The following is a 144,179-nucleotide window of genomic DNA, read 5'->3' as shown; positions in this document are numbered from 1 at the left end:
ACAAGAATATTCCTATCTTTATATTCCCAAGGAATATACACAAACACACACATACATACATGTGACATAAATCAAATGAGGAATTCACTGAAATGTAATGCTGCAAACACACTTGAGAATTACTAACATGATATTTGCTGATGTGTTAAGTTCTAAAAAAGTATTTTATATGTTGTGAAATTAGGGCATTCACTCTATGAGTGCAATCATTCAGTAGGTCTGGAGCAATACCTTGTTTTTTTCTGTGTCTTTCTGACATGTGGTAATCCTAAGGAAAATCTATCATGGAGTTTTCTGAGCCATTCCTTTTCCTTTCTTTCCCATACCTTTTTACACATTGCTACCTACATTCATGCACACATCCCCCTTACTGGGTTGTCACCTTTTTGTGATGAGGGAGCTTGTCTGTTCCAGTGAACCTATGAGCAAAGCCGTTGGAGTCATGTACTCCCAGCGGGGTCTCCCAAGGCAGTGGAGCCATAGAGGAGGGCCAAATAAAGAACAATCTGAGAACCTCAACAACAGAGGAGAAGACTGTGAAGGTGAATGAAGGTTGTCATGCGAACCATTCCATTGGATCAAAACCTCTCTCTGTGAATATGTGTTGGTTGTGCCCTACACATAAAACAAACTCACGTGCAGGCATCTTCCAAGAAAACAGAAATTAATAAAATTCCCATGGCGATCAGAGAGTGGTAACGGGGGAGGACTGTGAAACCTGGAAGCCCCAAGTCATGGACTGGCACATGAGTGGTGGATATAGATTCAGTCATTCTAACTCCAAGTCTGAGGCAGTTGAACAGTTCAACAGCTGTATCCATATCTGAACAGTTGTTAGAATCCACTCTGCTCACTCCATATGGGGAAGTGGCTAGAAACGGTGCCCTAAACATAGCTTGGGGGTACTGGATTCATCGCTGAGCCTGGAACCTCAGGTTTTGGAGGTGGCCAGGGGAGCTTTTGCACAATTAAAACTTGTGGCATCAGTTGCACCCGTACCTTGAGAAAGCAGGCTTAGCCACGGTGGTCCACACTCTTGTTACATCTAGAATAGACTACTGTAATACACTCTACATGGGGTTGCCTTTGAAGACTGTTCAGAAGCTTCATGTAGTACAATGGGCAGCAGCCAGATTGCTCACCAGAACGGTGTACAGGGAGCATACAACCCCACTGTTGCGCCAGCTTTGCTGGCTGCCAATCTGCTACCGAATACAATTCAAAGTGCTGGCTTTAGCCTATAAAGCCCTAAATGGTTCTGGCCCACCTTATCTGTCCAAAAGTATCTCCCCCTATGAATCAGCTCAGGCATTAAGATCTGCTGGGGGAAATGCTTTCAGTTCCACCCCCTTCACAGGTGCGACTGGTAGGGCCAAGGAACAGGACCTTCTCAGTAGTGGCCCCTCGACTTTGGAACTCCCTCCCCAGCAATATTAAATCGGACTCCTTTCTCCTGGTTTTTAGGAGGAAAGTCAAAACCTGGCTGCAGCTCCAGGCATTTGGGGAATAATAGCATAGACACAGTGCAATATACATCCACAGAATCAATATCGGAATAAGATTCTATGTTTTTAACATTTTTAAATTGTATTTATATGTTTTATTTGATTTTAAAGTTTAATGTGTCATGTATTGTATGCTTTTATATTTCGTTGTGGCATTGAATATTTGTCAAAACTGGAAGCCGCTCTGAGTCCTCTCCGGTGTGAGACAGAGTGGGGTAAAAATACAATTAATAAATTAATGAATTAATTAACAAACATAGCCTTGCCTCTCTTATTAATCCTTGACCGGACTCTCACATCCAAAGGAGTCACCACCTTGTGGTCAAAATGACAAATAAATTATGAAACATGGAATATATGGACACAGACAATAAATGACCTGAACATAGAAATACTATTATTGCAAGACAGCTGAGGCACTTTAACTTCACTATAGCAGCACTCCAAGAGACCTAGAGAGCAGGAGATGGAGAGCTGAAGGAATAAAAGGAGGCTACACTTTCTTCTGGAATGAACTGCTTGAACAAGAACAATGAATACATGAAGTCAGTTTGGCTGTCAGAAACAACCTGGTAAAGCATCACTCTGCAGCACCCATTGGCATTAACAAATGATTCTCATACTTTTAAATTAATCTTGCCAAAAACCAGCAGGCAACTATCATAAGCGCCTATGCACCAATACTAGATGCTGAGGAAGACATTAAGGAAAAATTCTACTGTCAGCTGGATACCATCCCATATGAGATACTTAAGAAGGACAAAATTATCATCCTGGGTGATTTTAGTGCAAGAGTTGGACAAGATTTCAACCTGTGACTAGTGACTATAGGAAAAGGCAAGGTTGAAAAGAGCAACTTGAATGGCATCCTACTTGTCACTGAATGTGCAGAACACTACCTTGGAATCACCAACACACTCTTCCACCAGAAAATAAATTTAAGATATCATGGAAGCACTCCCAGGCAAAGCATTGGCGCCTCTTAGATTATATATTTATACATGTCAGAGACCGCTGCGATGCACTTCTCACAAGAGCCATGACAAGTACTGATGACTGCTGGGCAGCATCAATTAATTCAATTCATAATAGATATCAAGATTTCTCCCTTGCCATTACCAAGGCTCTACCCTGGAAGACAATCATACTCAGCCACGAGTGATAACACACATGCATGTAGAAGTCTACTGGAGTCTCCTTCTCTGGAGATTTTTGAACTGAAGTTGGGTGCCTGACTATTTGGAGAGCATCAACTGTGTCTTCCCTCTTGGCTGAATGGGGTTGGGCTGGATCTCTTTGAGGTTTCTTCCTTCTCTTCCACACTCTTCCTGCCCACCCACCCACCTTTTTTTCTTCTGTCTTTGCCATTGAGAGTGAGAAGGAGAGCTGAAGATGACAAGGAGGAGAATAGTGGAGTCTCAGTGGCCACTGCTACCGCTGTTGCTTCTACTGGTGCCTCCTTCTCCAGAGGCAGCCAATGCAAGGCCCTGGGCTTGGTGCTGCCCAAATTGTTGACACCACCACTATTGCTCCTACACACTGGTAGATTACAGGCAGCACACTAGTGTATTGTAACACACAGTTTGGAAAACTCTGCATTGCCACAAGTATTGTTTGTAACCAAATGACAATGGTCACTGGGTCATATCATCCAGCCAAATGTGGTATCTGTTGTTTGAGGGGGGGGGGTACTTGTGGGAGGATTTGTTTATATAATTGCTGAAATGTCAGGCTCAGCCAAGCTTCTTATCTCTTGCTCCTATGAAGCATAAAGCTAGTAAAGAAGAAAAAGCCATCACACCACTATCTGGCATTGTGTCCTTTGGAGAGCTTTTACTGAGACAGACTGTTTCTTCTCCATCAGCCTCTTTCTCAGCCAGCAGTCCTATTTACAGCGTGATTTAGCAACATATTGATTTAATGACCTACCAACACATGACCTCACTGTACTATGTATTTCAGTAGAGGGTTTCAAGCTTCTGCATTAACATTTTAACAGATCTGCCAGACAGTCATTCTACTGAGAGAAAAATCAGCCAGAAGGCTAACACAGAAGGGAAGGCTTTTCACACCAGTGCAGACACTGCAACCCCAGGACTATTGCAGACATCCATGCAGCCAATGGGAAGTGTCTTGTTGAACACTCCTTGCTTGCATCTACATGACCCATGCTGCTGAAATGAGAGTAATTTTACACTGCAGAATTAATGCAGTTTGACTACTTTAACTGCTTTGGCTCAACTGCATGAAATTCTGGGCTTTGATGTTTTGTGAGACAAATGAAAGAGAAGAAGAACATTTTTCAACATATCAGTGCATATGAATGACTTTGTATTCATCTGCTTTATAGAAAAAATGTATATGCTTTTCCATATAATTTTCCTCCTTACCAAAATGCTAGTGCACGGGCGGAAATGGAAAGAGTCACCTGTAGCTGACATGGCTGCTCAAAGGTATTAATCTGCTGAAATGCATGCAGTTTAAAGTTATGTTTGATCAATACAAAATGACCCAGCAACACTCCATCTATCATAACCCCATTGTGATGGGAGAGCTGCCATACTAGGGTATTATTTTTGTTCCATTGATGGTCAACTATAGCTCATTTTTCCACAGAAGCAAGACTCCTAGACATAGGATCTGCAGGGTAGTGCATTTCTTAAGTATTTCCCCTGCAACAGTGTATTTTGTGTGGGGAGCGGAGGGAGTGAGACAAGTTTAGGTAATGATTGCACTTTATGACCTTAGCATGTCTTGTCTGTGTTTATTTTGTTTGGAGAAAAAGACTGACCAAGTCCTTGATCCTCTGGTAGAAAGCTGGAGAACAAACTGAAATTTCTTTGATGATGGGTTGTTAAAATTTCTTTATTTCAGCAGACACTTTATGAATGTGTTATCGAAGGCTTTCATGACTGGAATCACAGGGTTGCTGTGTGTTTTCTGGTCTGTATGGCCATGTTCCAGAAGCATTCTCTCCTGACGTTTCACCCACATCTATGGCAGGCATCCTCACAACCTCTAAGGATGCCTGCCATAGATGTGGGCGAAACGTCAGGAGAGAATGCTTCTGGAATATGGCCACACAGACCGGAAAACACACAACAACCCATTTTATGAATCTTGAATGTAGAAGGATCTATCTGCCTTCCAGATGGATAGACGACCCATCTTGTTGTGTTAGGTTTGCTTACAATAACATAGACAGAAAGCCACCAGGCCTTCCCTTGCTGGTGTTACTTTAATACAAACCAGAACTATGTTGCATTAGGCATGCAGAACCCCCTTATGAAAGTAAATGGAAATTTTTTTGTTCATGGCAAATGGCCAAATTCACTTAAAGATGGCAGAATCACACACACAATGGATAAATATGCACATTTAGATATTCATCCATAGAATCATAGAATAATAGAGTTGGAAGAGACCACATGGGCCATCTAGTCCAGCCCCTGCCATGCAGCAAAAGCACAATCAAAGAATCCCTGACAGATGGCCATCCCATCTCTGTTTAAATTGTATCCAGTTGCACATTGGGTGCTTTGCTTCAGTTTAATTGCGTAATGTTGCCAATCAACAAAAGGGTTGCATAGCCCAATTATTGTTCAGACACAGATTTAAGCTACTTAGCCTCACTATAGGATCTCAGCCAAAGTCGTGTTATCTTCTCAAGAAGTGTCGTCTGTTTTCAGTGGAACTTAGAAAAGCTCCTTTGTGTAATGGAAGTGCAACACATGCCTCATTTTTTAGAAAATGGGCAAAAATTATCCAAGTTGAAGGTGAAAATGTCTAGATTTTTCATTTTAAAAAATCATGTCATAAAATGTGATGGTGTATTTCATACACAAATGGCAAGCCTGAAAAATCAAAAAATTTCAGCTGAAACCAGAAGTGACCTTCAATGTGGCCCGTATCCTATGTGCAGTTTTCCATTTCTGCTGCATAGAAAAAAATGGACCCCTCTGTTTCCTCCACTAGCAGATCAATATATAGATCCATTCGCTTTTCAAGATGTCTGTCAGGTTTGCAGGGAACAGTGGGTGGGGTTACCTTTAGAGGTTGTTACTCACGTGTCTGGCAAATAATCATTTCAGCAGGCCTGACGTCAAGGAAACTAGAGTGTTCCTAAGGTTATTTTATTGCATAACTCTTCATATTACCTTTCTGACTGTGCAGTACTGACTACATAAGGATACATACCATAAGCAAACCTTATTATGAATGCATAGGAGATGGAAATAAGACATACAATCTTTTGAATGTGGAAGAAGCATAAAGAGGAAGAATCAGTTTCTTCACCTGAAGATAATTTTTATATATAATATAAATTTAGTAAGTGTTTTAAAATAAAATGTTTAGTTTTAGTAGACTTTGGTATTAAAAACCACAGTGTCGTTTGGTTTTTCTTTACTCCAGATGGCTGGGGCATTCAAAGGAAACGGCTAGCACCTCAATAAGCAAACTCAAAGGTCCTTTAGGAGTCAAGCAATTTACAATGAAGAGGTTCAGTTTTAATTATAACCACGAGATTCAGTGATTGAAATGTTTTATCTCCTCCACTGGGTCCTCTGATAGCTTTGCTCTTCTGAGTCATGCTATCATTGACAAGCAATAAGCCATAAAGTGACAGGAATTTACTTGGGTTTCAGCCACAGATTAGAAGCATAATTTTCTCATTTGCATTCCTGGGAAGCAATTTCTTTTGGTGAAGCTGTTCATTCTGATTTTTCTACTGTCAGTCATAAGAGCACAGGCTGTCACAAGGAAACTTACACCATGGGCCAAGAGCCTGCTGATTCAAGTTGACAAAGTCTTAAGTAGAGGAGTTTTGACAAATGCTGTGGCACCAATAAAATTGTTCTATTGCGTTCAAAAGAGGATACTAACACTCCAAATTCCTACATAGAGGAGTCGAAAAAGAATAGATTACGAACATCCAAAAATGGCTACTATAAAAAGCATAACCATAACTTAAGTGTAGGCTGCTTTTCATTTCATACTCCCACCCAACTTCACTATGGTAAAATATTTACAGCCTAAGGCACAACAGCTTTAACAATGCAGACATGTTAGAAACTTGGTGACCTTTCCAGAACTGCCAAACCTATGAGTTATTGTTGGAGCACTTAAGAGATGCCCATCCCTTCCAGGGACCTAATAATTATATTTATTGGCTGTGGTGCAAGATTTGATCTGGGGATTTTGTACTCACTATCTTAAATTGAGTTCCTATGTTACTTAATCTCACAATTATTTAAATCTCCTTTTTTCACCTAGGAAGAGCTGGACTTTGTCCATTACTGAGTATACCTTATCAAGAATTCTGATGTCCACAATACTGAAAAATGCAAAATTGACCAGATGGCTGACTGAGATAGGGACATTCTGATAGTTCAAAGTACACAGACATTGTCTGATGAAAACATTATTAAACTGCTGTGCGTAAACTTACTTTTAAGCTATGTGTATAATATGCAAACTGTTGTTGAAACCTCGGAGGCCCCAAAAGATTGCAAAACCCATGGCCAAGGAAGGTGCCATGAAGGGTCCCAAAACTAACATCTGAGGACTACCTTTTCCCCAGAAGCATGATCTGGCTAACATCCAAAGAAGACTTTTGTCCTAGATCCACAGTTGCATAAGCACACACTAGGGCTAACCCTATTATTTTTTCAGGCAGCTGGCATAATCACCAGGTAACCGTCCAACATTAAACCCCTGCACCCAACAATGGATTAATCTCTGGGAACTCAGAAAGTTCATGGAGTCACCCAGCGCCCTCAGTTTCACCCTGGGAACCCATCCAGGTTTGCAAACACTCATGGTCTTCTCAGCCAGATTCCATTGTCAATCCCAGGTTGACAAGATTCAATCTGGGCTGGCAAGATTTGTGTATACTATAAATTAGAGGTATTTCACACAAAGTAGAGCACAATTAAAGCTCATTAGTCTCGAATCCTGCTCATATTCCTTTGCCGACCTACTGAACACAAACCCAGAAAACAGCCAGAAGCTTCAAACTGAGCAATGATGGTTTATTAACATTCCTGCTAGTCTAGGAAGCCAATCAGCTTCAGCAGCAGATGACACGCCTCCACCAATCGACATGCACCAACTTGCACCAATCAATGCTCAGAGCAGTGAATGCCCATTGTTCGAATAGCAGTAAAACCTCTATAAATGTCTGCATTTATCCATTAACTTTATGTCTGATTTGAGAGCACCATCTCTCTGACATCCGCTTTTGGTCAAGATGAATAAACCTCTGATTCTTGCCTTCACCCTGCCATGTCTTATTTCAGATTGAAGCTCTGGCATGGCACGTACCCGAACCCACAGTTCTTACAGAACTGAAACCACATAACAAATTGAAACTTGACTTAATTTTGGGTCTAGACTTGGATCTATCTGCCAGATACTTTCTTATACATGTGCAACTCCAAAATCCAAACAAAATCCAAACTGCAGAACATTAGAATTTCAGAAAAAGTTTACCTGAAATGTGCATTTTCTTTCACACTACTGAAGGGACACAAGGGGCCTGATTTAATTTGATTTAATCTGATTCCTAAATAACAATGGTATTAAGAATAGTTTGATTAAATAAATAGTCTTAAGTATTAGAAGAGTTCAGTAAGAAGGGTTTGCCTCAAACACCACCAGTTGGCAGCAATAAACAGCCCATTATATTCCTTAGAAATGTAAAAGCCACTGGCTCAGGAAGTCACACCAGCAGACAATATATTCTTTGGAGACAATGGCCTTAGATGTAGGAGTCAGAGATGGCATTTTGTTTTAGTTTGATGTTGATAGATGGACATTTGCTGTTTGCTGTTTTGATAAGTGCCTGACCAAATAGTGCCATGTGTAGGATGAAAAGAAAAAAGGCATGGGAACGGAAAATTTTTGAAGGTCTGAAATACCCTTGGAAATCCTATAAAAGTCCAACTAAGCTGTGTCTTGGTGTGGCACTCCTCTTTGTTTCATGCTACCCGCAGATCTTGTTTTTTGCAAAATAAAGTCTGTTGCATCATCTCTTCATCTCAGAATCTAAAATTGGAACACATGACTCTGAGGTCAGAGGGAGCCTCTTCACCATATCAGACTTTTTGTTAGATTGTGATGGCACAATTGCACTAGAATCTCAGTTAGTACAATGAAAAATGTTGTCTTACTTATTGACTCATCAACAGCCAGGTTTTACCTATTAACCTATAAATGCATGCTCGTATGAAGAATTCATGTGGTCTGGAATTCAGTTTAATGTATGCTATAAATCAGAGGTATTTCACACTAAGCAGAAAAATTACAGCATGCTTATAAATGCATCAATGACATGAGTGGTTGGTCTGCCAAAGAAAATCTATGTATGGCAAGCCCATCAGTTATTATTAAAATCCCTCTGATAGCTTAGGCTAAATAAAAACTTTTTAAATTTGATGTGTGTTCAGTGTTCCAGTGTAAAATGACTGACAAAGGTGATTTGCTTCTTACTGAAACTGTAACCTTGGGAATGCACTCCTTTTTTGAAATGTAGAAAATATCAGATAAAAATATTTAAACAAATTATTCAAGGTACAATTGCTTCAGAATAACATTGAATCTGTGTTTTTGTGGGATGTGTAAAATTGCAATAATTTTTTTTTATAAAAGATGTGTATATAATTTAAAATTATAAGTGGTGGTGATAATATCCTAAATCAATTGCTAATCCTTAGCAAACTAGGGGTATTGAATCCACATTGACTTGATTGATCCCATTTACACTAATTGAATTTAGGAATAGGTTTCTGAAGTGTGTATCAATTTTAAGCAACATGAAGATATTAAAACATAAGTCAATACCTTCCCAAAAAATAACTACAGCATTGCTTACCTTCTAATTTAGTTTGGCAGAGACAGTCTCTATTAATCATCTGCTATCTCACTTTTTCAACTGCTTTTAAAACACCCTGATTTCTCCCTCTTCCTCCTTGTACTTTCCCTCTTTGTTCTCAACTTACTTCAACAATTGCAAATTGAGTTCAAAGTGCAGAAACAGTTTGACTCAGGTAGTTCAGCCGAGTGGAACGGAAAGAGGGAAGTCTTATCCTTCCCAGTAGATTCTCAGGCAAAAGCAAACTTTTACAGTCTTCCCAGCTTATGTGATCATCTTCATTAACAGAGCCACATAACTTCATTGATTCCTGGTTTGTGGTCCAGGGAATGGCTGAGCATGCAGTCGCAGGCTGGGCAGCCGTGTGGCAATCTCCCAGGGGCCTGTGTGACCCAGCCTAGCTATAAGAGCAGTATTGGTAACTCCCAGCCAATGGATTCAGTCCTCCCTGTTTGAATTCATTGGCTGAGCTTCCAGCTGGAATGGGGCCAGTTTTGGGTCCCAGCTTGGCACCCTGTACACTCTCCCTTCTCCCTTCATCACATGGAGGGGATGGGACGGGACAGGGTTCCCTCCCCCATCAGATGACAGAAAGGGCGACAACGCACAGCAACGCACATTGCCCCACAGCCGTGCCTTCCATCACATGGGGATATGGGGAGGAAAGTTTGGAAATGGAAAGTTTGGTGCTTCCCCCCAATTTTGGGGGGGAAATGGGCAGTGCCTGCCTTGCACTGTGTGATGGCGCATAGCAGGCCTGTCTTTGCTGTGAAGCAAAATAGCAAAACGGGGCAAAAATGCCCTATGTGAAGAGGTGAATATGGTCCAGCTGTTTTTCCATATTCTATCTTGTGCAGTTATATTATTTTCAGAAGAGAATGCTACTGGAACATGGCCATTACAGCCCAAAAAACTCACAGACACCCAGTGATTCCAGCCACGAAAGCCTTCCACAACATAACACAACTCTATTTGGTGGCAGCAGATACCTTAAGACAGACATAAGGAGAGGGGGGATTTCAACATAAAAGTTAAGCAGTTTGCTCTTTTTATTTCTATTTTGGATTTAAAGAGCAAAGGAAGGGAAAAGTTCTTGAAAGTCATGTCTCTTGAAGATACTCTTGCGGAATGAAGGGAAGCCTGTCCTGCAGCCCCACCAACATGCAGACTTTGTCTCACCTACTTCAAGAATGTATCAGTCCAGATTTTTCTGACTTGCTTGGAGGTCATTTCTTTAAACTTCTAAATGACAACAGAGTTAAGAATGGTGGGCGCACTTCCTTTCTGGCTGGCAATAGCTCTAAATCCAGCAATAAAAAACCCTACAGTACTAGGGTTTTTTTGTAGTTATTATCAACCACAAAAACAGTAATTAGCCCAGTTCAAAACAGGTCATTCATAATGCAGCACTGTTGGGATTAAGATAGATGAAGGGCTAGAAGTCATGATCTTCAAGTTTGCAGATGACATCCAATTTGGGAGGGTTAGCTAATACTCCAGCAGACAGGAGCAGAGTCCAAAATGATCGTGACAGATTAGAGAGATGGGCCGAAACTAACAAAATAAAGTTCAACAGGGACAAATGCAAGATACTCCACTTAGGCAGAAAAATGAAATGCAAAGATACAGAATGGGGGATGCCTGGCTCGACAGCAATTTGTGTGAAAAACATCTTGGAGTCTTCGTGGACAACAAGTTAAACATGAGCCAACAATGCAATGAGGCGGCAAAGAAACCAATGGGATTTTGGCCTGCATAAATAGGGGTATTGTGTCTAGATCCAGGGACATCATGCTACCCCTCTATTCTTCTTTTGTCAAGCCACACCTGGAATATTGTGTCCAATTCTGGGCACCACAGTTGAAGAGAGATGTTGACAAGCTGGAAAGTGTTCAGAGGAGGGCGACTAAAATGATTAAGGGTCTGGAGAACAAGCCCTATGAGGAGTGGCTTAAAGAGCTGGGCATGTTTAGCCTGCAGAAGAGAAGGCTGAGAGGAGACATGATGAGGGCCATGTATAAATATGTGAGGGGAAGTCATAGGGAAGAGGTAGCAAGCTTGTTTTCTGCTGCCTTGGAAACTAGGAAGTGGAACAGCTTCAAACTACAGGAAAGGAGGCTCCACCTGAACATTAGGAAGAACTTCCTAACCGTGAGAGAGAGCTGTTCATCAGTGGAACTCTCTGCCCCAAAGTGCGGTGGAGGCTCCTTCTTTGAAGGCTTTTAAGTAGAGGCTGGATGGCCATCTATTGCAGGTGCTTTGAATGTAGTTTTCCTTTTTCTTGGAAGGAGGTTGGACTGGAAGGCCTACAAGATCTCTTCCAACTCTAGGATTCTATGTGGAATTCCATTTAGCTGCTTGGTGCTCAATTGGGCTCAAGCAATCTTTCTTTAGATAATTAAACAGACAGCCTAATTTAGCATGGCCTCTCAGTACATAAAACAATCTCATCAGATATCTTACAGAAGTGAGCAATTTCTTAGTGGGAAAAAAATCTCACTGCTCAGCTTCAATGGATGCATTTGTGGTCTAGGAATAGATTCCTCACTCGAATTTTGAAGCAGGAGGCTCATCCTGTTTGGACCAAGAACCCCACACTGGGTGCATAAAATACAACATACTTTTCCTTGTCAATCTTCATACTTTTTCCACATTCAGAGTCACTACAATTAAACAAGCAGTCGTGGCTGGTGGTGCTCCCTGTCAGTGAAGCAATGACTCTGCTCTCGGTTTTATTTTATTAAAAAAAAAACAAGAAGAAGAACTCAACCAAGGTGTAGAAATTATTTTGGGTGATAGGGTTCAATATCTTGGATGTTTCCTTTAAAATTCAGCCTAAAACCTGGGATCCCCAACCATAGGATGGCCTCTGTCAATGGAGCCACAGGGTGACTATAGTAACCATTTTAGTGCCTAAAGTCAGTTTGTGATTAAATAGTTCAGTCAAATCTATAAGTCTATATTACCAGGCAGTGAGTGCAAATCTTCCCTTATGGTCATTAAAGAGTTAATAACTGCATCATCTGGGGATAATGAACCAGTAGCTATGAAAATAATGTCAATACAACATCCCACATAATCCAAATGTCTCTTTTCCAGGCTAGCATCAAGCTATCTAATTTAAAGTGCATCAACTACACAGGATCAGCAGTTGAGTCATTGAAACTTGTATTATTTTTTTAAAAAAACTGCTGCAGAAGATTTCACTATCAGAGAACTCAGTCTGAGGCAAAATGCATGCCAAAAGTAGAATTTGGTGTATACGGCCTTTGATTTAAGTGGAACACCAACCCAGAAGTTTGCAGGGGCAAGAGATCTGACCTGAGCTATTTCAGACCTTTCCTTGTGCTCTCCATTTGTTGGACCATTTAAGTAAATCTCTAGCTCAGGGACTTTTAATGGAATGTTATAGGATTCTGTTTCTGCTTCATCAGTTTGAATCAAATCCCAAGCAACCCTGCGGGGCTTTTCCTCCCCAAACACAAATAACTTTTAATGGAATGTTCTCTCCCTCCCTCCCCCTCTCTCTCTCACTTTCAAAATGCTGAAAGAGTTTGGGGCTAACCCTACACAGAAACACCATGCCACAAGATTATTTCCCTTTGCTATTTCACAAAGTGATTAACTATCAAAAGCATAGCTTCAGGGATGCAACAGAACAGCTCTTCGCAGGTTTTCTGACATGGGGGATCAGCAATTATTAGTTTGCAATATGCCAACAACTGGTATCATATTCTATTTTTCTCTTTCCTGGAAACATAATAGTAACTAACAGCCAATGACTTTGAGTAGCACTGCAAGAGAAAATTCTCCAGCAATACTCCAGGAAAGCAACGCTTCATTCTCAAATCATTACATGTAATGTTCTAATTACTGTTTTGAATAGCATGCCTGATTTTTAAATTGGGGACCATTATCCAAGTGCTGTTGGTGTTGCTACTGCCTACATAGAAATGGAACCTCTGCAGCAGTTATGAGAAAACACCATTCTTGTACCTAAGTTATGCCAAGCAGGGTCAGGCATGATTTATATTTGAATGGGAGACCACCAACAAAAACAATGTGCTGTAAGCTATATATACTTCAGAGGAAGAACTTAACAGAAGCCACACTGAGTATTCCTTACCTAAGAAAACCCTATAAACTTCATGGGGTTGCTATAAGTGAACAGGCAACTTGGAGACACATACACACATAACACTAAATACTCATTAGTCTTTATTATTTACTTTTTGGAGGTCCCATGTATAATATATCCTATGTATTACAGATAGCACATCCATCCTCACATATCCTAACTTCAGCACTGAACCCAGGACAGAACCCTCTTTAAGGCATCCCACTAGTCACTTCTTTCCAGGATGAAAAGGAAACATTGGTGGTCACTTAACCAATGACAAATCCACCAAAAGCCCCTTCTACACTGCCATATAATCCAGATTATCAAAGTAGATAACCTGCATTATCTACTTTGAACTGGATTATATAAGTCTACATTGCCATACAATCTAGTTCAAAGCAGATAATCTGGATCTGTTATGATAATCTAGATGGGGCCTAATAGTAGTATTGTCTAGCACACATTACTGAAATCAAGACATGCTGCATCCACAGCATTCCCTGCATCTACCAAGCTTGTAACTATATAAAAAAAAGAGTTAAGATTAGTCTGGCATGGAGCCCCCGGGTAGAACAATGAGTTAAACCCTTGTGCTGACAGGACTGCTAACTTGAAGGTTGGGTTGCTGACCTGAAGGTTGCCAATTCGAATACAACCCCGGGAGAGCGTGGGTGAGCTCCCTCTATCAGCTCCAGCTTCATGTGGGGACATGAGAGAAGTCTCCCACAAGGATGGTAAAAACATCAAAACATCCAGGCATCCCCTGGGCAACATCCTTGCAGACGGCCAATTCTCTCACACCAGAAGCGACTTGCAGTTTCTCAAGTCGCTCCTGACATGGAAAAAATCCTTACATTAACTTGTTGTTGTTGTTGTTGTTGTTGTTGTTGTTGTTGTTGTTGTTGTTATTTATGCCCTTTATTTCTCCTGAAGGAGACTTATACCTTTCTTTAACAACAGAATACAATAAACAGCACAATCTCTTGACTTCTATTAATGCAGGCTAAAATATCATCAACAGTCCATTTCAGATATAGTACTGCTGAGCCTCCATCCTATCACTGTGCATTTGGTTTTTATGGTCTAAAGTTTGAATTTTGCATTTGTCTCTAGCAAATTTCATCTTATTAATTTCTGCCCTTTTTCTAGTTTATCGAGGTCAGTTATCATTGGGTAATCTAAGAATTTCACTGGCCACTGATGAAGACTATGAATCAAAAGCATCTGGCTTTTATTTGTATGAAGAATCTGACGAGACCCATTTATTTTGTTCAATAAATGATGTATGTCATAGACCTTCTCCCATATGCATAATTTTATATAGTTTAGCTCTCCTTATCACCAACAACTTTTTTCAAAACAAATTTTGTGCCCCAGTCACCTGGCCTGAAAGTCATTTATGTAGATTGCAGAGGTGTGTGTTACCTGGAGAAAGAATTCAAAGGTTTAAACTAAACTTCAAGGATTTATCAGCAGGCATCATTAAGCTCATTATTTGCTGTCACAAAGACAGTCATCAGCCTGTGCTAAATATAGTCTGATTTGATTTTTTCTTAAAACGCAGTTCCATTCAAGATTAGAAATCGAAACTGAGATAGGCGTACAGTATCAATATAAAGATTTAATCAAGGGAATTCTTACATGAAGGTGTCATTTGCTGGAAAGAGACATCCATCCATTGAAAATTGGGATATATCAGCACCTTACTGCAGGAGTGTTTATCATAGGCTTAACAAAAAATAAAAATGATAGAATTCTTCTTAGCAATCCCCAAGCTGAAGTGTTTTCAACTTTTCATTTTAAGGATAAGGGGTTGATTTATTTATTGTGTCACAAACTAATTGAGAGTACATTGAGCCCCTGATGGCTCAGCGAGTTAAACCGCTGAGCTGCTGAACTTGCTGATTGAATGGTTGGCAGTTCGAATTTGTGGAACGGGGTGAGGTCCCACTGTTAGCCCCAGCTTCTGCCAACCTAGCAGTTCGAAAACATGCAAATGTGAGTAGATCAATAGATACCACTTTGGCAGGAAGGTAACGGCGTTCCATGCAGTCATGACGGCCACATGACCTTGGAGGTGTCTACAGACAACGCTGGCTCTTTGGCTTAGAAATGGAGATGAGCACCAACCCCCAGAGTTGGACACGACTAGACTCAATGTCAGGGGGAAATCTTTACTGTTACCTTTATAATGCATTTTAAAATGATGGGGTGGTTTTATTAAGATTGATGAAATGTTGCATGAAGAGGACAGACAATATTATATAATGTCATAATTCAGTTATTTTTCACACTTTTTCATAATATTCAGTTGGAACATCTGAACCCACTCTTCCAAACTAACCTTGATTTGAGAGCTTACATTTGTGACTAATTTGTATTCATAATCGTTACATATTCACTGATTTACGCAATACATCGGGGCTGCAAGTATCCCCAATCCTCACTTACTGTATAGCAGCCACTGCAACGGATGAGGAGTCTGTTGCTCTGTCAATCAGAAAGCAATGCTCATTTATGTGATCTATCTCTAGCACAAAGGGAAATTGTGACAGGGACTCAGCTTCTGTCTGTTGTAATATAGGGCATTCATGGGAAAGGGTGGGAACATCAGCAAGTTGCTTTCCAAATCGACAGAACAGATCTCCACTTTGACACCATTTTGCCATGGATTGGGAATCATTGAGTTGTGGATTGATGCATTACCAGCAGAGAAGGTTAAAGAATTTGTAAAACTACAACTCCCATAATTCCACAGCATAGGGTGGTGGCAGTGGTGTCAAACTGCATTAATTCTACAGTGCAGATGCACCCAGGTTTTCAGTAAGGAGCAAACATCTTCCTTACTGGCTCTGACAGGTGACCTCCTGACCCAGCAGTCATTTAAGAAACTTGCAGGCTAAAGCAGACAGTCAAAGTAGATTTGTCAAAAGCCTACACTGCTTTCAAAAATAATTACACAAATGACATTTAATCTATGAAAACTAGGCTTTACCTTTTTATTAACAGAGGCTGATTGGCAATCTTCACTCTCCAATGAACTCGATCCTCTTGGTGTCAGAAATAGCAGTATTTTTGTAAAACAGTTAACACCAGGACTGTCCATATGTTAATTTAATTTCACATTTCTTAGCTAGATATTGGAAACACCCTATGTGAATACTGCTCACCACTCAACGTCCCAGAACTTGTGACATCCTTGAAAATGAAATCTGGCTCAAAAATTTAATCTCTCTTATTCCAGTCCTTGTGTGTGTTTACCTTTAAAATGAAAAATGCCCACTCCTACAATATTCAAAGAAATGTCTTCTACACATAAAATAAAATTTATGAAGCAAGAACGACACATCTTAATTGGGAAGCCACAGCTTTTGTCATCTCTCACTTAATTGCTTCCCGCATAGCTTTAAATCAAGGACAGACTCTGTTCATCTTAATGACTTACTCCTTGCAGCTTTCAAGGGAAAGGCTTAACTGAGGAACTATTACCAGCTGCCAAAGTAAAGTGACTTCTACTGATAAAGGGGGTAAAGGTATCCTTAGTTTACAGTTAATACATAAAGTTGCAGAGCGCAACTCTCTACTGCTCATAATATGTTTTTTTAAAAAAATATAACTGAGATTAATTATTGTATTGAAAAAGACTTATAGGGTACATCTACATGGACCACAAATTGCAATGCTGATTCAGAGTGGTCCACATGAGCAAATGCATGTCTCCGAGCCAGCCTGGCACCTGGGTGGGATCCATACAGTCCAGTGGCACTGGAACTGACTGCCAGTCCATCATTTTGGGCATTGCAGTGCCCACTGGGTATGAAAATGGTACTGGGCATTAAAATGGCACTGCTGGTGACCAGTGCCTATAATGGCGATAGTCCAATTAACAAAGCAACACGAGAGAAGAGAGGGGAAAGAAGGAAGCACTCCCTCATTTTACCCCTGCTTTCTCCGATTGCCTTGTTGCTCCAGCTAGAATTACTCCAGGCCCCAAGCAGCAAAAATCATTATTTTTGTGCCCAGTGAAAACCACAAAGCCCAGAACAGCAGGGCAAGGCAGATTCCATCCCCTGTCCCAGAGCATGGCAATGTAAACAGCCATAGCTACTTCCCAAATAGGAATCATCACAACTCTTAACATTCACTGTATGATGGGGCACAAAAACCATTCATCGGAGCCATTGACTCAGGGCGGAGCACAACCTATATACGGCAAGCACTCCATGCCAGGACATAAAATAATTATAAATATACACAAACACTAAAATCAGTTATACCTAATTTAAAATCAGCTATTCAAACCATCTTATGGCTGTGGGAGCTGATGTAGCTAGCCATATTTGTTTTTTTCATGTGTTTTCAAGTTGTTTCCAACTTCCTCATCAAAGCGTTTTCTTGGCAGGATTTGTGACCTATGGGATTCACCATGCATCATGGCAAATCCAATGTGGGGAACCCATTGGCCCATGCCCCACATTGCCTGGCTTCTCCTTTACCCCATTCCACTGGGAGATGCATCTGACTCCCAGCTTTGCTCTGTTGGCTATGCAACATGGGAAGCCTTCTGTGTTTCTGTGGTGGCAGCCTACAATGTTCCTATTCTACTTGTGCCATGAAGTCCAGGCAGAAGGAGTTTGTGGGATGGGAGCCAGTAGGCTCCGTGATCCAAGTAGAGGAGTGTCATAGGACGGGGAAATTAGCCCGTCTAATGAGGTCCTTGATCAGAAGGCATCCAGAAAGTACAAACATCTTCTCAGAGACTTAGGCCCCTTCTACACTGTCATATAAAATCCAAATTATCTGCTTTGAACTGGATTATAGACTCATATAACCCAGTTCAAAGCAAATAATGTGAATTATCTGATTTGATAATCTGGATTATATGGCAGTGTAGAAGGGGTCTATAGCAAAAGTCATAGGTATCACTGAAACCTGATGGGTTGACTCCTATCAGTGGAATGTAGCCATTGACGGCTATAACTTCTTTCACAGAAACAGAACAAAAGGGAGAGGAGGGGAAGTAGCCTTATATGTCAAAAACAGATACACCACAGAAAAGATACAAGACTGCAATTTGGGCAAACAGCTTGAAGGCATCTGGATAATCAAGGGAACCAGGACTCTACTACAGATCACTGAGCCAGGATGAAGAACTTGATGAAGACTTCTGTAAGCAGTTGACCAAACAGGCACAAAGAAGAGATGTAGTAGTCATGGACGATTTCAACTATCCCAACAGAATAGCGGTTTTGTTCAACATCTTTATTAATGACTTAGATGAAGGGCTAGAAGACATAATCGCCAAGTTTTCAGACCACACTAAATTGGAAGGGATAGCCAGAAGACAGGAGCAGAATTCAAAATGATCTTAACAGATTAGAGAGATGGGCCAAAAATAACAAAATGAAGTTCAACAGGTACAAATGCAAGATATTCCACTTAGACAGAAAAAATGGAATGCAAAGATACAGAATGGGGGACGATGCCTGGCTCGACAGCAGTACGTGTGAAAAGAATCTTGGAATCCTCATGGACAACAAGCTAAACATGAGGCAACAATGCGATGTGGCGACAAAAAAAAGCCAATGTGGTTTTGGCCTGCATAAATAGGAGTCTAGTGTCTAGATCCAGGGAAGTCATGCTACACTACTCTTCTGCCTTGGTCAGATCACACCTGGAATACTGTGTTCAATTCTGGGCACTGCAATTGAAGGGAGATGTTGACAGAGGAGGGCAACTAAAATGATCAAGGGACTGGAGAACAAACCCTATGAGGAGCAGCGTAACAAGCTGGGCATGTTTAGCCTGCAGAAGAGAAGGCTGAGAGGAGACATGATGAGGGCCATGGATCAAGATGTGAAGGGGAGTCATAGGGAGTAGGGTGCAAGCTTGTTTTCTGCTGCCCTGGAGACTAGGATGTGGGACAATGCCTTCAAACTACAGGAAAGGAGACTCCAACTGAACATTAGGAAGAACTTCCTCAATTTGAGAGCTGTTCAGCAGTGGAAATCTCTGCCCCGGGGTATGGTAAAGGATCCTTCTTTGGAGGCTTTTAAGCAGTGGCTGTATGGCCATCTGTCGGGGATGCTTTGAATGTGATTTTCCTGCTTCTTGGCAGGGGGTTGAACTGGATGGCCCATGAGGTCTCTTCTAGCTCTATGATTCTATGATTCTATGAAAAGTGTGATATATAACACCAACAATCCGCTACTGTTGTAGCCACAGTTGTAGCACTTTTCTTTTTTTCAATTATTCTTTATTGAATCCCCCCATTTCTACCAGTATAGAATAAAACATACACAAAAGAAAGAAAGAACAATAAAAGCACAATTGGCTTTTCCCCCTCCTCAAACAAAGAGAACTATCAAATTATTACATATACTTCTTGTTCTACTTAATAATATTTCAACTTCTGGTAAATATAAACAACTACATTATCAAAAAACAGACCCAGAAGTGTAAACCCCATGGAAATCAACAGGGAGCCCACACTGACATTTTCAGGCAATCTTTCATGAATTCACTGAAAGGTTGCATAAGCACTACAAGCACCCCATACCTCAAGGAATGTCCAAATATTTAGTTACCATATTTCTCTCACAATTCCTTGAGAGAGACACAGGACATATAAAAGGTTTTGGAAGAGCTACAGGATTTTTTCCAGACACTATCTGATTTTGATGTTTCATTATCCCAAATCACTGGATTAGACCCCCCTCACCTCCCGGAGACTTAATTGTGCTGTGCCAACACCCCGGACACTCTTTTGTCTACCTGCCTGGCACCCATTGTGCCAGCAGGAACATAACCATTTAAACCCATTATCTTTTGCCCAGCCACATTCCTTTCCACCTTCTCCACCCTTCTCCTAGGTTGATCGATAAGCAGACACAAGCTTTCAAATAAATCAGTTTATTAAATTTCCCACCATGACTGAAGCTAGTCAAAAGTGATGGCAGATGGCACTCCTAGACTTATCAAGGAGTGGATCCTAGCCAGAATAATTCTGGACCAATCAGCAGCAGGCGCAGCAAAGTCACTTTGTTTTGAGTAGTTGTCAAAAATGCTATAAATAAATCTGTATGCACTTATGTCAGTCTTTGGAGCACAAACTCTACGGACCTTGTATTTTGGCCAAAGGGGAATAAAGCTTCTGATCTTTGCCTTCATCCTGTATCTTATTCAATTCTTTGGCAGCTTGACACCCCAGGCTCCAAACCCACAGTGCCTGCAGTAAATGAAATCACACAAAAACTATGTTTAAAATTAATACACAATCACAGATAATTTTCATGTTAACAAGTGAAGCATTTTTCAAAGGGCATAAAACTGCGTAACAGTGTGGCGTATTAAGGATCTAGTTCACAATGTTTTATCTGTTGTTGCCATTGCAGGAAAGGAACCCATATCACCACTCCACTTCCTGTCTGGATGAAATTTGGGACTGGAAATGGAAAAGTCTTTAGATTACCCCAGAGAGCTGCCTAAAGCATTTGACAACCCAACAATTAGCAGTTTGGGAACAGAAGAGTTTGTGAAAACAGAATGAAAGGTGTGACCCACACTATAATCACTTCTCTTGGAGCATCTCTGCCTTGGAAATGGAGTTTTACACAACACTGCTTTTAGCACAATCAATTTCAACAGAATAGCACAGGATTAGATGATGGTTTCAACTTAAGACTTTCTCATGTTGATTTCACAGAAGACCAAATTATATGAGATACTGGAGATCCATGGCTTCAAAACCTTGATTTTAATATAAGGGAAAATGAGTACATATCAGTGGTGGTTCCTGAAAAGTCTTTCAAAATGATCCACTGTCTTGAAACATGGTAATAGTCGAAGCCAGACATAATGAACAATACCTACCCAAAAGCTGTGTTGCTCTCCTTTTAAAAAAAAAGATAATTAGGAAGTTCTGTGCTTGCTGTTCCTTCCTAGCATCCCAATCCTTCAGCAAGTACCTCTTCAAAAAGAATCAGCACCAAACCCTCACAAACCATCTCAGGCTCACATTTCTGCAGACCACATAGGATCTGTGGACTTGTCTCCAAAACAGGTCCACATGCGCCTATATAGGCAGTCCCTGAGTGACAAACATCCAACTTACAAAGGACTCATATTTAAAAACAGGGTGACAACAGAAAGTGAGATAAATCTACACCTAGGAAAGAAAATTCATTCCTGAAAGAGTTCTTGTGGGGAAAGACGTCTCCACTACAACTTTCTCACCCATCCCTGTTTCCATAATAAGCCAATTTTTCCAAACCCATCACAGGGACAGAAAATGAGGTGCAATCTTCTGAACAGGGGCACAGACAGCAAAACAAATATTACAGAGGTGTAATTATATCTATATAGATAGATAGATAGATAGATAGAGAGAGAGAGAGAGAGAGAGAGTCATTGGAGTTAAACTTACAAATGTACCTGTTCTGATTTACAAATAAATTCAACTTAAGAACAATTCTACAGAACATTTATTTGTAACTTGTGGACTGCCTGTATTGATCCTCTCCATCCAATCAATAGCTGCTACTCTGAATTATCAAGAGTAGCAAGATTATCTTCTACTGAAATGCAGTCTTTTAAATAAACTGACATGTTGTTGTCATGTCACATCAACTTCTTCAGCATTAATTGACTCCCTCAAAAGTGCCTTTTTGATGGGAAGTCAGTGTATACATTTATTTAATCAATCAATCAATCAATCAAGAGACATTTGAAACATTCTGGTATCACAATGCTTTTAGTCAATCAGTCAAGAGACATTTGAAAAATTATATAATTATAGTGCATAGCAAAATGGAGAGTGTAAGAAATTACATATATCATTCTATAAAAACTTTATATATATTATATTGATAAAGCCATAGTTCATTAAAAGAGAAATAACTTTATCACATGAGGCAGGCAAACTAGCATATACTCTCAACTCAATAATGGAAAACAAAATGTTGGTGGCCTTCAAAGAGATTTAAAAATGAGCTTAAAGCCAATTGTGGCATAGACACCAAGAAGTGGGAAGCCCTGGCCCTTGAGCACTCTAACTGGAGGTCAGCTATGACCAACAGTGCCATAAAATTTGAAAAGGCACAAATGCAAGGCAAAAGGGAGAAAGTTGTCAGGAGTAAATCTGCCCAGATCAAGAATAAATCTAGACAGTCACCTATGGACCCACTGCCAAGACACTACACTTGGAAGGCAATCGTACTTAGTCACGAGTGATAGTCATGATGATGATGATGACCACACAATGTCATGAGCATCCTACTGCCTGCTTGCCTCCTCCCTGTGGTTTTCCTATCCCTAACTATAACAGATAGAACCCATAAATATCTCCCAATCCAGCAACTTTCCCATCACCAATCTTAGTGCTCTGAGTTCTTTCTGCTTCTATGCAAGCATGCTGACAGTAAAGTGGCGTCAGAGATCAGTATTCTCTTCCTCCTCCTCACTGTGGTATATTTCCACTATTTATGCTAACATGTCTGTAGCAGAATAGTGGGTTGGTGTGATAAAGTCAAAAGACAGTTATTTTGCTGCACTTTCATAGTTTCAAATAAATTTCAATCCAAAATGGGGAGCAGTGCAGGAAGGAGTCTGCCTACGAATGAAACTTGATATCCACAGAAGAGGAGAACTCAGAAATTGATGTAAATAATATAATTGTAAATTATTTAGATGCCTGTTGAAACGTTGCTTTTTAGACATAGATGATGTTGAAATGCCTAATGAATTTAACTTACGTTACATGTGTACAAAACATTCTGAACTGTGTTGACATATTCCAATGATATGCTAGAACACTGGAATAAGATAAAAAGAACCTCGAAATGCGTAGTTTAGAAATGGATTTGTTCCTTATTTGGAGAAATTATACAACTCCCATCACCCTTACTGCTCCATTGTGCATTTTTGTTAAAATTCTATACAAACTTGATTATTTCACATTTTCAGTGTGAAACCCTGAAGCCAAAATCCAAGCCAAAGTCCATCCAGTGCTGCATTGATAGTAGTGTCAGGTAGCCTAACATGCAGTTAATATTAAATGTCAGGTCTGAAGGTTTAATTCTGCTATTATCCTAACTCTCTACTATTAATGAGGAAGGTGTTTTCTGCCCATATTTAAATCTAGCATTTCTATTTTCATTTTATATCACTGCCCATTTTAAATAGTTGTTGGCCCAGGGCTAAATTAAAGCCAAATGCTTAATATTAAGAGGAACTGGATTTTTCAGTTAGCTCTGTGGTATTTCTGATAAAAAGTGCTGACACTACATTAACAAAAGAGAAATGGCACTGGACATTAGCTGTACTTTTTGTAGGAAGGCATGAGTCAGATCTTTGTATCGGGTATCATCACATTCTTTGGAAGGGCTGCTAAGTCATGGGAGGGGGACTTCCTCTGAGTAACAAGAGGACCATCTGCGTAGGGCATGCAGCTTGACACAGTTGGGTGTACTTCAAGGTCAACACTTCAGTTTCTGCCTCCTATTATCTCAAGTCTGTGCGCTAAGGGCACAGATGTCTCATCACAGATTCTTAAAAAGACAGAAATTGCAACAAAGCAGGAGTCTGGTCAGATGATCTATTCTGGCTGAGTTGCACAAATTGCTGGTCAGCATCAGATGGGAAGGATTAAAGCTCCTCTTCTGTGGAAAGAAAGTGAATGATATGAAGTACTGCATATTTACTTCAGTTCTTGAATTTGAGCCAGGTTGCAACTTTGGATTCTTAAATGTCTCACACTTTCTATGGAATTATGTTTAACCCATGCTGCTAAACAGAAGAGATTCCCAAGAAGTGCTTGAACTTGTCAAAATTATTTATATTTCATTTTTATTGTAACCTCGCCATGCATTATTCCTCACAAACCACCCTTGCCTAAATGATGGCTATTTGCATCTTTCAGCCTCATCTATTTTATATTTCTTTCTGCTTCATTAAGTAATGAGAAAACAGGATGGACAAGCTGGCTCTGAGATATACCCTGGACTTGGGATAGTACTGGATTTGTACACCTCAGATCAAATTTATCTTTGTTCTTGACTTTTGATTTTTGGTAATGAGGCACAAAGTCTTAAACTTGACATATGGAGCCTCTCCATGTCTTAGTCTGGCCCTGACTTACTGGCAAGAAGCTCCCTGAGAAAAATTCAAGGGGAAATATCTACAGCGGAACTGTGGAAGTGATTTTCATCCACTTATTCTTTCTCTTCCAGCCCTATGGGCTTCCTCTAATTCTGCTCTGGTCAGTTGGCTGAGGCTGTTCTTGGTCATTTTAGAGCAACTTTAGAACAAAAAGGATGAATGCAGTACAAATCCCAATGTGCAGACCTGAAATCCATGGTTCCATCACCACACTCCAAAAAATATCTACACTGATTACAATTTCAAGCCAACATCAAGCTGTGGAGGCTACAAAACACATACTACCCAAGCACATTGCAGCATGAATTAAGGCTAATAAAGGCATACAACAACTGTTATAACAACAATGTTGTGTAATGTGAAAGGGGCTTTTGTTCAATTCTCTGAAAGGAATTCTAGGGTTGGAAAGACATAAAGTCATCCTCCTGCTCAATTAAGGAAATCTAGCTAGAACACCTCCCAACATTCAACTGTCTATCCTTTTTCAAAGGCCTCTGGGGAGGAAGATCCCACCACTTCCCTAGGTAATTAGTTCCATTGCTGAACCATTCTCCCAGTCAAGAAGTTCCTGCTGATATTCAACTGGAATCTATCCTCCTGTAACCTAAAACTCTTCAAACTGCTCCTGCCTTCTGAAGCAGTAGAGAACAAACCTGTCTCCTTTTTTATCCTGATAAGTCCTTGAGATATGTAAGAGTGTCCTCCTTTTTAGATAAGCCCAGTTCAAATGTAATTGGACTTTAAGGTGGGATACACAAAGTTGTTGTGTTTTTTTTTAGTCCAAATATTGTTAAATATCTTGGCAGATATTTAAAAATAGTCTGCCATGGTGTGGCTTTCTTTCAGAGAACGGTTTGCCTAATTTGCAGGGGGCAATATGATGCTATTGTTCATTTGTGGTCCTAGGACCCCCGGTGGCTGCTGCTGCTCAATCACATAGCCGTTTTCGACTCTTCGTGACCTCATGGACTAGTCCATGCCAGAGCTCCCTGTCGGCCGTCGCCGCCCCCAGTTCCTTCAAGGTCAAGCCAGTCACTTCAAGGATACCATCCATCCATCTTGCCTTTGGTCGGCCTCTCTTCCTTTTTCCTTCCATTTTCCCCAGCATCATGATCTTTTCCAAGTTTTCTTGTCATGATGTGGCCAAAATACTTCATCTTTGCCTCTAGTATCCTTCCCTCCAGTGAGCAGCCAGGCATTATTTCCAGGAGTAGGGACTGGTTGGATCTTCTGGCGGTCCAAGGCACTCTCAGAATTTTCCTCGAGCACCAAAGTTCAAAAGTGTCTATCTTCCTTCGCTCAGCCTTCCTTATGGACCAGGTCTCACAACCATAGGTTACTATGGGGAATACCATTGCTTTCACTAGGCAGGCCTTTGTTGCCAGTGTGATGTCTCTGCTCTTCACTGTTTTATCAAGGTTGGCCATTGCTCTCCTCCCAAGAAGTAAACGTCTTCTGATTTCCTGGCTGCAGTCTGCATCTGCGGTGATCTTCGCTCCTAGAAATATAAAGTCTGTCACTGCCTCTGTGTTTTCTCCCTCTATTTGCCAGTTATCAATCGGTCTGGTTGCCATAATCTTGGTTTTCTTGATGTTTAATTGCAGCCCGGCTTTTGCACTTTCTTCTTTTACCTTGATGACAAAGCTCCTCAGCTCCTCCTCACTTTCAGCCATCAGAGTGGTATCATCTGCATACCTAAGGTTGTAGGAGCCTCCGGTGGCCTAGGGGATAAAAGCCTTGTGACTTGAAGGTTGGGTTGCTGACCTGAAGGCTGCCAGGTTCAAATCCCACCCGGGGAGAGTGTGGATGAGCTCCCTCTATCAGCTCCAGCTCCATGTGGGGACATGAGAGAAGCCTCCCACAAGGATTGTAAAACATCAAAACATCCAGGCGTCCCCTGGGCAATGTCCTTGCAGACGGCCAATTCTCTCACTCCAGAAGCAACTCCTGACACGAAAAAAACCCCAAAAAACCTAAGGTTGTTAATGTTTCTTCCAGCAATTTTAACTCCAGCCTTGGATTCATCAAGCCCCGCACGTCACATGATGTGTTCTGCATACAAGTTGAATAGGGAGGGTGAAAGTATACAGCCCTGCCGCACTCCTTTCCCAATCTTGAACCAGTCTGTTGTTCCGTGGTCTGTTCTTACTGTGGCTACTTGGTCTTTATACAGATTTCTCAGAAGACAGACAAGGTGACTTGGTATCCCCATGCCACCAAGAACATGCACAATTATGATCCCCCGGTGGCACAGTGGGTTAAACCCTTGTGCTCCATGCGGTGACATGAGAGATGCCTCCCACAAGGATGGTAAAACATCAAAACATCTGGGCGTGCCCTGGGCAACTCCTTGCAGACGGCCAATTCTCTCACTCCAGAAGCAACTCCGGTTGCTCCTGACACGAAAAAAAAAAATCCTTGTGCTGGTAGGACTGCTGACTTGAAGGTTGGGTTGCTAACCTAAAGGTTGTCGGTTTGAATCCAACCCTGGGAGAGCACGGATGAGCTCCCTCTAACAGCTCCAGCTCCATGTGGGGACATGAGAGAAGCCTACAAGGATAGTAAAAACATCAAAAACAACCTCTGGGCAATGTCCTTGCAGACGGCCAATTCTCTCACACCAGAAGTGACTTGAAGTTTCTCAAGTCACTCCTGACACACACAAAATTGTAATCCTTCCATGTTTTCCTACAATTGTATGTGCATGTGTGTGTATGTCTTTGTGTGCCACACCAACATAAATTGCCAGAGATGCAGTAACAGTGGTGCATGGATGACAAGCAGAACTTCTGGGCCTCCAGTGGACCATCTCCATCCTTTGAAATTACATCGTACCTGTGTAAGCAATAAAAAAAGATGGGCCATTTCAGATATGAATTCCTGCAATGATAAAATAAGGCTCAGGTGCTTTCATAATGCAACTGATTGAGCCTTTCAGCCTCAAATACCAAGGCAATGTGTGAATGCATAAAATTATGCTATAAGCAAGAAAAACATTTCAGATTGCATATAGAATAGAATAGCTTTATTGTCATTGTATTATTGCACGAGATTAAATGCCTTCTCCAGCACACATCACATAAACAACACATCCATCCCTCCACACCACCTCACAGCCCCAATGCCACATCAATGCGAAACAATGGAGTTCAACATAGCCAGAGCTCTAGAATAAAAACTATCTCTCATTACCATTACCATTAACAAGCAAGGAGCAAGTCTGTCAAAGCATCAGCCTTACATTCCATGTGTCTGGTTTCGAGTGATGTGTGCCAACATGAGATAGCCTTAACTCTGAGGTATAATCTGAAAGTTTTGCAAAATTGAATTTCTCGCAATACTATTACAGTATTAAGAATTTTTTAAAAAGAGAGCTATGAAATGAGTCCACCAAGTCTTCGGGTTTTCTCAAGCTGGAAATTAAGTTAAATAGGGCGGGGAAAGAAATGAGAGGAAGAGGCTAGGATGGTGTTTGTACAAAACTAGGGTGTTCCAAAGAGTTGCCAATGGCATTTGCATGTGGCACAACATGCCAATAGTTTCCAAAAGTACCAGTAACAATGTACACTCCAAAATCTAGAAAGAAAGTAAAAACAAATTATGATATATATTATTTCATTTTTATGAACTACATTCATGGCTCCTTTATCAATATGAGGAATGCATAGGTTAGATCACATCGATTTTATACAAAGTTTAATGTCACACTGAATTTTTTAATGGACATATTTGCATTTTTAATCAGCTATTTGGCCTCTGACAATTTTCCTGTGTGGATAGGTCCTGTTTAGTTTGGCATCCTATTGTGAAACGCTTATTATTCAAATCATATTTAGGAGGCTAATCCCAGCCTGGAGCCCTCCAGGACCATTTTTTTCTGCAAGAAAACAAGTTAATATCTGTGGAGGTAATCATACTATAGTGTGGAAATACAAGCGCCTGCAGGAAGCTGTTCTTCTCCAATTAATTAAGCACAACCAAGGAGAGACGCCACATAAAAAACATTCCATCCCACATGTTAATTTTGGTTCATTTAAATAAAAAAGAGTGTTATCTTACTATGATCATAATTAGAATGTTCTTAACTTGAATGGAAACAGGGTATAATAATAATACATACAATATTCAGATTTGCTCTTCGAGTAGGAATGCAGTTAAGGCCATGGAAAAGGAAGGTGAGGAGTTTTTACATTAAAGTCTTCTCTGGAGGTTTTTAACCAGAGGCTAGATGGCCATCTGTCAGGAGTGTTTTGATTATTTATTCCTGCATGGCAGAATAGAGTCACACTGTATGGTCCTTGGGGTCTCTTCGGCTATTCTATGTGCTAATTCTGGTGAGTTTATAGTTTTCTGCACATTTTTCTGGAAATAATGAATAAAAACATGCAGTATTTATCTTATCTTATTTAATTTAATTTAAAATATAATCTCAATTTTCTGCCTGTACTAGTAGTCCACAAAATATAGTCCAACTGCATTCTGCTATGCAGGAGTACACAATACAGTAGAGTTTCACTTATCCAACACTCACTTATCCAACATTCTGGATTATCCAACGCATTTTTGGAGTCAACGCTTTCAATATATCGTGATATTTTGGTGCTAAATTCACAAATACAGTAATTACTACATAGCATTACTGCGTATAGAACTATTTTTTCTGCCAAATTTGTTGTCTAACATGATGTTTTGGTGCTTCATTTGTAAAATCATAACCTAATTTGATGTTTAATAGGCTTTTCCTTAATGCCTCCTTATTATCCAACATATTCGCTTTTCCAACATTCTGCCAGCCCGTTTATGTTGGATAAGTGAGACTCTACTGTATAAGATAGAGGCACAACTTAAAACAAGGACCAAGCTTTATTTTATGCTTTTTGTGTCACAGCTATTGTATAAATCTAGAAGTTCTTGGAGATGAAAGCTCACAACAACAATAGGCTAGAAGTGAATGATTTATTCTGTCTTTCCACAATCCTCGTGACTTGAAGTTTGGGTTGCTGACCTGAAAGCTGCCAGGTTCAAATCCCACCCGGGAGAGTGTGGATGAGCTCCCTCTATCAGCTCCAGTTCCATGTAGGGACATGAGAGAAGCCTCCCACAAGGATGGTAAAAACATCAAAACATCTGGGCATCCCCTGGGCAACATTCTTGCAGACAGCCAATTCTCTCAGTCCAGAAGCGACTCAAGTTGCTCCTGACACACAAAAAAAAGTTCTAAAAATTTCCCGCTCAAACACCCTGTAATATAACAGCTCAACTCCCATCTGCCCCCTAGAGGCCAAACACCTTGCCCACAGTCTGTTAACGGCAACTTCTATTTCCCTCACAAAACAGATGTCTTATCTACACTACCCCTGTACCCAGCCTCCCTTCCCCCCACCTTTCTTCTTTATGGCAGAGAACCGTATCAGCCAATTCTAGGCTGATACGGTGATCCTGACAGCTATAACTTAGAAACAAAGTAGTGGTATCTTTGAACATGTGTGGAGTTGTTCTCACCGGGAAGCCAGTGTTTTAGATTGAACATAGTACTCATTCTCTCTCTTATTTTTTTCTTCTTCTGTTGTTCAAGGTAGAGTCCTGTTACAAGGTGGCTATATTTTTTCTCTCTTCTGGCAATCATTATTGCCAGCTGCTTGGCATTCACTGAAACATCAAGGTCAACAAAAAGGATTGTTGGTCAAATGCAGCAAGGTGAGTTTTAGTTGCTGCAATGGATGTATCCAGAACATGTTTGCCTTGCTATTCTGGCTCCACATGAGTGAAAGTACGTCACTGGGAGAAAAACTGGATAAAATTACTTCTCAGACACTTGTTTGGTGGACGTCCAGCACCTAATATCTGCTAATTCTCTCATCGTAAGAAAATGGTTCTGGGTTTTGTAGAGCTCAAAATCTCACTCAGCAATTCGCAACCTTTTAGCTAATTGTATTGGGTTATTTGTTCTTCTCCACCACAAATCAGGGTGGATGGGAATATGCCTATATATTGGACTAAGTTCTCCTGGCCCACTTCCATCTCCTGACTGAAAAGCATGTGATCCAATCGCCAGCAGGACATATCCCATGAAGCTGATGCCCACTAAAGTATGTTGTGTAAGAATTACAACCATGACGATAGTGTCACAGTTGAGACTAAGCAGCAATTGTGAAAACAAAACAGATTAGAAGGTTAAAGTACTAAGGGAATTTTTTTTTATCTTTTGTCATATAGTTGGCCATGGGATGCATTCAACATAAGAACCCTCATGGATTTTTCTTGGAATATGAAACCACATCGTACAAAAGTAACTTGGTGCATTATAATGAGGACTCCAGCCAGCAGAAGGCAGCATTAGACAATGGCTGGCCAGAAGGCCTGGGCTGTGGCGCAGGCTGGTGAGCAGCCAGCCAGCTGTAACAAATAACTCTGACCAAGAGGTCATGAGTTCGAGGCCAGTTTGGAGCCTATGTTTGTCTTGTCTTTGTTCTATGTTAAAGGCATTGAATGTTTGCCTTATATGTGTAATGTGATCCGCCCTGAGTCCCCTTCGGGGTGAGAAGGGCGGAATATAAATACTGTAAATAAATGCAGAAGCATCTAAAGTCCCTTTTGTTTTCTTAAATCACCTCAACGATATATAGCAGTGGTTCTCAACCTGTGGGTCCCCAGGTGTTTTGGTCTCAGAAATCCCAGCCAGTTTACAAACTGTTATGAATTCTGGGAGTTGAAGGCCAAAATATCTGGGGACCCACAGGTTGAGAACCACTGATGTATGGGGTCCAACCCATAATGAAAACAAGAGTTGGATGCTGGGTTTTCTACTACAATTGACTGTTCTCATCAGTTGCTGAAGTGTGTACCTTACAATATTTCACCCAAAGCATGGATTGAGAATTCATGGATACAGAGGGACAACTATAACTGTTTTACAAAATGTTCAATGCTCTTAAGCTTTTACCCAGGTTGGCCTCCAAGGTGTTACTGAATGATAACTCCCAACAATTTTTATTATTTGCCATGTGAGCTGGGGATAATGGGAATTGCAACCCAACAGCACTTGTGGCTCTGAGGCTAGGGAAAAGAAAGACATTTTAGAGTCAAACATCAGTGATTTGAATGAGATTTTCCTGCTTCTTGCAGGGGGTTGGACTGGATGGCCCGTGAGGTCTCTTCCAACTCTACGATTCTATGATTCTATGATTCTATATCATGGGGCTGTAGTGTGTTAAATTGCTGATGGCACAGTATGTTAAACTGTTAAGCTGCAGAACTTGCTGACCAGAAGGTTGGTGGTTCAAATCCATGGGACAGGGTGACCTCCCACTGTTAACCCAAGCTTCTGCCAACCTAGCAGTTCAAAAACATGCAAATGTAAGTAGATCAATAGGTACTGCTTTGGCAGGAAGGTAACAGCGCTCAATTCAGTCATGCCAGCCACAAGCTCTTCGGCTTAGAAATTGAGATGAGCACCACCCCCCAGAATCAGACTCAGCTAAACGTAATGTCAAGGAATAACCTTTACCTTTTTATCATATCTACAAGCCTTGTATCTAAATTCAAACTATACTCTCAGAATAAACTTCAGCTTTCCAGATAGTACTGTATCCCAACTCCCATCAGCCCTAGTCATGATTTCTAATTATGGGGAATACAGAAGTTGTAGCCCAGCATCTGGAGGGACACATAAAATTGCATAGTGGATTTGGCCCACAGGCCTTGAATTTGATGCATGTGACCTAGAGTTTGCTAGACTAAATAAAAGTGTTTTATTACTAAGTTCAGTTTTGTTAATTTTGATTAGACAACTAGTTTTTAAAGCTTCTTTTACTCTTTTACATAGTCTTCTGCTGGTGGGAAAATGGGTTAGGACACTAGGATAGACAGGCAGGACGTCTTGAGGACAGATTTCATCCCTTCATATTTACTGCCGATCACAAGTGTTTGTGTACAAAAGCAGGTTGTGTTGTCATTTTGACAGATAAGCATATATCCTCCTGAATCATTCTGGTCATTCCAATTAGAATACATCTTGAGAACCTGAGAAGGACAGTGCCATTTGGCGGTCCAATCCTAAGAAGAAACGAGGCATACAAATGGCAGGAGGTAGGTGCATGCTGCATTCATGAGTCAGCCAAAGTGTGAAATAAGCAATATAAACCCTGCAGTCTCCTCTTGTCACTGTCATTTGCTGTATTTGAATTTCATTTTGCCCCATGTTGCCTTGGGTTTCAGTGCCTACACTGACCATGCAAAGGACAGCAAACAGTTAATTGTATGGATTATTATGGCTGCATTTTTTCTCCTTTTCAGCCTCAGGTGCTCAAAGATGATATGGATTTGCTGCTGTGCCTCTAGCAGCAAAATGCCTTTCATCTTGAGCCAGCTCTGCTCAGATTGGTAAAAGAAGAATAGGGTATTTTCTCATTTCTGCTGTGTATATTTGGGGAGGGACTGGAAATTAGTGGAAGGAGTGACAGAAAGAACTAATTAATTAAATGCAAGGGTGGTCCATGCCAATTTGGCTTGGACTGGAGCAAACATACTTGTAAGCAGTGTCAGTGAGAGCAGGGCAGATGATGCAGCTGAACCTTGGGCTTTTTGACACTGTAACTGCCATGGAAACATTTAATAGAATCCGGGGGGTTTTAAGTTAGTGTGCTCTTTATTAGCTGCAATTAATTCTCTTTCACAAAATAATAATAATAATAATAATAATAATAATAATAATAATAATAATAATAATTGTGCAGTTTTCTGGCATTGTATATTTCTGCCGCTTCTGTGACTGTTCATCTGTATTTTGATTCCGTAGCCCACTTGTCGATGGATGCCCAGAACCGGCAGCATCCGCTGCGGTCCTTTTTATCCTGGGCGACGACCGAGCCAGTATAGACTTCATTTTGGTTTGATTCTCCATAATGCTAATGGGTTAGGTGCACTTACCGTGTTTCCCCGAAAATAAGACAGTGTCTTATATTAATTTTTGCTCCTAAAGACACACTAGGTCTTATTTTCAGGGGATGTCTTAGTTTTCCATGAAGAAGAATTCACATTTATTGTTGAACAAAAAAAATATGAACATTTATTATATACTGTACAGTAGTTGTCATCACAAACCAGCATAAACAAACTGTGAATCCTATCAAGAATTTCTTGTTACTACCATTATTTCCATGTACAACACTCTATGATACGTACCTTTACCAGTCCTGCATGCTCTGCTGTTCTGTTTGGTGAGCATGCTTCCAAACAAAAACTTTGCTAGGTCTTACTTTTGGGGGAGGTCTTATATTTAGCAATTCAGCAAAACCTCTACTAGGTCTTATTTTCTAGGGATGTCTTATTTTATGGGAAACAGGGTAGTTCCACTCCTCAGCTGAGACCTCTGTGGCTTGGTTGGACCTGCCGGTAGTTACACTACCGCCAGCTCTCAGCGTCCTTGGAACAGTTAAGCCCACCACCACCACCACCACCACCACCACGACAAGGGTATTGTGGCAAAAGATGTCAGCCGGCATTTGGAAACAATAAACATTGACAAAATTATGATCTGCCAACTGCAAAAGATCACCCTACTGGGATCTGCACTCATCATCCGAAAATACATCACACAGTCCTAAACGCTTTGGAAGTGTTTGACTTGTGATTTTGTGATACAAAATCCAGCATGTCTGTCTTGTTTGCTGTGTCATACTATGTCGTAATAATAGTAATAATAATAAAACTTTAATTCTATTCCACCTTATCTCCCCGAAGGCACTCAGGGCAGATTCCAACAAACAACGCCATACATTCAATGCCTTCATAAAACAGATACATATTGGCATAAAATCCCAACAAGACCCCACATATGACAACAGCATTAAAAACCTAACATCAAATTAAACGTGATATCAGTGAACTGAACATAACATTAATAAATTAAACCAATATAGTCAGACAGAATCAGACAAGAATTATATAGTGACAAAAAATCTAAATAAACGTTCACAGTAATTTACAAAAGCCAATTGAAGTTCAAAACAGTTGTAGCCTATGGTGGTAAATTGGACTGACATAAACTAACAGAGCCCAGATACAGCATACTTCTCAATCAGGACACTTTTACATATTTAATGTTTTTTTTTTCTATTTATTGAATGAGAGGTATGTCACTATGACAATATTTCTTCAGCTACATAACTGATGAGAAGGGGAACTGGAGGGAACTGCCTGTTTCCTCACCAAGTATTTTCTTCATTCCCACTTACTATGCTCGAGGATCTGTTCCTTATTATCATAATCTGATGAAGATATTAACATTTATGATGGGATAATTTAGAGAAGAGTGAGATGAAGGGCACCTGTCACAAGAGGCTGTGAAATCACAATACACAGAGTTGTGTATCAATTACATCATGGTCATGAAGTGTCTTCTTGTTCTTCTTCGCTAAGTACCTTATCACACTCAAATGCAGGAAATAGATTTTCTGTAGGCAACCTATGGTTTTGGAGGACTGGATACAGACAAATCAGATCACACCTGCAGTTCTATCCTTCCAATATTTATTCAAATAACACACATTGACTGATCTCACAGTAGTCATAGCTACTCCATTTAGAGTCCCAACCCAGAAGCTGTGTTGTAAGAGAATAGTAAATGGATGACTCCTCCCAATCCATCCAATGTTTCCTTATGACACAGCTTCTAGGGACTCTAAATGGGGTAGCTGTAACTGTGCCCCACACCTCCTGTTCCAGGCACACACCTGTCTCCTTGCCTTTCCTTTGTCCCTCATGCCTTCTCTCCCCAGCATGTGCCTATCTTTCTCTTTTCCCCCCACCTCCTGTCCTGGGTGAGCACCTGTTTCCCATCTTCCTATAAAAATACCATGCATAAAAAAGAGATTGTAAGTCATGTAATCTTAAGAAGCCCTGCCTAAAATCACGGTGTTTAAATATATATAGGTATATGTATATGTATATATTTGACAGATCTTGTGCAACTGTAGAAATTTGTAACCTCTATCCCAACAGGGAAGCAGAGAAACATTTTTCTGTTCCTACGAAGCTGCACAATTCTGACATTTAGACCAAAAAAATTAAACTAAAATAATGTAAAAGTGGAAAAAATGAATGTCTTTATTCAGGTGACCTTATCACAAAGGGGAAGTCTTTCTTTGGCTGTCAGCGGAAGTGTACTGCCAGCTGATTCAACAAAGGAGAATCAATCAGTAGGAAAACACCACCCCTTAAACATGCCCTGAGGGACACGTCACTGAAACAGCTGACAAGATGCATATGGGAGCACAATAACACCTGAAACGCCTCACTTCTGATGCATGATGACAAAAAGGAATCCATCTTCTCAAAGGTACGGGCTGCATACTCTTTGCATACGGGTTCCCATGGGAGGCAGATGAAATGGGCAGTATGTCATGTGATCATACACATAGGTACTCATATATAAAAGGTGTCAGAAATTGGTTATTTCTATTTGTAATGAGGTCCATAGTTTTGTGTTTCTTCAGTGTATGTCAGTTATAAACAAGAGTGCATACTTTCTTATGACCTCTTCACACGTACCTTTTTTTCTGCTGACCTATGGTATTTTCAGTCTTCATGCATGAAGCCCAATGGCTCCCATCTAACACCAGCTAACTACTTCCGGGGCGGCTCTGTAGCTGAAGTGCTGCCACTGCAAAAAGATGGTGATGGCAGACAACAGCAGGCTTCCCATCTTTCCATAAGGAAAGATGGGTTGAACCATCAAAAACAGGCTTCCTCCCATGTGATGAGGAAAGGAGGAATGGCGCTTGGGGCAACAGGTCCTAACGCCCCCTATGTGATCACTGGTGGGACGCAGCGATCCTTGACACCTACGATGCACGTCCGACAAAGTCCTAAGTATTGATAGTATAGCACCATTGATTTGGTGCCTTCCTAAGAATAAGATGAAATTTTGAGGAAAGAGAAACAGCAGAAAATGTAGGCCCCTTCTGCACTGCTATATAATCCAGATTATCAAAGCAGACTATCCACATTGTCTGCTTTGAACTGGATTATATGAGTCTACCCTACCATGTAATCCAGTTCAAATCAGATGAGCCAGATTTTATATGGCAGTGTAGAAGAGGCCGTAGAATGCTCTCTGCTCAAGTTTCCTGGCCATTGTTATATAGAGGACTTGAGAATCAGTGGGAGAGAATCAGGCAAAATGGATATGGGGTCCAGGTTAAAAAGCACACTCACTGGATGATATATCACCATGGTTTGGAGCTGGAGGGGGGGGGGGCACTTGGATGCCATTCCTATAAAGCAGTTGTTCTCAACCCCCCTTTTTTTTTACTAGGGCCCACTTGACCAGGAACCACTTCACTGGCAATCACTTTGACTAGGGACCACTTTGACCAGGGACCATTCTCCAACATTAGTACCCAAAGGGTTATGAATCGGTTTTCTGGTCAACTTTAGATTTGGTTTGATTATCTAAACGGTTTGGGACCCACCTACCTTAGAGATCGCCTCTCCCCCTATGAACCCGCACGTTCTCTTCGCTCGTCGGGGGAGGCCCTTCTCTCGCTCCCACCACCCTCGCCGTCGTGGCCCCCCGGCTTTGGAACTCGCTCCCTAGAGAGATCAGGCAGGCCCCTACCCTCCTCTCCTTCCGAAAGAGCTTAAAAACCTGGCTCTTCCAAAAGGCCTTTGACGCTTAATTTGTTGTTGGACTGATCTATCTGCCCATTTTATAATAGTCCCATTCTTGAGGTGTTGCCAATGTTATACTGCCTTTTATTGTCCATCTCAACTGTGAAATTACCTTCCCCATTTCGGTACATTCTGCACTTTGCCCGGGTTCTGTGAATTAGTCTCCTGTTTTTAATATTGTATGTTTCATGTCGATTTTAACGATTGTTTTTACTGATATTGATGTTTTTATTGGGATGATTGTTTTATTGCTGTTATTGATATTTGATTGTTTTATCGGGCAAGGCCCCATCCATGTAAGCCGCCCCGAGTCCCTTCGGGGAGATGGGGCGGGGTATAAAAATAAAGTTATTATTATTATTATTATTATTATTATCTGGGGTGCTGATTCAGAAAATTGCATTGGATAGACTACATCAGCTCTAGTTTCTGATACAGAACATATGACATGCATTCGTTTCCATCTGCTCGCCCAAAGAAAACCATATTTAACAATCTAGAGCTGATGTGGCCTATCCAATCTAATGGTCAGCTCTATGGAAAGGAGCCAAAATAAGGAAAGGAGCCATGGCAGATTGAGTACCACTGCTATTATATAGCCTACTAGCTGTGCCCGGCCACGCGTTGCTGTGGCTTAGTCTGGTGGTGTTGGTCAGTCTACATTAGGTTGTATTTATGCTGTGACCTCCACCCTTCTTTATGCTCACATTAGTAGTAGTATTTGAAGTCTGTTACCTTCTTCAATTTTCGTGTTGATTGATAATTGCTTGAGATCCCTGTTGTCTTTGGTTTGTTGTTAATTGTAATGTCTGATTCTGCTGAGTGCGGTTTATATTTTTATTGTGGTACAATAGTCTTTTTTTTTTTGCCTGTGTAGGTGTTTATTATTATTGTTGTTGTAGTGGTCATGAAAGTTGGATAAGTTAGATGCTACTGTATTGTTTTTTGGATGTAGCACTGACTGGCCTCTCAGCCTCAGTGCCTGGCTGTTTCTTGCCTGTGATGGTGTTGATTCTTATTGTTGTTGTTATTGTTATTATTGTAATTGTTTTTTTGGAGGCCAAGTGTGAATGTAGGGATTGGGGAGGTGGATGAGTTGTGTTGTCAAATTTTGTATTTGTTATAGTCACAATGCGTTGTTGTAAGTATTGTGGGTCCGGATTGTGGTTTTGTGGTGTGGTTGTGTTGTTACAACTGAGAGGCAAGGCTTTTGTGTTGTGTTGTCAAGTTTTGTATTTCTGGGGCGTTTAGTTGTGTTGTTATAGTCACTATGCATTGTTGTGAGTTTTGTGCATCCGGATTGTGATTTTGTGGTGTGGTTGTGTTGTTACAATCGGGAGGGAATGCTTTTGTGTTGTGTTGCCAAGTTTCGTATTTTTGGGGCGTTTAGTTGTGTTGTTATAGTCATGTGTTGTTGTGAGTTTTGTACGTCCGGATTGTGGTTTTGTGTTGTGGTTGTGTTCTTACAACTGGGAGGCAAGGCTTTTGCGTTGTGTTGTCAAATTTTGTATTTCTGGGGCGTTTAGTTGTGTGCCAAGTTTCGTATTTCTGGGGCGTTTAGTTGTGTTGTTATAGTCACGATGCATTGTTGTGAGTTTTGTGGGTCCGGATTGTGGTTTTGTGGTGTGGTTGTGTTGTTACAACCGGGAGGCAAGGTTTTTGCATTGTGTTGTCAAGTTTTATATTTCTGGGGCGTTTAGTTGTGTGCCAAGTTTCGTATTTCTGGGGCGTTTAGTTGTGTTGTTATAGTCACGATGCATTGTTGTGAGTTTTGTGGGTACAGATTGTGGTTTTGTGGTGTGGTTGTGTTGTTACAACTGGGAGGCAAGGCTTTTGCGTTGTGTTATTAAGTTTTATATTTCTGGGGCGTTTAGTTGTGTGCCAAATTTTGTATTTCTGGGGCGTTTAGTTGTGTTGTTATAGTCACGATGCGTTGTTGTGAGTGTTATGGGTCTGGATTGTGGTTTTGTGGTGTGGTTGTGTTGTTACAACCTGGAGGGAAGGCTTTTGCGTTGTGTTGCCAAGTTTCGTATTTCTGGGGCGTTTAGTTGTGTTGTTATAGTCACGATGCGTTGTTGTGAGTTTTGTGGGTCCTGTGTGGTTTTGTGGTGTGGTTGTGTTGTTACAACTGGAAGGCAAGGCTTTTGCATTGTGTTGCCAAGTTTTGTATTTCTGGGGCGTTTAGTTGTGTTGTTATCGCATGATGCGTTGTTGTGAGTTTTGTGGGTCTGGATTGTGGTTTTGTGGTGTGGTTGTGTTGTTGTAACCTGGAGGCAAGCCTTTTGCATTGTGTTGCCAAATTTCGTATTTCTGGGATGTTTAGTTTTGTTGTTATAGTCACTGCGCAAACAACTTTATCATTTTATATATATAGATTTTGCAGTCGCACACAATGTGTAGACATTTTTCAGGTCCTTATTGTTGTAACAGGAGTTTGTGGATGCTCCCTGCCAGACACAATTTTAATATCCCTATGCTGCTGTCACACATATGCAAATACCTTCAATTGGGAAGGAGATGTGAGTAGGCTTTTACACCACCTTCCATACAAATATCCCTCTTCCTTTTCCTCCTCCTCCTCCTTCTGTATGAAAGCCCTAGAGATTTCCAGCCCCCCTCCTGGAGCTTTATCTCCCATCTGAAGATAATAATTCCCTAAAATGTCCAGTGGCATCCTAGGAACTCACAACATTGTAAAGTCTAATAAAAACTCATATGTCTGACTCAGGAGTCTTAACAGGCGGCTTTCTAGTCCCCAAGCCTCACAATTATCTTGATGGAATTTAGAAGCTTTCCACTGAAGACACCACGGGCTAGAAAATATATGGTTAAAAAACCATGCATTCTTGTTTTATTATGAGCATTAAAGCAATCAGATTATTCTACAACATAGTTGCATATACCCCCCCCCCCGCAAAAAAAAAGTGAGCAGCATAGAATTTAACTTGCCAATTCTGCCACCTGGTGGTCAATTTATTCATTCGCAGTTAGTTTTGTCCTGAAAGCATAACTTAAGCAGATAGACCCTCCATCCCTGCCCCTCACCTAAAAAACACTGTTTGCAATGCAGCCTTTGGAGACAATGGGAACTGTGGCTATGTTTGCTTATTTATACACTGGTAGCACAGTGTGTTAAAGCGCTGAGCTGCTGAACTTGTGGACCAAAAGGTCCCAGGTTCAAATCCCAGGAGCAGAATGAGCGCCCGCTGTTAGCCCCAGCTCCTGCCAACCTAGCAGTTCGAAAACATGCAAATGTGAGTAGATCAATAGGTACCGCTCCGGAGGGAAGATAGCGGCGCTCCATGCAGTCATGCCGGCCACATTACCTTGGAGGTGTCTATGGAAAACGGCGGCTCTTCGGCTTAGAAATGGAAATGAGCACCAACCCCCCAGAGTCGGTCACAACCAGACTTAACGTCAGGGGAAAACCTTTACCTAACCTACTATACCTCAATTGACCAATTCATGATGTGCCTGGGCATTACTTCTTTAACAGAAAGGCAAAAATAACATGGAAAGAATAGGGCTGTGGTGTTAATTCACAAAAAAGGAAAACAGAACAGCTTTTCTGTGTTGCAGCAATTTTTTTATTTGAAGCTAATAGCACATTCATGTGAAATACATCAGCCAAGTAAGATAAGACTTGTAGTAGTTAAAAAAAAACTTGGAATTCCCCCGCCCAACATGCATCCAATTATGTCTTTTGCTTTTCACCAGTGTCAACTTATGATTTCCACATAAGTAGCCAAACATAGATCTATGCTACTTCTCAGTGGCTGCCCCTTTTTCCCAGGGAAGCCAGAATGGCCCCTTCACTGCTGTCCTTCTGGCGCAGGCTAAAACATTTTTATTCAGGCAGGCTTTTAAAGGTTTTTAAGATTAAGTCAGGAGGTGCTGTAGTTTTAGCTTTGAATATGTTTTTAATCAGTTTTTATAGATTTTAATGGAGTTTTTAAAATACTATTGATGTTTATTTCTGTTTTAATGTTTGTCTATATTGGTATATTTTCAACAGTATTGAAAGGATTTTAATGTAAGCCACTTTGAGTCTCCTTTGTGGAGACAAAAAGCTGAGTATAAATAATAATAATAATAATAATAATAATAATAATAATAATAATAATAATAATAACAACAACAACAACATGCTGGAGGTAGCTACTGAGATAGACTAATCTACCTTCCACTCGTCTCCTTTTTCCTGTTCATCTATGCTCAGAAAGGGGTGCAGTTTACCTTACCTGTTGCAGGCAGACACATACCTCAGCAGTAGGATCAGTTTGATTAGACTCCCATTCTTTTCCAACTCAAACTTTACTATATTTTATTGCATTTTATTACTTTTTTATTACTATATTTTTATTACTATATTTTTTGTTGCTTCAACCTGACCCCAGAAGTCTATGTTTCTTGATCCCTCCTTCACTATTCTCCAAATGCAGATGCTTGATGGGGAAAAGCAAGGAAAGAAGGCCCAAGGTTTGGGTCCAGGTTACCTATAGGAGTGCCTTCTCCTGAACAATTCACCCATTGGCATACTGATGACCTTTTCATTGACTGTCCCAAGACTATGGAATGATTTTTCAGAAGAGCTTTGACAGCTAGATCAACTGTTGCAATTTAAGATGCAACTGGAGGTCCATCTCTTCCAGCAGATCTACCAAGTGAATTTTAAATTGTGAATTTCAATCTGTAGTTCATCAGTGGATTTTGGAGCCTGCAGTGGGTTAAACTCTTGTTTCAGCAGGACTGATGACTTGAAGGTTGGATTAATGACCTGAAGGTTGCCAGTTCGAATCCAACCCAGGGAGAGTGCGGATGAGCTCCCATATCAGCTCCAGCTCCCCATGCAGGGACATGAGAGAAGCCTCCCACAAGGATGGTAAAACATCAAAACATCTGGGTGTCCTCTGAGAAACATCCTTGCAGACGGCCAATTCTCTCACACCAGAAGCGACTTGCAGTTTCTGAAGTCACTCCTGACATGAAAAAAACTGGATTTTAACTTGTATTTTAACTTTATCTTGTTGTATGTGTTTTAAATAGTGTTCTTGTTGTTGTTGTAATGATGCTGTGCCCCACCTTGAGCCACAGGGAGAAGCAGGTAATACATGTAGTAGTAGTAGTAGTAGTAGTGTAAAACTCCTTAGTAAAAAGGAGCTATTTGTTAGAAGTTGTGTTAAGTGAGTCTCTAGTGGTTTGTGATGCAAAATTATGCAAAAATCTTCTATAGCTTTTGGTGAAGGGTCTGGATTTTACAGACTTCAGGGGGTACAAACAGGAGCTGTAGGTGGCTGACCATATATATTCTCCCCCTCCCCAATCTGGAACAGAACCAAGAAGTCACAATTTTTTCTCTCCACTACAATCAGGCTATATACATAGGGCATGATACAACTTTCCATGCTGGGAAGAATTACGATTTTGTGTTGTATTTGTGCATAAAAGTGCCTGATGCAAATTTTCGGATAGTTTAATTCAGTGTTACCCACTTTATTTTTTTAATGGATCTAATGCTAACAACTGCAGCCAGTGAGCTTATAGACAGGTATCATTAACATTATGGTTACATGAAGCAGCTGACACCAAAGGAAACCAAACGGTTTGGATTATTTTGCCATTTATTATTTAATATAATTTGCACATGACATAGATATGCCCTGTGGGTAGTAATGAATAAAAGTGCATCGTAACTAAGACCTCAAGACATTTCCACTCCAGCATGCATCTTGATCATGACAGTGTAGATCCAGTGTGTCATGGGTACTTCCATGCAAAATAAAGTACAGTCTGACACAATTTTAACTTCCATGGCTCAATGCTTTGTAATAATAGGAAAATTGCTTCTCGGACTTTTGGCTAAGTGTAGTATCTGTTCTTATCAGTTCAATATCTGGAGCCCCCGATGGTGCAATGGGTTAAACCAGGGGTCCCCAAACTTTTTAAACAGGGGGCCAGTTCACGATCCTTTAGACCAGAGGTCCCCAAACTTTTTAAACAGGGGGCCAGTTCACAATCCTTCGGACCGTTGGAGGGCCGGACTATAATTATTATAGCAATAATAATTATTGTCAATAATAATAACAACAACAACAACAACAATAAAAAAGAGGGTTGGAAGAGACCCTTTGAGCCATTGAGTCCAATCCCCTTCTGCCTTTGTGCATCAAAAGCACAACCAAAGCATCCCTGACAGATGGCCACCCAGCCTCAATGTTAATAATAATAATAATAATAATAATAATAATAATAATAATAGTAATAATAATAATAATAATAATAATAATAATAATAATAATAAAAAGAGGGTTGGAAGAGACCCCTTGGGCCATTTAGTCCAATCCCCTTCTGCTTTTGTGCACCTAAAGCACAAGCAAAGCACCCCTGACAGATGGCCACTCAGCCTCAATAATAATAATAATAATAATAATAATAATAATAATAATAATAATAATAATGGTTGTAAGAGAAGAAGAGACCCCTTGGGTCATTTAGCCCAACCCCCTTCTGCCCTTGTGCCGTGGGGGCCAGATAAATGGGTTTGATGGGCCGCATCCGGCCCCCGGGCCTTAGTTTGGGGACCTCTGCTTTAGACCATTGGAGGGCAGGACTATAGTTGGCCACCAAGCAATAATAATAATAATAATAATAATAATAATAATAATAATAATAATAATAATAAAAAGAGGGTTGGAAGAGACCCTTTGGGCCATTAAGTCCAACCCCCTTCTGCCTTTTTGCACCAAAAGCACAAACAAAGCACCCCTGACAGATGGCCTCTCCGCCTCAATGTTAATAATAATAATAATAATAATAATAATAATAATAATAATAATAATAGAAGAGAAGAAGAGAACCCTTAGGTCATTTAGCCCAACCCCCTTCTGCCTTTGTGCTGTGGGGGCTGGATAAATGGCTTCGATGGGCCGCATGTGGCCCCCAGACCTTAGTTTGGGGACCCCTGGGTTAAACCCTTGTGTCGGCAGGACTGCTGACTTGAAGGTTGGGTTGCTGACCTGAAGGTTGCCGGCTCGAATCCAACCCGGGGAGAGTGCGGATGAGTTCTATCTGTCCATCTCCAGCTCCCCATGCGGGGACATGAGAGAAGCCTCCCACAAGAGTGGTAAAAACATCAAAAACATCCACGCGTCCCCTAAGCAACATCCTTGCAGACGGCCAATTCTCTCACACCAGAAGCAACTGACTTGCAATTTCTCAAGTCTCTCCTGACATGAAAAAATGGGAGCTGGAGTTTGATGAGGCAGCAGCATTCTTTGAATAGGAGTCTAAAGACTTTGCATAACTACAACTCCTATGATTCCATAGCATTGAGCCATAGCAGTTAAAGTGGTGTCAAACTGCATTAATTTTACAGTGTAGACACAACAGAGTAATCAAATGTTAGTGTTAAATATATGTTATTTTCATATATAGCACCTTGGGTGTCTCTGTTTAAAGCAGAAAAGCAGAAGTACAGTTATTTACAAATAAATAGATGCATACGGAAACAAAATAAATTCAAGAGTTTTGGTCATGCCTGTACAAGTATTCTGTCAACAAGCAGAAAGTGGTATGACAAGGCTTTTGCATGAGAACTTATGACTATGATTGGAAACCTGAAATGGTCTTTACCTTATTTGCAAATTAATTAATTTAGTTGGCTCAAATTGTAAAAATCTCATTAAATATAGTTATCAGTTCTTCTTGAAGCTTTCCAACTCTTAACAACATCACTAATAGCAAGCAATCTTGAATTCAGGTTGAATCCTTGATAACCTAAAATGTGAGGAGTGGCTGAATGGGGGTGCCAAAACGTAAATGAAGCTATGGTTCCTCCACAGAAGCACTTCTAATCAAAAGAGTTTAGAAATGGGATTTGAAAGCTGGAACCCCACACTGAAAGCGGTCCAAGGGATGTACAGGTGAAAAGGACTGATTTGCTTCCTCTTACTTCTATCTGCCATATGCTTAAAACCACAATTATCTAACTGTGTGGATAACTGATTAGCTGTAGCCATTGTTACCAAACTCCAACAACTGTCAAAAATCAAGGTAATCTGCGGTGGTTTGACATGATTTTATGCCTGGTAGTTATGGATTATTAGATATCCATTTTCTACTTCATCAGATGGGCCGGTTTGCCTGTGTATGCTGCTTCACCTCCATTTTCCACACAAAGTCCTTCACACGACGTACAGACACTTCTGGTCAGGCTCCATGCCAAAAAGAGAAAGCAGGCAATGGGATAAGAGGCAAGGTAAAGTGCAGAAGCTGCCGCCCCATGCCCCCCTCCGGGAGCCAGTGGATTTGCCCCAATGCAGGGCGGATCCATGGGCCATTTTGATGAGGTCTAAGTTAAAACCTCTATAAGCTTACATTGACACCACAAGCAAATATTTTCAACATTCAGTAATGCTTCTGGACTTCAGTCTTGCAATGATACATCACACTGAAAATTTGTACTAAAATAAATTATCTTAGGAGTTATTCAACAAACAATTTCCTTGGTTAAAAAGAAAAGAAGAAATATGAGGAAAGCCATTCTTCCCACCCAACAAGGAACAATTGTTCTTGTTTATTCAGAAGAGTCCTCCCAGATCCAAGCTGCTTTCATCTGAGTTTGCTGACAACATCTTTCAGAAGACATTTCATATCGTTTAGCTGTAAAATTTAAGAAAAGGTGGATTACTACACAAAGTGCAACAAAGCAATAGGATTTTTAAAAACTTTGTTTCAATGAGAACCATCCTCTTAGCTTTTATTTATTTATTTATTTATTTTTAGTCAGCGAGGTGTGATAGTCTGGGTATTGGAAAAGGGATGAAAAAATATTCAAAGATAAACAAATATTGCTGAAGAATCCAAGAATTTAATTAGACTGGGGGAAAAAAATCTTTAGACTATAACATTTATTCTGTGCAAAATTCACATGTGGTGTTTTTGTACAGAAAGCAGCATTTTTGCACAGAAAATGTTTTTTTCTGAGAAGAATTTTGCTGGATAGAATAATATCAGCATTTTCACAGAAAGAAGAAAATTGTTAAAATTACTGATTACATATACAAATGGAAGCCTTAAATATGATAACTTGTACATCAAAGTACATTTGAAAATACTTGAGATCTTTATGGGTATCTGGGAAATAAAGTCACACGTAATAAAGTACCTTGATATCCAGTTGTCTAAACTGCTGGGCTATTCTGTGGAAAAAAGCAAACAGTAGAAAGGAAGTGGATCAGAGAATCATAACCAGAAACATAATTTATGTGGAAGTTCAATGATATCTACATATACCATACATATTCTCTTCACGGTCCTTTCAATCTTCCAAAATGATTTACACTATGTAACAAAATTTGAAAAAAAATCCATTTCTGGTTTGAAAGTGTTATTCCTTTTTAATTGTACAGTACTTACTTTGAAAGTGGTTGCTATACTCCACAAACTTCATTTTTGTAGCTGCCACAAACTGTGTTGGGTTAAGGCTCCCTGAGATATTCATTGCAAAACTATAGTAATATGTGCTGCAGAATGTCCCACAAAAACAAAGTTTTTGCAGTTTAATAAAATATTTCCATATTTTTAAGACAGAATCAATTAGAAAATGATATTTATAACCATAGTGATGCAAAGACAAAACACACATACTCTTATGGACTCTACTTTTTCACCTTGGCTTTCTGTGTTCAGTGACTGAACACAAATAGTTAAATATAAATATAGAAGAGAGGACAAAGAGCCCAACCTTGACACTACTATTTTATCAAAGGAACTCTATTTTACTACTCCACTGTTTATAATGGGACTTCAGCATCCAAGGATTTTGGTACACATGGAGGATCTTGCAATCAAACCCAAGCAGATCCCATGAGTCCATTCTATAAGGCTGAGATAATGTTAGCTTCCTGTTATTGGTATTCTGGTATGGCAGAGCAGAGAAGGAAGACTCACCACATCTGGTTACTGCATTGGCAGCACAAGGTATGCCAAAAACCTATTTTAGTGGAGAGATACGAAAGATTTATCTAGTTACAAGCTCCTGCCTGATGAACAACTAACTCCCTTTGGATTTTGCTTCTATTCACAAGAGATGTAAGGACATTGCTTAGAGAATAGGAAAGGAAAGTGAGAACTGGGAGTGTGAATTAAGTTTAAAATGAAAGCCAGCAAAATTAAGGCTATAATTTTTAAAAGAAGATGTTCCCATCAAGTTGGATAAATAATGGTACTTAAGAAGTATAAGATGATAGGGTTGCTTATCTGTAAACATGTTTCTTCGAGTGGTCATCTGTGAAATTTGCACTGATGGTACTTCCCAAGCCTGCGTAGTGTGCTTCGAAACCTTCTAGCAAGCTCTAGAAGAAGTCTTTTGGCTGCAGCCCTGCCCACCCTCCCCTGGAGGCATATAAACAGTGGGAGGGGCTGAGGCATTAGTTCTTGTGCCACCGACATCCGCAGGGACAAAAACCAAACATGACTTAAGTAGGGAGGATGGGCTGAGATGTGCCAATTTCACAGATTACCATTCAAAGAAACATGGTTACAAATAAGCAACCCTTTCTTCTTCATCATGGTATCTGTGAAAAGCGCTCTGATGGTAGACTAGTGAGCTGTGCACCTTGGATGATGGGAGTCATGTCATCGAAGATAGAATTGTTCTACGAAACACCACATCCTTCCTGTAAATAGTATCCAATTTGTAGTGTGTCACAAAGGTGAGGGGGAAGAACAAATGGCTGTCGGACACACCCATTCTAGTGGAACACATCTTTAAAAGCTAGTTGATGTAGCTACAGCCCTGGTGGACTGTCATTTCAGCTGTGAATGATAATCTCTGAGAAGAGACAGGGAGGCCCTTAGCATCCTCCCTATGAGGGGCAGCATTCCTCTTCCCAATGGAGTAGAGGCATGTGAGGCCTCAGCTGAAGAAAAGGGAAAAAATGGCAAAAAGGCCTTTTGATGCTGCTGATTGTCTTCTCCCATCAACGGCACATGGAGTGGCGTGGCATCTGCGGGGATGGAGAGCTGCTCTACTTTTTTCTTTTTCTTTGTAGCTTTCTTTTCCCTTCTGCTCTGGCCCTGCAGGCTGGAAGCCTGGTTGGGTTTCTTTTTCTTTGGTAGGGGGAGGGAGCTGGCTGTTACAGTTGCAGGTAAGTTTGCCAGAGGCTCAGAGACTTATTTATTTATTTACTGTACTTATTCCTTCTCATCCCAAAGGTGGACTCAGTGCGGCTTACAAACTATAGCAATAATTCAAAGCCAGATTCAGACAATAACAATATCAGCAAAATACAATATAATAAAACTGTAAAAATATATGTATCAATTAAAATTGTCTTTCAAACTATTCAAACATATCAAAAGTATCAAAAGTCTAGCACCAACTGAGCTTTGTAAACATTGAACCAATTGCTTGGCTTCTCACTTCTTTGGAAAAGTGGGAGAGGGTATTGGTTTGTCTCTCATCTTGTGTGTTCGCACAGCAGAGGTCCCTTACCCCAAACACAGTATAAATGTATCTTTCCCCCTCCCTGCTGTAGCTTTCCTCCACAGGAGGAGCAAACTTTAAGCTTAGGAGTAGCCATAAAGACTGTGGTCGAGGCTCCTTCTTTGGAGGCTTTTAAACAGAGGCTGGATGGCCATCTGTCGGGGGTGCTTTGAATGCGATTTCCTGCTTCGTGGCAGGGGGTTGGACTGGATGGCCCATGAGGTCTCTTCCAACTCTACTATTCTATCATTCTATGAAACTAGCCGAGTCTGTACAAGGGAGGCAGGAGATAATTCAAAATACAGTCTGAGTCAAGTTAACTATGAGAACACACAACCCAGCAGAGTTTTTTTCATCATGTCAGAAGTGACTTAAGAACATACTGCAAGTTGCTTCTGGTGTGAGAGAACTGGCCATCTACATAGATATTGCTCAGGGGACACCCAGATGTGTTAGCTGGGAGGCTTCTCTCATGTCCCTGCAAGCTAGAGCTGACAGATGGGAGCTCAACCCACCTCGCGACTCAAACCAGCAACCATCAGGTCAGCAGTTCAGCTGGCACAAGGATTTAACCCATTGCTCCACTACGGCTTCTATACCCAACAGGGTAATCTCACAGTTTGAAGAGCTGCTGAGGAAACCGAAGTTGCTGTGATGTTGGCAGATCACAGGAACGGAGGCCTCAGCCCCTCTCATTGATCCTATGCCTCCTTGGGAGACTTCTAGAGCTTGCTAGAAGCTTTTGAAGCACACTGCACAGGTGCAGAAAGTACCATCAGTGTGATTTTCACAGAGACCATGATGAATAAAGGCTATTAAAGCATAAGTGGTCTGAAACTGCCAACAATAGGGCCTCTTAAGAAGCGATTAAAAAGTGTAAATGACACTCAGCATTATTTCTCATCGAGGACAGGCTAAGTCAGTAACTGCTATGAGACAGACATGCATTACCTTAGAGAAACCCTTTCCCTTTTTGTTCTTGGTCACATTATTTTACCGCTCTTAAATAAAATACACTTCCTTCTTCTTGACAATTAGCCCAGCGTGCTTCTTTTTTCCCCCCCCCCCACTTTTTTTTGAGGTTTTTTTGAGATTACATACTCTAAACCACAGGACCCATATTTCGCATCAGAGTTAACAAGTTGTAACATATTATTAACATCACAATTACTACTGCTCATTTTCCTCGCCTTTTAGAAAGTGTGAATCAATATAATGCTGAAGACTTGAGGAGTATTAAGCTCAGAAGATAATACATTGTTTCATTTCTAGTGTAGGTTTGAGAATAAAATATGTGGCATTCATTTTGAATGGATGGGGCAGACAAAGAAAAATAACATACTCTTCTGATGAGTCATTAGCTTTCGTATTGATTTTGACGAGATAATTTTCTTTCATGACAGCTTCCCATGCCAGAGTTTCATTATCTTCATTTCTTGAACCTTCAAGATACAAAATGCACAGCAGATTTATTGACAAAATAAATATAAATCAATAGAATGCAACTAAAAGGATTTCAGGTCAAAGATAGGGTGCTTTTGCAAGTCCAGTTCAGTGCATGCTTATATAGAAGTAGTACCTAATATCTCAAATAGTGCTTACACACAGAAATGTGCAGAAAGCCACAACAACTAATTTCCAATATTTGAAACTGAAGAGATATATATCTCCCTTTCAGTTTGCTTTTGAAGGTCCACAATGATTGTAGGCATGCTGAATCAAAGTTCCAGTTGCAAGGAAAAAGATAAAATGGATGATGTTATATGCCTCCAAACATATCGCTGCTGCTGCTTTTACTCTTAACTTTGAGAGCTGTTGTTATTTTATCTTGCTTTTAAAACTGTCAGGCACCATGTGATCTATTCAGTTTTAATTTAGCAAGAGGACACATATGCACGTAACATAAAACAGTAATTAAGTGTCACCAAGTGCAACCCAAAGAAACTAATTCAACTTTTAATGATACCATGAGAGAGGCTGCAGTTGCCCTACCTCCAGTCCAGCTTCCTAGTGCAGTGGTTCTCAACCTGTGGGTCCCCAGATGTTTTGGCCTTCAACTCCCAGGAATCCTAACAGCTGGTAAACTGACTGGAATTTCTGGGAGTTGTAGGCCAAAACACCTGGGGACCCACTGGTTGAGAACCACTGTTCTAGTGTGTTTCCAGACAGCATCAAAATGTGGGTTTTAAAAATGGGACAAAAAATCCCGGGATCTGACAGCAAGTCTACACACAGACCTGTCAGTCCTGAGAAATGGTCCCCCACCACCCTCACAACTTCCAATGAAGCAGATCATCATGGAAGGCAGATGGGGGATATCCGGCAGAAGTTTTTTAAAAAAAAGAAATTCTCTCCAAAATGCGCTGGACCTCATATGCACACATAAGTAAACACAAGCAGATTTCTCATCTCTCTGTTTACCCAACTGTTAATTCAAGCTGTTTAATATTATAAGAAAGAAAGGAATAGTTGCAGAGAGTTCTAAGTGCTTTCTAATTTTGCTTCCCTTTAACCCAATAGTTTTCAACCTGTGGGTTCCCAAATGTTTTGGCCTTCAAATCCCAGAAATCCTAATAGCTAGCAAACTGACTGGGATTTCTGGGAGTTGTAGGCCAAAACACCTGGTAACCCACAGGTTGAGAACCACTGCTTTAGTCACCTATGTGTCCGTAGCTCTATTTTTTGACAGCCTGATCAGCTATTTTGGGCTTTTAAAACACGTGTGCTGGAACAGTTCACACCAGGGGATGGGAAGGAAGTCACATGTTTTTCATGACTGCAGGGATATACAGTCAAGTGAAGATGCCCATTTTGGGGGCGGAACTGGGTTTTAAGCACATCTTTTAGACACATGCTTTTCAGCAGTTAACCCAATTCCACCCGCACTTTCCCCAAACCCACCCTCTTTGTATCCCGGTTACTTCCGGGTTTTACTGCATGTGTAGAAAGGCCCCCACTCTGACTTGCTATGAAGCAATATAAGAGACATGAGGTCTCTAAATTAGAATTCCATTCTCTTTTTCAGAAAGCAGAAGCATCACTTGGGAAAGCTATTTTTTCAGACTATGGTTCCCAGGATCCCCCAGTCAACATGCTTGCTGAAGGATTCCGAGAGCTGAATTTCTTTAAAAATTAACTCTTTCCAATCTTGGCAGAGTGAAGTAAATTTTTCAGAGAAGGTAGCAGAGATGGGTCCTGCTTATTCTCTTCGGTTGGGGTTCAGTGCTGTGTCTTGTACCCTATACACTAATTTGCTGTCTCAGGTATTGCAAAAGATGCAATTCCGTAGCCTCTGCTGCAGTAAGTAAGTAAGGCCACCCAACTTGGCTTCCACAGTTCTTTTCCAATTCAGCAGGGCCACTTTTTGCCCTCATTCAATGTCTTGTGCTAGTCCTATAGAGAGCTAAAACCTAAACCCATCAAAGTGAGCAAGACTAGAAAGTACAGAAAATACAAAATATCCCAATATTAAAGAAAATATCCAGTTTGCTAGACTGTTGTGACTGGGTAACTCTAAGCATAAAAAATGATGCTGAACCCTTCTCAGCATTTCTTATAGAGCAAGGCTTTGTAGTCAAGTACTGTATTTTTTCAATTCTAAGACACACCTTTGTCCTATATAAACATCTCTAAAATGGGGTGCATCTTAGAACTGCATATCTTATGCATTTTTCTTGGTGGTGGAAATGAAATTACAGTGCATCTTACAATCGATGGCGTCTTACAGTTGAAAAAATATGATAGTTCTCCCACATCTCTTCCTTCCAAATAATTGTGACTGTGTACAAACTGCTCCCCACTCCCCAAATGTGAAATCAAGCTTATTTGAACATAATGGCAAATATGAAAGAAACACTTCATTAGCATGCAACTTACAAACAAAACTCCACTGTTCTGCAAACACAACATACACAGCCATTCAAGAACTAGCCTGATTGTGGTGTAATCTTTTACATGTCTTGGAAAACTTACATTTTTTTGGACTACAGCTTCCAAAATCCTACAGACATGCTAAGAGTTGCAGCCCAAAACTACATTTTTCTGTAGCTATCTTAAAGTTAGGTATAAGCAAGGTAAACAGGGGTACGAAGGAATGACGGAGAAAACACTGTGAAACAGTGTCTTTAGGAGAAAACACTGTGCAACTTACAGCAAATGGATGGTTGTTTTGCTTCATTTTTGCAGCAGCATTTTAAAAACTTTCTCATGACCATGTAGATATAGGCAAAGATGACAAAGGGGAAAGGTATAGTCAATCGGCTGCAGTATTCCTGAACCAAAAAGTAGCGCTGGAATTTCCACACTTGGTCATTGTTCTCTTGAACTGATCCAACTGTATAGCTGCCAGACAGGTGAATAAATAAGGTATTTAGATTTGTTGTTCTAGTTGTTTTATTTATTTTCATTTCTATCCCCTTTCTTCCAATAACGTGAATAAAGCAACTTTACGATGTATTTAAAAATAATACAAATTAAAAATTAAAATGTCCATACATGTACAAATATAAACTTTATTTTAAAGACAATAAAACATTAAAAGACTATGCATACACATAAAAAATCACAGCACATCTTTACAAGCTCATGCCAGTCAGTTACTAAAAGTAAATAAGTTTTAACTTGGTGGTGGAAAAAGAGCAAGAACATCCTGGCCTCTCTAAGGATGGAACTGCAGAGTCTGGACTAGATGGTACTTGGAGTAACTTCCAACTCTATGATTCTATGGTGATGTGATCTGAAATCTTCCATATATTCCCTGGTTTGTGAACTGAGGAGATAGCAAAACTAACACACACCTTAGAGACAAAGCAATCTAATACATACCCAAACATGGCGATTAGTAAGTTAACCAGGAGGATATTGGTCGAGAGCATGTAGATGCACACTAGTGGAATGGTGATCCACTCTGGGAATCGAGGGATGTTGTTGGAATCCACCTCTACACACAAAGGCTTGGATTCATTTCCTACAGATGTGCAGTGATCAAAATCATATGTAGTACCTGTCATAAAGGAAGGGGATGAAACACTGAGATGTATCAGCATATTTTAGCAGTTACTTTGCATTGATGTTTTGTCTGAGAATCCAGAGAATTATGACTTAGGGTCCAGATGATTTGAACTACAACTTCCGAAAGACTTTGGCCATGTTACCTGAGGCTTTATAGTCCAAAACATATGGAAGACATCACATCACCAATCCCTTCTTTAGAATCACTGGCAATGCAACAACAATTCTATATCATACTTTGTCTTCAACAATATCTGCTGAGTTCAGTCTGTACAAGAGTCTTACACCCTTCCTCCAAGCCATTGTGACACCTCATTCTTTGTGTGAAATACCCCACACTCCGCAGAACGGATCCAGCAATCTTTCTTCCAATCTTTCACATTCTCCAGAGCAGGAATTGGTTTGGACATGCAAGAGGACATAGAGATTAGTCCTCTATTTTCTGAATGATGTCATGGAAATGTAGTTTTGTTTTTTTGGGTTTTTCTTTTTTGCAAAGATTGCTTACTGGCAGAGAATATCAAAGAAGAAGAGTGAGAGAATGACAGAGGGCAACAGCAACAGAGATTGAAAGGTAACCTCTGTTTATTGGCTGGTGCACTACTTCTACTGCTCCATTCTGTTTTTGATTTTGATGTGGCCAAGGCTAGCCAACTGCAAGTGGATACATTGTGTGCTCCTCCACCCCTTGCCCTCATAATTGTTTTGTGTTTGATGTGTAATTTGAGCAGAGATATTAACAACCACAGTAGCTTGTTTATTGGCTGGCGCACTAATAAAGATTCCATCTAGAGAAAATTTCAATAGTTTCAGCAACGAGGAAAGCAGGAAGGTGGGGCAACTGACAAAGCTCTACAGCTGCACAGAATGCAGCCTTGTGCCGGTAGACTGCTGACTTGAAGGTTGGATTGCTGACCTGAAGGTTGCTGGTTCGAATCCAACCCAGGGAGAGTGTGGATGAGCTCCCTCTGTCAGCTCCAGCTCCATGCAGGGACATGAGTGAAGCCTTTACAAGGATGCTAAAAACATCAAACATCTGGGCATCCCCTGGGCAACATCTTTGCAGATGGCCAATTCTCTCACACCAGAAGCAACTTGCAGTTTCTCAAGTCACTCCTGACACACACAAAAAAGCTGCACAGTACCAAATTTAGGATTAATAGAGTTTTGCAGGTGTGCACTTAAAATACTTTTTAAAAAATCAAGAAATAGTTGTTGAGGCTGCCTTAACAATTTAACAATGAAGAAAAAGTAGTTCTTCTTTTCAGGAGTAAAGAGCAGCAATTAGGCTTTCCTCAACATTTCCTCAATTTCCTTTCAAAAAGCTGCACTCAATTCCGTCTTCCTGTTCTCTTTCTGGTTGTTCAATGAAATCAACACTGAAGTCAATATCTCCCTCATTAAAAACAACTGAAGAGACCTTTTAGTGACCTGTTTAAAGCTTTGATTCAGAATGGTGAATACTAAACCAGGAAAAGTGGAGGAGGAACTTTGGATTGGACAGCGCTCAGTTTCAGCAACCATGTAGTTGCTCCAGCCCTATGGAGCATCACAGAGGTACTGAGCTTCCAACTACAATGTTAGATATTATGTATGGTTACTAGGGCCTGCTAGTAATTACTGGAGCTCCAAAGCCTCCAAAAAGTCAGGAAGGACAAAAGAATGCCATAAGCGACATCCTTACTCCTACATCCTACTGTTTCCTTTGATTTCCAGTCCTTTCCAAAACCCATCCTATTGCTTAATCCAGCTTCCAACTCAGGAACTACAACGGAAAGAGTAGGAGGTCCTGTTAACTTTGGGAGAGGCTTTGAAAGCCTTGCTACTCTCAGAGCCTAATGTGCCCTGGAAAAGGCTCGAGAAAAAAAGGGAATAATACAAACATCATCTGGAAAAATACATTATTTGTGTAGAAAGCACTGTTTCCTCTGCATGAAACATATTTTCTACACTGAAACTGTCTTTTGTGAACAAAGGTCCTGTTTTTCTCTGCACAGAAACATTCTCCAGAATACTTGGGGGTTTTTCTGTTCATATATGGTGGTTAAGCCATGTGCAGAAAAAATCATTCCTCCAGACATCTGTCAGCTGGACAGGCCTGTTTATTGTGGAGGCTGGACCAAGAACGACATGTCTGGCCATGTATAGTGACAAGCCTAGAGGTAATTTTCTGGGCTGGACCCTAAGGAGGGTCAAGCCAATGGGTATTTAACCCAGAAGCTGTGTATCTTCTGTCTCTCTCTCGTCTCTCATCTCTAATTATTTGTGCTGTAAGTATTGTTTGTATATAGTTTTTAAACCAAGTAGTAGAACAAGAAATAAAACTTGCCATCAAGGTCGCTTGATAGAAAAAGACTGTTACAGAGTGTTTAATTAAAAGCAGCAGCAGCAGAGAGATAGATAGACTTTTGCAATGGCAAGCAGATAAGATGCAGAGGAAGCAGTCTGGCTGAATTTGTGCATGCCCCAGAAACATTTGTTTTGTATGCTGCAGGTTAAACCAGGGGTCAGCTGAAACCGATCCGCTTGGATCTCTGACAGTTTCAATATTGGAAGAAAACTATATAGATACCTTGCTGTTCTATTACTCTTTGCAGCTGGGTTTCCTCACTATTAGCAAGCCAAGAAATAAATTAAAGCAAATATTCTTTCCATCCCTAAACACAAACACAGAGTTCTTAAGCAGTGGTGTCATTCAAAATTATTACTGTTTCTGACTAGTATTCTGCCTATATGGATAGATGTGTCCTGCCAGTCTTCCGTCTCCTGGAAACATTTGCTGTCTCCCAGCTGAGATTTCCTCCAGTTGCTTGAGAGCCCACAACAAACACTAGGACACTCAGTACATCCATTTCCTCAGCTCTCCCCCACGGCTCCAGTTACTCTAGTTCTTCCCTCTCCTACAATCTCTACATCTACATCCTCTACATCAGGCATGGGCAAACTTTGGCCCTGTAGGTGTTTCAACTCCCACAATTCCTAACAGTTGGTAAGCTGGCTGGGATTTCTGGAAGTTGAAGTCCAAAACACCTGGAAGGCCAAAGTTTGCCCATGCCCGTTCTACATCGTCCTTTTCCACTCCAGTCTCTTCCTTCTCCTCCCCCCCTCCCTCCCCTTCACTGTTTCTGGCCCCTCTTCCAACCTCAGCAGCTTCCATGTGTTTTAACTGTTTCAGCAACCAGTTCACAATAACCAGTGTGAGGCAACTAAATTGCATCATTGCTCCTAGGGATTTGCAAATCAAAATGGATACCATCAATGTCAGTCGGATAGTGACCAAACATGGCAAGGTAAGGCTCATAGATGACTGATCGGAAAATCCATTCCCAGCGCTGTTCATTCTTCCGCAATATCCCCTGCCTGGCAACACCGAAGGCCACCATCCACACCGCAAAGAGGAAGAGGAAGAAGAAGACATCTATCAGCTGTAGAGGGGAACATTGGGAACAGCCATTAGGGTACTGCACAAAATCTACTAAATTATTCAAAGTAAGCTGAAGGGCAAGAGGATGAGTTCTCATCCTAAGTCTCCAACAACAGACAAATACATGAATGCTATGAGTGAAATACTGTTGATGACTCAAGATGTACCAACACCAACATATAGCAACAAAATATGAGAGAATGATTGGCCAACTCCCAAGCAGGACAGACAAACCTTCAGCTAGGCATGGTTTTGATGGCTTAACCCCACCAAAATCATTGCATTGCATACACTCTGTTTCCCCTTGGCACTTCTTCCTCTCGCACAGGGTTTCTTATCTGTGCTCCTCCAGGTGTCTGGGATTTCAGCTTGCACAGTTCTTAACAGCTGGTAAGATGGCTGGGATTTCTGGGAGCTGAAGTCAAAAATACCTGGAGGAGCATAGTTGGAGAAACATAGCTCTAGCATATGGGTTTATGCCTGCATGTAGGATCTTGGTCTATAGGAGCACACTCAAAGAAGAACTCTAAAAGGGGATCTTATGTAATGTATAAAAGCTGTACCAGTTCAGCAGGCTCTGAAAAAATTCTAAGTCAATACCAATGATCACTTTTCAAAGTAAACAGACAATAGATGGGAATCCTGCTGTCCTCCGGCTATTATTGTATTGCAGCTCCCTTAATCCCCTGCTACTGCATAAGTTGCCTAGAGCTTCTGGGAACTGCAGTCCAACAATAGTTGGAAAATTGCAGGGTTACATACAGTACAATCATAGTATAACTGTTAACATCCTCCTCCTTGGTACTTTAAAATGTATCAGATCTTCATTTCCAGGGGAAAGTGGACACAATAATCTTAGCAAATTATTTCTTTCCTTTTTGTTACAGTATTGGTCTTTTTTCATCTACATTTGAAATAACTTTATTTTCAGGATTTTGTCTCTAGAGATTAGCTGTGCTGCAACACTGCTCTCACCATACAGTTTCTTGTGTGTGCCTACACCAGTAAGTGTGTGCTTGCAGTCATGACACTATGAATTTCATAGCGTTTACTCAGGATACTCAGAGGTGGTTTTACCAATTTCTTCCTCTGAAACAGAGCTTACAGCACCTGATATTTGTTGACAGTCTCCCATCCAAGTACTAACCAGAGTTGACCCTGCTTAGCTTCTAAGATCAAATGGGACCTGGTGCCTTTAGGGTATGTTTGTCTTTGGCTGCATCTACACTGCAATATTAAGGCAGTTTGACACCACTGTAGCATCCATGCTCGATGCTATGAAATCGTTGGAGTTGTAGTTTTACAAGGTCTTCTCTGCCAACTAATACTGGTACCTCACCAAACTACAAATGCCATGATTCCATAGAATTGAGCCATAGCAGTTAAAGTGGTAGGTAGCTAAGTGCATTCATTCTACACTGTAGATGCACCCCAGGTCTGAAGCTCAAGGAAGTATACTTGAAATGTTATTCTGTCTCTAAACTGCAGAATGAATGCAATGTGACACCACTTTAATTGCCATGGTGTCCCAGGGTCTGTAGTTTGGTGAGGCATCAGCACTGCTTGGTAGAGAAGGCTAAAGAGCTTATAAATCTACAACCCCTCATGCTTCCATGGCATTGAGCCATGGCAATTGAAGTGGTATCACACTGCATTCATTCTGCAGCACAGATTCACCCTTTGTGTAAGTACAGCAAATAAATGTCACAATTGCAGAGCTCCAACATTTATTAGATGTGTAACATCCATGCAGTTCAGTGTTTTCCTCTAACTCAGCAGCTGTCAAATACTGGAAGGACCACTATATTGCTTACCAGGAGATCAGGAGGACAACTTATATGAGGAAGAAGTGGCTGGCCTCAACTAAGAGAGGAAAAGAAATGAGGGTGCATTCCCAAAACATCTGCATTATTCTTATCTGAATTGCCTTCCTACACCCACCATACACACAGTAATATGTAGCAGCAGAAGCAACCACTCCCAGGGCTTGACAGCTGTTAGGGAGAAAAGGATTTGGCTAGAATGCAAAGGGTTAGAAAATAGCTTATCAGTGAACACCATCCAATGACAGAGATGCAAGGATGTAGGCTGCGTTGACACATACATGTGTCACTTGATGCCATCCGACTGGTAGGCACTGAACAATTTCTGCCCTGAGGTAATGAATTCAAAACCAACCCACGCAGGAAAACTGTAGCAGTTTCCATACAGCATTTCGTTCTTAGTCCTTGATATTTTTTGAATTAACACAGAGAGGCTTCAAAGATTCTAAAGTTTGAAACACCACAACAATTTCCCATAACATTTCATTCTGAAACAGCTGTGTATCTTACCATCCTCTGAAGCATGATAATTTTGGGGCCAAGGTTCCTGCTTACTGTGAAAATATGGATCAGCCTGAGAGTAAAAATAATGTAATCAAGACAGAAAATTACTCTGCCAGAATACCAAGAGGTTTCATTTGAAGAGTGGAGCCTGTGCAGAGAGACAGAAATACACTATTTTGAAAATGGGTATTGTAAGAAATATGTACGTATAATCAATAAACACATATAAATTGTTTCCTTTCACTCAGATTGAACCCCATGCCTCCAAGAGTTTGAATGAAGTAACTCCAATTTGATCCCATCAAACACCATTCAGTCCATTACAACATACAGTTTGCCTTCCACATTTGAAGTTTTGACATTTGTGGATTTGATTATTCACAGATATCATGAATATGTTGTTGCTAAGAAACTCAAGGGTTTTCAGTGTCATGTTATGATCAATGTCCACCAGAGGTTGATCATAAAGTCAAACTGGATGGCCTTGAGTTTCCTAGAGAAAACACTTCTTTGGGTTTTCCTAGGTTCCAGTGGCTGTTAACCTCAGAGTTGTCCTAGAAAACACAGAGATTTCTAAAGAGCTGTTCTCTCAGGCAAAGAAATGTGTTTATCCAGTTTTTCTACTTTTGTGAGTGTTCTGAACTCCTAACCCAGTGGTTCTCAACCTGGGGTCCCCAGATGTTTTTGGTCTATAACTCCGAAAAATCCCAGCCAGTTTGACCAGCTGTTAGGATTTCTGGGAGTTGAAAGCCAAAAGCATCTGCTGACCCTAGGTTGAGAACCACTGTCCTAACCCCATACAAGGGAAAGAGCTCTGTCTACTGGTCTGCTCCCATTGAGCTCAAAGCATCAAACTCAGCATAGTGTCAGTGTTCTGTTGAAACTCACCTGAATATTATTCCTGCCAAGAAGTAAAAAATTCCAAGGCTGTCCATGACATTCCACATGTCTGAGAAGTATTTACTACCATTCATATACCACTAATGAAAAAAGAAAAAAAAACTGTCACCAAACAGAAGAAGGTCGTGTATCACTAGTACCACAAACCCACTCTCATAATGGAAACTTGATCATGGGACCTCATCATATAGACGTTTTCTTCTGTTTCTGCCTAATTCTACACACTTTAAAGACAGACCCTCAGGGTCAAATGATACAGGATGGCTTCAGATATTTGCTCATGGGACTCCATCTCCGCAGTGTGTAGAAATGGATTTCAAAGATGGGGAGAAATTGACTCCAATCCTCTCCCTGTACATAGAAACATTTAAAAATGGGCATTTTTCCTTGGGATGGGAAGTAGTGGATATGCTCAATAACTTTGTGTTGATTCAGTGTGGAGGTGAATGTGGCACTCTGCTAACATTCCTTCTGTTTCCATTAGTGGTTTAAAGATGGTGTAAGTCCCATTGAAAGAAGTGTTTCAAAAAGTGTGCCTGTCTCCTTTAGTATGTGGGCTTAAGGCAGTGGTTCTCAACCTGGGGTCCTGATTCTAATATAATACATCCCAGCCAGTTTACCAGCTGTTAGGATTTCTGGGAGTTGAAGGCCAAAAACATCTGGAGACCACAAGCTGAGAACCACCAACTTAAGGAGAAAAATCCCACTGAAAGTGGTATTTCAAAATGGATGCCTATTTGTAAAAGTGTGCTGGTGTCCTTGAAATGGTTCAGCCGAGGAGGTGATCAAATATGATGGGGAGAATAAAGTCTTCATCTTCTTTAAAGATGGAACCCCATGAAATGCCATGCAAAGAAGACGATTCTACCTGTTGTGGGATGAAATCCACAGATACTTTCATTGTCTTCTTGAAGACAGCTGGTTGGGAAATGAAGCTCTTAACAGACAAATGAAATGGCACACAAAGGTTTATGCAAAATGCATCTTGCTCATTTAGATAAAAACCAATGGATCTAAGAGTAAATGAGCTCTCACTAAAAACCAAGATAACCAACTGAGGCTATCATACTTTGAGTATATGAGATGGCATACCTTACTGGAAAAGGTGATGGGAAAGACTGCATTATAGATGGATTAAGTGAAAGAAGCCACAGCCCAAAGTTTGAAGGACCTGAGCAGGGCAGCTCATCACTAGGACTATTGAAGGTCTCCCCTTTATAGAACTGTCATGGGTCACGGTCACCTTGATGGTAAATCTTGACGGTAAGTCTCAAGCAAATCTCATCATACTCAAAGCACAGCTTTCTACCAAGTAAGTGATCAAAAGATGACACCTTTAAAACCACTCAAAAGAAGAACCTGCACTGAATACAAACCTATATTTGAGTAACTATGTATCTGATTGGACAGCTGCAATGCAAGCCCCACAATTATGAAGGATTCAGTTGTTGTATGTGGCATAGGATTGCAACCATAGTCATACTGGAAGTTGTGATTGTCTAATTAGAAACATTATCTTAGTTAGTTCAGATTTATTTTGAATACTAAAAAACATACTAAGCATTTTTCCATTCTGTTCTAGGAGAATGCAAATGAAGAAAAAATATAAAAGATAATTTCTAAACAACACAAAACAATGGGAAAAACTAATTAAGATGCTTTCCATTACTCAACCAATTATCATTTTCCTATATATCCCAATGTTGTGCCCTATGTGTATTGTCTTTGCAATGACAGATTTCTGTCACACTACAGAAATCAAAGAGCTATGATTTGGCTTTAACTGCCATGACCGCCTTCTGCAGGGGCTTCTTGGGGTTTATATAGTTTGTTCAGAGACCTCAGTGGAGAATTCTCCAGCTGCCCTTAATGAACAATTCCAGGAACATTACACAGGATGTTGCCATGGCAGTTAAAGTGAAACCATAGTGCTCTAATTCTGTAGTGTGAATGGTCCTTAGGTCATGATGGAGTTACTTTTGTGTACCTTTAAGACATTTCCGACTTATAGGGACCCTAAGGAGAACTTCTCATAAGATTTGTTCAGGAGGGGATTCCCTTTGCTGAGAGAGTTTGATTTGCCCCAAGTCACTCAGAGCCTTTCCATGGTCTCCAGAGTCCCAGCACAACAATCAAAACACTACGTCACATTGACTCTTTTTACATTAGATGTGCTTTCCTTCAGAATGATGCGTTTCTTAGCTGAACAGTATTTTTTATTTTTAGCACTGTTCTCCAGAATTCACCCTACATAAGGGGAAAGGAGAGGAAATTCTCTCCCTGTTTTTGCAGATTTCTGGAGAATAACTTTCTGAATCATAATGGGAAGAATGGAGAGTGGAATTATTCTGAAATAACTAAAGTGGAATGCTAACATTACTTTAGTTAAGTTTACAAAGTGTCATGTTCCCCTTGTCCCTCGATCTTACATTTTTGTTTGTTTTTTTTAAGTCACAGTTCACTATTTCTTTTCAGACCTACTTCACCATCAGTGCCCAAGTCTTTGCCATTTTGCACATGGGAAAGCGTATCACAGCTCTCTTGCACTTTCTGGAGCATTCACGCACAGTGAAAGAGGAAACTATGGAAAACTTTAAATATTTTTTGAACAGGAACAGGGAAAACAGGCCAGCTAACAGGCCTAAGGTAACAACATCACCCAATACCTATTTTTTTCCTCCACTTCCCAAAATCTTCAGAGTATATTTCCCCTATACAGACACACACACTGACAAATGAGCCAAAATGCTCAGTTATCCTTGAACCTTAATTCACCACATTTGTTTATTTTTCCCCAGTGCAGCAGTATGAAGCATTTTCACAGAAAGAGTAATTTGCAAACCCTTTGTGTGAATGTATCCTCCTGCTAAGTGAATTGTTTCTCCAGAATATAGCATAACTTTGTGGATGGCAATCACATTAGATACCAACATTACAAATATTAGTAGATTTCCAATGCAAGTAGAATGTCAATGTGCTCATGGCAAGTTAAAAGTATGGAAACAGTAAATTGGAGCTGTTACACACTACAGAAGTATAGATCCCACATTCACTGCCATGGCAACATCCTATGGGATTCTAGGACTTACATTTGAGGGAGGATGGTCTTTGAAATCCTAATCCAAAAAATCTCCAGTAGTGCCTGTATCCAAACTATACAAACCTCAAGATCTCATAGGATGCAACCGCGACAGTTGAAGTGGGATCATAATGGTGCGGGCAGTATATGTGTCTTGTGAAAGTGGGCATAGTCTATCAGATAGAGGTACATACAAACTCAAATCTATTGGAGTAGTAATTTACAACATATGAACCTACTCAATAATGTTTCTCAGTAAGTTTAATAGCGAAGCAGTGACATCTTCTGGCAGATGGGAACAATTACAGTTTGTTTTCATCACACTTCCCCAGGATGCATCTGCACCTAGAATTAATGCAGTTTGACATCATTTCAACTGTGATGACTCAATACTACGGGATCCTGAGAGTTGTCATTTTACAAGGTCTTTGGCTTTCTCTGTTAAAGAGGGCTGGCACCTCACCAAACTACAATTTCCAATATTCTATAGCATTGAGCCATGGTAGTTGAAGCTGCACTAATTCTACAGCGTAGATCAGAGGTCCCCAAATTTTTTAAACAGGGGGCCAGTTCACGATCCTTCGGACCGTTGGAGGGCCGGACTATAGTTGGCCACCGAGCAATAATAATTAACAACAACAACAACAATAATAAAGAGGGTTGGAAGAGACTACTTGGGCCATTTAGTCCAACCCCCTTCTGCCTTTATGCACTGAAAGCACAAGCACAGCACCCCTGACAGATGGCCACCCAGCCTCAATGTTAATAATAATAATAATAATAATAATAATAATAATAATAATAATAATACAGGGTTTTGGAACACAATACTCCTGACCTCACAATTGTGTCAAAAAACAAAGTATGGATTGTCGATGTTGCAATCCCAGGTGACAGAAGGATTGAGGAGAAACAACTGGAAAAGCTGACACGATATGAGGATTTAAAGATTGAATTACAAAGACTCTGGCACAAGCCAGTCAAGGTGGTCCCAGTGGTGATCGGCACACTGGGTGCAGTGCCTAAAGACCTTGGCCTGCACTTAAACACAATCGGCGCTAACAAAATTATCATCTGCCAGCTACAGAAGGCCACCTTACTGGAATCTGCACGCATTATTTGCCGATACATCACACAGTCCTAGATACTTGGGAAGTGTCCGACGTATGATTCAATACAACAACCAGCAGAGTGTCTGCTGTGGACTCATCTTGTTGTGTTTCTAATAATAATAATAATAATAATAATAATAATAATAATAATAATAATAATAATAGCTTTAAGAAAAGAAGAGACCCTTGGGTCATTTAGCCCAAACCCCTTCTGCCCTTGTGGGGGCCGGATAAATGGCTTCGATGGGCCGCATCCGGCCCCCGGGCCTTAGTTTGGGGACCCCTGGCGTAGATTCACCTTTATATGTTACAGTACCACTTAACCACTCTTACTCTTACCACTTTAGAAAATTAGAGTTTGGTTTCTTATAGGTGCTTATTTTACATGCCCAGTCTTAGCAGTCTCCTAGTAGTTTGCTCAGATGCAAACTATTCCTGTTTTCTATTAATAGCAGATGGATAAACTAAAATACATCATAGCAGAGTCTTTAATAAGAGATTACAGCTAACATCATGTTGTTATTTAAATATTGGACTACAGTCCTTTAGACCAATGTTTGAATCTCTGCTTAGACATGAAAATCTTCTGGATGACCTTGGGCAAGTCGTAGTCTGTCAGCCTCAGAAGACGACAACAGCAACCCCCTTCTAAACAAATCTCGGCATGATAGGCTCACCTTAGAGTTGCAGTAAGTTGGAAATTCTGGAAGGCACACAACAATCACACAAATTATTTAATGACTAAATCATTTTCACAATGAATGAGTTATTTTAAGAGGGCTATATTATGGACCTGGCAAAGAGGCATGCGATTGGGGAACAACATATCTGAAAATGTTTCATTAACTTAAACCATTAAGATCTGGAGATCTGGTTTGTAACCGGAATATTTTAAAAAAACAAAAACAAAACAACAACAACAACACTTCAGGTTTATGAGAAAAAGTTCAAGCCACATTCCCCATTCTAGGACTATGGACGACACATGCATTTTTACTTCCTTATAAAGGTCTACAAGCAGATGTATTTCCATTTTTTCTGACAGTGTTTACTCTTTGTTACTACTTAAGACCTTCTCATCTGGCTGAAAGACAGCTCAGACAGTCTAGAACATTACATCAGCCTTGCGGTTAAGCATTTTCTGAATGCTCCGTCGGCTGACCAGACACATTTCTAATCCATAAACAAAAGCATGGAAAATAGTTGCCTCATAATGCACTGAAAACTCATTTGGCTGTGCAGTGGAGTAATCAGACAACTATTTCACAAACCAGCTATATTGAAGCTAGGTCTTGGGCCTCTGATTTTGTTCATTGACTCAGTAGTAAGTATACATTTTTTAAAAAATATCCTCTGCTATGGTGAACATATCTATGTGAATGTAGACTTGAATACAAAATTCTGACCAGAACACAAGCTTTGACCCACTGCAGGACTAGGTTTTTAATGAACCTTCAGGTCATTATTTACATTACCATCACAAGAGCTACATTATTGCAATGCTTCATAAGCAGTATAGACTTTTTGTTTAGCATTCTACAACACTTGTTTTGCAATGCAAGATGCATCTAGGAGCACCTGGGTCCCCTAATTTCCTTCGGCTTTGCCTGGCTGGACTGAAGAATTGCACAAATTGCATGCTAAAAGTTTCAGATTCTTTCTCCTAATTTAAGATGGTTCAGCTTGAGAATCATTTTACTGCCAATGAGAACACACTGTGTTTTGTGTTTTGTTTTTTCCCTAGCCAAAAAAATAATATAATTGATACCCAGGAACATAAGCAATGACAGATGGAGACATCTGGGCATCACATCCATCCATTCCCCAGTTCTGTATTTAAGGCAGGGCATTTATGGGATAAAAGCCTGCCTTGAAGCTGCCTAGACTTCAAGAGTATATTTAACTGAAAGGGCTCATTCCACTGAACTTATGCTCCCTGTCATTGCAGATTTTTGCCTTTTTCAAAATATTACACATGGAGGATTTGCAAATTTAACAGACCTGTCGGCTTAATTGTGATTAACAGACCTGGGACTTTTCACAGGAGAATTACAATTGTATTTTAACTGCTGTGGTTTTCTCCTCTTTCTAGAGTTCCCGCCTGCAGCTACCAATCCCAAGATTTCACAGGCTTCAGTCATACCATTATTATCACTGTGTAGTGTGAAAAGATCTTGGATCTCTTATACATAGGTAAAGGTTGCAATCAGACTATGGGCAGAGGCGGTTCAACCATCAGGCCAACTAGGCAGTTGCCTGTGGCACCATCTTGTTGGGGGCGCCATCGAGGCAACTCCTGTCTTCTGCGGCCTGCCTCCGCAAGGTATTGAACTGCTTTTTCTGTTGATTTGTTGTAAAACATGATGTTTTAGTGCTTAATTTGTAAAATCTTAATGTAATTTGATGTTTAATAGGCTTTTCCTTAATCCCTCCTTATTATCAAACATTTTCACTTATCCAACGCTTTTATTTTTCAGTGATTGGTTTGGGGGGGGGGGGGGGAGCGCCAAAATTCTGTTCGCCTACACTTGAAAAATACCTAGGGCCGGTTCTGACTATGGGGAAATCAAGTTTGCTCTCTTTTAGATCAGTTCTTTCAAACATGAATTCTTGCTGGGCTTCACATTAATGCTTTGGTTGAGCATTATGGATACACTGACTCTACTAATGGCTAAGATAGCTCTGAACTTGGCTACAAACCATGCATAGCTTCATATGCTAACACACCATGAAAGCAGTCATACTAATGATACTAATGTAGCTAACAAAGGGTTCATCTACATCCTGGGGTCCCCAGGATGTTTTTGGCTTTCAACTCCCAGAAATCCTAACAGCGTTGTTGCATGTTTTCTGGGCTGTATGGCCATGTTCCAGAGCCTTCGACAACACAATCCTAACAGCTGGTAAACTGGCTGGGATTTTTAGGAGTTGTAGGCCAAAAACATCTGGGGACCCCAGATTCAGAACCAATGATCTACATTAATGCATTTTGACACCACTTTAACTGACATGATTCACTGTTATGGAATCCCGGGTAGCTGTAGTTTAGTAAGCACCAGCACCCTTTGACATCAAAAGCTAAAGGCTTGTAAAGTTACAACTCCCATGATTCCAGAACACTGAGCCATAGGCGTTGAAGCAGTATCAAACTATATTATTTCTACAATGTAGATGTACCAAAAAAACCTCAATAATAATGATCAAGATATAATTCTAGGCTGTTTAGTGGAACCCATGTGGGAATCAAGATGTAAGGGAGAAGAGGATGGATTTCAACGCCACTGGACCATCACTTCCTTCTGCAACAGGCAGTGTCTTCCCTGTAAATAAAACTCTTTTGATTTCTAAGCACTCCCTACTTGTCTCACTTCATCACAAAGCAGGATGAAGACCAGCACATAGAGGATCAGTTCCAGCATGGTGGGTGACTTCTGGAAATCCATGAGTAAAACATAGGCAAACAGTAAGAGGAAGGCAATGTAGAAGATGACTGTCCAAGAGAAGACAACAAAGGGTGATGTGAAGAACCAGGCATAGTAGAACAACAGTTTTTTGCTCCGCTCAATTGGCTTCTTCCTGCACAAGAGAAACAAACAGCTGATTTCAAACAACCTCTGTTTGCTTGACACAATGTACAGGTATGTCACGTGGGACAGTGTTTAAAACACAATTCATACTATAAAATAAAAGTAATTTAATCCACACAATTCCATTACTGCATTATTTTGAATCCAATAGGTTTAAGATGGGTGGAGGGGATTCATGGTTCAGCAGTACTACATGTGAAAAGGACATTGGGATTATTGTTGATCATTAACTGAACATGAGCCAAAAGCAGCATAGTGGCATAATGGATTTGGAAGAGATCACAAGCGCCATCTAGTTTTTCATAATATGCATAATAAATAGACTGTAAGATACAATTTAAACATTCAGTAGATTAAAAGCCCATCTAATTTCCTGTCCTTTAGGCCTTTTTTGGCCTTGATTTTTTCCTTTCAAACAATTGCAAAGTTGCTATTTCCTGCAGTTTTCAGAAAGATAGCCATGCTAGTCTGTTCCAGTATAGGAAGAGGGAAGGAGTTCGGAGATAGCTTTATGACTAACCAATTTATGTACATATAAGTTCACTGGGCTCCCATCTACTTCTTTAGCTGTACAATGTGAAACCTCAATAGACAGACAAGCATATAAATGTTAGAAGAGGGGAAGACAGTTGGGGAAGCACTGTGAAATGTGATAGAAATGCAAATCATGCTAGCACGGTGATGGGATGACAAATACAGTCTTAATAATGTCTGTCAAGAGTAGGGGAGAGAGGGGGACTCTTGCAGAACCTTTAAGATATCTGATTTATTCTGAAGTAAAACAGTCTCAAAGATGATGCATGGTCCTACACACAAAAGCAAGAGACAGAGAGTTTCCCATTTGATGCTCAAACTGATTATTGCAGCTATTTCTTTAAAAATGAATTAAATGCAAAACAACTGTTGTGGAACACGTGAAAATTAGAAAGGGAGAGAACTGAATTGGAGTATGTCCACACATTCCAATCTATTAGCATAGGTGGTTTCTTAGTATATTATAAATATTAATAGGTTGGTTTCATTATAGTTGTGTGTACACAAATAGTCTCCTCTGCCTGCTATGTGACAATGTTTGGACTGTTTGCTTTTTTCTGCACTCACCAGCATTTTTTACAAGGCAAAAATTTTTCTCTATGCTTTATTTGTTGATCTATGTTTGTACAGAAAAAACTGACACTTGCCTTGATCTTATTGACTACAGTTTACAGCCACTTATTAAGAATTTTGAATTTTGTTACACTTCACACTAGTCTCACGAATCTGTCTGTTGTGGCTTCACCCCAAACATCTTTAGAAGTACAATTTGATAAAGCATATACTGAAACCAATTGGTTAGACTTAAAGGTTCCATAAGGCACTTTCTTGCTTTTCATTGCATATCCCGCAATGTTCAATCAAGCAATCAAATAATTCACCAAGGAAAAATGCTCTTTGAGCACTTTGAGATTTCTCTACAATTGAAGCAAACTTGGATGGAGGAAATCTGCATGCCATATTCATACACACATATGCTTTTGTCCTCACAGAGGGACACATACACATCAACAACCATGTTCCAAATGACAGTAACATGATTATTTGATTAGAAATAATTTACCTGAAGGAGATGAATCCACAGCCTATTAATGGGAAAAGGAACAGACACAGGATGATCTTCCAGTTCTTGGTGTCTCTAGAGATTTCCCCATACCATTGTTTGGAAAGAAAATTCTGAAATTCAGAAATAGGCATTCACTTGGATCTTGGAAATCGTGACTGACTCAGTCAAACTCATTACCTATAGAAATGGCAAACTGGTGAGTTTTCACAGGAGAGATCAGAACCTCAGTATAGTATGTTTCTAATACTGAAGCTAAGCAGATTCAAAAACAAGATAGACTTAAAGCGGGATCTTGGCAGGATGACTTGAAAACATGAGGGAAACTCAGCTGTTTCCCTGTGCCAATTCTCGTTCATATAGCTTTTGCCAGCATATGATATTAATGCCAAGACAATACCATGGGGCAAAAGATGTTTAAGAAAATGTAATTTTGATAGGGAAAATGATAGATGGACCTTACTGGATTGGATAATAACTATAACAAATAAATTCAATCTTAGCGGCATACCGTGTGGGATGAACAGTGTCATCCATCTACATTACTACAAAGTGTTTCCCACTTGTTGTAATCTTTTCCATGAATACCCCATACAATGCAAGACATAATTTCAAGATACATGACAACCCCATATGTATCTCTACAGGAGAAATCTTACTGTGATTTACCTGGACTCCTGGCTGAGCAATGAACTGTTGGTCCTTGGCTTCCACCGCAAGTTCCAGACAGTTGCTTCTACCCCAGGCCTCGCAGGAATATATAAGGAGCTGTTCAGCCAGTTCTTCGTCACTGCTGTAACATTCGGTAAACAGCTCTAAATATAATGAGAGACAGTTAAGAAGAATGGTGCTTGTCTCTTAATTCTATCCTTAAAAGATCTCCGCTATCTTGAGGCTAGTTCTTGTGATTTCTGAAGTCAATGTTTATGACTATCCATATGGTCTTGAAGAAAGGACCTGAGTTCAATGACAGAGATCACCTGCTTTGTATGTGAGAAGGCCCAAAAGAGAAAAAAAATACTGAGTGAATTGGACCAATGGGACAAGGCAGCTTCTTATATTCAACTACATGTTGTTTTCCAGCCATTGGTTGTTGTTTGTTTTGTTTTTTAAAAAAAAATGTACTACTTTTTAGCTCAGAAATTTAAAAATACTAAAATGTGTTACCTACAGTAGACAAGAAAAAATAATGCCATACAATACAGCACACACAGTAACTATGTTCCTGAACTTATTGCAGAAACAGGGAAGTATGGATAATAGTAAAACAAATTTCTACCAGAAATTGCTCCCAAGGTCCTAGAAAATTCCTAGAGAGGTTACCTCCAAGGCAACTCTATGGGAAAGCAGAGCATGCCATAGAACTGTCTTAAGGACCTAGAAAATTCCTAGAGGGGACATATTTTGTTGGACATGACTAGATGAAACTGTGGGTGCAGAACATCAATATCATTCATTTGTTACTATGCTAAATAACTGAAATAAGCATTAATCTACTAAATTATACTTTTCATGAAAATAATATTCATATTTCAGTAAGAGACCACCCCGCATACAAAAAAACCCAGCAATATTTAAGTGAAACACTGATCAATCCAAGCATTTCTTTTTTAGCCCCTTGGAAAAATTAGTGAGCACGACACCACACTAGATGCAACCAAAAAACTTCATGTGGCCCGCTATCCCAGATTAAGTTGTGTTTGTTGGAATATCCATTTAAAATATTACATATAAATTGCAACTGACATTCAAAACATGTGTTGCACTGGATTTGGCGCAACATTCAAACCTAATTAGAAATGTAAACTTTGCCAATATGTCACTTTGCAATTTATTTATTTCACCATTAGTTCTCCTCTGGGGTTTGAGCTTCTTCTACTGAGACTCACCCACAGCTCGTGTTTCATATTCATTGGCCAGCTCCTCCGATTCCCCTGCAGCATTAATATCATTCTTAACCTTAGCCAAGCTTTTCAGGAGTTTGCTTGCCCCTAATGCTGCCAACGTGCAGCCTCTCGTCTGCAAAGTGACAAAATTGCCGGGGTAAGAACATCATTAGCTGGGAGTTACTGTAACTGTGACACATCCTAGTCACATCAGTTCATATACCAAAAGAACAAGGCAACTGCATAATTTAAAAGCACCCCATTCCCTGGAGCTATATTTGAGAAATCATATGGGTGCTGCAGTTCTGCTTGATCTTGCAGTGCCTGGAAGACTAAAGGGATATGAAATGTCTAAATGCTCAAGCTGGAAACTAAGTGACACAAAATAAAAACAGCTATCTTGCTAAAGGCAGCACTAGAACAAGTGGCTATTCTTTCCTCTTTGATATGTTAGATCAGGGGTCCCCAAACTATGGCCCATATTCCGCATGTGGCCCCCGAACGCATTTTATCCAGCCCCCGCAGCAGCGGCTCCCTCCTCCGCTGAGGAAGGTGCATGTAGCACGAAGGAGAAGGAGGGAAAGGCGCGTGCTTTTCCCTCCTCACTCATCCTGCACGTACCTCCCCCCCCCCACCGCCTTTCCTGCCTTCTCACTTGCACGTGCCTTCCAATGCTTTGCCTGTGCTTTTTATCACAGTATTTTAATTAATTAATGATTATTAAGGGGTGCTTTGCTTGTGATTTTGGTGCACAAAGGCAGAATGGGGTTGGACTAAATGTCCCAAGGGGTCTTTTCCAACCCTCCTCCTCCTCCTTCTTCTTCTTCTTCTTCTTCTTCTTCTTTTTCTTCTTCTTATTATTATTATTATTATTTGACAAAGCAAACAAGATAGACATGCTGGATTTTGTATCACAAAATCACAAGTCGAACACTTCCCAAGTGTCTAGGACTGTGTGATGTATTATTATTATTATTATTATTATTATTATTATTATTATTATTATTATTAGCACAACAAGATGAGTCCACAGCAGACACTCTGTTGGCTGTTGCACTGGATCACACGTCGGACACTTCCCAAGTGTCTAGGACTGTGTGATGTATTATTATTATTATTATTATTATTATTATTATTATTATTATTATTATTATTATTATTATTATTATCACAACAAGATGAGTCCACAGCAGACACTCTGTTGGCTGTTGCACTGGATCACACGTCGGACACTTCCCAAGTGTCTAGGACTGTGTCATGTATAAACTAATATATCATCATCATCATCATCATCATTATTATTATTACTTGGTGGCCAACTATAGTCCAGCTCTCCAACGGTCTGGGGACAGTGAACTGGCCCCTTTTAAAAAGATTTGGGGACCACTGTGTGAGAACAACCAAAGTCTTCCCTGCCCCAAAACCATGTAAAGTTTCTCCAATGTGTTACAAGGAAGGAGACTTCATAACTTTCTAACGGTGCATCCACGCTGTACAATTAGTGCAGTTTGACACCACTTTCACTGTCTTGGCTCAGTACTACAGAATCACAGGCAAGGTCTTTATCCTTTCCTGCCAAAGGGTGCTGGACCAAACTACATCTCCCAGGATTCTATATCATTGAGCTAAAATGTTGTCAAACAGCATTAATTCTACAATGTAGATGCACCCTAATGCGTCTGGCCTAAATCCAAACCACAATTCTCAACTAGGGTAGGCCCGCTGAATGAATGAGACTGAAATGTTGACGGATCATACAGCAATTGATTCAATGGGTCTACTCTAGTTAGAAGTAGCAGCTGGATTTGTGTCTTCATTTTTTAAAATACTTTAGAGTAGAGATGGGAGGAATACATGAATACATTGTTAAAGTAGCCAAAATATACTTTTACTAGGAATCCCTAATGAGGAGATTTGTGGCTGACAAGAATCTTTGCAATATGTGACTTATTCTGCTTAAAATTCACATTTTAAACTGGAAAATGGTCACTTCTGCACTGTACATGGTTCAAAGCCAGTTAACAAGTTGTTCAATTCTGTGCAGTCTACTGAGATCAACAGGATCCATCCCAGATAAATGTATATAGGATTGCAGCCCTAGTATATATTGCCTACCCCCGAGAAAGCTCTTGGGCAAACTCACTACTTGAAAGTGTAATGGACAAAGTCATCCTGGAATTGTGACCTACCTGTTCCCAAATAACTTTGGATAGCTCCTTTTTGTTTTGAAGGACTGCCCAAATAAAGAGGGCCTGCAAGGGGTGTCTTGTAATAAGAGTAACATCCTAAAAGTACATAAGACAGAATATAAAAACAAAGTGAAGTTTTGTTTGTAGCCATTTTTTTTCTAAATTTGAGACAAATAGCAGTCCATCTGTACTTGAGCAATAAAGGCTTGCATTTTACATACCAGCAGCTGTAGCTCTATATCGTCTTTTCCATTTTTATCCTCTTTTTTGACACCTCTCCTAAAATCCTCCACCATCTTCCACACAAATGTAAGGAGGGCATCATTGTATGAGTTTTTCGCAATCTGTAGATTCTTAAACACCAGGCTACTGAAGTTGTTGGTGTAAAGCTCAGTTAGAACATCATTACTGAGAAACTTCCGTAAATTCAAGCCATTTTCCAGAAAGAGCCGAACAAATTTGGGTCTGTCTTTCACCAGGGCTGTAAACATGACGTCCTGAAGGTCAGCAGACTAGCAAGGAACAAGAAGCAACAAAATGTTTGGTATTTTGGTTGACAACAAAAACACTTTCTCCTGAATGCAATTGGGATTTCTTAATTTCCAGAAACAATTACGATTCATTTCTATGGCAAAATCTATAGAATGCCAAAAGTCTGAATGGTAACTTCACCCACTCTCTCTCTCTCTCTCTCTCTCTCTCTCTCTCTCACACACACACACACACACACACACACACACTTCCAATAATGTTGTGACTGGTCATCTCCATTACTCCATTACAAACACATTCATTCTGCCATTCCTCCCATTTTTACTAGAGGAGTTAACATTGAACACTGATTTATTATCTTCCAAGTTTCTAGTGTTTTAACAGCTGGGCAGCCAGTGCCAACCAAGTCATCCAGTTACATCAGTAGTCTCACTTGATCCAGCTTTCCTGATAGCTTTGCTCAAATTAAAGGAATATGAGCTAATTTTCCTACCTCCCAACGTCGATCATTTGTAAAAATCTCCTCGCTTGCCAGATCCAGCTGGTTCCATTCCAAAAGCAATTTTAATTGCCCATTCCAGTTGTCTTTATCTTGTTCATTTGTACTGAAAGCTACAAATGGAAAGAGAGGGCTGTAGTTAATTAGTACAATTTTCTGGGGGGATTTTTTACTTCCATATCCCTGTACATTGAGCAAATCCATAGATGTTGCCTGGCTCTCTCTCTAATTCAGTGGTTCTTAACTTTCCTAATGCCACGACCCCTTAATCTAGTTCCTCATGTTGTGGTGACCCCCAACCATAAAATTATTTTCATTGCTACTTCATAAAACTGTAATTTTGCTACTATTATGAATCATAATGTAAATATCTGATATGCAGGATGTATTTTCATTCACTGGACTAAATGTGGCACAAATACCCGATACACCCAAATTGGGGGTTGTAGTTGCTGGGATTTATAGTTCACCTACAATCAAATAGCATTCTGAATCCACCAACGATGGAAATGAACCAAACTTGGCACACAGAACTCCCATGACCAACAGAAAATACTGGAAGGGTTTGGTGGGCATTGACCTTGAGTTTTGGAGTTGTAGTTCACCTACATCCAGAGAGCAGTGTGGACTCAAACAATGATGGATCTGGACCAAACTTGGCATGAATACTCAATATGTCCAAATGTGAACACTTTTGGAGTTTGGGGAAAACAAACCTTGACATTTGGGAGTTGTAGTTGCTGGGATTTATAGTTCACCTACAATCAAAGAGATCCTTGAACCCCACCAACGATAGAAGTGGGCCAAACTGCCCACACAGAACCCCCTATGATCAACAGAAAATACTGGATGGATTTGGGACAACTTGGCAGTGATTTAGGGGAGATGTAATTCACCTATCTCTGGAGAGCACTGTAAATTAATACGTATTTTCTGATGGTCTTTGGCGACCCCTCTGACACCCACTCGTGACCCCCCCCCCCAGGTTGAGAAACACTGTTCTAATTCATCTTCATAAATGTAAATCAAAACAGGAGAATATAGCTTGAATATCACTGTATTAGGGGACACAGAGAATCCTGCCCCTCAAACAGTGGCCAATCTACTCAAATTCATCATGTTTTCACTCAATCTGGCATATGTTTCTTCTTGCCAAGAAATCTTTCTGAATGGCCATTGTCCTTATTTGAGAGATATTTCAGTTTTTACAAAATTGTCGCTGTCTATTTTTTTCCATTTCTTTTTCCTGTGACAGCTACATTTTCCTCCTCTATACCCAACTATTTATACTTGTATCTATTGTGTATAACTCTTCATGCATCCCGTGGAGTTATCTGTCATACACTTGTTAACTATTCAAGATGCCACAGAAATCCAGTGTGGCTTTTTACATTAAAGACTCACATGGTTATCTCTTCAGAAATTGTTTTCATTACTGTCACACACTTATACTACAAGCATCATTTGGACTGTCATTGTTATACCAAGACTAAGTAAAATGTTTAAACTTGCATTCATATTTTCCCCTCCCCAAAATGGAAACATGTAGCAATACAATCTCTTGGCAATCCACCCATTTATTTCAATAAAATGGGCCATAATGTCCCACAGTTCTCTGGGATGGGAGAAGTAAAGGTAAAATTAAATTAAGTTTAGTCATGTCAGACTCTGGCGGTTGGTGCTCATCTCCATTTCTAAACCGAAGACCCAACGTTGTCTGTAGACACCTCCAAGGTCATGTGGCCAGCATGACTGCATGGAGCACCGTTACCTTCTCACCAGAGCAGTATCTATTGATCTACTAATATTTACATGGCAGAAGCTGGGGCTGATAGCGGGAGCTCACTCCGCTCCCCAGATTCGAACCGCCAACCTTTCAGTCAGCAAGTACAGTAGCTCAGCGGTTTAACCCGCTGCACCACTATGGGTTGGGGGATGGGAGAGTCCACTACAAAGAAAATATCCCATATGACTGCCATATCTGGTATCCACAAATTCATTTAGCCACTTCCAATAGAAGATATGTCCTCTCCATGTATTTCTAAAGTATGTTTTTACGGTAAACAAGTATCAGAAGTTTTTCATTTTAATAGAGTTCACTGTTATCTGTGATTTTGCATATCCATGCAAAATCCAGGAACATATCCCTCTCCCGGGTGTGAGTATTGTACCCTACTGAATTTTCTGAAGATATCATCAGTTGTTTGTGGATCATGTTTTTTTCAGAAATTTGGGTTCATCACTGCATCCTGTTTTCTGTTTCTTGGTGTGCTTGTTATTGAGTATTTAAAAAAATTAAGACAGTTTCCTTCTTAGTGATTATCATGGAAGAATAATAAGCTTAACCTCATCATTGGTTCAGCCTCCTTCACCATTCTTGGGATATAATGATGGAAAGCTTTGGATCATGTGGAGTGGATTTACAGCCCTGTCCTGGGATTCCTTTGACATAACTCTTTATTCCTCCTCTCTACAGGTCAAAGATTCAATATCAGAGAAGTACCGGTTATTAACTTTTCCGGAGCCTCACAAATAAGTGTTACCCCACTATTAATGCCCCCAAATTCACACAAAAAATCATGTGGTGCACTGAACATTGTCCCAGAGATCATTAAAGTTCAGCTTTTAATGTCTTTGAGAAATGGGAAATCAGAAAACATCATTAGTTCTCTTAACAGTGGTACTCTCTCTTTAATTCTTGTAGAGCAAAACAAATGTTGAATCAATTAATTTTTAAAATGCTCAGCGTAGCTCACAAAATTGACTACAATAAAAATACAAAAATTTAATCATGCCGAGAGACAAAAGAACACTAACTTACCTTTATAAAGAGCATAGGATATGGCATTGCTCACAATTTCATCTCCAGCTTCTTCTATTTTAATCACAGTTAGAAGATGAGGATTTTCAAGTACTTCTTTGATCTGAGCAAGGAAAGTTGAAGGCTTAATTTTTCTTGAAAACATAGTTAATGTACTTTTTTTTCTCCCTCTAAAGAAAAACTTGTTACATAGAGAGAAAAATTAAGTTATGCTCAGACCTATCATACAACACACAATTAATGTTTTTGTCTTATTATTTACTTCAAAACCCTCAATGTAGGGCAAGATGTAAATATTTAAATACATTTAATGTGCATTTATCATAAAACTCCTTGGTATTAATGGGTCAGATGTTCTTCATTTCAACAGGATTTTATATTATCCATGGTTTTGTGTATTATTTATTTTTATCCTGCTTTTCTCCCGCATCGGGACTCAAAGCGGTGAATAACATATAAAAAGCAAAGACATCACATACAATGCAAATAAACAGTCCCATCGCAAGCATACTCCTATCTCATAAAATTGTAAAAACTCACATCAAATATAGTTAGTATAAACACAGTTAAAACCTTCAATAAGTTTTAAAAAACCCATCTAGTAGTAATTCATTAACAGTCAGGTCCATTGTTGGAGGTCCAAGTCAGTTCAAATAATGCACACGATAAGTCTAGCATTCATTCTCCTTCGGGAAAGGCCTGTTTCCACAGGAAAGTTTTTACTTGGTTCCTAAATGATAACAGGAAGGGAGTTCCAGAGTTGCGGGACAACCACCGAAATGGCCTTCTCTCTTGTTCCCACCAATCACACTTGAGATGATGGTGGGACCAAGAGTAGTGCCCCTCCTGATGACATCAGGGCTCGTGTGAGTTCATAGGTGGAGATGTGATCAGTAAATATCCACGCAAAGTCTGGGAATGTATCTAAAGCAGATACTGGGATCATACTATATTGTCTCATTTATATTACAAACCTATTTTCGGTTATATGGGATTTTTACCTCAATGTATGAAAAATCTCAGAGGCTGCAGGATATGTCTGTTAACTAAACCATACTTCAGAAATTCTTGCTCCTAATTAATTAAGTCAGTCCTTCACATTCACTGGGGTTAGGTGCCCAGGACCCCTATATGAGTGAAAATAAAGAAATTGCTATTTTTTTTTACCTGAAAGAACACATCTCTAGCAATTTCTAGGTCTTCCAGCATTACTCTGTGGTTAATTTCTGCTGGAAACTGATCACAGAATTACACTGGAGGACCCAGAAGTTCCTCTCTAAAGAAATCTCTAGGTTTTCCAGCAAGATCAGAGGAGGTTGTCCATAAAGTTACAGTGGAGGACCTAGAGTTTTCTAAAGTAAACATTTCAATCAAATCTGTGAATAATCAAATTCATAAAACCCAAAGTCGCAAATAGGGAGGATTGACTTGCAGTTATTATTTAATACCTGCCCAGTGTTGGAAAGCTTCTGGCTTCCAATATCCATTTTAGGCTGCAGCTCTGTGCTCATGTATGTAAGGATGAAATCATTGAACTCAGCAGAACTGGAAGAGATTTCAGACTAATGGCAGCACATTTTTTAAAAAAAGTGGTCAATATAGAATAATATTTGAACTATGCAGAATCTTGTTAACCAGATTTGTGGGGCAAAACATACCCTTAGGTAGCAATGCCATATGGGTGGTTTTCATCAGGATCACAGCATGAGTATTCAACTCAGATAATCCTTTGTGTACATCATGATGAAATATGAGGGACGAACAAGCTTATTTGCTGCACCATAATTTCTACTAAGCTACTGGAAAATTACAAATATTTGCTTCTATCTAATTAGCAATGATGCTAGTTTTAACACAGGGTAAAGCTGTACCATATAAAAGTGAGCAGTTGGTTTTCTGAAAAGGAACTCAAATTATCTAGAGACAATTGCAAACAATTCTTATCAATCTTAAGGGAAAGTGCTAATGGTATAATTTTTCTATGGGTGTTTTCAAGCATGGTCATCTATTCAGCAAAGGAAGGTTTGATTTTCTGCTTTAAAAAAAATAATAATAAAGCGAGGCTGATTTCTAGATCTCACTGTGAACAGCTATAAAGGTACCAAATACATTCTTCCATCTTTCCCACAATTTTGCACCGTAGGCGTATTAACACAGCAAAGAATGAATGCATCGAATCTGCAGAGTGCTGTCTAAACTCTTTTACTTGAAATCCATTTATTCTATTTACAATGGAAAGAAAATTGCCAGTCCTGAAGGACTCTCTAGATCTATCTACACCACAGAATTAATGCAGCTAGACACCACTTTAACAGCCAGGCTCAATGCTATTGAATTATGTAAGTCATAGCTTCTTTGCCTCGTCAAAATACAAATTCTAGGATTCCATAACACTGAGCCATGGCAATTAAAGTGGTGTCAAACTGCATTAATCCTACAGTGTAGATGCACCCTCTTTCTCTAACACACAGACCACACATCAGGGCCCCCACAGAGCAGCAGATGCTACTGCAATTGCTGCTGAAATTTGATACCAAGTGTGGCTGGAATCAAAGCATCTTCCCACATATAATCATCTCCAGCCTGGTTCAGCAGATCATTCAGTGCCTTCCAGAAGTGAAGAGGAAGGTTGGAGTTCCATTTTAATTTACTTTATACTACTACGTCTACAACAAGGCTCCAATACTTCACAGGTGTGTAGCAACATCCTAATAAAGTAAGGAGAAAAGATATTAATAATGAAGAAGAACAGCCTACTGGAAAGTTAATTGTGTGCAAACTACATTTGCACATTGTCCTCAGTTTGCAGCAATTGGGGTAACCTGAGGAAAAGAGGGAAAGCAAACAGAAGAAAGAGAAATGATTTTTAAAGCAGCTGAAAAGTGGAACAGCAGAATATTAATTGGGACTGTCCTTGGTAAATTGGGATGGTTGAAGGGTATGTTACTATCATTTCCCTTTTTCCTATTGCCCCCAAATGAGGACTGCAGAAAGGTCCAAGGGATATATATATCATCCATATGGCATGAGATGCTCATCCCTGGTCTCTAAACTGAATGTGTGCCATTTTCTTAGTGCTCACAGAAATAAATTGGTGCCTATTAAATCTGCATGTATGCATCTCCTTTTCCAGTTCCCAAACTCTCTTTTGCTCATCTCCATGAGACTAATGTACAACAAAATTTATTTATTCATGTATTTATTTGCCATATTTATATCCTGCTCTTCTAACCTTGTAGGGGACTCAGGGCGGCTCACATATATAGACGATTTGATGCCATAAGAACATACATCAATAGAATAGATATATATATATAAACAATCATTAAAAACATATCAAGCATTAAAACCATTTATTTAAAATCACACAGCCTAATATCATAGTCTGTGGCCATTCCAGATTCTCATTGCCCAGTTCTATGATCTTTTATTGCGCTGATAGACACCACTTAGATCACACCTGTCTGCTATCAATCCAGAAAAAAAATGCAAATGCAAATGGGAAATGTATCACTTCTATAGATACCACAATTGCATATAGTCCCCTTCCTGACCCTTCTTGTAATTGTAGTGTTTCCAGGAATAACAGATGGACAATGGACATTTGGACTAATGACGGTTACAAAAGATCAAGGTAAATATTTTTGGTGGGTGTGAGTCTAATGTTTAGATTATCTGTGAGGGAACAAACTGTAAGGAAGCTTTTAAAAATCTATACCAACCGGACAAAACTGTGAGCACAAAATGTTACAAAACCTCATTAGCAGCACTAAGCAGCATCTCTGAGACAAACCCTTGCTGCCCTCTATGATGATTACAGACATTAAAGTAATGGACCAAAAAAGAGACATGCTGCTGATGAAGCCCCAGGCCATTAATTGACAAAGTCATTTCCCCAAAATAAATGACTCCTTCACTGGCCTTTGGTGCTCTTCTAAAAACAGAACATTGTGTTTTTCCATGCGCTCAGTTTTTCCTATAGCTTTAGAGAGAGAGAGAAATCTGACATAGATCAAATGGAGGCCTCTGCAGATGCATTTCCTGGTCTTCAAAAAACCAAATGGCCCCAACAAAATTACCTTGCACAACCCTAGAAAAGAGTCACAACAGACCTCCTCTGGATAGGAAACATTGGAGTGAGTTTCTTCAACAATAATAATAATAATAATAATAATAATAATAATAATAATAATAATAATAATAATAAACAATAAACATTGCATGGAAAGTTCCTTGACAAAATTGAAGGAAAAGCTGATAAGGAGAAGACCTGGCTATGGCTCATGAATGGGACCCTGAAGAAGGAGACAGAAGGCCTGATCCTTGCAGCCCAGGAGCAAGCCATCAGAACAAATGCAATTAAGGCCAAGATCGAAAAATCAGCTGATGACCCAAAATGCAGACTGTGCAAGGAAACCGACAAAACCATTGATCATATCCTCAGCTGCTGTAAGAAAATTGCACAGACAGACTACAAACAGAGGCACAACTATGTGGCCCAAATGATTCATTGGAACTTATGCCTCAAGTACCACCTGCCAGCAGCAAAGAACTGGTGGGATCACAAACCTGCAAAAGTATTGGAAAATGAGCACGCAAAGATACTGTGGGACTTCCGAATCCAGACTGACAAAGTTCTAGAACACAACACACCAGACATCACAGTTGTGGAAAAGAAAAATGTTTGGATCATTGATGTTGCCATCCCAGGTGACAGTCGCATTGACAAAAAACAACAGGAAAAACTCAGCCGCTATCAGGACCTCAAGATTGAACTTCAAAGACTCTGGCAGAAACCAGTGCAAGTGGTCCCGGTGGTGATGGGCACACTGGGTGCCATGCCAAAAGATCTCAGCCGGCATTTGGAAACAATAGACATTGACAAAATTATGATCTGTCAACTGCAAAAGGCCACCCTACTGGGATCTGCACGCATCATCCGAAAATACATCACACAGTCCTAGACACTTGGGAAGTGTTCGACTTGTGATTTTGTGAAACGAAATCCAGCATATCTATCTTGTTTGCTGTGTCATACAATAAAATAATAATAATAATTGTATTTCTTACCCGCCTCTCCTCATGGCTAGAGGCAGGTTACAACATTGCTAAAACACACAATCATTTAAAAACACTTTGTAAAATACACATGTTAAAATGTATTTCCATAAATATATATATTAAAATACACAAAACAAAGTTAGACATAGAGTGAAGTTTAAAATTGGTCATTAAAACTGAGGACCTTTGAAGCCTGTATTGGTCTTTTGTAAAAAGCAGACGTCTCCCAGTCCCAGTGGCAGGATCACTCTCTGACTATACAAAGTCCCAGAATACTTGTAAAGTATCTATACACACAAACGATTGTCTATGTACAAAGAAAATGTGTCCAATTGACATATATTGTTACAGTTCCCCGTACAAAGCTCAATTTGACCGTACCCGACAAAATGAAAAGGAGCACCAGCTCTAACACAAAAGTTGTTCAAGTCTGGTATTGGTTCCAATACATATAGGATTCTATTGATTGATTGGTCTATGTGGAGCCAGCAATAGGATTCAGGGCAATGAATGCAATACAAACAAGCAATAGTAGAAGAACATTATCAAACACTTGTTTTGGCTCTTTTTTCCGAGTCTCAGAAATGCTCATACAACATAACAAGAAACGTCAATGACATCAATAGATAGAGGTATAAAAGCACTATGACAAGCTGTCCACTGGGCATTTTGGAATGCTGTCGCTTTCTTATATCTTACAGTATAACTTTATTTTCTTGTAGAATTTCAGTTTTATTTAGTTTTTTCCCCTTCTGTCAGTATCACTCTTGATAAAAACAACCAGGGAACAGCATACATGATATATACTCCCTTGAATCTATACATATTATTTGTTTATAAAGTTCCCTTAAGCAATATTGATCTAGCAATCCTATATATGCCATCTTACATTATTTCCCATAACATTGATTGGGATGTAAATAAATGGACTTGGGATCACAAGCAAGGATACATATACATGTATATATTGAATAGCATGTCTTTCTTTCTAAGGCAGCCCAGGGAAGTGCACAATAATGCCATAAAAGATAATATTCATAGTAATCAAACATCTGGTTATAAATCAGAAGTAGTAAATGTAACACAACACAAACAATAGTAAAATCTCAGAGCCAGATTATATTCCTATAGCATTCCCAATGGATGTATATGTTATTATTATTGTTATTTGTATTGTTATGTTTCAACTTAATGGCAACCTAAAGCAATCTTATCATGGGTTTTCATGGGCAAGTGGGGAGTTTGAACTACGGTCTCCAGAGTCAAAGCCCAATGCTCAAACCACTACACTATGCTGTCTCCCATAAAATATACAAATGTGGGGGTCAACTGTACATCCCCTGCAAGGGAATCCCAAAATTGCTGTGCCACCACCATGAAGTCCCTGTCTCAGGTCACGGCATCTCCAGCCATGTCCAGGGATGGGATCATGATCAGGGATTCTCCATCTGAACCTACAATACACTGAGGAATAGTAGATTGATTTCCAAGATCTGAGCATTTGTATGGTTTTCTCCGGGTGTTCTCCTAGAGGTGATGCTAGGTTTGTCTTCTGCTTCAGGTTTTTTATGCACATTCTGAATCTATAAATGCTTTCTTGCCTGTGTGGATTCTTTGATAGTAAAGATTATTTGATAGATTGACTGTTTCCATACTTAGATGCAACTTCTCTACTGTGTGAACTCTTCCATGTAGGTTTTATGCACAAATTACTAAACTGTATGGCTTCTCTTAATTTGGATTATTTTTTTATTATTTAAAAAAAGAATCCATCTGGAATGGATGGTGTTTGGGGAGAGATAACAATGGCAAACATCCTATACATGTCTTTTTACAATATGTCCCAGTTGTTAGTTTTAACAGAAAAAAAGGAATTTATAGAAATTGTGACGTATCAAATAGCCATTGTGTCAGTAGATCTTCTGTAGTTAGGGCTAGCAATTGGATTTAGTCTGTTATTTGCAAAGAAAAAGTTGCTGTGCCGTTTTAAAAAAAAAAATCTGAACATTTTTGTTCAATAACATGAAGCAAACTATGAGCCAAGACTTGAAACACTGTGATATTTCTCTTCTACCATTTAGTGAGGCAATAAAAGTAACAAGAACACTGCTAAAGGGGGGACATTGTTGATTTAAAGTTATAATGCAATATAGTTGCACCTTAGTTATTGGAAGTACATTGATTACATGTAGCTGATTTATTTGCAGCTTTTTACTTCTGAACCCTCATTTGTAGCTGCCACAGAAATGGTGTAGCATAGTAATTGAGAGATGCCATTAATTCATTTGGTAGCCTTCTCTCTTATCTCCCCTCTGCTTAACATCTCCTGCAGTATGGTGAGTAAGACAGGTTGAATATACCTTACCCGTAATTTTGAAATCCAAGATACACCAACATCATTGATGTGGATTACTGAGATAGTGACACCATTGCTTTCTGATTGTTCAGTGTACGCAAACTTTGTTTCATGTACAACATTATTAAAAAATATTGTATATCAAATGGCCTTCAGGCTACGTGAACAAGGTGTACATGAAGCATAAATGAATTTTGTGTTTAGGTTTGGTCCCATCTCCAAGATACCTCATTATGTATATGCAAGTATTCAAAAATCTGAAATACAGAACATGTCCTGTCCTAAGCATTTTGGATAGTGATACTCAACCTGTATTATGATTGCAACTGGATAAAGCATGTGAGGCTCTTTTAACCATGCACACCACTATTCTAGTAGTAGTGGTAATAGTAGTTGTCCACTGTGTGTGCGCTAGAGAAGCAACATTGTGTTAGGCAGAGAGTGATCCTCGTACAAAGCTCAATTTGGCCGTGCCCGACAAAATGAAAAGGAGCACCAGCTCTAACACAAAAGTTGTTCAAGTCTGGTATTGGTTCCAATACATATAGGCTTCAGGGATACAGTCAATGAAAATATCTTCCAAACAGATGGTTGGTCGTGTTGCTGTATACTGGATTGAAGAAAATAATGATGGAGCACCGCTCTCAAAAAAGTCTTCAAAAGTAAAGTCCAAATAAAGTCCCAAGTCTACAGGGGTCCCGGGTATTTTTGACCCTGTTTCAGGGAAAAACCCCTTCTTCAGGAGTTGTTAAATTCAGCAACAATGAATTTCTATCTAAAACAAAACATAGAGTAACAAGTATTTTACCAGCAGTATTAACAGAAGTAAAGGTAACCCATATAACAGTATTATACTTACATAGTGCTAAATGCTTTCACTGAGTGACTCTGCTTGTGGTGATTTCAACTGCGAGTAATTCTGGAGGTTCATTCAAAGGTTTTTAAAGAGTACTTGAAGGTTTAAAGGAAACAGCTAAAATTAAGTGATTCATTAAGTCCCTGAGGGGAAAAGGTTTTAAACTTAAAGATCCAGTACATTTCCCTTTGGGATAATAGTTTTTCCAAGTCCGTGAAAGGTTTTTGAGAGATGCATTCCAGAGCACAAAATTTAAATGAGGTAGATGAATGTTTGTATTGGGTGAAGTGTGAATATAAAAGAGATTCTGTAGATAAATTTTTGATTCTGGATTTATGTTCAGAGATTCTGATTCTCAAGGATCTGGTTGTTTTTCCGATATACCAGAGATCACAGTCACATGTCAAGAGGTAGATTACATTGCTGCTATTACAAGTAGAAAAATGTTTTAGTGTGGTGCCCACTTTGTTCCTATGATTATATATCTCCTTAGTCTTCCAAGATTGAGGACAACACTTACAGTGACCACAAGGATAATGGCCTCTCAGGGTGCTCTTCGGTGTACTAATGGGAGTGATTAAATCTGTATGGATTAAATATTCTCTAATATTTTTAGTACGCCTGTTTCCAAAAATAGGTAATTTATCACAACCTGAAATATCTTGAAGAAGATGCCAGTGCTTTTTTATAATTTGGATTATGTGTTTGGAGTAATGCGATAATTCTTGTGTCCAGATAATTTGATTTTTAGTTGGTTTAGCAGATTCTTTTTTTTTAATTAATTTTTATTGAGGTTTTTTTTTTAACACCATGGGTTAAAAAGACAGATAGAGAAAAAAAAGGGAAGGGGGGGGGAAAGGGGGGGAATGTGGGCAAGGGGGGGGGGTTCAGTCTTCCATTCTCGTCACTTCGAAATGATTTGCTGCTATTTCCATTCTTCTTATAGTCCTGGGTGGGTTTGTTTTCTGTTTCTGTTTGTACCGATCAAAGTTTGTTTTTTGTATATTTGCTCCGCAGGTTATTTCCTGTTCCTTTGTTGCTTATATTCTTTGTAGAGCGACCAGTCCGTGCATTTCATTGGTTTTCCTTTATGTTGTTTAATCAAAAATGTTAATGAGTCCATATCATATATTTCATCCATTTTTGCGGTCCACTCTTCTATGCTTGGTATAGCTTGTATTTTCCAATATTTTGCGAATAAGATTCTCGTGGTTGTAGTCAAGTATGTGAGCAGTATGTCTTCGTTTCTGTTGAGATTCATATCTTTGTCGGTTATTCCTAGGAGGTAATATTCCGGTTTTAAAGGGAAGAACTTTTTAAATATTTTCTGAGTCTCGGCATGTATTGTTTTCCAGTATTTCTGCGTTTCCTCACATGTCCACCATGCGTGGTAGAAAGAGCCAATCTGGTTTCTGCACTTCCAGCATTTGTTTTGAACGTTCGGATACATTAAGCCTAATTTTTTCGGTGTGATGTACCACCTATGGAAGATTTTTAGCCAGTTTTCTTTCAGATCTGTCGCGTAGGTATACTTTAATTTAACATTCCAAATTTGTTCCCATTCTTCGAATTTAATTTGTCTTCCGATATTTCTGGTCCATTTTGTCATACATGCCTTAACTGTTTCCGTCTCTGTCGACCATTCTAGCAATGTATTATATAGAATTGTTATGCTTTTTTTTCCATTCCTAAGCAACTTGTCCCATATCGTTTCATTTTCGTTGAAGCCAATTTTACTGTCTTTTACAAATTGTTCTTTTATTTGTATATATTGGAACCAAGTTAAGTTATGGTAGATCTTTTTAAAATCTTCTTGCTCTTTCAATTGGTATTGGTTCCCTCTTTTTGTTAAGATTTCTTTATATGTTGGCCATTGTTGCTATCCCAGGATTTTTCTTTGATTGGCCTCAAGAGGAGATATCCACATCGGTGTTTCCTGTATATATATGGTTTGTATTTCTCCCAAACCTTTATAATTGAAGATCGTACAAAGTGATCTCCGAATCCTTTTTCGATTGCTCTTTTGTCATATCCGATATAGGCGTGCCAGCCTCGACGTAGGTCCGATCCTTCTAAGTCTAGCAATTTGTTATTTTTCAGGTGAGCCCAGTCCAGCGCCCATGTTAGGGCGGAAGCTTCAAAGTAGATTCTTAAATTGGGAAGACCAAATCCCCCTCTGGTCTTAGAATCAGTCATTATTAAGTTTTTAATTCTCGGTCTCTTTCCCTTCCACAAGAATTTTGAGATTTCCTTGTTCCAGGTATTGAATATTTTAGCGCTCCGGATAATGGGGAGATTTTGAAAAAGGTATAATAGTTTTGGAAGAATATTCATCTTTATTAGTGCGATTCTCCCTAATAATGAGATTTTAAGGTTGATCCAATTTTTCAAATCTTTACTTATTTCTTTCCATTTTACGTGATAGTTGTTTTCTAATAGATGTGCGTTTTTGTGTGTTAACAATATTCCCAGATATCGTATTTTGGGGGTCACGGCGATGCCCACACTTTCTTGCAGTCTTTCTTGATTAAATTTTGTTATGTTTTTTGATAATATTTTTGTCTTCTTTTTGTTTAAGTGAAAACCCGCTAGTTCGCCGAATTCTTCCAGTTTGTGTATCCATCTCTGTATATTTTCCCTTGGTTCCTCGATAATACATATGACATCATCCGCAAATGCTCTCAATTTATAGTCTTTTTGTTTTATTCTTGCCCCTTTTAATTCCTTGTCCTCATTGATGTTTTTTAGAAGTATCTCTATAGAGAATATGAAAATAAGGGGCGAGAGAGGACATCCTTGACGGGTTCCTTTTTCAATCTTAATTTCCTTTGAGGTTTGGCCGTTGATTATTAACCTTGCCCGCTGGGATTCGTATATCTTATCGATTGCATTTGAAAACTGATATCCAATGTCTATTTCTTTGAAAAGTAATTTGAAGAAACCCCCATTCAGGTTATCAAATGCTTTTTTGGCATCAATTGATAAGAGTGCCAATTCTTTTTGATGTTTTTTGTCGTAGTACTCAATGATATCTAGGATGCATCTTATGTTGTCCCCCATTTTTCTACCCGGTAGGAAACCTGTTTGTTCTTCCGAAATCCAAGAATTTAAGAAATTTTTGAATCTGTTTGCTAGTATTCCCGTAAAGATTTTATAGTCCAAGTTGAGGAGAGAGATTGGGCGATAGTTTTTTACTTCTAATGAGTCAGAATTTTCTTTGGGAATCGTGGTTATATCCGCTGTTCTCCATGAGTCTGGGATTTCTCGGCCCTGTAAAATTTGATTCATTATAGTTTTAAGTTGGGCAGATAGTTCATTTTGGAATGTTTTGTAAAAACTAGCCGAGAAACCATCAGGTCCCGGCGCCTTGTTCCCTTTCAACCATTTTATTATTTTCTTTATTTCTTCTTCCATAATTTCTTTGTTGAGTAGTTCTCGTTGCATTTCAGTAATTTTCTCCAGTTTTTGATTGCCTAGATATTGGGCTATTTTTGAGTAATCCATTTGCTTCTCTTTGTATAATTGGACGTAGAATTGATGGAATTCTTCCATAATTTCCTCGTCTTTAGTGTGAATTTTGTTAGTCCCTCTTATTTTTGTTATTAATTGTTGTTGGCGCTTTTTCCTTACTTTCCTGGCTAGCCAGGCTCCGGGCCTGTTAGCATTCTCAAAATTGTCTTGCCTAATGAATTTTAATTTCTTTGCAATACTCTCCAAATCCATATGGTCTTTTTCATTTTTCAAATCCTTTAATTGTTTTTGAATTGATTTATCTTTAGGATTCGTTTTCAGCTGTTTTTCCTTTCTTTCGATCTCTTTCCCAATTTCATTTATTCTTTGGAATTTTTGTTTATTATTTTTAGCTTTTTGTTGAATCAAGTAGCCTCTTATTACGGCTTTATATGTGTCCCAAATTATTTGGATTTTTGTTTCTTCTTGAGTGTTTATTTTAAAGAATTCCTTAGTCAATTCTTTGTATCTGTTTATATCCTTTTCTGATTTAATTAAATTATCATCCAGTCTCCATTTGAAGCTGGGCGGTTTATAATTCAAAGTCAATTCAATTGGGCTATGGTCTGATTTGTCTCTAGCCAAAATTTTCATGTCCGATACTTTGGTCACTATTGAATTGGTGGACCATACCATGTCGATGCGCGACCAGGTTTGGTGTCTACTCGAATAGAAGGTATAGTCTCTTATTGTTGGGTTATGGTAGCGCCAAATGTCCTGCAGATTAAATTCCTCCTTCATCATAATCATATTTTTGGGCAGCATCCCTCTGTTCCCCTTTTTTGATCTCTTACCCTTTTTTGTTTTGTCCATGTTGTCATCTAAAATTCCATTGAAATCGCCAAAAACCATTATATGTTCAATTTCTGTTTTAGCTATCTGCTCCCTTAAATTTTTAGTAAATTGTGTTTTTGGTCCGTTTGGAGCGTAGATATTACAGATTAATATTTTCTGGGTCCCTATCGTTATTTCAACTCCCACGAATCTACCTTCCATATCTCTAAATTTTAATTCTGCTGGAATATCCTCTTTGATATTCAGTACCACTCCCCTTTTCTTTTTATCGTCTGCTGAATAGAATTTTCTGCCAAGTTTGGGATTCTCAAGATGTGATATATGTTTTTGTGCAACATGTGTCTCTTGAAGAGCCACTATGTCATATTTGCCTTTTATTAACCAATTTGTTACAGCTTTTCTTTTACTGGGTGAATTTAGGCCATTAATATTATTTGAAATACATTTAATTTGGTGGTTTAAATCAAATATCATCATGATTTTTTACTTTGGAAACAGTCTCTTCTTCCTCAGTCTCCTGATCATTGTAGTCTGAGTCCATAGGTTCCGCCATTGTGTTCGCTTTTGAGTCATCCGGGGAATAGTACCTCGCTCTTTTAGGTTTTTTCTCTTTTGCCGGTGAGGTTACAGATTGCTTCTCTGTTTTTTGTTCCTTTATTTTCTTGAAAAAATCTTTCGCCTTCTCTTCTGAGGTTAGCCAATGTTTCTCATTCATATACGTGACCATAATCTCTTCTGTTCTTTCCCAGCGGAATCTTATTTTCTGTCTTTTAAGTTCTTCGGTCAGGAAGAGATATTTCCTACGCCTGTTTAATGTGGTTAGAGGAAATTCCTTTAAGATTATAATTCTGGTCTCTTTGTATATTAAGGGTTGTCGACTGTTTTGTATCAGGATTTCGTCTCTCATTCTTCTTTTTACAAAATGCACTATTACATCCCTAGGAACCTTATTCCTTTTTGAGTAGTTTGTCTGGATTCTGTAGGTTTTGTCAATTTCTTTTCCCATATCCTGTTCCGAGCACTGTATCAGATCTGCCAATAGTTTTGTTATAATTTGATTGATGTTTTCGTTAGCTTCTTCTTTTATGTTTCTAAATCTTAACTGGAACTCCATTTCTTTTTGTTCCATCCTTTCTTGTGCTTTCTCCAGGCGAGTATGTTTCCCCTCTAGGTTTTCTACTCTGTGTTGAATTTTTGTTTGGGATTTTTCAAAATTTGTTTTTGCTCTTTTCAAATCTAGAATTTCTTCGTGTGTGGTTTTGAGTTCATGTTTTAGTTGGCTAATTTCTTCTTTTAAATCTTTTTTCATCTCTAGCATCTCTTGGTGCAATTCTTTTTGCTGTTCAGTGTGTCTCTCCGACATTGCATATAGTTCTTTTTGATAGCTTTCGTTAGTGGTTGCCAATTTCTGAATCTCTTTCATAATGTCCCGCATGCTTATTTCCTCCGACTGTGAAGGTCTCCTAGTCATTACTGGACCTTATACGTCCTTTAGATCTTTCTCTGTCTTTGCTTTAGCACCTGCCATCATTTCTGGTTTCTGGTACTTTTCAGATATTTCCTAGTCTCTCCGCCTCTTGGTGCTCCTTCCCCGTCTCTTTCAGGAATCTGCTAATTTTCTGTTTCCTTTAAACCTTCAAGTACTCTTTAAAAACCTTTGAATGAACCTCCAGAATTACTCGCAGTTGAAATCACCACAAGCAGAATCACTCAGTGAAAGCATTTAGCACTATGTAAGTATAATACTGTTATATGGGTTACCTTTACTTCTGTTAATACTGCTGGTAAAATACTTGTTACTCTATGTTTTGTTTTAGATAGAAATTCATTGTTGCTGAATTTAACAACTCCTGAAGAAGGGGTTTTTCCCTGAAACAGGGTCAAAAATACCCGGGACCCCTGTAGACTTGGGACTTTATTTGGACTTTACTTTTGAAGACTTTTTTGAGAGCGGTGCTCCATCATTATTTTCTTCAATCCAGTATACAGCAACACGACCAACCATCTGTTTGGAAGATATTTTCATTGACTGTATCCCTGAAGCCTATATGTATTGGAACCAATACCAGACTTGAACAACTTTTGTGTTAGAGCTGGTGCTCCTTTTCATTTTGTCGGGCACGGCCAAATTGAGCTTTGTACGAGGATCACTCTCTGCCTAACACAATGTTGCTTCTCTAGCGCACACACAGTGGACAACTACTATTACCACTACTACTAGAATAGTGGTGTGCATGGTTAAAAGAGCCTCACATGCTTTATCCAGTTGCAATCATAATACAGGTTGAGTATCACTATCCAAAATGCTTAGGACAGGACATGTTCTGTATTTCAGATTTTTGAATACTTGCATATACATAATGAGGTATCTTGGAGATGGGACCAAACCTAAACACAAAATTCATTTATGCTTCATGTACACCTTGTTCACGTAGCCTGAAGGCCATTTGATATACAATATTTTTTAATAATGTTGTACATGAAACAAAGTTTGCGTACACTGAACAATCAGAAAGCAATGGTGTCACTATCTCAGTAATCCACATCAATGATGTTGGTGTATCTTGGATTTCAAAATTACGGGTAAGGTATATTCAACCTGTCTTACTCACCATACTGCAGGAGATGTTAAGCAGAGGGGAGATAAGAGAGAAGGCTACCAAATGAATTAATGGCATCTCTCAATTACTATGCTACACCATTTCTGTGGCAGCTACAAATGAGGGTTCAGAAGTAAAAAGCTGCAAATAAATCAGCTACATGTAATCAATGTACTTCCAATAACTAAGGTGCAACTATATTGCATTATAACTTTAAATCAACAATGTCCCCCCTTTAGCAGTGTTCTTGTTACTTTTATTGCCTCACTAAATGGTAGAAGAGAAATATCACAGTGTTTCAAGTCTTGGCTCATAGTTTGCTTCATGTTATTGAACAAAAATGTTCAGATTTTTTTTTTTAAAACGGCACAGCAACTTTTTCTTTGCAAATAACAGACTAAATCCAATTGCTAGCCCTAACTACAGAAGATCTACTGACACAATGGCTATTTGATACGTCACAATTTCTATAAATTCCTTTTTTTCTGTTAAAACTAACAACTGGGACATATTGTAAAAAGACATGTATAGGATGTTTGCCATTGTTATCTCTCCCCAAACACCATCCATTCCAGATGGATTCTTTTTTTAAATAATAATAAAAAAATAATCCAAATTAAGAGAAGCCATACAGTTTAGTAATTTGTGCATAAAACCTACATGGAAGAGTTCACACAGTAGAGAAGTTGCATCTAAGTATGGAAACAGTCAATCTATCAAATAATCTTTACTATCAAAGAATCCACACAGGCAAGAAAGCATTTATAGATTCAGAATGTGCATAAAAAACCTGAAGCAGAAGACAAACCTAGCATCACCTCTAGGAGAACACCTGGAGAAAACCATACAAATGCTCAGATCTTGGAAATCAATCTACTATTCCTCAGTGTATTGTAGGTTCAGATGGAGAATCCCTGATCATGATCCCATCCCTGGACATGGCTGGAGATGCCGTGACCTGAGACAGGGACTTCATGGTGGTGGCACAGCAATTTTGGGATTCCATTTCAGGGAATGTACAGTTGACCCCCCACATTTGTATATTTTATGGGAGACAGCATAGTGTAGTGGTTTGAGCATTGGGCTTTGACTCTGGAGACCATAGTTCAAACTCCCCACTTGCCCATGGAAACCCATGATAAGATTGCTTTAGGTTGCCATTAAGTTGAAAAGGCACACATAACAATAATAACAACATATACATCCATTGGGAATGCTATAGGAATATAATCTGGCTCTGGGATTTTACTATTGTTTGTATTATGTTACATTTACTACTTCTGATTTATAACCAGATGTTTGATTACTATGAATATTATCTTTTATGGCATTATTGTGCACTTCCCTGGGCTGCCTTAGAAAGAAAGACATGCTATTCAATATATACATGTATATGTATCCTTGCTTGTGATCCCAAGTCCATTTATTTACATCCCAATCAATGTTATGGGGATATAGTGTAAGATGGCATATATAGGATTGCTAGATCAATATTGCTTAAGGGAACTTTATAAACAAATAATATGTATAGATTCAAGGGAGTATATATCATGTATGCTGTTCCCTGGTTCTTTTTATCAAGAGTGATACTGACAGAAGGGGAAAAAACTAAATAAAACTGAAATTCTACAAGAAAATAAAGTTATACTGTAAGATATAAGAAAGCGACAGCATTCCAAAATGCCCAGTGGACAGCTTGTCATAGTGCTTTTATACCTCTATCTATTGATGTCATTGACGTTTCTTGTTATGTTGTATGAGCATTTCTGAAACTCGGAAAAAAGAGCCAAAAAAAGTGTTTGATAATGTTCTTCTACTATTGCTTGTTTGTATTGCATTCATTGCCCTGAATCCTATTGCTGGCTCCACATAGACCCACTGAATCAATAGAATTTCCATTACTGTTGACTTACAGACGGAACATCCAGACTGATTGAAAAATCCCAGATTCGATTCTTGCTCTTTCCTGTTTTATACTGGATTAAAGTAAGCCCTTTTAGAGAACTGATTCCATGAAGAACTGACAGAAAGTACTGTGGGAGAAACAAAGTATGTATGGATGTCTAAAATAAAATGAGAAAGAACAGGAACAAAAAAAATGAGTTTTCTGTGCTTTTAAATCAGACTGGGGGTGTATTTAATGTGTAGAATAAATGCAATTTGGCACCACGTTAATTGCCATAGTTCAGGGAGTTGTAGCTTCATAACGTCTTTCACTTTCTCTGGCAAGAGTCCTAATGCTTCACCATACTATAAAACACAGGATTCTACAGCATTGGGTTATGGCAGTTAAATGGCATCAAACTGCATTTATTCTACAGTGTAGATGTAACCTTAGCAAAAGGTGAGATGTTTCTCCAGCAGCCACCGAGATGAGCAATCCATTCTGACAAGCAAACTCCAATACTTCATTTGCCATGTGAAATACTGCCTGGGATTCCTAGGAGGTTGCACACTCACTCACCCATTTGATCCAACTTTCAATCTCGTCTTCAGTGAGCCTAGAAAGAGTGCGTGGCAGATATCGGAGCAATCTTTCTTTGACAGAGGAGGAGGTGAGGGTGCCTTCTGCATCTGCTAAACTGGCAATCACATCAGCAATCTGCCCTGAACCTTCTACCACCACACAGGGGATTTTGCTCTTCATTGCTGTATTAATTGCCTGTGGAAAAAGCAAGAAAGAAGGATGAAAAAAAGGACCTGTATTGTTTAGTACAGGGGTCCCCAAACTAAGGCCCGGGGGCCGGATGTGGCCCTCCAAGGTCATTTACCTGGCCCCCGCCCTCAGTTTTATAATATAATATTTTTGTATTAGTTTTAATAATATAATATATTGTATATACATATAATATTGATAATAATATTATGTTATACAATATAATACTAATAATAATACCATATAATAATATTAATTATATGTTATATATTACATAACATATAATAGTATAGTGGTATAGTTCAATATAGAATTATATAATGCTAATATTGCGCTATGCTAATAATATAATATATTGTATGTACATATAGCTGCTCTGAGTCCCCTTCAGGGTGAGAAGGGTGGGATATAAATGTAGTAAATTAATGCAGTAAATAAATAATTAATTTTAGACATAGGCTCGGCCAAAGTCTGAAATGACTTGAAGTCACACAACAACAACAATCCTAATTAACTTGACTATTTCATTGGCCAGTAGCAGGCCCACACTTTCCATTGAAATCCTGATAGGTTTATGTTGGTTAAAATTGTTTTCATTTTTAAATATTGTATTGTTCTTTCGTTGTTGTTGTTTCACTACAAATAAGACACGTGCAGTATGCATAGGAATTTGTAATTTTTTTTTCAAATGATAATTTGGCCCCATAACAGTCTGAAGGATTGTGGACCGGCCCTCTGCTTCAAAAGTTTGAGGACCCCTGGTTTAGTACATTGGCCCTTATGTTAAGCTCAAGGATGGTTCCAAAGTTTTGTTTCTTCTGTAATTGTAAAGGGGGGCATTACAAAACCCACCTCATTCCAGCCACTGTAACAGTGCATTCTTTTAGCTACACATCAATGATCCTCAGTAAGCAGCCATGTAAATGTTTTAAGCTAACCATTGTGCGAAACTCACAGATCTAGCTATGAGTTGCAGATCATTAAGGACATTACTGCACATCTTTCACTATCCTGTGCTGTTCCTGCAATACTGGATAGCACAATCGTATGAGAAGCTTCACACATCTGTTAGCCTTGTGATGTCCAAAATCTCGAGGTTCAGCCTGGTGTGCTAAGCTATGATGGAGCCAACAGAGACATGCAGAGTTTGAAATCAGTATCAGAGATTGATTTATTGCTCCGTTTGGCCAAAGCAGGATGTCAGTGGAATTCTCCCAGATCTGACTTGCCTCATATTCATAGATATGGACATTTTATAGACATTTGTAAACAATACATGTTATGATCCTCAATTCCATTGATTTAAAGTACTGTATATACATTGTTGTCATGCTTACAGTTTGTAATTGGTGAACAGTATGGTGGGAAAGTTAATAAAGGTTCTTCATTAGCAGAATTCTGGAGTCCATCTTCTGTATCTGTGCCACCCCTTTCTGCTCGCAAGTGCTCATTAAAATAGGAAGTGACTACTTCAGGGGAAACCATGTTTGCTGATTGATATTAGGGCCGGGAAGGGGAAGCTTCCTTAATTAAACTATCGATAATAATGATGATGGACTTGGGCCTTCTTTGGGATGAAGCCACTGTGTCTTTGTGCAACCGGAAGCATTCTGGGTGCATCCTGATCTACATCTAGAGCCTGGAGCATAGCTACAGCTGGTACAGTTATATGTTTGATTAAGTACTTCACTGTTATTTTTGTAATCATCATTATATTGATTTATACCCTGTTTTATCTCTCCTGAAGGAGACTCAAAGCAGCTTAACATAAAAGTATTAGGAGCATACAATTTAAAATATACAAATATGCAAACATTAAAACAGGATTAAATATAAACACTATTTTAAAAATCCCCAGTTAAAAACCATTAAAACATATTCAAAGTTAAAAACCACAGCATCCCCTGAACTGATCCCTATATCTGCTGTGGGTGTGTTCCCAGACATCACGTGTATAGATGATGTCTGGGAACCCACTGCAGATAATAGTGGACCCCATTATTTTCAAAAGGACAAACGACAGAAGAGGATGTAGCTTGTACACCCTACATGAATACAGACGGTCCTCAAGTTATGAACAAGATAGATTCTGTAGGTTCATTCTAGAGCTGAGAACAGGAAAAATTTTAAGGGTAACTCCAGCCATATATATGTTTATTTTAGCTTTGAATAGTATAGAGAAGGTTTAACATCCCTGTAGCATTTGTTTTGCTGTCTGTGCTCTGTTCAGAAGATTTCACTTCACTTTCTGTCCCTGTGATCATTGGATTTTGAAAGATTTGGCTTGTTGTGGAAACAAGGATTGGTGATAAAGCTTCAGTGGAGACACCTTTTCCCATGATAACTCTTTCAGGAGCAAATTTCTCTTCCCAGGGGTAGATTTCTCTCACCTCCTGCCATCTCACCCCCATTCTTATCTATGGGTCATTTATAATTTGGATTTTTGTAACCTGGGGACTTTCTGCAATGGAAACCATGAATAAATGAAACCATGCATATCAGTTCCACTGAAATGGAGGTTGTAGAGCAGGGGTCCCCAAACTAAGGCCCGGGGGCCGGATGCGGCCCATCGAAGCCATTTATCCGGCCCGCACAGCACAAGGGCAGAAGGGGGTTGGGCTAAATGGCCCAAGGGGTCTCTTCTTCTCTTACAACCATTGTTGTTGTTGTTGTTGTTGTTGTTATTATTATTATTATTAAAATTAAGGCTGGGTGGCCATCTGTCAGGGGTGCTTTACTTGTGCTTTTGGTGCACAGGCAGAAGGGGGCTGGACTCAGTGGACCAAGGGCTCTCTTCCAACCCTCTTTATTATTATTATTATTATTATTATTATTATTATTATTATTATTAACATTGAGGCTGGGAGGCCGTCTGTCAGGGTTGCTTTGCTTGTGCTTTGGTTGCACAAAGGCAGAAGGGGGCTGGACTCAGTGGCCCAAGGGCTCTCTTCCAACCCTCTTTGTTGTTGTTGTTATTATTATTATTATTATTATTATTAACATCAAGGCTGTATTTGTTCCCGTTTTGTTTGGTTTTTTTTACTTCAAAATGAGGCATGTGCAGAGTGCATAGGAATTTGTTCATGGTTTTATTTAGTTTTTTAAAAAAAAAAACTAGTCTGGCCCTCCAACGGTCTGAGGGACCGTGGACTGGCCCCCTGTTTAAAAAGTTTGGGGACCCCTGTTGTAGAGGATATAAGGAATCCAAATACATTTTCGTCACTTTTTGGAACATAATAAATGAAAAAGGATCCAAGCAGGAAGAAGGGTTCTCTATAAGAATCCATTACATGTATATATGTAATATTAAGCAAGGATATTTGGGCATGCTTGTTGCACAAATTCTGGTATAGTGTTATAGTGTTTGTACAAATGAGAGTCATATATTCAATAAGGAAAGCGAGACAGAAGAAATAAGGCTGACATATATGCCAGACTGGGAAACTAGTAACATTTACTCTGGATTAATGATCTAACAACAAAACCTGATTTAACATAATTTAAAAAGACAAGAGTGTAACTAGCTCATAACATCATTTTAGAATCTGACATATCTTTCTGCTATTGCTAATATTTAAATACAATAGTCCATAAATAACTGTGACTGTACAAAGTAAATGTTTCAGAAAACTTGTTAAAATAAAACTGAAACAAATTTTAAACGTTAAATCCTGAAATTTTACCCAATAAACTAAACATGCATATTTAAAAATAAATCTGCAAGGGAATATTTATAGAAGATATTGAGTGTTCTAGCACTTTATGGTCTTGTTTTTTGCTTTATGACAATGTAAAGAAGTGAAACTTCCATTTAAATAGTGACTACCACCAAAGCAAATAGCCATACATATTTAACCAGAAATCAATCCGCTGCAGGACTGACTCCATAGTAAGTTTGCTCTAAAGTGCAAATTTCTGTTGTTTTCAGTTCAAGACAAACTCTTTAGATCAATGAGTCTTACTGACACCAAAAGCAGTGTTTAGCATACCATTATGCCACAAAAGTGATGACGCCACAAAAAAAATTACTTGGATTTTTAAAAAGTAGCAACTTTACAAGAAGAAGTGCTAGAGGTGAACGATAACTGGAATGGGAAAAGTGCTTTCCATTAGCTGCGGGCAGCACCCATGGCCAAAATGCCTCCTTTTTTCTAGAACAATAGTTCCCAACCCATTGTCCATGGACCACCAGTGGTCTCCAAGAACTAAAATATGGTCCTCGGCCTCACCTCTTCTTTGCCTGAGCAGATGAGTTCCTAATCTAAAACAGAAAAAAAAATCCAACAAAAATGCTGAGTGCCACACAGCATTGCTTTTTACAAGAATAAAACCATAAGAACAAACATTGCTACCTGTCTCTAAGCAATTAGGATGGAGGCAGATATTTACATGGTGAGGGAAGCAAACTCACTTTCAAAGTTTCTTTTCCTCCTCCCTGGACAAAACACACAATTGGAATCTTCCCCCCATAATTGGAATCTGAAATACAAATAATAAACAATAAACAAAAGTGTGTGATGATATAGCAAAATTACAAATCTCTTTTCTCTGTCTTTTGTTAAAATTAATACTATACCTCATTCTTAGTATAGTACCTAATTAATATTAAAGCTAATCAATCTTAACACGACTTTAAATGCAAAGAGTGGAGGCATATGAGCAAATAAATACAGCATTTATTTGGATTCTCGTTTTCATTATCTCTACTTCCAAATGTTCTGTCTTGTTGAATGCTTTCTAGTCTGAAGAAAATGATCACTCAAAAAAAGTATTTTTTTTTGTAGCTATTATACTTCCCACTAGAGAAGAAATGTTTTTCAATCACATCTTTTAGATCCCTGTAATAATGATCACCACAGGGCTGTTGATATTCATGGGGAGTTCTTAGAGAGGCATTCGGTCAGGCCTGGCTTGACCATTAGAGAATAACGCCTGTCTATTCAGCATGCATCTGTACACAGAATAGGGGAAAGGAGTGCCATCTTATCTTTTGGTCTGTTCCCATACTTTGTCATGTGCAAATGTTTATGACACTATATTCTTTCTGTCATGTGCAATCATTCAAATCAAAGGAGAGCTATTAGGAATTGGAAGAAAATTTCAATACAAAGAAAGATACTAGTAGATGCCAGCACACTCACAAGTTTCTAATACATATGCTTTTGCCATATGCTGCTCAGCTGGCCTGATTGACACATACCAATTTTTCACATATTGTTTTTAGAGAAATAGAAAATTAATGGAGTATCAACACAGACTATTTTCGTACACGAAAACTGTAATTTGTGAATCCAGGCATCTGGAGAATTATGTGGAAGCTTCACCATATGGCAGTGCTACATTCATTCATTTGGCTCTTCTTATTGACATAGCAATTTCATGAGTTGTGGCTGTAATAAACAGCATTTTCTGAAAACCATCAACCTCCTGCAGTCCATAATATTTGCAGCAAATGTAAGGACATTCCATTATGCTCAGCCTGTTCTCCTTCCCACTCCTTTTCTGCTGTACATTTGCTTTGCTTTTTTTTTTTTTTGCTTACTATCCAGAAGACCTAGTCTGAATTTGAACTTAAACATTTGGTCTCCTTTTTAACAAACAAAACACAGGGTATACTAAGCCTTGTAGATTCGTTATTATTTTGTCATTTTTGCATTTACAGACTAGATTGTATTTCATGCTACAGTAGAGTTCTGGTTATCCGACTTCCGGTTATCCGACCTACCGTATTATCCGACGTGCTTGCCAGAGGGATGAGACTCTTCCCTACAGCAAGCACCCGGTTTAGGGAAGCCCGGTGCATGTTGCTGCCTAGCAACACGCACCGGGCTTCCCTAAACCAGGCGCTCGTCGAAGGGATGGGGCTTGTCCCTCTGGCCAGTGCCCACACTTTGGAGAAGCCTGGTGTGTGTTGCCCAGTCCAAAGTGCAGGTGCTTGCCGGAGGGACTTTTCCCTTTGGCGAGCACCCCAGCTTGTCCCCTCCCTATTATCCAAAAGTTCCAGTTATCCGGCATTCCGCCCGCCCATTTATGTTGGATAACCAGAACTCTACTGTATTTAAGAAAGGCATTCTTCCACAGTTATTCTTTGAAATCTAACTCAGTGGCTAGCCTACTCAATTCTAGCTTTCTTCTTTCTTTGTCATCCTCCCTTAAGAAATTACCACACAAAAGTGATATCCCACAGCATTCCTAACACCAGGTAAAGCAGCAACTTATGAGAATAGTGAATCTCACCACTGCACTACTGCTGGCCTTGTATAACTGCACTGTTGACAGTGTAAGGTCTTACAGAGTGAGCAGCTTAACTGCACCTTTCCCTTGTGCTATTTCCCCTCTGTTCTTTTCCTTTCTCATTTTGTTAAAGGAAATTTTACAATTCAATCAGGTGGAATTTTAAAAATCATTAGCACACTGCCACAGAAGCACCAGGATCATTGCACCAGGTAGGCTGTGGCACCATGGCATAGTCAGGGGCTATTGACAGGTTTTACCAGTCAGTAGGTTTCACCAAAAGATCTGTAATAAACTAAGACACCTTGCCTTCCTTCACATTTCTTTTCATTCTTCTTAATTTTTACTTGAATTTCTTATGTGGTGGACTACCTATCTTTGATGGCTTGGCTCTTTGCTTCACTATTAGATTGTGATACAATTCTAAAATTGTTTCATCTGGCAATGATGACATTTCCAAGATATTAACAGGTTTTACCTGTCAGGTTTTATCTGTCAAATGGCATCATCATAGATGGGTGTCAAGCTGGCATCAGATATAGCATAGCATTGTACACAGCATTGTGAAATAGGGACCATCATCCCAGGTAACGGTCCTGCTTCTATACTAGTTTGCTATTTATTTATTTATTTACAGCATTTATATCCCGCCCTTCTCACCCCAAAGGGGACTCAGGGCGGATCACATTACACATATAGGCAAACATTCAATGCCTTTTAACATAGAACAAAGACAAGACAAACATAGGCTCCGAGCGGGCCTCGAACTCATGACCTCCTGGTCAGAGTGATTCATTGCAGTGATTCATTGCAGCTGCTCTCCAGCCTGCGCCACAGCACTGCTATCTCAGTACAATAAAGTCCTTCCATTGGTTTGCTTGCCTATTGTCTTGTAAGCATAACCTCTTCAAAGGCATTTTACAGTAAAACTAGTTTCAAAAGTCAATCATTGACCACAATATTTATTTTAGAAGAGTATCACAATCCCAGTGAAAGAAACTAACCTGGAATAATGCGTTCAGAGACATATTTTTCTAACTGAGTTCGGAGCTTGGCTTCTGTAGCTGGGTATCCATGTGTGCCATTGTCAACCAGAATTAGGTGCGTATGGTTATTATCCAGACAGTACAGTGGGTCCCTCTTGAGGTCATCCATGATGTAATGTGCTGAGTAATATGTCTAGAAATAACATACAATATATATATATTTAAAAATACACATTTTCTGCATGTTCTAAAAAGTCATTTTCCCCCACTTTTAGAATCCTAAAAAATTATACATAACTTTTCTGTACTCTTCTTTTTTAAATGGTCGTCTAAAAATCATTGTCAGCACTTTTCCTCTTTTGTTGTTCACAGCGACATATCTGCATGTGAACATGAATTCCCCCCCCCCCATTTTTCCCTGGTTCATTTTCTTATCAATTAACAAGCTAAGTGTTTTCCAACCCCCATGTGGTACAAAATCCATCAGATTACATTGAAAATGAGGCAGTAGTCATTTCATCAGCAATTTATAAAGGTAAAGGAAGCTTTGGGAGTATCAGAAGTAGCAATCTTAGAATGTGTATACTCACTATTTGCTAGTTCACATGTCTCTCTAAGAGTTTAGGAATAGACTCATTTCATTTCCTGTTTGTTGATCTTAGTATGCCATCTCTTCATGTAGTTAATCTGAGCTTTCTTGTTACCCATTTAATAGTTTACAGTTTCATCACTCCTTCATCATTGAAGAGAATATATTACATCTTTTCTCCATCATTGAACAACACCTCATTATGAGATGCTTTGTATACACTGACATACAAAGCTACTTTCCATTATTATTTTCTCTGCTAATGATTACTTTCTGTTTGTGAAAGTTTGTGAGATACATTACATTCTCACACATAAGAAATAGTAAGCCAATATTATATGTTGACAAAGGTTCCTGGTCATTTCAATGCAAATATAAATTAGCATGCTAGCAAATCTCCACTCCTTTTGTAGTCTGCAGATTTACATAATTCCAGAACGTTGATTGTTTCCTGAGTTCAGTACCTCAGCATCACAGTTTCGGATCAAGCTCTCGCGGTTAGAAACCATTCCCCAAGCAGCGATGCCAATGGCAACCACATTCTCTTCAGAACTCCTGCTGATAGTGTTATCTCTTACAACTTCCCCAATGTACTTCATCAATCCGTAATGAGTTCCTCCAGTGAATATCCAGGCCCCTGTGGATTGAGAGGAGAAAAAAGGAGCCAAGCTTTGAACACAGAGATTGTTTCATGCTGTGCAAAACACAGAGGGAAGTTGTCCAGCTTTTGATTCCTGTACATTGCTAGTATCTTCTCTCTCAATACAAATGCCTGGGCTAGAGACCAGGTCTCAAAAGCCTTTCACTCATGGTGATCCCTATCCCTGCCTGTGTTGTGTCCATATCAGGCCACAGGCAAACTGATCTCAACTGGTCTACATGTGTGCTTTTGGAAGGTATTTTATATTGTCTGTGTCTATGCACCTTCAAGGAGCCCTGGTGGCAAAGTGCTTTAAAGCACTGAGCTGGAGACTGAAAGGTCCCAGGTTCAAACCCCGGGAGTGGTGTGAGCGGCCGCTGTTAGCTCCAGCTCCTGCCAACCTAGCAGTTCGAAAACGTGCCAATGTGAGTAGATCAATAGGTACCACTCCGGCGGGAAGGTAACGGCGCTCCATGCAGTCATGCCGGCCACATGACCTTGGAGATGTCTATGGACAATGCCAGCTCTTCAGCTTAGAAATGGAGATGAGCACCAACCCCCAGAGTCAGACATGACTGGACTTAACGTCAGGGGAAACCTTTACCTTTACCTTATACACCTTCAAGTCACCTATTGACATATGGTGGCCCTATGAATTTCATGTTATTTTCTTAGATGCGAAATATCAAATGGTTTTGCCAGATCTTTCTTCAGAAATATTAGTTATAGTTGAATTGGACATTTTGTGAAATGTCTAGAATGAACTCAAATTAATACTATGAATCGGTTAGATAGCCTAGTGTTTTGAATTGTATGTCCTTGTTTCATGTTTATTATTCCTTATTATGTTTAATTTGTTGTATGGTTTCTTTTTAATGTTGGAAACTGCCCTGAGTCCTCTCGAGGAGATAGGGCGGTATATAAATAAAGTATTATTATTATTATTATTACTACTACTACTACAACTACTACTGAAATTAAAAAGCAAGAGAGATTGCATAAGAGAAGGAGAGCAAGGAAGAAGGGCAAATAAAGCAAAAAAGAGAAGAGGGAATGAAAAAAGGAGGTTAATAAAAAGTGAAACTGAGGATATATTCAGGCATATATTTCACAGAATCCTAGAATTGGAAGAGACCTCCTGGGCCATCCAGTCCAACCCCCCTGCCAAGAAGCAGGAAAACTACTTTCAAAGTACTCCCAACAGATGACCATCCAGCCTGGGTTTAAAAGCCTCCAAAGAAGGAGCCTCCACCACACTCTAGGGCAGAGAGTTCCACTGCTGAACAGCTCTCACAGTGAGGAAGTTCTTCCTAATGTTCAGGTGGAATCTCCTTTCCTGTAATTTGAAGCCATTTATCCTCCTCTACCTCCAATATATTGCCTTCCCTGCACCAATGTGCTAACTGACAGGACTGTGAAAACTGACTCCTTTCTACATCACCTGCACTGCTTTTATTTTGAAAAATGGCAAATGATGTGGTTTGGAACTTTCTATTAGTTTGGGGAGATATAAACAAATTCTGGAAGAAGCCGGTCATTGGAACCCCATAAACCAGGAGTCTTAATCTAGAAGTCCGTGAGTAAGAAAGAGAAGACAGAAAATGGACTGATGCTTACCTTTAGACTGTGCAATGTTGATGAGCCTGCTGACAATCTTGCGCATATGTGGCTTTAAAGCAAAATTCTTGGCTCCACCTGTGACAGAAATGATGAGGTTGGGTGTTTTCAGTTGCCAGTGCTGGGTCATGAGGTTGTAGAGTGTTTCAGAATCAGTGTCACTTGAGAGGCGGATATACTGTAAAAAGAGAAAAGTCATACTTACATCAGCCAAGAAAAAAAAATCCATCTTTTCATTAAAGGCAGATTCTTTATCACAGCCAACTGACACAGCCTTCTGCTTGTGCCAGGTCTGTTTCAATGGCATCAGCCAGGGGATGATTTCAGTGAGATACTCGGATTCTTTCACAACTGTATTGTTTCAATGCCACACTAACTATCATGGCTATATCGTATTCAGCCTTGGGATTTGAAGTTCAGAAACACCAGAGGAGCCCTTTGCATGAGAATATATTCTTCTTTGCCCATTCAGTGGAGTTGAGGATTCAGGGCCCCACAAAAATGGGAAAATGCAAATTTAAAAATGCTTCTTTTTTAACCAGAGAAAACACCTATAGGTTCCCCAGTGAACTCCATGATCAACTACCAGCAGCGTTTGATCACAGAGTCATGAGGGAGGACTCAGAGATTCTTAGGCCTCTTCTACATTGCCATATGATCCAGATTAGCAAATGAGATAATCTACATTATCTGCTCTGAACTGGATTATATGAGTCTACACTGCCATACAATCCAGTTTAAAGAAGATAATCTGGATTTTATATGGCAGTGTAGAAGGGGCATATTAATTAAACCCACACGTTATCAAATTCACAAAAAGTTAAACCTCCAAATATGGAGGGCTGGCTATATTAAATCCCACTCCCTAAACTACCGGGATTTCACAGGCTGAAGGGGAGAGTGCGGATGAGCTCCCTCTATCAGCTCCAGCTCCATGCGGGGACATGAGAGAAGCCTCCCACATGGATGGTAAAAACATCAAAACATTCGGGCGTCCCCTGGGCAACGTCTTTGCAGACGGCCAATTCTCTCACTCCAGAAGCAACTCAAGTTGCTCCTGACACGAAGAAAAAAAATTGGGTAGTGTGAGAAGGCCTTCTAATATAAACTCTTCCAATCTGGGGTTGAATTTCTTCACTCTTCTGTATTATACGTATTAGCATGCAGACAGTAGTCTTATGTATTTGTATAGAAATGCTAGCAATTTCTGTTTATTTCATTCGTAAGGCCCTGTTTTCATTTCGATCATTTTCCCCTCCCTCAACTCTCTGAAATAACAAAGACTTCATTGATATTTTAAATTTAGCATATAAATGAATCTCAGTCCAACAAAATTCTTTTCATCTGAAAATGAGTCCCTTAGAAGCATTTTGCATATAACTACAGTATTTACTTCTACATTAAAGAAAATGGAAAAGTCCTTTAATTAACTTACCTTCCCTTTCTTGCCTAAGTTTTCAAATTCAATGTCTCCAAAGGCATCTGTGGGAAATTCTTTCGTGTGCTTCTTATAATTCCATTTTTCATTGTTGTGCATCTGAGTCCCTTCTATATGTTGTGATTTGGAGTACCCACATTTGCACAGGTTATCACTATCAAGATGTGCACATATAGGGGAAAATTCAGATGTGAGGATTTGTTTGTTCCTTTTTGCTGGGGGAGGGGGTAGCAAAGAGAGCAGCTATCCAAAATAAATGAAATATCAGGGAAGCACATAACATATCTAATGTTTACAAATAATAATGAAATTAATGATTGAATATCCCTTATCTGGAATTCTGGAATCCAAACTACCCCCAAAATTGTCAGTGGGTGGATGAGATAGTGACACCTTTGCTTTCTGATAGTTCAGTATACACAAACTTTGTTTCAGGCACAAAATTATTAAAAAGGAAAAAAATATTTAAAATATTAGAAAATTACCTCCAGTCTAAGTGTATAAGGTGTGTACGAAATATAAATGAAACATGTTTAAATTTGGGTGCCATCTCCAAGATAGTATGGTTGCTTACCTGTAACCGTGTTTCTCCGAATGGTGATCTGTGGAATCCACACATATGGTACTTCCCTACACCTGTGTAGCATTTCCCGAACCCTTCAACAGCTGAAAAGAATTGACTATAACCCCACCCATCTTCCCCTGAAGGTATATAGCCTCAGGTGGGGTTAGAGCCCATGTTCCTTACCACCGTAGCAGCAGTTGAGAGAGGTATGATGTTAGCGGGGAGGATGGGTGGGGATGTGTGGATTCCACAGATCACCATTCAGAGAAACACGGTAAGAGAAAGAGAAAAATTGTACTACTGAAGCATATATCAATAAGAACCTAGGTGCAATTTTTCACCAGTTTGATCACCATGGATCAATGATATGGAATCATGGACACTGTAATGCTGAAAGGACATTAGCTATCTTTGCCAAAGACAGCTGGTGCCCCACCAAACATGTATAGCATTGAGTGATGTCAAACTGCATTAATTCCACAATGTACATACACGCTCAGTGATAATTGACCATGATGTCTATTAATAGTTGAAAGAAAATCTTTAAAATCATACTAGTATGATACTCTCATTAGACCAACATGAAGCTTACAACAATGACTTGGCCAAATAAAAATTTTACACTACTAAAAATTATTACATTTTACTTCAGAAATTATTGTTTGGTCAATCTTTACTTTCTTAAAATACATGTTATAGGAATTGCCCACAGCTTCATGTAAACAACACATCTAGTTACGTGATCTTTCCACCATTAACTGGATGGTGTGTTGCCTATTTTGCAATAAACATTGTGAGAATATTTTTCATTTGGAAGCAACGATTCTCAGGAATTGTTATTTCAAGTGTACAGTGGGGTCAGCTTCTCATACACATTTTATTATTTGTATGTACAATTTATAATATAAATGTCCGTGTCTTCTTCTTCTTTGTTAACACATAATACAAACAGACAAAAAGTTTTTAAAATCATTTTAGTGTCATGTGTGAAAATGACCTAAAGCTCAAGTTAAATAACGCAGTTCAAAAGTTCAGAAATAATTGCTTACATTGACTTGGCATCTTTAGAGAAAAAGACACACTCTCTCTTCTTAAAGTTCTCTTGAATATAGTGGACCAAATCCTTGGGGAGGAAAATGTAAAACATTTCAGAGAAAGCCAGCTGTGTACTTTTCAACATAAATAAATAAATAGCATGCCAAATGTTCATGTTGGCCCCCAAAACAAATGCAGTTAGCAAAACTCAATTTTTATTTCCAAAAGAACAAAAGTGTGTAGGTTTTAAAATATTATTCATTTTATGAATTTCTCTTTTATCACACCTAGATGGAAGTCTTGTTTTAAAACCAATTGTCTATAAATACAATAAAACTTGGACAACTAACAAATTCAGTCATGGCTGCAGCCTATACAGTAGAGTCTCACTTATCCAAGCCTCGCTTATCCAAGCTTCTGGATAATCCAAGCCATTTTTGTAGTCAATGTTTTCAATATATCGTGATATTTTGGTGCTAAATTCGTACATACAGTAATTACAACATAACATTACTGCGTATTGAACTACTTTTTCTGTCAAATTTGTTGTATAACATAATGTTTTGGTGCTTAATTTGTAAAATCATAACCTAATTTGATGTTTAATAGGCTTTTCCTTAATCCCTCCTTATTATCCAACATATTCGCTTATCCAAGCTTTTGCTGGCCTGTTTAGCTTGGATAAGTGAGACTCTACTGTATATGTAGATTTTACATGTGATAAGATATGGAAAAATCTTATATGTAAATCAAATTCTTGCTGGTACTCACACCAGATAGTGTTTATAACTGAAAGTTTCAAAGTATTGCAGTATTTAAGATGGTACAGTGAAAATACTGTTGACTATAAGAGTAATCCTCATCCCATATAAAAAATAAAACCATCATGAAGACCCATGGTTCTCCTTCACTAGTCTAAACGAATACATGCTGTCCAAAAGTCTGACCTATGCTACAGCTAGTCTTAGACCACTATGCTCACTTTTCCATCCCATTAGCACAACCCTACAACTGGTTCAATGCACCCAAAATTCCCAGACAGATATCTTAACTATCAGGAAAGACAATTTTGTGTCTCTTGAGACAAGTGAAGGATTCCTTACTCTCAGGGCCCTTCCACACAGCTGTATAACCCAGAATAACAAGGCAGGAAATCCCACAATATCTGCTTTGAACTGGGTTATCTGAGTTCATACTGTCATTATTCAGCTGTGTGGAAGGGGCCTCTGAAAGAAAAGCTTTCAGCTATCTATCCTAACTGTTTGACTTATCCTGTTCTGTTTCACGACAGCAACCAGAGACGGATTTTTCAAGTGCTACTTTTAGGTGAAGTGTTTTTTTGGGTCAAGTGGTATTTTGGGTCACTGTTTTAACCCTCCTATACAGTAGCAAATACATTGACGCAACAGGAAGAGAAAAGTTCAATCAGTACTGAATAAATATTTCATATACATGAAGGTATCACTCTTCTCTGTGTGATGCAAGGAATATGAGATATAAGATTGACGGTTCCTTTGAGAACTATTTTTGTTCTTCTAGAATGAAATGTCTTTACTAAGAAGAATGTGAAGGGTGTGAATTGATGCTTGTACTGTTTCTATCTGTTTTTCTTCCCTTTGTTCTTAGATTCATGTTGAATATACTCTCTCCCCAAACACATTTTGTTGGAGTTCACAATGAGTTTTCTGTGAATCTGGAACATAACTCTTTTTTACATTAGTGCTGCCAGATTGCCAGTTCTGAGGAAGTTCCTCCATTCCATATAGCAGACCAGAACAACTTGTGAGTAGCTAAGGGGCCAAAATTAGATAGGCTAAGCCTCATGGCGCCGGAAATAGGTTTCAAAGTAAAGTATAATTAAATATTTATTAGGATTGTTGATGTTTGAAGGGGATTCAAATGGCAGCAGGGGGCAGCGCTCAGCACGCCACACCAATGGTTTCCATAGATGACATGCAGTTCGCGGGCCACATGTTATGCAAGCCTGCCATATAGGCTTATAAATAGAATTGGATGTAACTAAAATGAAGTACAGTAGAGTCTCACTTATCCAAGCCTCGCTTATCCAAGCCTCTGGATAATCCAAGCCATTTTTGTAGTCAATGTTTCCAATATATCGTGATATTTTGGTGCTAAAATTCGTAAATACAGTAATTACAACATAACATTACTGCGTATTGAACTACTTTTTCTGTCAAATTTGTTGTATAACATGAAGTTTTGGTGCTTAATTTGTAAAATCATAACCTAATTTGATGTTTAATAGGCTTTTCCTTGATCAGTCCTTATAATCCAAGAGATTCGCTTATGCAAGCTTCTGCCAGCCCGTTTAGCTTGGATAAGTGAGACTCTACTGTATCTGTGGCCTCAGAAATAAGATACATGGCTGGATTATAGCAGTATACACTATGCACAAATATGCAATCATACCGTTACGCAATTTCAAATTTCCATTTCAACCAATCCTATAGAACATCAAAGCACATATACTTCATTTCTGTAGAGTGTTACAAAAGAAAAATCAAAATATAAATTATAAAACTCAGAGGTTTTATAAAACTTAGAGGAGCCCCCGGTGGAGTACGGGGTTAAAGTCTTGTGACTTGAAGGTTGGGCTGCTGATCTGCAAGCTGCCAAATTCGAATCCCACCCGGGGAGAGCGCGGATGAGCTCCTTCTATCAGCTCCAGCTCCATGCAGGGACATGAGAGAAGCCTCCCACAAGGATGGTAAAAACATCAAAACATCCAGGCATCCCCTGGGCAACGTCTTTGCAGACGGCCAATTCTCTCACTCCAGAAGCGACTTGCAGTTTCTCAAGTCGCTCCTGACACACACAAAAAACCTCAGAGGTAAAGGGGATTATCTGGATACACAATCACCTGTTCTACCAAATATATCAAAAGCAGACAAAATCTATCCAATTACGCTAAAATCTTACAATGAAAATCCAGAATTCGTAAAGAATATTATCATCACCAATGATCTGTTTTCTCCCTGCATATGATAGTTACACTAGATGTCAGTTCATGAGCCTGGAAGAAATGTACCCACGTTAGCTGTGTGGAATTGGATTTTAGTACTCACACTTTCACTGTATGATAGATCTGTGCTCCGAGAGATACTGGAGTAAAGGCTTTTTGAGCTCTCCAAGGTACCATTCCTTCTGCTTTTCATGATATCTGTGGAAAGGAAAGTTAACTGAAGCAGCCCAAAAGAAATCAATACCTTCTCTGACTTAAAGTCAATAGTTTTATTTATTATGAGCTTGCTTTTTAATATTCATGAGGAGCCCCAGGAGAAGTTTTGGAGATTCGCTTCGGATGTATATTTTCTGCTCACTGCCAAAATAAAAAGTCACCAGCTGTGTAGCTACTTATGATGACATCTGCTTCACCATATTTTCCCCTTCCTTTTCCTTCTGATTATTTTTATTGTCAAGCAGCCTCTGGTGGCACAGTAGGCGAAGCCCTTGTGCTGGCAGGACTGCTGACTTGAAGGTTGGGTTGCTGACCTGAAGATTGCCGGTTCAAATCCAGGCCAGGGAGAGCGTGGATTAGCTCCCTCTGTCAGCTCCAGCTTCCCATGCAGAGACATGAGAGAAGCCTCCCACAAAGATTGTAAAAACATCAAAACATCCGGTGTCCCCTGGGCAAAACCCCTGCAGACGGCCAATTCTCTCACCCAAAAAAAAAAATGTTGTTGTTGTTATCTGTATTATTAACATTATTATAGTTTTCTTTATGGCAATAGACAATAAAACTCATCACTACACATTTGGAGGGGGGATATGGTTTTACATGTAATGTGAGCAGAATAGTTTATGGGATGAAATATTTTGCAAGAGCAGTTGAATTCTCCCTTACCAACTATTCTTACCCCCCCCCCCCCCCACACACACACACACACACATTTTCAAGGTCTGCCCAATAAGAGTTTTCAACTGCTTGCCTCCTATCCTGGGACATTGACTAAACAAGGGAACAACTGGAAGGAAAGTGCCCCAGTGACATGAGGTGATGAGATGCTTTCAGTACTGTCTATGCTTCTCTTTCAAGATGTAACATGAACCCTCATCTCTGCTTTACAATTTAAAGCACACCGTACAGATGTTAGCACAGAACTGAACATACTCCATGGTCGATAAAAAGCAATATAAAGGACATGTTCATGAAAATAAAAAAATAAGGAAACAGTGTGATGTTGAAATAGAGATTTAAGAGACCAGATTTCAAATCCCAACTCAGACATGAAACCTCTCTGGTGACCTTATGCAATTCAGACACTCTTGCTCTCAAAGAAGGCAATGACAAACCTCCCTAGAACAGATCTTATAAAGAATACCCTGCTATTGACTTGACTTGGCTTGAAGACACATAAAACAAAACAAATATGAGTGCAATGGTTTAGCGCCATCTTATGGAGATGATAGATCATGTAACAATCCTGACATTTTAATAATATTTATCCCCACGTGTCAAAACCTGAATCTGATCCAGCCTCCTCCATAGGCAACTGGTGTGCAAACACTACCTTAATGTATGCACACACAAGCATACATCAAATGTGGTCTGCCTACAATGGGTAATGTTTTATTCATGGCTGCCTTGAATTTGAATCAGACCTAATTTCAAAATAATGAAAGTCTAATTTAAATCACCACTTTCACATTTCCTTTTCTTCTATATGATTTGTTTTCCTCCACTGATGCATAGTTGGATGATGATATTCCTTTTCTTACATTAGAGTGCTACGATGCCCTATACTTATGTAGCGTATACAATGTCATCTGTTAACACAAACTCCCACTGGGTGATGATTCAAATTTGTCTTCAGGATTCTTTTGTTTCTCTCTCTCTATTATCCCTGATGCCTTTTTCTGTGTATATCTACTTACTTAGATCTAATACAGAAGAACTAGTAATGTTCAAAATATATCCATTATCATAATTGTTGGCTTTTTGAGATTTGAGCTTCTGTCTGGTTCATCACAATGGAATAATGTGCTCAAAACCACTATGAACACTAACAGACTACCACAAAAGGCTTTTGCTTCCGTTCACCTTTCAGCAATTCTCAATTATTAATTGATTTAATGAAATTAATCATTGTCTCAGAGAAGGACTTTCTCACAATAAAATTCTCGCCAACTCAAACAAAAAAAGAAAGAAAAAGAAAACAAAAAGCGGTTATGATCTAGATTTCAGGGGGGAAATTTATACTATTTACTGTACATTTCTTTAAAGTATTTTTGGGTGATTTTTATGGTCAAAGGGCTATTGTAGCATACAAATATTAAGTGTGAGTCTAGGTCAGTGGTTCTCAACCTGTGGGTCCCCAGATGATTTTGGCCAACAACTCCCAGAAATTCCAGCCAGCTGTTAGGATTTCTGGGAGTTGAAGGCCAAAAACATCTGCAGACCCCAGGTTGAGAACCACTGGTCTAGGTGCTTTCAGGTCACTTATCAGGTTGTGAAGACTCATAAATTTTCTGAGGTTTGCTTAGGCAAGGTGGTTTGTCATTGCCTTTCTCCGAAATACAGCCTGTATACTCTGATGGTCTACCATACAAATACTAATCCTGACTGACTCTGGTTAGCCTGGAAGATGAGACAGGATCTGGTGTCTTAAGAATATTCAGGTGAATGCCAATACTAAAGTCAGTATAAACACTCAAAATTAATAGAGTAAAACAAAATTTCACCCAATATCACGTAATTAAAAGCAATACCATAATTAAATTATTTTAGCATGAAATTATATGAGATGGATTCAGTTCAGAAAAAACATAAAGGAGGCTGTGCACCTCTCAGCTCTTAATGGAAAACCCCAACATGCACTGGGTGCCACAGAAGTCGGCCTAAAAGCAAATAATAAGGGCCACTACTGCTATCACCAACTCCTTCAGCAGATACTCAATGTAGTGCAGTAATTCTCAACTTGGGGCCTCCAACATCTGGAAATCCTAATAGCTGGTAAACTGGCTGGGATTTCTGGGAGTTATAGGCCAAAAGCATCCATTGACCCCAAGTTGAGAACCACTGACTTAGTGTCAATGGCCACATAGTTTCTGTGCAATCCTGTAATAGAATGTTATTTGTTGGAGAGGAGGGGAAGAAGGGAGACAAAATGACAGTTTCATTGTCTTTGTCTACTGTTTCTCAGCCAAACTCATAGTTAAATGTATCATTCTATTGGGGGAATGGGAGAGGAGGGGTAAAAACCTAAAGAGAGAGAAAGAATGTATATATTATGTAAAAGTAAGTATATGTGTTGACTTGTGATTTTCATGCCTGCAAATGTGAATAAGGACTTCATCACACGTGGCAGGAAAACCAGTATCGTAACTGGATTGTCACCTTTGGTGATCGTCCTTATCGCATGATGCCATGGGCATCCCACCACTAATTTACCTCCCTCCCATTGGGGATTCTCCAGTCCCTAGTTCAGTGGTTCTCAACCTGTGAGTCCCTGGGTATTTTGGCCTACGACACCCAGAAATCCCAGCCAGTTTACCAGCTGTTGGGATTTCTGGGAGTTGAAGGCCAAAAACATCTGGAGACTCAGAGGTTGAGAACCACTGCCCTAGTTATTCATGGGTAAAACCCATTGATAGCTCTCACTTCTGCAATATTTCCATCACCTGTGCAATTGATCCCTTCTGCTTCTGTGCTGACAGTAAAATAACAGCATGCCAGTACAGTGAGATCTAGGAGTGAATATATTACACCCATATTCACTGGCTTCTAATTAGTTTCTGGGTAAAATACAAAGTGTTGGTTTTGACCTTTAAAGACCTTTGAAGGTTTGGGTCCAGGTTACCTACAGGATCACTTTGTCCTGTACAAACTGCCCCAAACACTGAGGTCCTCTGCAGGATGACTACTCCAACCAGGCAGAACCTGACTGGCGACCATCAACCAGAGAACCTTTTCATCAGCCAGTCAAAGACTGGAACGATCTGCCGGAAGAGCTCTGACAGCTAGATCAGCTATCAAAATTTAAGAAACAATTAAAGGTCTATCTTCCGGCAGGTCTACCCAGTCAATTTTTAACTATGAATTTTAAATTGTTCTATGTATTTTAAAATGTGTATTTTTTACGGAAATATGTTTTAACATATGTATTTTACAGAATGTTTTTATAATGATGTGTTTTAACTATGTAGTGCCCCGCATCGTGCTATGAGGATAAGCAGGTAAGAATTTTTTTTTTTACTTTTATTACTATTGCTATCATAACCATCATCACCAGGGATAGTATTCTCCTCTTCCCCATTCCCTGCCCCCACTGTTCTAAGCTGACTTTTCCTTTTATTTTATAATTTAGATAAATATTTGCCTTTTTTATTTTAAAATGGTCAAACTGTGAAATTGCATTTTATAACAAAATTTGAAAAAAAAATCTCCCTGGTTTGAAAGTGTTTAATTGTGTAGTGCTTACTTTGAAAGTAATTGTTATACTCAAGAAACTTCGTTTTTGTGGCTGCCACAAACTATGTTGAATTGGTTGACCCTCTATGAGATATTCATTGAAAAACTTTAGCAAAGTGTGCTGCAGGAAGTCCTGCAAAAACAAAGTTTTTGCAGTCTAATACACTTTTTCCATGTTTTTATGATAGAACCAATTAGAAAATGACATTTATAACCCAGGAACAAAAATCATGTTACATAGTGAATCAAAGTAATAATCAAAAATAAAGAAACTGCAGTACTGTGTGAAGGCGGGCTTCCAAGGATGTGAAGAATCACAAAATGGTGGAATGAGGTGGAGTGTCAGTGATGCTTAATATGGTATTTATTCACTATCTGCACTAACTTGACTGTAGTAAAATAGTGGATTAGTGTGATAAAGTCCTTAGTGTTGGAGGGTGAGATGAATTGTAAGGACAGACCACCTTTTTCTTCCTCTTTCTGTTCCCTCTCCTCAACTGCCATATGTTTTAATGACAATATGCCAAATATATTATTGAGCACATATGAAAGTGTGTGCCTGATTGTACAAAAGTATTTCTGCAATGTGCAATCTCATCTCAGTCTCCAACGCCACTTATAAACATTCATAAAATAATACCACTGGGTGCTATCACTATGAAAATACTTGTGTTCCATAGCAACATCATTAAAGGAACTACAATTATGTGAAGGCTTATTCTGTGTGCCAAATCTCTAGATAGTGTTACTGAGAATTGACTCACACAGACATTTTGTAGTTACCACTGATGGCTACCACTCATTTCCAGTCCAGCTGCAGCTGATTTTAATAATTCACAAAATATAGCAAAATGGTTCTGCAATATAACTATCTTGCTCAAATTAGAATCCCAATAGTAATAGTAGTGTCACCAGTTTTTTTGCTAGGCTAATATTGAGACTTTGTCACTGAACATTGCTTACAATGTTGCATTGAGTCAAATGAGAAGGGTTATTTCTATTTTATATAGCCAGGACATTAAAGACTTGTGAAGGATAACATATTGTTGCCATTACTCTTTGGACACCAAAGATGCTAGATTGCCTAAATATGATGAAGGCACCACGTGTTGCAAAATGAGAATTGTTATACTATTTTCTGGTGCATATTCAAGTGAAACTGGAATTAATATTTAGCCACCAGTACCCTAAAGCAGGGGTTCTCAAACTTTTTCAGCCACTGTGCCATTTTTGAAGCAAAAGATTCTCATGTGTGTGTATCAGGCATTGGCAAACTGTTTGACACATTGTGTTTTAAATTTTGACACATGGGCCAGGCCAGTGGCAGATGAATGGAGAGTGTTAATGTGAACTAATTGGGAAAAAAATGAACAAATTCCTATGCACACTGCACACACTTCGTTTTCAGTGCAAACAAAAAGGAAAGAAAAAACAATACAATACTTAAAATGAAGAACAACTTCAACCAAGATAAACTTAACAGTATTTCAGTGGAAGACCCCAGGGGCCATCCACTCCATCCTCCTTCTACCATGCAGGAAAAGCATAATCAAAGCACCCCAACAGATGGCCACCCAGCCTTTGTAAAGATAATCATAATATCAGAAACCCCAGGGGCCATCCAGTTCAACTTCCTTCTGCCATGCACAAAAAGCACAAAGCACCTCCTGAGCAGTGGGAGGGAAATAGGGTTTTGGAAGCAAAGAAGTTGAGCGAGAAAGGATCTGGGTGGTGAGGAAGGAAAGAGGAGGGAAAGCTTGGGAGAGGAAGGGGAAGAGGCAGGAGGGAACCATGGAGCCTCTCCATATGCTTTGGGGAGTACCAAGGGCTCCGTGGAGCACACTTTGAAAACTACTACCTTAAAGGCATCACATACTGATCTTGGAAGCTAATTGGAGTCAGCCCTGGTTCATACTTGGATGGAGGCCACCAAGAGATACCAGTTGCAGTAGGCTAAATTTCAGAGAAAGGAATTGGCAAAATCACCTCCAAGTATTCCTTGCCTGAGAAAATTCTATGAAGTTCATGAACTTGTTTTAAGTCACAAAACAACTTGAAGACACATACACACACACACATTGGCAAGTTAATACTGCTGTCATTTCAACTCAAGTTAGTCAGTGTATGCCCCAGTACCAGACTCTGACTTTTGAACTGAATAGACTAATGCTCTGAACAGAGAATATTTGGAAAATACCCAAGAAGACACTGAACATTCAAAAGTATGGAGCAATCTGCGCCCCTATATTGCAGGCTACTCAATACATTCAGGTTTTTAGGATCATAGGTAAAATACTGCTTTCATTTCTTGCAGTGAAATCCCACCACATATATAAAATAAAAAGCCCTTCATATTTTCAGCAGGTAAATAAGCATTGCATTTCAGAAAATATGGTTCAAACAGATAGTAATGTAGTTACATCTATGAAAAACAATAATCATGAAGTCTGATCAAAGATGTCAGAAATATCGGTATTCTCATCCAAACCATCACATGCTTCTGTTTTTTATCTTTAAATTTCCAGAATAGTAGTTTCCATAAACTTGCTGGGCTATATGGATCCTGAATGGGATAATACACATTTAATTTCCTCATGTATTTCTGTAGAATTACTGGCTACATTGTCTGGCTTATTTAATAGTCTTAGCACCAAAAAAGTAAACCACGAACATTGCTTCAGTTAAGTTGAATGTGAACATGATCCATTATTCATTTAAAGCTCCGAAGGATTAAAATGAATTCACCAGCCATGTGAATTATTTAAAAGAGCAAATGTATTATAGAAAACCAAAAAGATTTTGTGAATGAACAGTATAGAAATGCTGAGCCCTCAAACTAATGATTTACAGGGATTCATAAAACTGAATTAGATCATTGTGGCATGTCTGAAAGCAAGTACATTCCAGCATTACTCCCTAGATGCATACATGGCATGGCACAGCTATATTCCCTTGATACCATATTTGAATTGCTAGTTCAGTAACATCACATTCTGCACCCTCTAGAATATCTCAGAATATTATATTATGTACTGTGTGAGATTCTTCAGTGAAATGCAGTGAACTACTTGAGCTGTGAATTGTTAACAACCAAAGTAATATAAGATCAAAACTAATGTCTTGCATTAATTTTTGGTTTGTCTACAACTTATTTCAAAAAATTTATGAACAGATAACAGACTACCAAAAGCTTACTAGGCAGAACTTCAAGAATTTACAGCAGTAATTGCTACTATCAGGAATCTTCAAGTTAGAAAAAGATGAAGGAAACATTAAAGTCTTACATACCTATGGGATTGCAGCACAGTCCCAAAGCTATTCAAGCTGTCTGGGGAAAGTGTGGATGCAAGAGGAGGGTTTTGAGACTTCCAAGTTCCAGAGCTCCACCTTTTCATTTCTCTCATCTCTCCCCTGCCTCCAAAGTGGGAGGAGAATGAGGGGGACAGACAAAGATTTTGCCATTAATTGTCAGTAAAATGTATTGATGGCAAAAGAGTATTTATGAGCGATGTTGATTAGAATGGAAAACAATCTCCTTGTCTAGCTACAGTGGCCTGTAGATATTGGATATTTGCTATGATCTAATATTTGCTCTTTCCTGTAAAACTGTAGAAATATAACATCAAATATTTATTAAGAAAATAAATAAACTGGGACAGAGAGTGCCTCAATTCCTGCTTAATATTGATCAAGTCACTTTAAAAAGTTTGACATGAAAATGCAGTTAACGGCTGCTGACTACAGCAGTACCCATGTGGAGGGAAGATGACGGACCTTTGACAGATAATCCGAAAACACTTCACAGCCATCAACTACCCTGTTGCTCATATGAACGCATCAGCATATTTTCTGAGTGGGTTTTTCCCCCCTTGGTAAGGTTTTCTTCCTTGACATCTAGACTAGAATTTATAACCTATTTAAAATATGTAGTGTCTGCTGGAGCCTGACTTTTCAAATGACATGGGACTTGAAAAAAAAATTGACTGCCCTTTCATCTCATGAATTAGAAAGGATGCAGATGGTTTGATCCCATATTACAGAAGCACAAATAAGATAACCTATTACTCAAATACTGTACTTTGAGGAAGGAATGTAAGGTCATAATTCTAAACACACTTCCTGGGAAGCAAGCCGTATTGATTTCAGTAGCATCTATTGAAAGGGAAGAGCTTATAACAGGCAATGGAAAAATTTGGCCTTCCAGGTGTTTTGGACTTCAACTCCCACAATTCCTTACAGCCGACAGGTTGGGAGTTGAAGTCCAAAATACCTGGAGGGCCGAAGTTTGCCCATGCCTGGCATATAGGATTGAGATCTTACATTCCTTTGCATTTTGGTTAGTGTTTTACATACTTACCAAAGCAATCCACAAGTGTTCATGGGTCCATATTATAGAGATACAATGAACCTGTTTACACGGACAAAAGGAATCATACACACTTTGTAGAGGCCTTGATCCTGACCAAGGATGTATGGCCCCTTTAACAGTGAAAAAGCTTCTTTTAGGGTTTACTGCATTATAACAAAACTTTTGCATCACAGTTTTCTGGGCAGGAATACAGGGCAGATTGTTGGGCGGCAAGTGTCACCATTTTTAACATTTCCACTGCTAATTGCTAGGGTATATGCTTTGTTATCTTACAAATCTGTTTAATTTTTAACTGGGAAGTGGTGAGAAGGAAAGGGATATAATGGGAAATCACTTCCTCTGAGACTTCCCAGCACAAGCAGAAGAGAAGGCTGAGAGGAGACATGATGAGGGTAATGTATAAATATGTGAGGGGAAGTCATAGGGAAGAGGGAGAAAGCTTGTTTTCTGCTGCCCTGCAGACTAGGACACAGAACAACGGCTTCAAACTAAGGAAAGGAGATTCCACCTGAAGATTAGGAAGAACTTCCTCATTGTGAGAGCTGTTCAGCAGTGGAACTCTCTGCCTCGGAGTGCTGTAGAGGCTCCTACTTTGAAGGCTTTTAAGCAGAGGCTGGATGGCCATTTGTCGGGGGTGCTTTGAATGCAATTTTCCTGCTTCTTGGCAGGGGGTTGGACTGGATGGCCCTCAAGGTCTCTTCCAACTCTAAGATTCTATAATTCTGTGATTCTAAGCAGAAAGGAAGACTACACTAAACAGTCGCTTGGTTGATGTGTACAGAACTACATAAACCAAGTAATAGGAATTACCTTTTATCCGTTGTTAGGTTTTCCATTAACAGCACCATTCCTTCTTGCACACTTATATAGTATACATTTATTTAAAATTATTTTTAAAAATTTATATTGAAATTCTTTAAGATTTATAATATAAATGTATTTTTTAAAAATTAAAAATCCACCCCTTGAACTCCCTCCTGAAAGAAATCAGAATGGTTGCTTCGTTACCCTCCTTTTAAAAGCAATTAAAAATCTTCCTATGCACCCAAGCATACGTAGAGGAAAATGGATAAACTTCCGCCTAAGAAACAAAGAATGGTATATATGGACTTGGCTTTTAACTCTTTTTGTATTGTTTAATGTGTAATTGTGTTTTTATTGTTTTATAATGGTCTATTTATATTATTGATTGCTACACTGTTTTATATGCCTTATTAATTTATGTATGCACTTTGATGGCATTGAATGTTTGCCTTTCTGTTTGTTAGCCGCCCTGAGTCCCCATGGGAAGATGGGGCAGGATGTACATAAAGTTTTATTGTTATTATTATTTAATAGCTGTACATTTGCTTCCATGGAGCTCCACCCAAAATAGATCTCCACCAAAAATCTTATGTGAATAATTTTTTGAAATTACTTCTGTAAAATACACTCACACACAAAATAATTCAGGGAAATGTATGTTTATTTGAGTAAGTAAAATTAACTATACTTAAAATAGCAATTTTTTGTTTATCAAAGTAATTTAAAAGTCATTAGGATAAAAGTTAATGTTTAACTTCATGCAGAATAAACCTTACAGAATCTCAATCAAACTTTACATGTAGCAGCAGGTGGTTTGGGTCTGTGAATCTGTACCAGCTTTTGCCTGAACTTTAAAGGAAACATCCAAGGTGCTAAAATTATTTTGGAGATGGCTTTCATTTTTTGGATACCTGTATTAAATTTGTATGAAAATTTATGGTAGATTCCTGACTCCATTGAAACCAGCCTCCATTGACTAAATATTATAGCACTGGGCTGATAAATTAGCATAATTGAAAGACAAGGTTCATCTAAAGATGGTTATACAGAAAGAACAATTATTGAAATAGTTTAGAGCACTGGTGGCCAACCTGCAACACTGAGCCAAACTGAATGTGATCCTCAGCATAATTTCCATTAGGCAGGCAGTTGATTCAGGCCTTCAGCAACAGTACAATATCATTTCTCCGGCAACCCACTGCATGAAAAGGAAGGAGATGAGAGAGAAAAGAGGGGGTCAAAAAACAAGAGAGAGAAGTTAGAGGTCCCACCCACTTTGGGCTCTGTCCTTGCTTAATGATGCATTCTCCCCCAACCACTGTCCACATGTGCCCCTGAGAAATTATCTACAAAGGAATTACAACAGAAAAACAGAAAAAATAGGTTGCATCCACAGACCACCTCTTTACACAGGGCATTTTTGCTCCGTTTTGCCACTTGCTTCATGGCAAGGACGGGGCCTCCTGTGCGCCATCACACGATGCACAGCTGGCCCTGCCCACTTTCCTATGTAATGAGCTATATAAAACACAATAATGGTTCAAAACATAAGTAGTACACAATATGTATATTAGAGCATCATATACATATTACATTCACAGAATCAATGCTTAGTCCTATGGTATATAACCCAAAAGTATCTAACTCCGTATTATAAATCAAATAAAATGATATAAGTCTCTGCAGTCCTAAAAGGATTAGATTGGCTTAAAGGCAAACCGATTCAGAGTCTCTGCAGTTCTAGAGGGATTCCTCAGGACTCCACAGGTTTTGGATCAATAGTAAAGCCAAGGAGACAGAGTCAATGCTGATGTAGAGCCTGAGTAGCTGGTTATTGACTGGAGTAAGTGGTAATATATCAGTTCACGCCATTTACAACTGGTTCCCGGGTTTTATCCCAGTTTCGGTAACCCTTCTTCTGGTAAGCAGAAAATGTTTTATTATTTCTTTATTGAGGGCTCTGCATCAGGTATTATGTTTGCAGTATCAATATGCTGCTGTGGATTTTGTGGTGCCCACTTTCCTCCCAAAATATGGAGGAAGCACCAAAAGAAGAGGCAAGTGTATTTCTGGTAGCTCTGACAGATCTACCCTCACTTCCTCCCCATTTCCCAATGTGATGGAGGAAAGGGCGGCAGGGCAACACACATTGCTGCACGTTCCCACCCTTTGTGCCATCCGATGGGAGGAGAGAACGGGTGCCGACGCACCCTGTTTCGTCCTCTCTGTGTGATGAAGGGAGGAGGGAGAGCATGCGGTGCGTGTAAAGAGGTCCCTAGTTTATGCAATGTCATTTGCTTCCATGCAGATGGAAGCAGTCCAGATTGAATCATTATGACCTCAGCCATAGGCATGTTTTGGCAGCAGATATGTTTATCATTTGACAAAGTGACTGTTGTAAAGCACATTAGACCATTACAGTATTTCCATATTTCTATTCCAGGTGTATCTAATCTGTACTTCTTCAGAACTATATCAAAGAGTATGAAACCACCTGAATTATAAAAAATGGAACAAGTGATGCATATGATATGATAAACAAACTTCAATATAGAGTCAAAAAGATTTATGATATTAGCATCACGGGACTTCCATAAGATGAAATTGACTCGATAACAAATAACAAAAATAAACGCCATACATGTTTCATCAGAAATATTTTAGTTAGAGTTTATTAAGCTTTCTCTGGGGTAAATACATTAGGGACTTCATCACACTAGATCATCTATCCACCTGGAGCCCCTGGTGGTGCAATAGGTTAAATCCTTGTGCCGGCAGGACTGCTGACTGAAAGATTGGTTGTTCGAATCCAGGGAGTGGGGTCAGCTCCAGCTTCCCATGCGGGGACATGAGAGAAGTCTCTCACAGGATGGTAAAACATCAAACATCCGGGCATTCCCTGGGCCCAGGGAGGTAACAACTGGATTTAAAGTGGATCCATGCTCTAGTGCAGGGGTCCCCAAACTAAGGCCTGGGGGCCGGATGCAGCCCTCCAAGGTCATTTACCTGGCCCCTGTCCTCAGTTTTATAATATAATATTTTTATATCATTTTAAATAATATAATATATTGTATTTACATATAATATTGATAATAATATTATAATATTATACAATATAATACTAATAATAATACCATATAATATTAATTATATGTTATATATTACATATAATATTACATATAATATTACAGTATAGTGGTATAGTTCAATATAGTAATATATAATGCTAATATTGTGCTATGCTAATAATACATTGTATGTACATACAGCTGCTCTGAGTCCCCTTCGGGGTGAGAAGGGCGGGATATAAATGTAGTAAATAAATGTAGTAAATGAATAAATAAATAATTTTAGACTTAGGCTCACCCAAAGTGTGAAATGACTTGAAGGCACACAACAACAACAATCCTAATTAACTTGACTATCACATTGGCCAGAAGCAGGCCCACACTTCCCATTGAAATCCTGATAGGTTTATGTTGGTTACAATTGTTTTCATTTTTAAATATTATATTGTTCTTTCATTGTTATTGCTGTTTTGCTGTACAAACATGTGCAGTGTGCATAGGAATTTGTTTGTTTTTTTGTTTTGTTTTTTCCAAATGATAATTTGGCCCCTCAACAGTCTGAAGGATTGTGGACTGGCCCTCTGCTTTAAAAGTTTGAGGACCCCTGCTCTAGTGTGATGAAATCCTAGGATTGCACGTCAGTGTTTTGTGGTTTGTGTCTTTACTATCCGGGCCTAAAACTAGTCCTAGGACTTCTTACATAATCATCTAGCCACCATCAAAATTGCTTCACGGCCAATTCGGAGCAAAATTCTGACCCCAGAATAAGCATGCGGTGTAGATGTGGCCTTAATCTACCATAATTCAAAGATTTGAAGCACAAAGTAAAGCCACATTCTGAAAGTACATTAAACAACAATGATGCCATTGAAGGCTTTCACGACCGGAATCACTGGAGTGTTGTGTGATTTCCGGACTGTATGGTTATGTTCTAGCAGCATTTTCTCCTGGCATTTCACCTGCATCTGTGGCTGGCTACATCCTCGAAAGATGGCAACCACAAATGCAGGTGAAACATCAGTAGAAAATGCTGCTAGAACACGGCCATACAGCCTGGAAACCACACAACACTTCAACAATGATACTATCACTAAGTTGTGCCAGACGCACTCTGCAGTTATTCATTATCTGGTTTAATAAGCAAATTATATTTGACAGTATGGAAAACATTCTGATCATTGTTGGAATACATGACACTCTAATCTGTAATAGCATCGTTATTTTTCAGCTTGCCATTTTTATTGATTTTCTAAATTGGAGGTCCATTATCACACATTAAGAATGAATTCATGCACCTTTAGAAAAGAACTCAGGCCACAACAGAGCAAGGCAGGAACATCAGCCCATCAATTTTCCATCACTTGAAAGGTGATTAGAAGCCTACAAGTACCTTTTGGGCTCCAGAGGTCAAACTCAAGGGTCATGTCTACAATAAATCTTCCTGCATTGCTACTTTCACAGTGTCTTTCCCCTATCATCAACAACTTTCTCCATTTTAAAATAAACAATTCTGAACTGTGTGAATTAGAACATCCCCTTAAAATAGATCCAGCCAGAATGATATGGAAGGATTGCATTCAGCAATTCCTGGGCTCCAGCCATTGAAATTAATGGGGGGTTTTGGTGTTGTGTGACCACCCTAAAGTGAGCATATCACATTTTCTTGTCAAGATTTATTCAGATTTATTATCTTCCTCTGAGATTGAGAGAGTCTGATTTGCCCAAGGTCATGCAGCGGGTTCCATGGCCAAGCAAGGATTCAAAACCTGATCCCCAGAGTTATAATCCAACACACAAACTACTACACAACACTGGCTTTATGAATTCTGAAAACCCCTGATTTTTCAGACAGACCCTGAAACACATTTGAGATCTGCTCTTACACAAAATCTTGTTTCATTTATTTATCCTATAATACAGGCATGGGCAAACTAAGGCCCGGGGGCCGGATGCAGCCCTCTGGGTGCTTACCCCAGGCCATTCTTATTTTCCTTCTCCTCTTGGCATGACATGATGGCCCACTGCATTTTGATGCCAAAAAGATGAGGGAGAGAGGTACGCAGCAGAGCCACTGCCTGTCTTGCCCTCCTCCTGACATAATGCCAAGAGGACAGCCCGAGGATCGGGGAAGGAGGATTGGGGCATGTCTTACCTTCCTCCCAGCATAAGGATGGGGTGAGCAGCCCCATCCTTATGCTGGGAGAACAACCTGAGGATGGTCCCTGCCCTGCCTTTTCCTGGCCCTCCCCTCCAAGCGTATGCCTGGCCCCCCTCCCTCCTGGCCCACAATATGGCCCCAAGAGAAAGAAGTTTGCCCATACCAGCCATAATGGATACATCATTGAAACCACCACTACAAGCAAATCGTTAGAGTGGGGCCTTGGTATTGGGGATTGGTTCAGGAACTCCCTATACATACCAGAGTCCATGAATGCTCAAGTCCCATGGCATAGTAAAATGGTGTCCCTTATATAAAATATCAAAATCAAAGTTTGCTTTTTTATTTTATTTCTTTTGTCTACTTTTAAGCTATGGAGAGTGGAATCCATAGGTGCAAAATCTATGGCGAAGAAGAGTCACCTGTAGAACCTTTATTATTTTTATTGATTGCAGTAGTAATCTCGAAAGCCATAGGACACCTTCATTGTATGAATGTAAATATGCCAAAGCTTCAGGTTGGCCAAGCTATTCTTTTCTGGTGTTTTTTGCATCAACGGAATCAATTTGGCAGCTCAGGGATCTCAGCCTAAGCTATGTGATCTCCTAAAGTCTCGAAAATCACTTCCCTGTCAGTATTCAGTTACGTCTTTATAAGATTAATCCTCTGGGTAAGAAAATTCTCAACCTTATTAAAGCAGAAGAGAGATAGCAATAAAATCCAGCATAAATATCATATAGATGTATTTTGCAGGAAATACATGAACTCAGCTCCCCCCTTCTGTTAAAAGATGAAGATTTCAGCTCTTCCAAACGGGCAGAGAACATGATGAAAAACAGTAATGGGACAGAACCAAACACACAGGGTTCTGTCATTCAGGAGGTTTCTGGGGGGGTTGGCATCCCCAGTTTTGCTCCAATTGCAAAGAGTAGGCCAATACTGCCACCTAGTGGTATCATATGCCAGCAACCCCCCTTTACCTTCAAAAGGAGTCAAATAGCATGCATCCCCTGACTTCCCAATGTAAAACCACTTGCTGTGAATAATACATATGTGGCATCCATGTTACAAAACTGTTTCCACAGATTTCGGAAGTTCAACTTACTTGGCTTAAAGGTGAACTGATATTCCTTAGTGCTTAAATATCTAAAGTTACCTTAGGTCAGTGGTGCTCAACCTGTGGGTTCCCAGGTGTTTTTGGTCTTCAACTCCCAGAAATCCTAACAGCTGGTAAACTGGTTGTAGGCTAAAAACATCTGGGGACCCCAGGTTGACAACCACTGCCTTAGGTGATCTGTGTGAAAAAGGCACACTTCAATTTGAGTCAAAGCAAGTGGCCATCATTTCAAAGTTTGTGGAAGTGGGTTTCTGCATTCTTTAGTACAGATGCAACATTAAAATATGCAATTGAACTCAGCACCAAGCTGTACTTGGTCTGGTTCAATTGGAGCCCTAAAGACCACTTTCTGAAGGCAGCATTCATCCATCTTATTGTCAAGATACCACTTGTTCCTGTAAACATGAGTCAGGCACAGAAGAGTGCTGGATCATGGCACATCACTTCTAGAATGGATGGATTACCCATGGAGCAGTGGTTCTCAACCTGTGGGTCCCCAGATGTTTTTGCCTTCAATTCCCAGAAATCCTAACATCTGGTAAACTGATTGGGATTTCTGGGAGTTGTAGGTCAAAACACCTGGGGACCCACAGGTTGAGAACCTGGTTTCATCCAGAAATTGCTTTAACAGATTTACAGCTATAAAAAGGGTGGAAATGGCATGTTGCAGTTGTTTTTTAGAAGTATGAAACAGTTCCATGTGGGGAGAAAAAAATTATTTCTCAACTTCCCCTTGTACTAGTATTTCTACTTCTATATTTCTCCCAACAGAAAAATAAAATCATAAAGGAAACTAACTGTTGGATGGTGTTTTAAATTCTGATTCTGATTTTGCTCCATAAAGAAAAAAATTAGGGCAGGAGCTGTCTAAATCTGTTAGATAGCAAACTCACATCGGCCCTAAAAATTATAGCCATATATGAGGAATGCTGGGAGTTAAGGACTAGCAATGTTTGTAAGGCTTCCCATCCCAGTTTTATATATTTAAGGTCTACATTTTCATATGTGTAGGTTATTCCCATTTCCTTTCATGTTAAGAGTATACTTAGATACATCTATGCTTCCAAACATCATTTTGAAAAGTCAGTATCAAAGAAGCTGAAATTATGAACTTATATAGTTCCAATAAACATCTTAAGATCCAAGCATTGTAATCTTATGAACCGCACTGCAATCCTAACATCAAAGATGTTACTTCTGAAATGTGTTGCTCATTTAGGCAAGATACTTCTTCTTTGTTTATATCAACATTGCCATTGCATGGAAAAACCCAAAATATTCCATGACTGCAGATGGCAGAGTTTAGAAAATTTCTCTCTTTATAAGAACACAATTCTCAGAATTTCCTTAAGTCAGCAAGTTCAAACAGCTGACTTAAACAGTCAGCAATGGCATTTAAGATACAATGATGTGAGCAGTTTATTGGAACTAAACCATTTTGAAGCTTACAGGATGAAATGCACAGAAATAGGATGGGAGCAGGGCCATAGCCAGGAAAATTTTTTGGAGGGGTGGAGGGTTGAAACTTTTTTAGCGAATCATGAGGAGTAGTTCCATAACATAAATAGTATGGTTCATTCTATGTTTTTATATAGACCTAATTAAATCTATTTTCTATTATAGTTACAAAGTTTTGAGTCTTAAAATAACTGAAACTTACAGTTAATTGGTAATGTATAATTACAAAAGAATACCACAGCGTCTGTTGGAAACACTTGAAAACTGTGTCAATACACTTTGACAGAAATCAGGCTCCATTGATAAACTTCAGTGGACACTCAAGAGTGCAAGTCCAGTCTTTCTTGTCTCATTGTGTTTCTTATGTATGTTTTCAAACGTTAAGAGTTGAAAATGACATACACACACACACACACACACTCATGATCTCATAGCATTGAGTTATGTTAGTTAAAATGGTGTCAAATTACATTGATTCTACACTGTAGATACACTGTAAATGCAAGCACTGAATAAGGGATTTCCTGGTTTGACAATCACTTTTATAGCCCATGCGGTACATCATCTCTAATTATAAAAATAATAATTGAACTTCTGTGCTAGTTAAGAATTGTTCCTGGACATATTCCCAGATCCTTTCTTATCATTAGTGAAATTTGTCAGGCCCAATAGAAGCATTACAAAGCAACTGACAGTTAATCTATACAAAATTTTGTCTATAAAATTAAATTATTGTTGATTTATAACAATGCTTGTTACCACTAACATTTACTCAGCAAGGTTTTGACTAATTAAGGTGATTTGAGCTGACTGTTGATTTGATTGCCAAGCAAGGGGCTTGTTTCTATAGTAACAACTTTTTTTAAAAAAAAAAACCTCCTTTACTATTAAAGTTAATCCTCTGAGATTCAGATTCTGGTATAGGTCAACTGACCAGGCCTACAAGCTAATTATATCAAGTAAAATTTAACTGTCAATTGCTTGGCTACATAAAATACATTTTCATGCGCTCCTTGTATAATCACCAAAATGTATTACAAACTATTATTTTATCTATCTACCTTGTTCGACTGTGGAGCAGAACAGATAACTCCGCATCTATATGCCTGTCCACAATGTCCTGCCTCATATACAGAGGAAGAATTGTTTGAGGCTACAGACAATGTGGTTGCTGTTGCCCATTTTTGGACAAAAGATATTTAACCAATTGTGCTCCTTCCATTTTTAAAAATGTTATACTAATTTACACAATGCTTTTGATACAAAATAAATAAAACAAAATTGTTTCATAGTATTGAAGTCGAAATTTAAAAGCTATGGACTCCAGTTAAGGAGCGTCCTGCCTGGTACGCTAAGCTAACCAGCCGCCAATGCTTTACCCACTGGGGAAAGACAAGCGACAGAGGCTCTTTATTACAATCTGCAGAAAGGATGCAATGTACAGCGAAGGATGCCAAAATGTACAAGCACAACCATATTGGAAGGTGTAACCATTTTTATAGAGTAAAAAGCCATTCACTAATATTGTCTCTGTTAAATTTTCCTGCCCCAATTGGCAATTAGATAAGCATGGAGGCTGGCCAGTCATGCCCCACTCCTGATTGATCAGGAGGCGGGACTATGCTGGCTTGCCTTATGGTTGGTGCAGGCTCCGGTGACACGGCTTGGAATTCCCCTCTCTCCGGGCAGGGAAGCCCTGGGGCAGCCAATCAGCTGGCTAGGGGTGTCTCTTTGGGTGGAGGGAGTTGCCAGGAAACACAGTCCATATTTGGAGGGCTTAAAGACACCGGGTGTCCCGGTATAGAGATGACAGGATTATGTAGATACAGAGTCCTGGATGCCAGGGACAAAGGGTGATGATTTCCTGAGTCCGTTCTTAGGCTGGTCAAATGAAGAATTGTCCACTTTGGATGTCTGGGTGATTAAAAGTCCTTTGTGCTGGGCTTGTATAGCTGATGGCTCAGCCACACCTGGGAGACTTCAGATGGGAATCATAAACTCATTGGTTGAAGTTGTTTGTTCCTGTTTAGGCTGCACCTTTCTGCTTGAGGCACAGTAGGACATTTCTGGGAGTCTTGGTCTCTGCCCTGGGTCAGGCAGAGTTGAAGAAGTCAATGCTGCTTGTTTTTCTTTAACATTCTCAAAATATAAAATATATTTCATAAAAGAGGTGGGGAAGGAAGATAACAAATAAGGTAAATCATATTAAATATATCTGAATATTATCTATTTTCTAACCAGTGTCTAACTTATGCACACATCTAAGGATCAGCGGAGGTATTTTGTGATTAATGAATCTTTGATGGATCTCTTTGTCTGCAGTTTAGCCCATCCCGAGAGTTCAGGAAATTCCTTCGGGAGGTCAACAGGGAGTAACGAAGCCTGTGACTTGTCCAGGCAGAAATCATAATTTGATTATTATATTATATCAGACAGTCATAGACATATAGGAGCGACTGGGGTACGGGATAAAAGCATGAAGGAGGCTTGCAGAAATCGAAACAAAAAAACACATTGGGGATGTGTTGTCGAAGGCTTTCATGGCCGGGATCACAGGGTTGTTGTATGTCTTTTGGGCTGTGTGGCCATGTTCTAGAAGTATTCTCTGAGGATGCCTGCCATAGATGTGGGCGAAACGTCAGGAGAGAATACTTCTGGAACATGGCCACACAGCCCGAAAGACATACAACAACCCCACATTGGGGATGGAAAATGATACATCTTATCAAAGGGAGATTGGGGCTTTTCAGTGTGAGAGATCCGCTACTGCAGACTCAGTTCGCTCTCGCGCTAGTACGAATTAGCGCATATCTGTGGATTATTGGTAAAAAGGAATAAAAACATATATATTGAGGATTGGCTTTTTGGGGGGTCTGCTGCTGGTGGTCCACCATGGGGCTGCAGAGACCTTGCGGAAAGTGGGGAAAGGAAACAATTTTGTTCATTTGTCATGAATGTCCTTGGTGGACTATAAATCCTTGAGGTGGAGACAACAGTATCTCATGGGGTACAATGGATGTGAGGATTGCCTAAATCCTGTAAATATAAACTTCGTCCAGATAACAATATCATCACTTTGATACTACCTTAGGAAAAAGGTTTTGTTTTTTTTTAAGTTAAATTTGATACTTAAACTTCATCCATGTCATGATCTAGTGATGCCCCTGGTGGCGCAATGGGTTAAATCTTAATGCTGGCAGGACTGTTGACCAACAGGTGAGCGGTTCAAATCCAGGTAGAAAGGGTGAGCTTCCTCTGTCAGCTCCAGCTCCTCATGTGGGGACATGGAGAGAAGCCTCCCACAAGGATGGTAAAACACCAAACATTCAGGCATCTGCTGGGAAATGTCCTTGCAGACAGCCAATTCTCTCACACCAGAAGGGACTTGCAATTTCTCAAGTCACTCCTGACACAAAAAAATTATGATAAAAGACCTAGTGATCAGCAATACCTTCTTTATAGATCAAAGAAGATGCTATCAGTGAAACATCAAAAATTATACAATAAAAGGTATTTTATGAAAGAACCATGCTATGCTTTGCTGCCTTTCTCCATTTCACAAATCCCCAAGCTATATCTGAGATAGCATCATAGGATTTACTTCCCTTTGGATGCAAAGATCCTAGAGTCTTCCAAAACCTATTTTATGAAAGAACGTACAATATGTTCACAGGCACCCCAGCAAGTGATTGCCCCTAATCCTCAAACAGTCATATTTATAGCTTTGTCCTCTTCCAAGGTTGCAACACAGTTTTAGCCAACTATAGATGACCTGTAGTTCTTTTCTCCCCAAGGGAAAATGAACTCAGACTGTTTTTCTACGTGCTCTGTTTTTTCTGCTCTTTTTATTCAACTCTTATTCAGAGATTCCCAGCTTCCTGTGGAGCAGTGGTTTGACCATTGCACTACAACTCTAAATACCAGGGTTTAAATTCCTGGTTGGCCATGAAAACCCACTGGGTGGCCTTAAGGAAGTCAGATTTTCTCAGAGTATCACCGCCTTACAGGACTTCTGTTGTCTTTTGTGTCTGGTTGTCCTGGCAGATATATAAGTGCCTCATGGATGATATTGTAAAGTAAAATAACTTTATCCCATGAAGCTACCCCATGACATTTGTGAGATCAGGGAGAGTGGCTACTTACCAAAATGGTGACACTCGCAATTGCAACTGCAATGTCTCTACAATTCAAGGTCCTGTAGCCGCACTTCTGGTTTAGTGGTGTAATGCCATTCTCCTAAAGTTCTGCAGCTCTGGATTTTTTTTTTTTAAAAAAACTTAAAGCAATTTCAGAATTCCAGCAATGTTTAAATAGATGTTGTTTTTTGAAAACCTTTTAATTATGAATTTGTGCAAGGGTGTGTGTGTATATGGGGGGGGGGGGGGGAGAGAGAAACAGGCCAAAAACTGAGGATGGGTTTGTTGCGGGGAGGTGGCAGACTAGTAACAGGTTCCATATGGCATCTTGTGATAGGAACCATTACCAAAAGTGACAGTCTTGCTTCAGTGATGTTGTCCTCCAAATGAGATAAGCAAGAACAGAAGGGCTGGTCCTCATATTCTGGTAATAGTTGCATCAGCAATCTCCAGAGCAGGCTGAAAATAAATAATTTTGTGTGAAAGCGGTGTAGTGGAAGATATAGCTTGTTTTCTTTTCTGTGGAAGCAAACCATTATTCAGTAGGCTGCTCATAATCCAAACAATTCTTCTGCACACCACGCTACAAAAGCAGTGAAGAAACCCTTTGTGCTGCCCAGTGCCTCAGTATAATGCTAAAAACAATCACTGCTTTGAACTGTTAAGACTCCCAGTTTAGAAATCTAAAGGACAAAAGAAGTGCATGCCACAGTCTGACTGTGCAAGCCACGTGGTCAAGTCATATCTTCTCAAACTGTCACTTTGAAAGCCCAGTTTATGAGGCATAATCCATAGAAAGAAGTATGCAGTGAAGTCTACTGCTGTGTAAATCAAACAATGAGAAACACTCCAAGGATGGAATACTTTTCCACCAGTCTTTGGGCATGCAGTATCTGCACAGCAGTAGTCTGTGACCTCAAATTTCAGTGCTATTGACTTCAAAATATAACTTGCCCAGAACAGAAATGCAAACACTCTCACATAGACAGAGCCTCCTAGAACTCTTAGATCATTGGGGGAGGCCCTGCTCTCGGTCCCACCAGCCTCGCAGGTAAGGCTGGTGGGAACGAGGGACAGGGCCTTCTCGGTGGTGGCTCCTCGGCTGTGGAACACCCTCCCCAGCAACATACGGCAGATACCAACTCTCCTAGGCTTCAGGAAAGCCTTAAAGACATGGTTGTGCACACAAGCTTTTAATGAATGAGAACATGGACTTTACATGACCTGTACGAAGACTTGAGGATTCTGGATGAATGGATTTTAATCTTAGACATTCTTAAAATTTTATATAATGCGATTTTATTTTGTAATGGTATCTGTTTTATATGAACTGTTGTTTTGTAGATTGTTTTATATGAATTGTTTTTTTTACATTGTTTTTAGGCATTGAATTTTTGCCATTTACTGTAAGCCGCTTTGAGTCTCCTCGGAGAGAAAGGTGGGGTAAAAGTGATGTAAATAAATAAATAAATAAATAAATAAAAGACCTTGACAGTTTCCAACCTTAAGTAACTACTCATCTATAGCAAGCCACTCAACATGGATGGAAAAAGGGGCACAAGACTGCTACAAAACCTACTATCCACTCTGGTGCATCCACATAGTAGAATGAATGCAGCTTGTCACCTCTCGAACTGCCATGAGTCAAGGGAATTGACATTTTACAAGGTCTTTAACTTTCTCTACCAAAGGTGTCTCACCAAACATCTTTCATGATTCCATGATATAGAGCCAGTTCAAGGGTGACAAACTGTTTTAATTCATGGTGTAAATGCACTTATAATTTCTATATATTTCTTGGCAATACAATTAGAGATTCTAACAGTAACACCCGCAACATCAAAATTCTGATGAACACCACCATCTGCCAACATTACACTTGGAATAATGCTGAGGGCTTTCCCTTACTGATTCTATAAGAATGGGAATTTCAGCAGGTTTTATTTGTTATTTTTTTAATAATATTTATTGAGATTTTCCTTTATACATAAGATAACATTTCTACAGGGGTATGGGAAGGGGAGAAGGAAAGGGGTGGGTTAAAAGAGTAAAATTAAGAGAGAGATAGAAACAAAAAAGTAGGGGGGAAATAGTAGAGTAATAGAGGAGGGGATATGTCTTCCCACTCCTCTAATTTAATCTGTTATCCGATATTCACGGCCGATTTGATCACGCATTATTTAATCTGATCTGTTTCAGTATTCCACTCCAACAATTTTTATATACAGTAGAGTCTCACTTATCCGAGCTTCACTTATCCAAGGCAATCTGCCTTTTAGTAGTCATTGTTTTTGTAGTAAATGTTTCAATGTTTTGGTGCTAAATTCGTAAATACAGTAATTACTACATAACATTACTGTGTATTGAACTGCTTTTTCTGTCAATTTCTTGTAAAACATGATGTTTTGGTGCTTAATTTATAAAATCATAATTTAATTTTATGGTTAATAGGCTTTTTTCTTAATCCCTCCTTATTATCCAAGATTTTCGCTTATTCAATGTTCTGCCGGCCCATTTATCTTGGATAAGTGAGACTCTACTGTATTTTAATAATAATAATAATAATAATAATAATAATAATAATAACAACAACAACAACAACATGCCTCAAGTACCACCTCCCAGCAGTAAAGAACTGGTGGGATCACAAACCTGCAAAAGTATTGGAAAATGAGCACACAAAGATACTGTGGGACTTCTGAATCCAGACTGACAAAGTTCTGGAACACAACACACCAGACATCACAGTTGTGGAAAAGAAAAGGGTTTGGATCATTGATGTCGCCATCCCAGGTGACAGTCGCATTGATGAAAAAAACAGGAAAAACTCAGCCGCTATCAGGACCTCTAGATTGAACTTCAAAGACTCTGGCAGAAACCAGTGCAGGTGGTCCCGGTGGTGATCGGCACATTGGGTGCCGTGCCAAAAGATCTCAGCCGGCATTTGGAAACAATAGACATTGATAAAATTACGATCTGCCAACTGCAAAAGGCCACCCTACTGGGATCTGCGCACATCATCTGAAAATACATCACACAGTCCTAGACACTTGGGAAGTGTTCGACTTGTGATTTTGTGATACAAAATCCAGCATATCTATCTTGTTTGCTGTGTCATACAATACAATACAATAATAATAATAATAATAATAATAACAACAACAACAACAACAACAACAACTTTATTTTTCTATCCTGCCATCATCTCCCCAAAGGGACTCAGGGTGGCTTACATGGGGCCAAGCCCAGAAACAGAACATGAACAGAGTTAAAAACATAAATGAACAATATCAATAGAACAAGTCAAATCAGATAAAACAGAGTAAAAGCACAATAATATAATATAACACAATAATAAGAGAATAAAATGATATAATAATAGACAAATGATAAAACAAAATCCATCACCACTAATGGATAGACTGAGGGGGCAAGTCAAGTAAGAAAGTGCAAAAGTATATAATTGCAAGACCTTTTAATAAAGTGCCTGGACAAAGTGCCGAAAAATTATCTAGGAGAATTTGAGGAGGGGTACAGAGTCAAATTCTTTCCAATACTAGGGCGAAATAAAGTGCCAGAATGTGATAATTCTATAGGATGGGTCTGTTATGGGGTCAATTATTCAAATGCACACTGGAAAAGCCATGTTTTTAGCTGTTTTCTAAAGGACAACCGGGTTGGGGTTTGTCTAATCTCCCTAGGGAGGAAATGTAATTACTTTCTTATATAAGGCCAATATTCTATGCCAGAAGGTATCTTTATCCATAAATCTGAGTGCTTTATCTTTCTTAAAATGTTCTTTTAACTGCCTGTATTGGAACCAGGAAATATTTTCATAAAGTTGTTTGATTTCTTCTTGGTTTTTTTTAAAATTTATATTCACCTTCCCATTTCTTCAGAATTTCTTTATATAGTGGCCATTTCATCCATCCATCCTATTTATTTATTTATTTATTTACAGTATTTATATTCCACCCTTCTCACCCCGAAGGGGACTCAGGGCGGATCACATTACACATATAAGGCAAACATTCAATGCCTTAACATAGAACAAAGACAAAGACAAACACGGGGCTCCGGGCTGGCCTCAAACTCATGACCTCTTGGTCAGAGTGATTTGTTGCACTGGCTGCAGCTGGTTGCTCAACAGTCTGCGCCACAGCCCGGGCCCTACAGGATATAAGGAACAGGAGGCCATTCCAACATTCAGTTGACAATCCAAATAACACGTGAGGCTTAAATGTTGTACTCCATCAGTACATTTGGGGAAGTGGTTAGTAATCCACATAAACACATGTTAAAATTAACCAATTAGTCCATAAAACAACTGCATTACCTTGGAATAAGCCCTATTGAAATCAATGTGACTTATTGGGAAGTAGACTAGTAAAAACTGCACTGCCACTACTTTCTTATTTAATACAGTGATTTTCTGTACTGGCCCATTCTGGCAAAGAGGTTAACAACATTTTGTATTTTAAAAAAAACCTTTCCCTCTTCATTTAGGAAGCAATCTGGGGTTATTTGAGGCAGGAGGACAAAAGGAAGAACAGTCTAAAGTCTTCAAAGGGTAATACTAGCTGGCTGTATTTTTCCATGGCTGCCCCTAAACATTGCATTGTGAAAACAGGATGAAAGCCCAAGCAGCAGCATGGAAACTGCCTTAAACTGTGTGTGTGTGTGTGGAAAATCCAGCCAAATGGATCTTTAGCAGTAATCCAAAACATTTTAGTGGTGCTAGTACCAGAGAATAGAATAGTACATGTCAATGATACTGTGGGAGACATGCTTCTCAAACAGCTCACTTTTCAGGAAGACAGAAAAGCAATTGTCCTTCCCGATCTCCATCTTCATCCAGTGTATCAAAGCCTCCTTTTGAGCTGCATTCAGCCTATGGCCAAAGCTTGTGACACTATTAAAAGCATTAGTTCATTCTTGTACTGTGTAGGAGGCCAAGAAATCGCAGTTATGTGACAAGTGAACAACAGCTCAGCTAGTTCCTTGAATTTAGTTTTCCTGTCAGCATGTTAGTGAGGGCTCCCAAGAAGATGGGTGAGGCAAGTAGGAAATGTTAGCTGCAATGAAACATTCATTATGTGTTTCACCTGTGGAAATGCAGGATCTCTACCCTGAGCTTGACTAACCACAAAGGCAAATCAGAGCACAATATAGTATGACCCCCTTCTCTGCCAGACCAGACTACATGGTTTCAACTACATGCATCCAACAAAACATGTTTTTGCTAGGAATCTTCTGGGTCCTCCAGGGCAATCTTATTGTATACTTCAATTGGAAGTTTCCAACTGTTGCACTGGCAAATTCCTAGAGCAGTGGTTCTCAACGCATGGGTCCCCAGATGTTTTGGTCTTCATCTTCCAGAAATCCTAACAGCTGGTAAACTGGCTAGGATTTCTGGGAGTTGTAGGCCAAAACACCTGGCGACCCACAGGTTGAGAATCACTGTCCTATAGGATATGACTTTGGGAATTTTTAAGGTTCTCTAGTAGTTCTACCCTATTCTAACTTCCAGCAAAATTCATCCATTTCAATAGAGTTCACTATTACACATGGTTTTCTGTTTCCATGGTATGTTCTGGAATGTTTCCCCCACAGATATGTGGGGTCGTACTGTACAGTATGGTAAGTGCAGAAGCCATTTGCTATTCTCTCCTTCACTATATACACATTTCCAGAATTTCATGAATAAAATTGTCAATTGCTTTTCTTGTGTAGACTAGCCCAAAGGTTACAGAAACAGAAGACAAAAGATTGTTCACTTGGGATCCTTCTGTAAAAGCAAAAACATTGGAAACCATATTTGCTTCTTGCTACCAAAACGTGGCATACAAATTGATATGTATGTATTGTGGACAAAGTGCTATAATTTTTTTTGTTCCATTGCTTTTGATTCAACAATTTACAGGAAATACCTTTATAACATTCTGGCTGGCTCTCACCCTGTTCCCCACAACTGTATTTTGAAGTCGTTGTTTGATTCAAGGCTTGCAGTAGTCCAGATTTGGAGCATGAGAACAAAAGAAGGTTGCCATATTGCAAATTACAGTAATGCAAATTATGCACATTATTTGTTTCAGTTTTCTTCCATTCTGTTTCAGCTTTACAGTAACAGCGCAACTAAAACCCTTTCTGTACTGCCATATAAAATCCAGATTATCTGCTTTGAACTGGATTATATGGTCAAGAATAGGGCTCCCGAGTCACCTACGTATCCACCGCCAGGAAGGACACCACACCTGGAAGACAATCATACTCGGACAACAAGGAATCGCCTAAGTAAGGTTTATACGGCGGTGCAGGACCCCTTCTACAGTGCCAATTTAAAATCCAGATTATCTGCTTTGAACTCAATAATAATGCAGTGTAGACTCATATAATCCAGTTCAATTTAGATAACGTGGATTATCTGCTTTGAAAATCTGGATGATATGGCAGTGTAGAAGGAGCCTTGTATAATCCAGTTCAAATATAATCTGGATTATCAAAGAGGATAATACACATTATCTGCTTTGAACTGGATTATATGAGTCCACACTCATATAATCCAGTCCATAGCAGATAATCTGGGATAAGATCCTGGGATATGGGTTAGTGTAGATCCAGCCTGAGTGATAGGCTCTTTGTATCTCTTGCTCAGCTTTCCAGCTGCAGCAGAACAAAAATCACACGTGCACCCTATCTACATAGCCATGTAATCCAGTTTCTGAATGCAGATTATCTGCCTTAAACTGAATTATATGGTAGTGTAGACCCATATAAACCAGTTTAAAGCAGATAATCTGTATTCAGAAACTGGATTATATGGTCCGTGTTTATGAAGCCTGGGACAGCACTCTGTTCTGAACAGTGGCAATTTCCCATGTTCCCAAAAAGCAGAATATGAAAGCAACAGCCTCGCCTTACTGTGGTTTTCAAGCTTTTTTACTCATTTGGTAAACTGGCTGTGAAACTGGAAATTCCATTGAGCAAATAGTCATTGACAAATGTGATCTCCACTAATCTATATAATCCAGCATTTTAAAATCTGCAAACTGCAGTAGACATAATCTGAAACCAGCAAATGCCATGCTGGCTGAGACTGGTGAAAATTGTAACCCAATACATCTTTAAGTTGAAGAATGCTAGCTTTAATGTCATTGTAATGGTTTCGTACTCATGGCCCTTCCACACAGCTATATAACCCAGAATATCAAAGCAGATAATCCACAATACCTACTTTGAACTGGGTTATCTGAGTCCACACTGCCATATAATCCAGTTCTGTGTGGATTTTATTTAGATGTGTGAAAGGGGCCTTAGAAGCAAATCTCTTTCAGTTTTTATGCTAAGGAGTAATGGCTCTTTCAATTACCTCATTGTACTTTGTAGGACTGGCACTGTCCATTTTCAAAGTTATATGGTGATTCATATAACAAAAACATTGGTGACTTGAAATGTAAAAACAGAAGTGGGAATACTATTGGAGCTGGATTGGAATTCCCATCATCCTTGGTTAGCACAGTCAATTGTGAGAGATGCTGAAAGCTTCAGCCCAGTGATGTCTGGAGAATCTCTATTTGTTTACCCCACATTAGAGAGGAAATTCTGACCATGGAAGGACAGTTAGTCCATTGTTACCCCCATGAACATAACATAATGACTTTTGAGCATTTTGTGCTTTCATTTTATGTCTTGTACTCAGGAAATATGTTGGCTAAAAATCTGATATCCTCATGAAGTCATGCATCATAAGCTTTATTTTTGAACTTCTTTCTGATTCACAATCTAGAGTATTATTTTGAATCCAGCACAACATTTGTATGGTCACGAACATTTGAATCCAGCACAACATTTGTTGGTCATGAAGAGTCAGAAGCAACTGGATGAATAAACAACAAGTGAGGCTAACAGAAAGCTTGGCTCCCTGGTTCACATTGGCTTAGGCTGGCTCTACCCTGTAAAATTAATGCACGTTGACATGATTATAACTGCCATGACTCAATTCAATGGAATCCTGGGATTTGTAGGCACCAACACTCTTTGGCAGAGATGGCTAAAGATGAGTAAAATTACAATAACTATGATCCCATGGCAGTTAAAGGGGTGTCAAACTACATTCATTCTACAGTGTAGATGTCCCTTCTGCTGGATCACTTATAGTGATAAAGGGATTATTATCCGAAAGAATGTTGGGAATGACATGCAATTAAATCAAGGTTTAAATAGGCCTCCAGCTTTTTCTAATCATAACTCTAAATTTACTTCATTTCATTGTTTTCCAGTCTTAGATAGGAACCTAGTCTTTGCAGTAAAGAAGGAAATATTAATTTTCCAGCTATAAAGGTTTATGAGCTAAGCATAATCAGCTGATGGGAGAAGATAATTCCTATTCATAGAAAAAGGTGATTCTGCTGAACGTGTTATTCCACTTGTAGATCTGAATTCCACCAGCCAATTATACAATGATCCCTGGCTGCATGTACATCAGGAAAGAACGTTTCCAGTGCTCCAGTAAAAACTGAATACGTCCCCTCTCGTTAGATTTGCATTTACAAAACACAACAGCACACCTGTGTCATATCTTGACCTTGCGGGTGAGTTTCATTGTCCTGTCACGTAAGGAGTGGGCTCCTTTTCATACCTCTTTGATCAAGGCTGTGAAATTAAGCTTAGCCCCAGTGCACAACCATCCTGATATTTAAAATGCTCAACACAAGAACAACCTGTAAGTCTACGTCTTTCTGAAAACTGCAGTGCAATTTCCCAGAATGATATATAAGCCTTCAACACACTGCAAACTGGGCCTTTTCAAATCTCTGCAGGCAACCATAGTACAGTCCATATACAAATGTGACGTAAATTCCTTTCTTTGTTTTAACAACCTTGGTGGGCTATATTATATTTTATAATTCATTAATTACAAGCTTTTATTTAAAGAAAGCATAATTGCTATTGTATTACAGTAGAGTCTCACTTATCCAACGTTCTGGATTATCCAACGCATTTTTGTAGTCAATGTTTTCAATATATTGTGATATTTTGGTGCTAAATTGATAAATACAGTAATTACTACATAGCATTACTGCGTATTGAACTACTTTTTCTGCCAAATTTGTTGTCTAACATGATGTTTTGATGCTTCATTTGTAAAATTATAACCTAATTTGATGTTTAATAGGCTTTTCCTTAATGCCGCCTTATTATCCAACATATTCGCTTATCCAACATTCTGCCGGCCCGTTTATGTTGGATAAGTGAGACTCTACTGTAATTGCATTCTCCCCCCTCCCTTTTTTAAAAACTGTGTAATAGTGTTCAGATTTATTTGCGCTGCATACAGTCTCTGATTGGGCATCTTAGTACAAATCTAGGTTCTGGGTTCATTCTTCCTCCCCTGCTTTTAATTCTTCTCTATTTGGATTACATCAGCATAAAGTTCTTGCTCAGCTGACACAGCTCATAGTACAGTAAGCCCTGCAAGGACAGTGGGAGATTGGTTGTACAGGGTCCTTTTATTTAAAAGTCTCTTTTCAAACAGTAGCAGCTTTGAAGCAAGGCCTTATTTATATGGCCAAAGAGGGCAGCAAAGTGACAAGCTCCTTCCAATTCTGTTTCAAAGATAAAGTAACACGTTGCAAAAAAGATAAAAAATACTCTTATTACATGTTACTGTATCCTTTATTGATTGTACATAAACTCTAGATGCAATCACATGAAATTACAGTAGAGTCTCACTTATCCAACATAAACAGGCTGGCAGAACGTTGAATAAGCGAATATGTTGGATAATAAGGAGAGATCAAAGAAAAGTCTATTAAACATCAAATTAGGTTATGATTTTACAAATTAAGCATAAAAACATCATGTTATACAACAAATTTGACAGAAATTAACATGTAAGGAAACAGGTCAAATGTGATTTTAGTAGCATACCGTCCAGTTATGCTTCTTCCTTACCTATTCTAAAGATGTAACTTCTTCAATTATAAAATAGCAACAATATAAACAATAAAATAATCTGCCATAGTTGCCCATTGCTAATTTGGGAGGTCAACACATGCATTACCCTGGTAGGTAAAGTAAAGGCAAAGGTTTTCCCCTGACATTAAGTCTAGTCGTGTCTGACTTTGGGGCTTGTTGCTCATCTCCATTTCTAAGCCGAAGAGCTGGTATTGTCCTTAGACACATCCAAGGTCATGTGGCTGGCATGACTGCATGGAGCGCTGATACCTTCCCGCCAGAGTGGTACCTATTGTTCTACTCACATTTCCATGTTTTCAAACTGCTAGGTTGGCAGAAGCTGGGGCTAATAGCGGGACCTTACTCTGCTCACCAGATTTGAACCACTGACCTTTCAGTCAGCAAGTTCAGTAGTTCAGTGGTATAATCTGCTGCACCATTGGGGGCTCCTACCATGGTAAAAAAATAAACAATGCTTTCCAGTATTTAAATAGTTTCAGCAACAGAGGAACATCACAATATCATTTTGCTTTGAACTGGATTATATGGCAATGTAGACTCACATAATCCAGTTTAAAGCAGATAATGTGGATGATCTGCTTTGATAATCCGGATTATACAGCAGTGTAGAAGGTTCCTCACTCTGAGGCTGGATCTACATTGCCCTGTATCCCAGGACCTGCTCCCAGATTATCTGCTTTGAACTGGATTGTATGAGCCTCCACTGCCATATAATCTGGAATAAGTATATACTCTGGGGTTAGATCCTGGGATATAGAGCAGTGTAGGAAGGGCCTGAGTTGGCTCCTGGATGTTTTCACTACGTTCCTCCACTTCTGGTGAGTATCACAGGCTATACCAGGTTAATCTAGTTTAGCACAGCTTCAGGAAGTTGGGGAGATGCTTTAGAATTTGCTTGAAGCATTGGAATATCCTGGAGGTTATGAGGCAGTGTGAACAGCTGCATTGGGTCTGATTTGGACCAGTCCATTATCCACACAGGA

The 144,179-nt window shown here is 39.3% G+C and overlaps 1 protein-coding gene across 1 annotated transcript; it reads right to left on the bottom strand.

Moving 5' to 3' along the window:
- Positions 1-43,752: 43,752 nt before the first annotated feature.
- Positions 43,753-121,188, bottom strand: trpm8 (transient receptor potential cation channel subfamily M member 8). The gene is made up of 25 exons (XM_062959975.1): positions 119,397-121,188; positions 111,763-111,857; positions 108,691-108,764; positions 107,074-107,230; positions 105,639-105,816; positions 103,846-104,018; positions 102,811-102,985; positions 99,984-100,051; positions 95,381-95,578; positions 77,739-77,841; positions 74,912-75,030; positions 74,148-74,438; positions 73,927-74,022; positions 71,741-71,870; positions 70,521-70,666; positions 69,852-69,964; positions 68,027-68,243; positions 60,465-60,556; positions 59,583-59,724; positions 57,079-57,250; positions 53,640-53,817; positions 52,966-53,156; positions 50,158-50,257; positions 46,494-46,527; positions 43,753-45,988 (listed from the first exon to the last, which is right to left on the bottom strand). The coding sequence occupies exons 2-25, from the start codon at positions 111,850-111,852 to the stop codon at positions 45,938-45,940; spliced, it is 3,288 nt and encodes a 1,095-aa protein (XP_062816045.1). The 5' UTR covers positions 111,853-111,857; positions 119,397-121,188; the 3' UTR covers positions 43,753-45,937.
- Positions 121,189-144,179: the final 22,991 nt, after the last annotated feature.

The sequence above is a fragment of the Anolis carolinensis genome, chromosome 1 (assembly GCF_035594765.1).
Source record: "Anolis carolinensis isolate JA03-04 chromosome 1, rAnoCar3.1.pri, whole genome shotgun sequence".
Taxonomy (NCBI): domain Eukaryota; kingdom Metazoa; phylum Chordata; class Lepidosauria; order Squamata; family Dactyloidae; genus Anolis; species Anolis carolinensis.
Note: the sequence above shows the minus strand (reverse complement) of the source record. Positions and strands in the feature narration are given on the sequence as shown.

Excerpts from the sequence above, each read along its gene's own strand:
- trpm8 (XM_062959975.1), bottom strand. The coding sequence starts at position 111,852 with ATGAAAAGCAGAAGGAATGGTACCTTGGAGAGCTCAAAAAGCCTTTAC. Across the intron at positions 100,052-102,810 it reads CTCTGAACGCATTATTCCAG|ATTCCAATTATGGGGGGAAG; the intron begins GTTAGTTTCTTT and ends TTTGTATTTCAG. Across the intron at positions 53,818-57,078 it reads CTATCCGACTGACATTGATG|GTACTACATATGATTTTGAT; the intron begins GTATCCATTTTG and ends CCTTTATGACAG.